A 128,371-nucleotide genomic window follows, 5' to 3' on the forward strand; every position below is an offset into this window, starting at 1 on the left:
CCTCTTAAAGGGGAAAAAAACCCGGCTAGGCCCCGCCCCCTCCCGCCTACATCCCATAATATGCCCCGGGACCCCGGCAACAGGCCCCGTCCCCGACATCCCATAATACTCACCCTCCCCTCAGAACTTCCCACTCACTGCCCGGCCCGCCATCCCATAATAATAACCACCCCTCCCGCCGGGAACATCCCATAATACTGTCCCCCCCACCGCACCTTCACACTGAGAAACATCCCATAATACTCCCCCACGCTCCGCACCCCTTCGCTCCGGCATCCCATAATACTGACCCCCCAAAGAAACATCCCATAATACTGCGCCCCCCGCCCCTCGCGGGACCCCGCGTGCCGGGGCAGGGCGGCCCCCCGCGCCTCCCGGGTCTGCCATCCCATAATAGGCACGTGCCCCTCCCGCAGGGACGGCGCTGTGGGGGGGCAGGGCGCACCGTGAGGACCCCCCCCCAACATCCCATAATAGTCACACCCTGAGCGCGCACATCCCATAATAGTCATTCCATCCCCCCCCGCCTCGCGCCCAGGCAGGCATCCCATAATAGTCGCCGGGAGCCACCGTCCAGCCCGGCATCCCATAATACTCGCGGCCGCCCGCCCCGCACCCGCGGGGCTTCGCCGCCCCCCGCCCGCCCTGCCCGGGGCACGGGCCGACCCCTGGCACCGCGCGGCCTCCGCGCACCTCCCGCCCTCCTGCGCGCTGCCACCGGCCCCGGGCACGGGCTCCGGGCACCGCCCTCCCACCGCCGACCGCCCCCGACCTCGGGGCTGAGCGCCCCGCTCGCTTCCCTGCCCCGTCCTGCGGTGSCCCATCCCGCACGCCCTGCCCTCCAAAGCTGTCCATGCCTGGTGCGGTCACTGCCAGCGCTAGCCTGTGTGTGGACAGCCYGCAGTGATTCTGCCTCCCCTGCACCTCGAAGCTTCCTGACTGCTGGTACCTGCAGAACTACCTACCCCAGGGATATACATTCTCCCAGGCAACTAGAGACAGGACGGGAGMATGCAGTCTCAAGCAKTGCCAGAGAAGGTTTAGGTTGGACATCAGGAGGAATTTCTTCATGGAAGAGGGAATCAGACAGTGGAATGGATTGCCCAGGGAAATGGTGGAGTCACCATCCCTGGAGTTGTTTAAGGAAAGGCTGGATGTGGCACTTAGTGCCATGGTCTGGTTGCCATGGTGGTGTTCGGTCAAAGGTTGGACTTGATGATCTCAGAGGTCTTTTCCAACCTAATTGATTCTGTGATACATGGCGTGTCCACGCACTCCCTTCCTCCATGTCACCCAGCATCGTGCTCCCTGCTSCAGCCTCCGCCAGGAAACTCATCATTGATTTACACAAACGGTCCGTAGGTATAAGTATACTCCAATTATGCACATGCAACTGTATCATTAATTTYCCATTAAACAAAATCACATCACATAATGCTGCCTCATCCTCTGTTGAGCATTTTTATAACACCATTAATCTCAACAAAGAGGCGCAGTCCTGTCCGTCTCTCCCATTAAATGTATGGGTGTCAACAACTGCGCTCGTTGCCTCCGCTGTCCCACGCCTGGTGGTGCATGTGCRCGTTTCATCCCGCCACAGTGAAACACGCTGGAGCACAAGTGGAGGATTGACTGTTTACAGACTGCAACAAGTCGTTTACAGATCCTGTAACACAAGCCATGCTTYGTCTGCTAAACCACACCGAAAATTAAGTCCACACATACAATGGGCGTGCAGGTGTTCCATAACACCATCCCATCACCTCGGCCCTGTGCCAAACTASTGGCAAGCTCTCCCTTTCCTGTGCATGCAGGCCCTGACAGCCTCCTTGCACCGSCACCTCTGCTGAGATACCGCCAAGCTCCACCATCATGTCCATGTGCCCTTCTCCGCTGTGTGCTCCAGCAGAGTTCCACAATGCACAATAAACCTGCAGCCATTCCACAGAATGAGGTGCACTTCCCATGCCCTTGCTCCTGCCTTTCCACAAAGGCCAGACCAATAACATCCCAACAGGCTATTGTGTTGTCCACGTTCCTGCACATACAGAAATGCCATCGACATCTCCAGGCATCAGCGGCATGCACCCTGCACTACCCCAGTACATACCTTTGCCTGGATGATGATGATGATGCTCTCATTTATCTGAGCTCCATGGAGGAAAATCAGTAGGAAAGAGCATACTACTCTTCCGCAGATGCTATCCATCTTCCAAACAGATCAAGCACACTATCCAGTGTTGCAGAAACATRTTGTGGATGACACCACCACCAAACTCACATGGACCTCTGCAGGACTCGTCATTTCCTGTTTTGTGTGCTGACAGCTGCAAGCCCCTCTAACAGGAGCCAGGCAGAGAGCCACACCAAATTCCCATGCTGAGCAGCCCAGCYCCAAATGGTGTCCGCCAGACTCCATATGTGCATCTTTCTTCCAGTGGCTTGGCTTAAAGGGGAGAGGGGCAATGCAGATGAAAATCCTGCAAAGGGAGCTGGGTGCTGGGCTGCCTCTCCAGTGATTCCCAACACTCTTGCCAGTAACGTTACGGTCTCAAGAGGGCTATTTGCTAGTGGTTAAGCAACATACACTCTAGTCCATCCAATGCCAAAGCATGAAGCTTCCTAATGAGCCACCACTTTCCAGAAATCTTTCTCTGCATGACAAACGAACRCATTTTTATCATGAAATGTGCCCAAGGCTCCCCACCTCAGCTCCAATTCCTTTTTTCCTTTGTAACTTGAAGTTTCTTAGTCAGCAGAAAGCTTAATTTTCCCTCAAACCCAAAAATCCATATGGGATACATGTGATTATGATTAAGGTGTTTTTACTATTTGTGAGGCCCAAGTAGATTAAATGGATTTTTTAAAAAAATAGACTTCTAAATGTTTTCCTCTGATGGTAACACCATGAGATAGATTTCCAGTTATTTGGCTGCCTTAAACTTGCAAGTTGCTGTACTTTACTGTGGCTCAATTACTTACTCAGTTTAACTGAATCTTTTGAGTTTATAGCATCTGGCTTGAAAACAATTACAGCAAGAACTGTGTAATACAATCTTCCCTACCTGTGCTGATGGGTGTCAATGCTCTGAACAACCCCACAGCACAGTTTCCATGGGGAAAATACTTGCAACATCTCCTTGCTTTGGTGCTGTGCCCGTGTTAGGGAAATCCAAGCTAAGCAGAGGATCTTCCATGCATCCCTGCCCAGCTCTGCTTCCAAGAGCAAGCAGGTGAAGTGGGGTCTGTACTCCCGCAGCAACAAGCGGGCGACCTGTAAATTATTTCTGTAGTTTTGTGCATGGTCGAAGTTAGTTGGGATTCCCGTTCCTCCATGGGACCCAGGAGAGTCCTGCCCCATCTTCCTCCACCTCGTGGGCAGTCACCCCTGTCCAGGCTTTTATCAGGCCCACAGCCCTTTCTCAGTTTCACTGTTAATTTATGTTTACTTTTAAACATGTTTCCCGAAGGTAACAAGGAAACTTTTGACATGGTATCACCCTGGAACTCAGGACTGGAGGCTAGAAACTTCTGACCAGTGTGTTCCAGTGCTGCCCAGTGTGGGAGGCAAGGGTGGGAGGAAGGAACTCCGGASCATTTTGGAAAGAGGGGAGACTGCAGCCTTGCATGAACCGTTCGTATGTGGGACAGAGATAACAGACTACAAGCTTGACGTGCTGGTGCTGCAGACAATGTGATCTGAAAGATCGGTTTATGGTCTCTCAGGCTATTTTTTGTCAGCTCCTCTTGCGTTCTATAGCAATGCAGAGGGGCTGATGGGTTTAGATGTTGGGTGCTGCAATGCTGCCACTGTATTGCTTCATTTATGTGCTGGGACACAGCCATACTTCTGTTCTCCTCATTTTTGCTGTTTCCCGGACTGAGGGTTGCTCTAGCCTGTTTGTAATATCCGTTCTGTCAGGTTACATACAATCGTTAACGTGAAAAATATCTTTCAGTCTCTGTGTAAAACTGGCACCACCCTATGTMCCTATGAATGTGATGCTGTTCTGCAAAGGCTGCAGGTACATTTCGCCTCTTCCTTTAACCTAGTTTTGACCATTTTTAACTGGTGTGAAGGGACTTACTCCTTGTGTTTTCCATTCAGCAGCCCTGTAAGCTCTCCAGATTGTACTGATGCCTGCCATGACCAACCTAAGGTTTTCCCACTCCTGCCTAGGAACCCTGAAGATCTCAGAATTTCTGAGAAGTCTTGCCCTTTTGTTTTTCCTKTGGTAAAGCAGAGAATTTTGTCCTAGATCATTTTTGAGAGGAGAGGGGTCTCAAACTCTTACATAGGTAAAGTTTACTTTGAAATTAGCAAGAAATTGGTTCAAACTTTCACTCAATATCTGGTTATTGCCCCAGAGTCTGTGTCTTTTCAACACCCAAGTCCCCTTGCCCTCATTTTAAACTACCTTGTGAGAATTCTGTGTCCCCATACTAGCCAAAGTAACTGTCCTGAATTCTGCAAGACTTTCCCAACACTACAAAGCTCTTTCCTCTGCCCAGGATACCAGGATACTCTTCTCCACTCCCAGCTCTCTGCAAAGCCTCCAAGTCAAGCTAAGGAAATCTAAATAACCAATTTTCATTGTTGTTTTCTTAGTCATACACCCCCATGATACTTTTTTTCTTACTTAGTTTGGGTGACTTTTTTCCCACAGAAAAGAAGAGAGCTTATTTGTTTAGTACAAAATCGAAGTATCTTTACTTTGGTGTCAGACATGGCAGAAAACTACACAGCAAAGTCTCCTCCTCTTGTGGAGAAGAGGCAAGAGCCCTTCCTGTCACGTCCAAGGAACTGCTCCTGCAACAAAAAAATGGCACTAGAACAGAGGCAGAAGGAGACTTGCACACAGAGGATTTTGGAGCATAACCAGAATAAGATCAAGAATCACTCAAGAGGCCACGTGTGCTTCTTTTTTGAGAAAAACGTTCTACTGTCAATGAAGGATCAAGTCTCTAACAGCCACCTAGGTGAGGGCTGCCCATATGCCAGCGTGACTCGGCATCTACTTCCCGTTAGGGGAACAGCATTTCAGACTTCGCTCAGCACTCGTCATGAGTCTCGTCTCCTGTTTTGCCAGAAGGAGGGGGCTGGGAAAGCGGCGTGGCCGTGYAGCCGGAGCCGCACCGTGTCAGCCAGACGTGCACGGTGCAGGAGGCAGTGCTAGCAGCAGAGAACCGAGGCAGGGGGGCGAGATAGAGAAGATTGGGGGTTGTTCAGCCCCCTGGAAATCAGAACGGCTGATCTCTATCTCTGTGTGCTTTGCTGGTTTGCTTGCTTTAAAAAACATCACATACTTGGTACTGATACCTATACCTAAGGTTACTTGATATTTTCCATCACAAGTCTGTTTTCAGTTACTCAGAACTTTGCCAGACATCAGATAGTCACATTCGAATTTTCCATGTTTATTTTCACTTTTTTAAAAAGAAAATTCTGAACGTGGAGGCACTTAGTAAGGTGTAAAAAAMMAATGTTATTTTACAATTATAAAAAWTTTACTTTGACACCAGTCTTTTAACATAGAATTATGTATATAATGAGTAACAAAAGCTGGAAGCAATACATGAAAGTTAAGAATGCTTATTAGTTACTATTTTTAGGCTCYGATTTCCCTAAAGTGCCTTAGAATTGCCCTGTTCCCCTCCCCTCTATGAAACAAATAGTTGGATCCAGCCAGGGAAGGAGCCAATGGTCTCAAAGGGACTGCAACAACAACTCACTGGTTTGAGCTGCCTGGACTACAGTTCTGCCATACCTATTTTTATGTCCTGTATCAAAGCTGATACATGCTGGCAAAAMTCACTAACATGGACACACATCTCTTGAACTCATTTAGCAGAAAGACTGAAAAAACAGGCCAGGACAGAACTCTCCATSTCCTACAGCCAGCTGGATCTCGGAGAGGTGTTTCCAGCGCTGCACCCAGCAMCAACTGTGCTACAGGGAGCAGTGCTAATTAGGCTGGAGGTTGCATTCCCCATTTGGCTGGGTGAGAACACCACTGTTGCTGAGCAGAGCTGATGGACTCGGACTGTGGCTGAAGAGGATGAGAGTCAAATCTCGGTGGTGGTACCTACTAACTCCACACTGGGCTCCAGACAGGGCAGAGGTTTGCAGAGCTGCCACAGCCACACGTGTCTGGAGGAGGTTTCCTCTCATCTGGGGCAAGAACCAGACCAGGTACTTTGAGGCTGTGCCCCTGCTGCAGAAACCAAGGATCAAGTATCAGGCTCTGCTCAGGGATSAACCTTACAGGGACAGATCTTGTTTTGTGCCATCCTTATGCATGTTTCTTGAACTTAGAAGTCAGAGCTTTGTGACACTTGGACTTAGACGGCAAGTTTCTTCCTAACAATGCGAMACTTGGGACCAATGTACAGACGATATGTTGGGATGCTCCAGAGCCCCACTTTGAAGGCTGTGTTTTTGTTTCCTTCCTCAGCTACTTTGGGGTCAGAACTTGCTTTCGAGGGCAAGCAGGAGCCCGCACCTCGTCATSCTGGGGACTCAGCCAAGGGTTCCTATGGAGCCCACGTGCAGTCGGCAGCCACGAACCGCCCCGGTTGGTGCCCCGTGCCCRGCGCATCCCCGCGCTGCCATTCTCCCGCCGTGCTGCCCGGGGGGCGGCGGGGCCCGCGCGGCCCCACCCCGCATCCCATAATAGTTCACAAAGGCGACTCCATCCCATAATAGCCACCCACGGGAAACGCACCATGGCAACCACCCCTCCACCCCCGCGCCATCCCATAATACCCTGCCGGCTTTATTGGTCCCGACTGCAGAGGGCGGGGGGGGCTGGGGCACGGGCACCGCGGGGAGGTCCCGGCGGGCACGACCAGGAAGCCTGGCTGGGGCTGCAGCCTTGCCCCCGGCATCCCACAACACTCCCTCCTCCTTCCTGCTGCATCCCATAATACTTCCTAGGGAGGCAGCCCCGCTGTAAGGTAGAGCCATCCCATAATAGTGGCCCGGTCACACCGCGCTGGGAATGTGCCATCCCATAATACTCTCGCCTCACGCCGGCTGCGGCGGGCCCTGCCATCCCATAATAGTCGCCCGCTTCCCCCCCTYCCCCCCGCTTCTTGTGGGGCATCCTCCGCATCCCATAATACTCCCCCCGGCGGCACGAGCGCCTGCCATCCCATAATATGCCCTGCCACCCACCTGCCCCCCTCCGGTCGCGGGAGGCCTCGCCATCCCATAATAGTCGCGGCTCGCCCTTCCCCCCGCAGAAGGGCTCGCCATCCCATAATACCCGCCGCTTGCCATCCCATAATAGCCTCGGCTGAGGCCTGACCCCGTGGGCTGGACCTGAGCGGCCCCGCTCGGTTTGGCCGGGCCCGGCTCGGCCCCCCGTACCCCCCGTACCCCTGCACCTCCCCTGTCCTGGCTGCCCCCGCTGCCGCCACCGGGCTGCCTCACCCCAGCCTTGCCGTCCTGCTCCGCTTTGGCTTCACCCTCACCTGGCAGCCCCGCTCCACTGCCGCCTCAGCTGCCGCCTTGGCCACGCACCTTCCCAGAGCCTTGTCCTGGCCGCTCCCAACCTGTGCCGGGCCCCTTGCCTTGGTGCCTTCCCCACTTGGCCCTCAGAGTCCACCCGCAGCCCAGGCACTGCCCGCCGGCCCGGCCACCATCGAGTCAGCAGAAAAGCACAAAGCCGGAGCAAGTGCTGCGTCGTGATGCCCGTGACACTGTGGGCGCGTGTCTGGTTGGGATGGAGGCCCTGTCGCCGGGGGRCTGGGGGCTGCACTGGCATGGCCTTTGTGACCACTGAGCCCTGACCTAGTTTGCTAGGTGCTGTGCTGCCGTTGGAAAGGCTTCCTGCTCCTTGCCCGCGGCCACTGTGTGCTGTGTTGGGGTCGGCTCCTATCCGCTCACATCCGTATTATCACGCGTCTGGTATGGAAGATAAGTCCACATYTTTCCATCCGCTCATATTGAGCATATTTATTTTACTTCTTAGGGCAGTTTTTATCACTGTCTATGTTTTGCTTTCAGCCCCATCCCTGTTTTCATGCTCCAATTGGATTTAGTGTTTGTTAYGGGCTCCAGAAGTGTTTCTGAGGTKCTCCGTTGTTTTCCCGGGCTCTTTCACTACCTGCCCTYACAAGTACAGCTCAGCACTCGCAACATTTACTTCTTGTTAAAACCAGCAAATGTGTCCTGATAGCTAAGAGAAGAATAGGAAGTGTAAGCTCCAGAAGCTGAAATAATGACATGTAAAAGGCTGATRCACAGGAAAAAAAAATGCAATTTTTCTTTTTAAAAAATGTGATTTCCCATACTCTGAATGGAAGCTACAAAATTGCAGGCCTTGGGCTGGGAAATAGTGATGGTGACACTTCACAGGAGTTAGATGTTTCTTTGTAGGGCAGGATGCAGCAAAGATGCCTGCATCCTTTCTGYGTGTCCTGGCAGAACATGCAAAGGGATGAGGTTTTAGAGCAGCAGCAGCAGCAGCAGCAAGTTTGGACACTGCTGCAAGGAAAGGTGGGAAGCATTCTGTTTTCCCTGTGAGGAGACCCACGGCTGCTGCTGTGTGGAAAAGGGTCTCCATGGGGCCTTGCCCCAGTGAAACCAGAGAAGGGGTCTGCCAGGAGCACGGCGGTAGCTGCATGCCCACAGCAGCCCCAGTGGTGGTCACTGTCACTGGCAGTACTGGTAAGGTGTGGTCCCTTTGTGCTGGCTTTCCGGCAGTAAATGCAGGAGGCCCCTTTGCAAACTCTGTGTTTTACAGTGAGTCCCCCTGTGGCAGATCTGTTTTACAGGGAAAGCGTCTGCAGGGGAGCACRAGGCGGTGGAGGATGGAGTCTGCAAATTGCTGCCCGTTTTATTCTGCCTGTCATACGTTTTGTTTGCAGATGATCATCTGGCATCAGCCAGAAATAAGCGAGCAAACGCACGCAGCACTCCACTGTCGTGGAGAAGGAGCTCTGCACTTGGAGCCTGGAAGCACTGAGTCCTTTTGACAGGTCTTCTTGTTTTTTTCAGATTTCCATGCACTTGGGTAGCCACTAAGTCAGTCTCCAGCCCATATCCTTGGGAAGATACCTGTCTTTTCCCTTCTTTTACCTGAGAGTAGCTGAAGGGCCAAGTGAGGTCATGCCAGGCTGAGCTAACATACTGCTCTAGTTTGCAGCGTATGGTCCATACTGTACCATTTGAACATGACATGTTTACTAAAAACATCAGGAAAGCCTAATGCAGAGGAAAAACTTAAACCTTTCCAAGCCTGTCTTTAATTGGATAAATCTGTGGTTTGAGCACATCCTTGCTTAGTGGAAATCCGTCAGAGTTTTGGTGCTCCTGTCCTCTGGCTGTTCAGTACAGACCTACTGCAGTAGATGTTGCTCCTCTCTTGGCTCCGACAACAGAGCAGATGTGCCTGCTCAGTGCTTGCTCCAGAGGGAAGTCCAGCTTTTCATGGCACAACAGCTGCAGGAGGAGGGCTGAGCTGAGAGCTGGTCTGACTGCAGCGGCTCTGTGTGTACCCTGCTGGAGCATCGTACTTGTCAGGGTCTGCCTGCCCTGCCAGCAGCCATTTCCTCCTCTCCTCCTGTTCTCSTCAGCCACCATGTCAAGGTCCTGTACTGTGCAGCCCTTCTTGCCTTGCAAGGCAAACTGGGTGACTGCTGCAGCTGCCTGCTGCCCCAGGGAGCAGGAGCCATTTTTCTGCAGGAGTRAGAGTTGCCACCCAGCGTCTGTGAGCTGCAAGCGGGCACAGGAGCAGCRTTAGCGTCCTGGGCAGCGAGCCACGCCAGCCTGCAGGCTCTCAGTTTGATTGCACTCAGTGAACAGGTGCCTCATCCTTTAAGAACACACCAAATTTAATTATACCACTTCAAAATGTTCCATCTTAGGTGAGGCTTTGAATGTGTCCACGTTAGTCGTTTATAGAGGTGTGACAAGACTGTTTTAAAATGGATTGATTTACAGTGGTGACACTGCTAACAGACCAACCTCATTGTGAAAAGCTCCGGCTTTTGAGTTTGACCTTCTCTCTTTCCACAGAAATATTGTAGGCTTTGTGTGTGAATTTGTTTCAAGCTATCAGGCCTCATTTCTCCATCTGCCTCACAATTCAGACAAAGCTTCTGAGGAGCCATGATCTATGGSAAAGCAACTCCTGTATTTCTGCCTTATTCTGAAGCTGCTGGGGCAGCATGTGACTGATCCCAGAATGGCAAGTTCATACTGCAGGTTTTTGCAAGGAAATAGTTACCAGCAGAGATGGAATTAGCCTGTCTGGGCATTCCCACTGTAAACCATTCAGTCACTTGCACTGTTTATGATTGGAGCCGAAATTCTCCATTCTGGCTRTCTGCCTACATCTGATTTTTTATAAATTTTCTTTTCTTTTTAAATATGGTTTCAGCCTGTACATTATATCTACTCAGAAAAAAAAAAAAAAAAGGCAGAGCAAAACATTTTGGTTTTGAGTGTTAAAGTGTATGTTAAAAAGAACAGTCTTTTGCCCAACTGCTTTGGAGGAGGAAGCTGAAACCTATGAAGGAGAGCTGTCCTTGCGTCAGAGCTACACTACTCACTACTCACTATCCCCATAAAAATCCATGCCAAATTTTGGTAAATGATAAGCCTTTAAAAAAAAATCTGTTTCAGACATGCTCTGTGGGGATATTTGACATTTTCCCTGAGTAGTTCTTCCAAGATCTGCTGTCACCACGGTCTCACAAAGGTGGGATAAGGTTATATGAATATGCCAACCATCTTCTGCAAGCACCCAACTGCTGGTGACTTCTCTGGGCTAGGCAGGGGGAAGGAGGAGCAGCTGAGTGAAAGGAGAACAGAGTCCCTTGGGGAAGGGAAACAGGAAGAATAGATGAGGGCCAGGAGCTTAATGATATTGTCTGTTGTGGGGATAAAGACAGAAGGAGTTACYGGAAAACAAAGGGATAGAAGTGGGAGAAAAGAACCTTGACTGGCTGAATAATGTGGCTAGACTGAAAATCAGTACATGGGATTACAAAAGTCAAAAGTGATTGCTGTAGTGGAAGCAGGGCCTAGGAAGAGGAAGACTAGTTGAACAAGCAAGAATTAGCCTTGGGAGCTGTGGAGAAAGCAGGAGTATTGGAGCCAGTAAAATGAGGAGAAAAAGAGGAGCTAAAAGTGGTAGGAAGGTTGTAACAACACTGGATGTGGAGATAGGAAAGAACAAGCTGTGCCAGACTCATTAAGGARCCAAAGAGCCGGAAGAGCATTCAGATAGCTGAGCAAGGAGACTGGAGGCAGGGGGTTGGGCAAGGAGCTGGCCAAGCAAGCACCAGTGTCTGTCTTGTTCTAGGGCACAAGCAAACGTTTAGGTTCCTTGCATCTCATCATTCCTGAATCATGCTTCAGGAATCCTGAGGCTGGCAGCACTTTTGTCCTGAAGTGTTCAAGGAGAGAAAGAAAAAAAAGTAAGATCAAGGGGATTCTACAAAAGCTTTCAAGCTGCCATTCTCCACATGGAAAAARCCACAAATGAGTTGCTCCTGAAAAAGATCTGATTCCTTCACCATCTCACACATGACATCCTGAGACCATCTTAGGGACAAAAGAGCATCTCTCCTGGTCCCCACATCCTCATTTGCTCCCTTTCCAAACTCCTTGGTAATGTCACAGAGACTGAAGCAAATGAATGAGGACTGCCTCTTCTAAAGTGTGTGGCTAACAAGGCCAGTGTTTTTGTGTTTTGTTGTCATTGTGTTTGGTTTTGTTTTTTTTTTGTTTGTTTGTTTGTTTGGGGTTTTTTTGCTTTTTGTTTGTTTGTTTGTTTTTGTTTTTGTTTTTGTTTTTTTTGAGGCAGAGGAGGGGTGAAGTAAGCAGACCTGATAGAAAGCTCTTTATATATGAAAAGGATAAAGTGCTCCCAGGGTGTGTGCTCTACGTCTTCCTAATTCCTATGTGCTCTGCTTCCACTTTAATATTCCATACCTGCCTTTCACACTTGGTGCTCAGGCTGTAGAGTTTCACCAGAATTGCTGATGGACAGGAGACAGGGATGCCAGATCTGGATGTGGTCCATCCAAAWTATTTTGAAAGCTGCGATGCTTCTCCTTCACCCATCTTTTTTAAAATCTATGAAGCCACAGAAGGTGAAATGGGACAATCTGAGTGACTGAGCCCTATGAGGTGTGACATTCCCAGCCATTTGTCTCTCTCCACAACAACACCTGGTATGTTTGCTGACAGATGCAGTCACCTGGACTTGAAGCAGAAACAAGGATGGCATTAAGAAACTTCCCAGAGCAGCACAGAGGGACGATGTCAGATATTAAAGCTTGTCTTCAAGTCTTGTGTTACCACATTTTTAAAAACAACTCTTTAGTCAACAGCCAAATATACTCCACCAGATATCCACAACAAGGACATTGCACCTTACCAACAAAGTTTCCAGTTTATCCTGCCCTAGTTGCATGCACAGGCAAGTGGAATCTCTCTTTTTGTAATCTGACCTCTTTTATGGATGCTCACGCTTTTTTCTTCCCCCTTYCCTGCCCCTCCTCTCTCCCCCATCTCCTCTCCCCCTGGAGAAGATGTGGGAGCAACAAAATACAAGAAAGAGATGCTGATTTTTCCTTGACCARCTTTCTCTTCAAAATTATACCCTGGAAATAATTCCCTAATCTGTCTGGAGAAGGAACATGAGATGGATTTGATGCAGGACAAGGAGTATCAACTGCACTCACAAGCTACATGAGATCGGCAACCTGTAAGCTCCAAATGGCTGCAGGTTCAGACACAAGCAAATCCCCATCTTAGCTTCCAAAAGCRTCCACCACTGTGGCATGAGTCCAAGGAGATGAGACAAAAGGCCATTCTGGACATTTTTTCCTGGTATCCAAGCACAGAGCTCATTCTATGAAGATCCTGTATTATTGGTAGGGTCACTGTCCTGTCAATTTCTGAAAATATTCCTCTGGTAAAGGGCACAAGCATCTTCTCCAGTAGGTCTCAGAACCTTTCCTATTTCTTTCAGGCTTTGTTGCAGCCTGGTATCTCATAGGCAGCCTTGGCAATTTGAGACATAAAGYGGGACGACTACCCTCTGCAGCACTCTGCTGCTTCCAGGAGCCTGGCATGGGGAAGAGCTGTCTGTCAGACCCCAAGATCCCCCCCACGGCCCCGCTCACTCTGACAGGCAGGAAAAGCAGTACAAAGCGCAGACAGATCAAACCATCAGCRCTGAGGAGGGTATTTCTCAGGATCACTAACACCATCCCTGAGCTAAACACAAGCCAGTAAGAAACACTTTTTTTATTAAATTATTTTTYACTTCCTTAAGTTGGTGAAGGCTACCCCCTATAGAGGGCTATGGAAGTCAACCCAAGGACAGAAGTAGAAATGGTGAAAAAGGCAGGCACATTCAGCTTCATCCTGTGTCTGGGTGTCCCTGAGAAATTTCTCTCCCAGCTGAATTATGTTTTTGGTGCAAAGTGCCTCAGGTTTTTGCAAGAGTAGTTTTTCTTAGTACTTTCAGATTGCATGTCCACAAAATGACATGAGGAAGGATAGCGTGGAGGGAACAGAGAGCACAGGGTCAAGTTAGAAGAAAGCAAAACAGAGAATTGTTTCTATGAAAGGGCCCTCTGAAGCTTCAAAAATAGCTCAAGTGATGAGCCTGACCATTTCCCTTTGAAGCATTGAWGTCACCCTGCCTGTGGCAATGATCCACTTACCAGACTGACGATATTATTGCTACTGGCAGTTACTCTGGAACTGAAGTCAATAAATACCATTTCTAAATTAAGTAGCCAGAGAATTTTCCTATTGCTTCTCCTATATTTAATTCTTCCTTGTCCAGTAAGTCATGGTGTCTCACCCATTGCCATACCTTTCCCTCACCATTAGAAAGTACAAAGTGCAGAATGTCAGAATGGCCTATATCACTTTTTGTCTGTCTTACCCTTTCTCTTTGTAAATTTCTCGTTCACATTACCTCTGTCTAAGATGGCATTTTTCCTTTGATTACAGCTGCAGGCTCTTTGACTAGGTAATAAACTTCATGTAACCAACCACCAGATCCACTGGTGTTTTTCTCTCACAGTGCTTCTTCCTGAATAATTCCCCACATCACTTCCCTCCTCTGAGTGTGCGAGTGTGAGGAGCRAGTGTGCTCCTTGGTGGTTCAGGTTACACTCCAGATGTGCAAATAAGGCGACCTGGTCAAGAAGACAACCTCCAGTTCCCAGGCCAACAACAAATGCCTTGCCATCCTTTGCAACATGACCCAAACAAGCTGACTTGTGGCAGCACAGGTCCTTTCCCTGCCTACAAATTGTCACCAGTAATTTTGGCAAGTGTTAATGAGGCATCRTTACTGCAGAGTATCTCCCACACTTCCCAGTTGCAGGTCTCTCATAGCATGTGTGCCATCCCCCAGCTCTGTGTCCTACTGGGCACACTGAGATGCTTTCAGCAGCTGTACTGCAGGGACTGCTGTCCCTCAGCTGTAGCAGCATGTTTCCCCAACACTTTTTTTTTTTTTTTTTTTTAACCTCCCTGTCCCCTCTGAATAGGCGGCAACTGGGGACTCAAGCACGCTGAAATTATGCAAATCGTCCCACCGGGTTTTTTGTAATGCTAATTATATCAAATGCATGCTCATCAATGAGAACCTCTAATTCCCTTTGCTCATTATCTAGATGTCGCACACTGATATAGAAGCATCTGAAAAAATGAATCTCCTCATAACACAGTGTTTGTGGGCCCCTTGCCACCACATTCGCAGCTCCTGTCTCTACCCCAGAGCCCCCAGGTGATACTGGGCACCRGGACATGCACCAAATTGTCCCCAAAAGCCACCACTCCTTTGCCCTTTCCTATAGAGGAAGGAAGCCTTATCTTGAGGCTTTGGTRTTTGAGTCACAGAATTTCTTAAGTCTTGTATTTGTGACTTAAATCAGCAGGAGTGACACGATGGATATGTGCTATATGGCACTACAGAAAGTGTAATCCAAAGTAGTTAGAACATACATCTTAGCTACTAAGTTTCCTGGCTGTAAAGTAGTAATAATACCTTATCAGCTAATAGGCCTCTTGAGAATGACATTAATGCAAATTTATGAAGCCATTGGATGGAGGGATGATAAATACTACAAAAAAGCAGAAGATCTGTGGCCCTGTTTGCAGAATGGGGTTTGGATATGTGCAGTAGATAGCTCATGAATTCGTATATGGCATAGAGAAAAAGAAAAAGGGGAAAAAATAGTAAAAAGCCACTTTTTTTCTCTGTCTGTGACCGATGTTCTTCCTACATGGTGAACAAAGAAGGCATTTCGTGGGGAAAACAATCTGTCATYGCGTAACCAAGGACAACCGTGGCACCTGTGCACAAGGAGCCCACAAGGAGAAAAGTAAGTCTGGCATTTCTCAACTCAAAGTGCAGGGCTTCGACACCTTCTGTGGGAGCRTGTCTACATTTATCGAAGCGCTCCCTAATTGTGTGAATTCGACGTTTGCCAGGCTCAGGTCAGGTAAAAACCCTCAGGACGACCCTGACCCGTGCCATCGGCGAGATAACTTCCAAATGCTTTTATTGTCATTCTGTTCTTTGCGTCGTACGGGGATGTTACTATCCTGACAACAAAATTAACTCCTCTTCTCCCCCTGCTCCCGGCGAAGAAGTACTCACACATTAGCTTCCTTCAGTTTCACAACTTCTTGCCTTTATTACCATTTCTTTTCCTCAACAAATTGCTTTTCTTCTAAAGGCTGAGGGAAAACTGCTTTGCCCTGTTTGCGTCCGTTTCGGAGGGGGTCGGTGCGGAGGGAATGGACACCCCCGTCGGTCCCGGAGGCGCCGGTGTCGGTGTGTGCCCGGATCCCGTTCGGGAGTGCCGCCGCTCCGGGCCCGAGGCGCCGCCTGGGGCCGCTGTTGGCCGTGGAGAGCGCGGGCGGGCGGGGAACGGGAGCGGAGCCTCCTCCGCCCGGCTCAGCACCGCCTTCCTTCCCTCCCCCCCCCCCCCCCCCCCCCCCCCCCCCCCCCCCCCCCTCCGCCCCCCAATTTTTCTTTAATTATTTTTTTCCCCCACACAGGATTAGAAAAACTCCTTTATCACTACCTCGAGGTGAAAAGTTTGATTCTCTCCCTCCGCCCTTTGCCCTCCCTGGGAGAAAAGTTATTCCTCGTTCCTTTGTATTTCAGGGGCTCGAGTGGAGAGTGGCTGCCTGTGCTTCAGCGGRCAGTGTGCGCAGTGCAGGGAGGTTTTACAGCTACCATGGAAGCCTTGTCATTGTCACTGTCACTGTCACTGTCTGAAATAGGTGAAAGCAGTGACAGCTATGCCTGGCTTTAGTACATGCAGACTCCCAAATACCCTCAAACAAATTCATCAGCATAGCAGGTTCTTCTAGTGATGTTACACTACTTCTTCATATTTTGTTTGGGAGCCCTTAGCGATCACTGTCTCGCTGCTCAAGATGCTTGCAAACCAAACAAAAACCGATCCACGTCCAAAGATCCCTCCGAGTGTAACAGCAGAGGGAGTGGAAATGTGGGAAACCTCAAGGAAACCCTGAGCCGGTTTTGGTCCGCAGGATGCACAGCAGCACCAGCGGCAGCGGCAGCGGCAGCCTGGCCTCTGCCGAGATGCTGTTAGCATTGCAGAATACACGAGTTTGCAAGAAAGGCTTCAAAAGCAACGGGCAAAATGTGAAGATTTTGCTGCACTCAGCCACAGGATCAAGGACTCTGCAGCTGGAAGGCAAGCAGGGTATGCAAAGTGTAATCCGAGCAAGAACAACTCTGGGAGGGAACGATAATGAAAAAAATGCCTGGGATAACAGAACAGCATCTAAAACACAAGGTCAGAGAAYCATACAATTATTTAGGTTGGAAGGACCTCTGGAGGACATCCGTTTCGACTCCCAGCAACAGGGGGGAGTGGAAGGCAGAGGGTAACCTCCCAAGCTCAAAACAGACACAGCTGAAGTTGCTCAGGGCGTTTGTAATACAAAATACATGTTTTGTTGTAAGGATACATCTAGTGGTGGGAGGCACACAGTCAGTACGCGGTAGAAGGAATAAAAACAGTAATAAAAGCAATTTGAAGATAAGGTCTGGCTTGTTCTRGGACTTCTGAAACATCTTTTCAAGCTGACTTACAGAACTCAGAGTATCAGACGATTTCTAGAAAATACAACACATATTTTAATATTTATAGTCATGATTAATAGTCATAATACTTTTACGTATCATCCAAGTAGGGAACCATTTCCAGAAGCATATGACATATGTCTGTTCTGGAAGTCAAAGGACTTGAAATCCTAATGCATTTGTACATTTTTGCGGATACACTGTCTGATCCATACAGAATAAGTGTTCTCTGTGCCTTTGCCATCTYTCTGACCTTTCACTTGTTTAGTCTTATTTGATGAGAAGACATTTGTTTAATGTTCACATCTGCAAATGACACGAAGTACAGGGAAGTAGTGAATGACACCTTTTACCTCTGACGTACTTAACAAGAATACTAATTTAAGAATTATCACAGTAGGATATAGAGGGTCACCTATACAGGTTAAAAAGGCTATTCCCATTTAGCTTCCTCTTCTCGAATACCATTGCTTCAGGTAGCTCCTGTTGTTCTAAACACAAACTTTAAAGTGGTTCTGGTTTGTATTGTTGGACACCATCATACCCTAGGACTTTCAGATTTGTTTGTCTGGCTTTTTTTATACACACTGATTAAAGAGAAGCCATAAAGCAAGATAAGGGTGAATGACTCAGTTCACTAAAAGACAGCACATACGTGTGCTGTTCCTTATCACCATGTGATGGAATAAAAAAGCCCTGAAGCTTACAGAGGCAAAAATGCGGAAGCAGAAGACTTAGTTAACACCAATTCTCTMTGTCAAACATGAAAAATATCCCAAATCCCCTGCAGAAGCCAAAGYGATTAAATTTGACTAGAATCCTCAAAAATAAAACAAAACTAATGCAAGCTGAAAAAGACTGAATACCCAAAGGACCAAACGTAGCAGTCCACACTGGGTGCACCACTGTTGATACATAATAATTAAACAAAGCCTTCAGAAAYCCAAAGTCAGGAACTTCTCTGCTGCATTTAACATGACCAGAAGCCCTCTTTATTGTTAAACTGGTTGATGAGATTCATTAAGAGATCAGCTTTTCAGTTATTTATAATTTAGTCAAAATATTTGAGCTAAAATTTCCTCTGTTGGAGGTGGAATATTTATGAAATGTTCCAGGTAAAAATAGTTCCACTATTTTCAGGAATGAAGCTGCAAAAAAAGATMATGTTTTCTGGTGTGCTTTTCGAGAAGTTATGTGTTGTGTGTTGTGGAGGGTACTGTAACTTCAGCAGAGGAGCAGCCTCTTCTTCCTGAAGGAGTGGCATGTGCCTGCTGACGTTTCATTCATGCTTGGCAAGCTTGGCAAGAGAAGACAGAGCCAGACTCTGCTCGTAGTGGCCCTGAGAAAGCACAACAGCCATGRCTTGCAAAACAGTCCTGGTGAGCGTGAGGAAAAGCCTCTCCCCAGGGCATGTTTCAGCACTGGTGTGGGTATATCAGGAAGCTGAGGAACTGCCATTCTTGGAGGTGCGCAGAAGACACCCAGACAGACACCCAGACAGGGCTCTCAGCAACCTGAACTACCTTGGGGTCCCAAGAACATCCTCTCTGCTCCTCGGGCTTTGGCTGGACGAGCCTGGGGACAGGTCAGAGGCAGTGGAGCTGAGGGCARCTGCTTCCCTCTGATGACTTTTGGRAGAGTTTCCAGAAAGCTCTGCTGGAGCCTCAGTCTGGACTGACCCCCTGCCTGAGGAGCTGCTTTTAAGCTGGTGCTCCTGCCCTTAGTTCCTGTCTGAGGAGTCTGGCCTGTGCCGGACCATGCACTCTGGATCTGGACCTGTGGATAGGCTTCCTGGCTTGACCTAGGACCTGCCTTGTCATGATGGATTTGTCAGGCAATCTCTGGACTGTGGCTCACCCTGGTACCTGGCTCATCCTGATGCTGACTTGACTTCTTAATTTGACCTTGGACCTGCCTCATCACCACAGACTTGTCTGATGATCTGGATTCTMAGTTAATGTGGCTGTCTGCCTGTACCTGTCTTTGTCCCCTTGCTCAGATACTTTTTCTTGCTGGCTAAGCCTCTTCCTCTGCCTGCCTTGTGACCATGCCTGGCTCTCAGCTGTTACATTCCTTTAGGGAGCCACCAGCCCTCACTGCCCCCAGCAACCTGCTGCGAGAACGCAGCTCAGGTAGAGACCTCCAGAGGTCCCTTCCCACCCAAATCTTTCAGTGGACTTACAACAGCACTCTAGCCAAGTTAAAAGGAAAGAAAAAAAATCAGTTTCTCTGGGCGGGGAAGAAAACGTAGCTGTGAAGATGTTGTGTGGATGCTTAGGTGCATGATGCATTAGATTAGGGAAAGGAGAAAGGACCAGAGAGACAAGGAGAAGGAAAGGGTTGTAGGAAGGAGGAAGATGGAGTAAGATTTGAAAATGGACAGCAGTGCATCGCTGTAATATCACTTCATTATCCCATAGATCCCAGGATGAAAGGGTAACAGAAGAGATGCACACAGCTCTGTTTCCTCTCCAGCTGCACTATTGTCACAAATGATTCATGGTAGTTCKGAGCTTTTAAAATGGAAAACCTACTGCTCTGCAAGCCCTCTTCCCCTCTATCCCTGCATCTCTTGGGCACCATTAGATGTTCTTCATCTGCAGATGGATTTCAAGGCTGGTCTGTTGGTGATGCACGGGCTGAACAAGGGGACAGTGCTGGCTTAGCTAGGGCATATGTCTCACAGGCAGGCTGTGACACAATGATGTCTGTGTGGAGAGGCTCATCATCTTCTACAGGTCTTCCTGAAGGCCTGCTTCTGCAGTCATCTGTAGTAAAACAGGATCTTCAAGAGAGCCTGGAAAAATGGATTTAAAACCCAGTATCTCCAAACACAAACCCATAATGTATTACAAAACATTTATTCTCACAGCAGTCATGAAGTAAGAACTTGAAACCAGATTTATTGCTTATTGAGAAGCATAAAAACTATAAAACCTAGCATTCTTAACTGCATTTCTTGTCACTTTCCCTGACCTTTCCTTTAACATTAAAAAAACTAAAACCAAACCGCTGTAATGGATCCACTCCAGAATAGCCTGAGACCCACTGGAAGCCACAGAGAGGCTGTTTAGCAGTGCAATTGGAAAGGCAACGCTTGGCCATTGGCAGGAGTGAAAAACTGGGCTTCTGGCACTGCCTGGGTACAGCTGGATCTCACCTCTAGGGAGATTTATAGGGCTGAAAAAGCACAGGGCAAGCAAACATGTTTCACTGCAGCCTCATTCTGTGACATCATTTCTTTTCAACAGTGAAAATCACTCAGACCTGAAATCAATCATCCTGTACAGGGCCCAGCAACAAGAGAGTGCAAAGCACTAACATCAGCATGAACTTCTGACACGATGACAACATTGGTATCCTCTCTTTTTTTTCTGAGGCCATTGGGAATGTAGTTTCTTTAAATATGCTATTTTGCTTTAGGTAATTGTGACATTGTGCCACATGTGTGTGTGTACAGCTGCACATTTGACATACCTCCTGAAGATTGTTTTGCTAAGGTCTGTGATTTTCTATWCAATTAGGAACCCATTTTCTGCAAGATTACTGGAAGCTCAGCTATTCTCCTTGACCCCAACAAAGCTTGCTAAATGCTTCTATTCTTTTGGAAAATTAAGATACTCATTTAGGAGTCCTAAGATGGACCTATGACTCTAATTGAAACATCTGGTCAAAGGTTTCCCCCAGCCATTGCTAGTAAATCCACTTTGTCAGCAGAGAGTCCCATATCTGTGTTCTGATGATCCCCAGAACTGCCTCATGCTACAGTGCAGCCARGAAATACTCAGACAGGATGGACTCGCTATAGGAATTGATGCTGGCTGGATCTAGACACGCTAAGTTTGTTTCAAATCCTTCTTCCCCACTATGTTTCCTGTACCAAAAGAGTCAGGTTATGACCGTGTCACCAAGGCATCTCTGTTTATTCAAAACAACCTTCCATCCTCCAGCTTTGCATTATCACRTTCACCCACAAACAGTCTGCTGTGCTCCCTCAAAGAGTTTGCTTGCTGTATTTATTGCACGGGTGACTGCAATGGGACGGCTTTCCTGGGCTTAAATTTCTGAGTCCTCAATAGGGCCATTGAGAAATACTGCAGTAGGAAGCGACGGCGAAAATTCCTTGGGACGGATAAAGTTTTCAGATGGGAACAGTTTTATTTTAGAGGCAGCGTGATCTCGGATTGACTTACTGTCCACAACCTGATGCTTAAGCGTCCCCATCTCCGAGTCCCAGGCTTGTCCCTTCCGCAATTTCTTGAAGGTGTTACGGAAACCCTCGGTGCTAAAGTAGTAGATCAAGGGGTCCAGAGTGCAGTTCATGCTGGCCAACATCATTGTTATAATTAACGYTTGGCGCACGGAGGCCTGGGTGTCCTCCTCAACCTTCATCACCCGGGCCTTTATCATCCCATAAACYGCCAGGGTAGTGTTGTAGGGCACGAAGCAGATGATGAAGATGACCAGATTGACCAAGAGGAGACGGACAGTCTTCTGCTGCCGCAAGGTCTTTGTCTGGCTGGGCTGGCAGAGCTCCTGAAAGATCCGAATTGAGCAGTATGTCACAGAGCTGAGAGGCAGGAGAAACCCCAAGATTTCAGCCAGGATTACCAGGGGAAAGAGGTTATTCTGCCACATGTTGTCACTAAAGCTTTCAAAGCACAGATAAATGGTCTGGTTGTGTACATTACAGTGGTTTTGCTTGTGGACTATGGCTGTGGGGATGGAGCCCATGAAGATCACGAGCCAGACGATCAGGCAGAGGAGCTTGGCTACCTTGGGGCGCCGCAAGTGCCGCCAGCGAAGCGGGTGAACAATGGCAATGTAGCGATCCAGGTTGATGCACATGAGGAAGAGGCAGCTGCCGTACATGTTGATCTGGAAGACCGAACCAGAGACCTGGCACAGGACGCTGCCGAAGGGCCAGTGGTGGTTGGAATAGTAGTAGAGCCGTAGTGGCAGAGGTAGAGTGAAGCTGAGGTCGCTTATGGCCAGGTTCAACATGTAGATCATCACTACAGACTTCAGGCGCAGGTATCGGATGAATATCCATAGAGCTACCACATTCAGGATCAAACCCGTAATGAATATCAGGGTGTAGCCAGGCATGAGGAGGTGGTGGTTGAAGGTGTAATCCTTGCATGTCTGAGACGTGTTGGACACTGACATGCCCGGCGTGGGTCAGGGGATGGTCTCGCTGAGATGGCTGAGCCTGTTGGTGGGCTAAGGAAGCACAAAGAAGAGCACTGAGTGAAGTCATTCCCCTCCAGGAAACGACGGGTAGGTCATTCCTGTCACCTGCAGCTGGGAGATAGATGGGCAATATTTCTCTTGGCTGGTGCTGCTTTGGATTGCTGATCTGTGGTCATCTGGCAGGGATGGTAATAATGTAGAGTCAGCTTCTGCCTCTTGTTCAGCAATTCTTTCCTGTGGTTATGGGGGTGCTGAGGCGATGGAGGGTCATTGCCAGCTGTCACTACAGTTCCTGGTCAGAGTGGAAGACCAAGACAGAAGAGTTTAAGTTAGGGGAGAAAATCTCTTGAAATGTAAAAATCCCACCACGATGGCTTCTGCAGCAAGAGCTTACAAGGAAACCAAAAGGTGAGCAAAAATGGACACTAGAAAAGAGAGTAATTACATGGCACAAGAAGACAGAGCACAGGGAAGGTGGTGGTTGTACAGAATCATTTATCACTCAGCCCTAGAAAATGAACTTTGCTTTGATCACTGCTGCGAGCACATGAATACAAGAAAGGGACACCTCAAACACACAGTGAAAGTAGTTGAGGCAGCTCCAGAGAWGGAGAAAGAAAAAGAAGAGGGCAGCATTTTGAAGGAAAAATGCTGACTGGGAGAAACTGAAAATAAAAACTGCATAGTACTGTCTTATATCAGATGTACTTTGTACATCCATTTCAGATAAAAAACAATTATAGCAYAGTTAGAGCTGACTCCACCCATGCTCCTTTTCTTACAATGAAACAACAAAAACAAACCTCAGTCCCAGTGACTTTAAATTCATTATGCTGCTTACATTCATACATTATCTTTGGTGTCCTTACTTGCATGGGACTAGTGGTGCTTGTTTGAATTGCACATCTTGGGTTCATTCTTTAACACCCAAGAGTGTTATTTTTTTTTTTATTAACACCCTAGAGCTTGAAGCAGCCCATGTCCCACAAACAGAGCAGCACAGCCACGGWAGGGAGCATAATGAAAAAGGGCTGTGTGATTAATGTGGACAAATATGACTTCAAAGTCGTGTGAGGCTGCTAACAACTCTAGGTACTAATGGCAGCACTATCCYAACCCTGATCAGCTGGAATGAGCCCAGTAGAAGGCCACCAAAATGTCTGGGGGCTGGAGCATTTGTGCCATGAGGAGGTGCTGAGGCAACTGGTCTTGTTGAGCTGCACAAGAGAAGGCTCCAGGTGATGTAACAGCAGCCCCCCCGCACTGGGTTAGCATGGCAAGGTTTTGGTAGCTGGGAGTGCCACAGGGGTGCTTCTGTGAGAGTGTGCCAGAAATTTCCTCTGTGTCTGACACAGGCAGGTAAGGCCAGGATGGACATGCCACTGGCCAGGGCCGAGCCCATCGGTGATGGTGGTACAGACTCTGGGATAATGCAATTAAGAAAGGGAAAAAGTACTGTCAGACATCAATTGCAGCCAGAGAAGTGAGAATCTGTGATAGAAACAGCCCTGCAGATGCCAAGGTCTGTGAAGAAGGAGGGGATTGAGGTGCTCCAGGCACCAGAGCAGAGATTCCCCTGTTGCCCTGGAAGAAGACTGTGGTGAATCCATGCTGKAGCAGTCTGYTCCTGAAGGACTATACCCTGTGGAAAAGACTCACACTGGAGCAGGGATAGGTGTGACACAGTTCCCCAGGGCTGTTTGCAAGCAGTTTGCATTGTTAAATAGGGATTCCCTCACAGAGTCCATGTAGATTGGGATTTACTTCAAAATGAAAGTAGAATTTTCTGTCTAGAGAATATCTTTACACGAGGCTGATATTACTCAGCAACTTGACAGGCATGACAARCATGTCAGACCTTCTGGATGGCATTTAGTGGCAATGCACAGACCCAGAGAGAATCTGCTGCAGACAGAAGCGTGTGCTGACTTCAGAGATAGAAAAAGATTCATTGTGGTAACAATATGTTAAACAATGCAAGTAGAAACCTAACACAAGAGTGTAGACAGCTACCAACTTGCCCATCCTTTTGTGTTGTTGGGCAGGTCCATCACCAAGACAGGTTTCTTAGAGAAACTTCTACGGGTTTATCAAGCTATATCTGAGTGGATTTTACCTTTCTTGGTGGATGAATACTTTGCATGAAGTCTTGTGCAAGTTTAAAGTGTAACATAACCTAGCAAGTCAAGGCAAATGTGCAAGAATGTTGTTGGTTTCAAGTGAAATGTTTAAATTATTCAAAAAATCTCAAGGAAAAGCATTGCCAGTGGTCAAAGGAGGCGATTGTCCTGCTCTGCTTTGCAGTGGTGCAGCCTCGCCTTGAGTCCTGTGTGCGGTTTTGAGCACTGTAATATAAAAAAGACACTGAGCTATTAGAGAATGTCCAAAGAAGGGCCATGAGGATGGTGAAGAGTCTGGAGGGGAAGCCTGATGAGAAACAGCTGAGGTCACTTGGTGTGTTCAGCCTGGAGAAGAGGAGAGTGAGGGGAAACCTCATTGTGGTCTACAACTTCCTTGTGAGGGGAAGAGGAGGRGCAGGCACTGATCTCTGCTCTGTGGTGACCAGGGACAGGACCTGAGGGAATGGCCTGAAGCTGTGTCAGGGGAAGTTTGGGTTGGATGGTAGAAAAGGGTCTTTACCCAAAGGATAGCTGAGCACTGGAACAAACTCATCAGGGAAGAGTCACAGCACCAGCCTRACAGAGTTCAAGAAGAGTTTGGACAAGACTCTCAGGCACAGGGTGTGATTTTTAGGGTGTCCTGTGCAGGGCCAGGAGTTGGACTCAATGATCCTGAGGGRTCCCTTMCAAGTCAGAAGATTCTGTGATTCTGTGATCTATGTCAGCTTTTGCTAGAGTTGAAACCCTGTAACGAACTGCAGACTGAACRGACTGACCAGACCTTTATCTTGATGGAGACAAAGTTATTGAAACTGAGACTCAGTGAGTCCATGACCTGCTGTAACACATGTACTTAGACCAGCCAGATGTAAGCTGAAAAGGACTTATCTCTACAAACAACCTGTTTTTTTAAGCTTTCAAGAGGTATTCAATAAACAGATCTAGAGAATATAATATGTAAGCACAGTCCGTGCTTTGTGACRCTATCTACAACTCATATTCCATCTCAAATAGTGGATGGTGATGTGATTMTATTAAGAGCAGTACAACCATGCAGTTACACTGCCTCAAGTTGTCTTCCTGTTTCCAGCATCAATTGTAGCCCAGGAATTTCCTGAGCCACAGGTGACCCAGTCATATTCTGYAGTCCTCAGGGAACTTTTATTTCATTGTTTTTTTCAGTAGCTTTTCGAGTTGATGTAAAATTTATCATCTACATCACCCAGTGCCAGGASTGCCAAGGACTTCTGCTGTTTACGTGTGCCTCAGTTGAAGAATCACTTCCATGTACCCACCTTTGATTCACCACCTGCTAGGTTTAGTTCTTAGCTTTAGTGCTGGAAGAGACTGGGCAAAAAACATTCCTATTCACCTTAATTTCAGGGCAGACAATATTATAAAAGCCTACCCCCTTCCCACTCAGTAATCTTTCTTTTTTTTTTTTTTTTTTTTTTTTTTTTTTTTTTTTTTTTTTTTTTTTTTTTTTTTTTTTTTTTTTTTTAGGCTAAAGGGTTCTTGTCTTTACAGTTTTTCCTTGCAGAAAGCTGTTCTGTACTTTTCAACATCCTTGTTGCCCTCCTCAGCACCTTTCCACTTCTGCCACAGCCTTTGTGAGCCCTGTGCTGGTGCTGAACACACACAGTGCTGATGATGTGGATGCTCTGAGCTGCGTAGGTGTAGATCTCATTTGCAAGTGGTAATGGTCAGTTTGGTTTGCTGTTTCCCATCACTTTGCCAGATACAATTAGTTTAATTCCAGCTGTTAGTTTGAGTCCAGTCACTCACACTTCTCTTAAGCTCTGCAGTTCTTTGCAGCACACCCTCAACTTTTTAAACTTGAATAATTTTATGTCTCCAACTGTTATTTTATTATTCATCCCTCATGAATAAGTCAAACAGTCCAAGCTCCAGCACAGTGTTTTATAACTCCACTGCGAAAAACAACCATCTACCTTCATTCTATGTCTCTTCTTTTTGGCACTTTTTTTTCCAGGTGGGAACCTTTTCTTTAAATTTTTTAAGTGCCATTGGTGAGACCACCTTTGAAAGCCTTCTGGAAAGCCTTTGAAAGCCTTCTGGAAATCCACATGGGCTACTGCTCACACACTTGTTGAGCCCTTTAAGGAAGGACTGTGGGAACAGCATCCCTTTATAAAAGCCATGATGACTTTTCCCTGGTAATTAAATGTGACTTCATGCAATTGATTTTTTCCTTTATTATAGCTTCTAGTAATTTGTTCAGCAAAAACATCAAGCTCTTTGGTCCGAAACCCCCCCAAGAGCCTTTTCTCAAATTGAGTCTGCTAGTGAGCCTTTAAGAGCTGTTTCAAGCAAATGTTTCTATACCACAATTAGTCAGGTCTTCCACCCTTCAGTTATTTCCAGACCTCYGGGGTAAGAGCCGTGTGGTGTTAGACACTGCTTAGTTCATCTTGCTGTTGCGTGGCTGTTCCTGCTAGTGTTTTGACCAGAGACAGTCCTTTGATGAATTTTCCCATAAAGAAAGTTTCTACTCTGGAAATCTCCCCCATGAATACCAGTGAAAGAAACCTGTTAATTTCCTTGCCCCCAATCACCTTTTCTTTCTTTTCTGAGTGGTCATTCCTTACACCCTCTAGCCTTTCAGCCTTCAAGATACTGAACAACRGAGATCTAAACTGGCAGCAAAGATCACTGACAACAGAAAATAGATTGGGATTTTTGAGGGGATTTTTTTTTTGGTGGGTGGATGGAAACACAGAAGATCTGCTATGGTGTTGGTATGGAAGTGAAGCTGATAGTCTCAAACTTGCCATAACAGATGCTGTGATCAAGATCTCAGAGAYCTGAAAGGAGATGTATGCAGACACAGTCATTGGAAAGATGAAGTTGTGGGAGTGAAAGGTTTCTCCAGTGAACTCTGGAGGTTCTGTTTTGATTGTCTCTCTCTAAAAAGGAAAACGGGTAGGTGAAGCAGGCTGGCAGCAGGGAGAGAGATTATCCTTGTTGGTCAGTGTCTGAGAGCCAAAGAGCATGTTCCTTGTGGCTGCCTCTAAAAGACCCTCAAGTATTCATTGCTCTGCACAAAAGCTGCCAAGAGGTCTCAAGCCACCCGCTGTGTGAGAAGGCAGAGGTACCACGGCTGAATAATCCCCCTCCTCACAACAAAATGCTCTCTTTAAATCCTGAAGACGCTTTCTGTTTGGTGACTGACCTTATGTGTCCCAGGAGGTGGAGGAAGCATTTTTTTGCCTCTTCAATTTGAGCCCCTAAATACCRTCAGCTGCCAAGACTGTGACTTGCAAAATCCATGGGATTCTGACTTTTTTCTTTTGGGGATGAGAAACCCTAGACGTACTTGCATACAGGGGCCAAAACAGGCAGGCATGCCCTGAGATGGGATGTGTGCCTGGCATCTTGCTGCCTGGTCCTGGGAATCCTCCCTCCTGACACTGTTGTTTTAGGAGTCACTGCCTCSAAGCACCACAAAAATGATGAAGAATCTAAATAAGGGGCTGAGAAATGATGTGGAAAAAGATAGAAAAACACTGCTGAGAGTGCTGCAGAGACAGTTTTTCTGCGAATAGCTTGTCTCTAAAACYATGGGGAGCTTTGGGGCCACTCTGGGGATGCAGAGAGCAAATATGGCACTGGGGCACAGAACTTAAAACATAAGCTGCATGAGCTCGCTTACTAAATCTGAAAACAAAGAGGAAACAACAAAAAGTGTCAAACCTCAGAAAAACCACCCTATTTTACTGTAGAAACTGGAGATACATTTTTTCATAAATAGAGACGCTTTCTACCTGCTGTTGGTGATATTTAAACCCCACTTTTCATTTTTTTTCTACCCAAGAAATTAGATTTTTGTGATGATTACAACCTTGAAGACATTCAAGACATAGGACAGCTTGTTTTCAAGAAGAGATACATGATATAAAAACTGAGACTCTGTATTTAACTCATGAGGTTTGATCCCACTGCTACTGCCTACTCCTTAGAGAGGTTACCCCCGTGGAAGAGGACTCGCATTGTGGGCATCTTGGCRAGGGAGCTCTGCAGGCTGCCCATGCTTTGAATAGCCCAGGATCGCAAAGAAAGCTGTAGTTTGAATAAATACAGAGGTGTGTCCTGCCCCTCTAGGCCCACGGGGAGCTGAAGCAGGCTGATGTCCCCCAGCGCCCCGCGGTCACGCCTGGCAGCACGTGCGCAGCAGCTCACGGGGAGCGGTGCCCGAGGTGCCCGACCATCCGCCCTCCAGATGTTCCCATCTGCCTTACCTCACCGCTGGAGAGGAGCCAGCTGTGGCCGTGGGCCTGCTGGCTGCTGATCGCTCCCGCTGCAGAGGTCTCGGTCCGGGTGCCAACCCTGCAAAGCAGCTCGGATCGAAACAGAGCCAGGCRGGCTCTTCACCCAAATCACAGCTGTCCCCTGCTGCCCCACGGCTGATTCTACATCTGGGACGCTGCAGTTCGTCTCTTCTCCTTTCTCACTTCCTGATGCACTTCTGCCTGGCTACAAAGCATGAACTTTGTTATCAAAAGCTGATAAGCTAAACCACATCCTAMAACAGCAAATGCAATCATGAGGGAAGCAGTACCCAGGTGTCCTTGCAACTGAGGAGACCTGCCCTGGGTCATAGTGCCAAATACTTGCTTGCCTTGCTAATTCAGCCACCCCCAGGACTGACAGGGGAAAAATAAAACATCCCTCTCCCCAAAATATTGCTAAAGAGGAGGTAGAAGTGAAATACGGGAAGTGAGAGCAAAGTTGATTTAATTGCCAGACAGTACAAAGACTCGGAGTCCTGTCACTCCCACGGGTTTGGGTGCTTTGGGATTGAGTTCCTGCCTGGGGGCCCAGCTGTGCACCGCTGGCATGTGGCAGGGTCCCAAAAAGAACCAGGCTCTTAAGAGGTGTCATCGTCTGTGGCAAGCAAAGGCATGTTTGCCACAAACATCAGTCCCTGGCGTTCAAGGCTACAGGAGGCAGAGTGCTGTGAAAGTGCAAGGGCTGATTTACCAGGGCATCTGTGACCTGGCACTGCCACGTGTAGCTGGGAAGGGAGCTGACCTTGTGCAGAGCCCATCTGGCACTCTGTTGCTTCGAGTCCTATTTCTGCTTTGCCAGTCTCAGCACACCTGGAAGAAGACACGAGTCATGGTGACACTCCTAATCCCACTGTCGTCCTGCCCCACAACAGCTGCCCTGGGAAGTTGCTGTGGGCTCCCTCTTTCTCGGCAGCCCTCGCCTGGCTCCTCTGCCTGCTGGCGTTTGACTTTCTCACTCCCTGCCTCCCTCSTTCCGCCGGTGCTGATTCCTCATTCAGGGAGTGACACACCAAGGGACGTATGCTCCTGCTGCTCATAAATCCTTGCAGGGTACAATAGCATCCGAACCACTCAGCTCACCCTGCTTCTTTTCAGTGCCTCTATTTTTTTTTAACCAGATCTCCTTTCCCACGTGCTGTTTGCTGGGATCTTTGTTCTCCCGGCTTTTTGTGTCTCTTCAGYTCCCGTCAAGGCGTTGCTGCTGATAAAAGCTTGCAGATATGCCACGGGGGGTGTCCTTTGCCTAAGGAGTGTCTGACACATTCTGTGGGAACTTCCCCTTCCCTGCAGCTCTCGACCCCCCCACACACGAGCACGCTCCCGGCTGAKCCCGGCTGTCCCGGCTTTTCCATGTGTGAAAAGAGGAGGGCACGGTGCCACTCAGCCCAGCCGTGAGCCCCACAACATCCTCACCCAGCCCAGCTCACTCACCTTCCCGGATCTCGGTGCATCAGCCCACGAGCTCCGTGTCCCCTTTCCCAGGGGGGCTCACACCTCTGGCTCTCGCTGGCTCTTGGAGGCTCAGCTCGTGGGGAAGAGCAGCTCAGCCCCCGGTGTTTCCTCACCGCTGTCTGAGCGAGCAGCAGGTAAGACCAGATTACTGGGGTGTGCGTTGGAGGCTACACCCTGGTGCTGCAGATCCCAACATGCCTGCCACCCCGGAGTGCTGGCTCCAGAAAGCAGGAGCAAGGACCCAACAGGAGGAGGGATGCAGGGAGCTGGGAAGGCAAGGAGAGAGGTGAAATGCACGCTGCAAGTGAGGGGCTGCTCTGGTTTGAAAGGATGACTGACAAACCCCAGTGCTCTTCAGACCTCTTTGTGCAGGAAAATGTGGGACAGCACAGTGAAGGGGTGAATCCCTTTATGGAAGAACCACAGCCCTCCTTCACTTTCTGAATGATTCAGACCGGAAAAGGCGAAACCTGTGGCTGAGGAGGAGTTTTACCTTCCAAGGTGGTTGGGAAGAGCTGGTGCTTCCCAGGTTGGCTGGGGGAACGGCAGGCTTTGTCCCGGGACATTTCTGCTCCCTCCACACAGCTCACATTTTCCTGGGCTCTCAGGGGCTCTTAGGAAAGGGCTACTCACTGAGAAGGGGGATAGCCACCCCATTGTGCCTCCTGGGAGAAGGGCAAGGACTGTCCCTGGGGGAAGGATGGTCCATGGGGAAGAAATTGAGGGAGATGAAGGGAGACCTGCCCGGGAAAGGGTTAAGAGAGCCAGGGAGCAKCTGGGCTGTGCCAGTTTGCCGTACGTGGGCTGCAGGGAAGAAACGAAGACTCTCCCGCCTGAAGGAGGCAGATGAGGGAGAATCTTCAATAACAACGGATGCGGATAAGGGAGGCAGCAGGTCTACCCCTCTCTGATCCCTTGAGCTGTCGCTGCAGGGAAACTCTGTGTCTCCCCAAAGGGCTTGGACAAAGTGGTGATGAGCTGGTGGATCTGGCAACAGCTGCTTGGTGCTGCCGAGTTCTTGCTGTGTGGAAGGCTCTGTCTGCTGCTGCTTGGGGTCTTGGGCTGCTTCCTGCAGAAGAAGTGACCCGAGTGTGGAGGATGACAGCCACATCATCTGCTGACAGGATGGCACAGGCTGTGGGTGTCACACAGATGCTGTCCCCATCCATGAGAGCTTCCTGTGATGGATGGCCACCCCAGAGCCCTAGTTCAGAGYTCTGTGTGTTCAGAGTTCAGTGTGCTCTTACATGCATTCTGGGGAAACTTCTTCCTGTTTGGCCAGATTTGGCATTTTGTTCCCATCTGGAYCATCCTGGGTACCAGCTCTGCAGGCGGGTAAATCTTCTTCCCACCCCTGCCACCCACCCTGCCACAGAGCTGTGTCACTTACTGGCTCCCAGCCTTGGGAGCAGCTGCACTGGGTGACATCCATTTCTCCTGAGCAGTCTCCATCTGAATGCCYCTTTCCTGCAGGCGGTGACAGCTTCTCTTCCCTCACTGCATTCCATCCGTGCCTGTGCCCTCTGCTGACTGGTGCCATTTCTTATTCCACTGCAGGCACGCAGGGTCTGCTTTCATCCACGCCATCTCYGCTGCTGGCATGGCTTTGGCTGTGACCTGCAGCTGCAGGGAGCTGCACAAGTGTGGCTGCCACTGCAGGATCCCAGGAGTCAGCTCTGAAGRTGAAGGAGGCAGGGAGGAGGTGGCAGAGGGGCAGGTCCGTAGGGGAGATGGACCAGGGAAGGAGACACCTCCATTCTCCACAGCTCTTTGGCAGATCCTCTCAGGCTTCCCTTTCCTTATCTTAAAGCTGCTCTCCCTCTGCAGGTTTCCAGTGGTCAGGCTGCTCTGATGACCTGTCTTGTGGGGCTGCTTTCTCTCAGGCCTTTGTGGACAGCCATGAGAGGAGCCATGGTGTCCCCTCCAGCTGAGTGGTCATGGACCTGCACAACAATGAGCCTGGGAGGAAGGTAAGGGCAGCAACAAGGGCTGGGATTTCACTTACAGACCCAAACCATCTTGTCTCCCACAGAGTGGATCTCTTCTGTTCATATTGGCCTGACTTGAAAAGACACTTTTGCCCCTTCCCCTTCCCTTTTCCAGATGAAGGGTTGGAGGACACAGGCAAAATAACCCACTAAACTTCAGAAAAAAAAACAGACACAGTGGGAAGCAAAGTGCACACAAAAGCTTCTTGCTCACATGCTGCGTTTGGGACCAGGAGAGTCCCCSTCTCTGCTCCCTCCCCTTCTCTGGACACTCAAGAAAAGCCTTTTCCAGTGCTCAGCTGTTCCTTTGGCTGGAGAAATGTTTCCAGGAGGAGTTCCAGCAGCTGCCACAGTGAGGCTCCCCTCATTCAGTCTGACCTCAGTGCCAGAGAAGGTTATGGAACAAATTATACCAAGTGCCTTCACACAGCACAGCCAGGGAATCAGCCCCAGCMAGGACGAATCCATAAAAGGCCGGTCCTGCTTGACCAACCTGATCTCCTTTTATGACCAGGTGACSTGCCTAGGGATGAGGGAAAGGCTGTGCATGTTATCTTCCCCCTGGACTTCAGTAAAGTATTTCCTWCTGTTTCCCACAGCATTCTCCAGGGGAAACTGGCAGCTCATGGCCTGAACAGGTGCATTCTTTGCTGGGTTAAAAACTGGCTGGATGGCCGGGCCCAGGGAGTGGAGGTGAATGGAGATAAATCCCACTGGCCATTAGTGGGGTTCTCCAAGGCTCATATTGGGGCCATTCCTGTTTAGGAACTTTATCAATGATCTGTAGGAGKGGATCGAGGGTACCCTCAGTCAGTTTGCAGGAGACACCAAACTGGGTGGGAGTGTTGAGGTGTTGGAGGGCAGGAGGGCTCTGCAGAGGGGTCTGGACAGGCTGGATCCATGGGCCAAGGCCAGTTGTATCAGGTTTAATAAGGCCAAGTGCTGGGTCCTGCCCTGGGGTTACAAAAACCCCAGGCAGTGCCACAGGGTGAGGAAAGAGTGGCTGGGAAGCTGTCCAGAGGAAAAGGATCTGGGAGAGCTGGTGACAGCAGCTGAACGTGAGCCAGGGTGTGTGACCAGGTGGCCGAGAAGGCCGATGGCACCTGGCCTGTGTCAGCAACAGTGTGGCCAGCAGGAGCAGGGCAGAGATTGTCCCCTATTGCCTTGGCACTGCTGASGCCACACCTCGAGTGCTGTGTCCAGTTCTGTGCTCCTCACTGCAAGAAAGACACTGAGGTGCTGGAGTGAGTCCAGARAAGGGCAACAGAGCCTGTGAAGGGTCTGGARTGGCTGAAGGAGCTGGGGGTGTTCAGCCTGGAGAAAAGGAGGCTCAGGGGAGCCCTGATCGCTCTCTACAGCTCCCTGAAACAAGGCTGTAGCCYRGTGGGGATCRGTCTACTCTCSTGGGTAATCAGCRACAGGATAAGAGGAAATGGTTCCARGCTGTGTCAGGGGAGGATCAGGCTGGATATTAGGAAAAAAATTTCTTCACTGAAAGGGTGACYAGGCATTGGAGCAGGCTTCCCWGGGAGGTGGTGGAATCACCATCCCTGGAAGTGTTCAATAAACAAGTAGACAGGACACTTTGTGATATGGTTTAGTGGGCACGGTGGTATTTGGTCAAAGGCTGACCTTGACTATCTTGAAGGTCTTTACAAACTTTAATCATTTTTTGATTGCTGCTTGGAGAGTCTGAGGAAACTGTCGTGCCACAGCTGCACCTCCTTGGCTCCCTCGGTCGCACTCAGCACCCGGTAGTGCCCGTGATGCTCACATTTCACCTGGGTCACCTGAAGGAGAGCCAGAGCCYGTGGGAATGGTACCACTGCCCCGAGGAAAGAGGCCTCCATGGTGGATGGCATCTGGAGTCTGGGATGATGGGGGCACCAGGGGRAAGAGGGTAGAACTAGCTGGGAAGTGGTGTGTTTGCTAAGATACAGGCCAGTCCTCTGTCTTGCTGTGGTGATTTTGGTTTTTGTTACTGCCTAGGAGGCACCCAGTAGATGGGGGAGATCCTGCCCCACAGGGATATACAGGGATATCATCCCTCACAGCATCTGTGCAAACCCCACCYACCAATTTCACTCAGTTGTGCTGGGGTCACTATTTGTCATCCACCCTCCCCGCCCCTGAACACCCAATTCTGTCCTCCTAGAAGGAAAAGCAGCAGGGCAGTGAGTCCAGCAGGGACTGGAGGGAGCAGCCATGGAAGAACAGGCTGGGCAAAAGGCAGCGTGGCTGCTCCTCACCCTCTGGTTGTGGATGCTCTTCAGGAGGCACTGGTAGTTCTTGAACATGCAGTAGTTGGGATGCTGAACTCCRCTTGAGTCACAGATCTGGCAACATGGGAATGACGGTCAGAGAAAGGAGAGGAGAAGGAAGGATGGGAACATCCACTGATGGTCACCCACCTTTTTCGAGCCATCCCCATGTTTRAATTTTTCATACTCTGTCTCCAGCCAGAGGGTCACGGCAGGGTCCTTACAGCCATGGATGGCCATYCGGCTGCACCAGTACTCCAGCCTCATCCCTCTAAAATTGTCCGTGTTGTAGTTCTCCTGGGTCTTTGGAGACTTGGACTGCAAAGGGGTGGGATAAAGTGAGCCATGCTTCTTCCTCCCCTTCCCCAGCTCCCAGTCCAGGCTCCTCCTCGGAGAGCAGCAGGACACAGAGCTGGCTCGGTACCTGGTCCTTGGTGTCCCCGTGCTGGGCTAAGATGTGAGGGTTGATGTAGGCGGAGAAGCTGCTGGAGCCGCAGGGAAYGCGGTTCAGGGTCTCGATGTTCTGGCACTGCTCCCTCTTCAGCGAGCAGAAAGCGCAGTCGGGGCACAGGTCCATGTGGTGCCGCCCAAGGTTGTCACACACCTGGGGTGCATCCAGCAGGGAGTCAGCAGGGAAAAGGAGTCTGAGAACCTCCCAAAACAGGAGCCTGAGGAGTTCCCGGATTCCTGGCTTGGAGCTTGTCTCCCTGGTCACCCAGGTCGGCTTCTCCCGGGGGTGGCCTGCACACAGTGGGGGCCCAAGGTGGACACTGGTGTCTTTACCGAGTCTCCRAACCCAAAGACTCTTCTTTCCATCTCCTTCCAGGCCATGGCGAGCATGGATGAGACACATTTTCCCTCCAGCACTGCATAGCACAGGACCAGCACCGCCTCGTCATTCTGCAGGGCTAAAAGGCTGACAGACAAAGGGAAGAAAGGAGTCATCTCATTCCTTGCCATGAGCTGAAGAGATGCATCTTTAGGTAGAAACAGAAAACAACCCCAAAGCATAGCCAAAAAAAACCTTTCCAAAGAAACCCTGGACTCATGGCTAAATTGCACAGAGGAATGGGGCTCTCTGCAGGGTCTGTACATGACTATGTAACACAGGCACTGTGCGGGGTGGGGGTGTGCATCTGGGGGCATGTGASATTGACTGGATGAGGAGCACAGCTTGAGGAGCTTTCCCAGAGCCCCTGCAGCAGCTGCTGCCTAATTTCATCCATCTGAGTGCACAGGCAGGAGATATTTGTTAGATGTCGGCTGAGTGTTGAATGTGGGGCAGCCCCATTTGGGCTTGGAGGATGTCACTCATTAAGCCTTCCTTCCAACTACTTGACAAAATGAGGAAAAACTTGTTAACCGTGAATTAACTGTTCATCCAAACAGACACGGGTAGCTAAAAGTAGAAAATTTAAAGACAATGGGATCAGAACAATGAGAATATTTGGCATCTCTTAGGAACAATGGCATTTGTAAACATGGTACAGAATTGTTAGCAGACAGGGATGGTTGGTTTCAATCATCATCAATGATGCAGAAGAGGTAAACATGCTCATTAGATACTTGCCTCYTGTGTCTGGAAACAAAACCAGTGAAAAATAAACAAACTTTGATCTGACAGCATAAAAAGAGCAGCAATGGCTTATGTTAAAATGCTCTTAAAATCCACACATGGGCTAACTTGTATGAACAAGCTTTCCTGAGAATATCTGAAACTTCTTGGAGACCTTTAAATTAGCGTTTAAAAAATAAAAAAGAGGTGGAAAACCTGAAGGAAGGTCATGAAGGTGAGATTTCCTAAGGCCTGGAAAACTCACCTAGAGGCAGAAGCTAAAAAAGCCTCACTCAGCTGAGCAAAGACACTGGTGGATGCCACTCAGTCAGCACTTTTACCAAGGAGGGCTTCAGCTGGAAAGTTTGTCCTTGTCAGTAGACGAAAGAGTAATGAATTGTGGTGACTGGGATTTGGGGCGGGATGCATTCAAACCAGAGGCAAACTGGATGTTCCTGACACCGAGARTGTTTAGCAGCTGATGGGATGTGCTCCCTCCACAGTTTGGAGACTTCAAAAAGATATCCCAAACTTCTGTAAGGAGAGGAGTGTGTGCCTCAACCACATAGCGCTGTTTTTTTCCTTCGGAGATCACCAGACATGACTTCATGCCCTGTGCTGAGCAGGATGGTCAGGGTGCATGATCAGAGCAATTCCTAGAATTGAATGTTAAAAGACACGAGCCTCGAGAAAACCAAGCTGTGCCAGCCGCCTGAGGTTACCGAGAAATTCTGCTGTGCTCTCTGTCACATCCTTTTCCTCGTCTATCTCTGCTCTCCATCTCTGCTGTGAGGTTTTCTGGCTTCACAGTTGCAAATTTATGAGCTGATTTACCACCTCTGGGTGAGTGTAACAGCACTGCTGCTGATCCCCTCCACTCGCTGACACGCTGCTGAGCTGTTTGTGGATGCACAGAGGTTTCACCATGCTTCAGGGAAYGGGATGGGTCTACCTAAAGCAATTTTTTAATGTAAATCTCTCCCCAGCTGTGTACCTCTGCATGTCATTGTCCTAACCACTGCCCTGGAAAGAGCCTAACAGGTACTGTGAGGCAAAGATTAAAAGGAAATGTGAAAAAAAATAAAAAAAACAAAACAAAAAACAAACCCAAAACCCTGAGGATTAAGAAGAATCTGTGGGCCAAGATCAGTAATTGATCCAAGGCAAACAGAAAATTTCAGGTACCAGTTTATCATAGTTCAGCATCTCGAGATGTGGAAGGACAYGCAGAGCCTGCTCCAGCGGTGTCTCTGAAGGGCACTGCTGAACAGCTTCTGCTTCTCCCCCATGTAATGACAAGGATTTGGGTCATTAACTTTCAGCTGCTGAACCTTCCTGATACTGGCTGGCTCAGGTGCAGGGAGCACCTGAGGCGAGCAGAAAAGACGATAAGGAGTGARCAGCAGCTTTACAGCACTTGGTAACTTCTGATTTAGAAGGGGGGGTGGTACTGCTGGAAACTAAAACCAGTTATGGAAAAGCCACTCTTAACAGCTTCAGAAAGAGAAAAAAAMCATCTTTGACTGCATGCCAGGGCTGTCTATGGGTGATGACATTTCAAAAAGAGTGTTCTTTCTGGGGAAGGTATTTTTAATGAAGGGTCTGGTCTTAAAATGAAAGCCTCTGGGGCTGAAGTAGATGAGCAGCACAAGGGCTGTTTGGAGGGGTAAAGCAGGAGGAGGAGGAGCAGGGCAAGCCACCAGGACRGAGTGTATCTCTCACTGCACATAAATATCTCAAGGGTGGGTGCCAAGAGGATGGTGCCAGACTCTTTTCATTGCATGAGGACCAGTGGCCAAGAAGTTCCATGTCAACATCAGGAAGAACTTCTTTACACTGAGRATGGCAGAGCACTGGAACWGGCTGYCCWGGGAGGTCRTGGAGTCYCCCTCTCTGGAGACATTCCAAACCCACCTGGACAGGTTCCTGTGTCACTGCTCCAGGTGRCCCTGCCTTGGCAGGGGGTTGGACTGGGTGATCTCCCCATGTCCCTCCAACCCTAACAAGTCCGTGATTCTGAGAGGGCTTGGAGCAGCCTTGCTGGGGAAGCTGGKCTCACATGAACCATGAGTGAGCATCCCTGTGCAAATATCAACAGAATGAGATCTGCATCTGGGGCAGCCGTGATGCTGAAAGGGGTGTAGGGGTTGTGGCTGACAAATGACACAASAATGGGAAGGCCTGGGGAAAAGGGCAAATGCCTGTGCAAATGGAAAAGCAGGGAAGGGAGGTTGATGTCCTTTCATGTATCCAACTGCTGGACCCCATCGCTGGGTGCACACAGAGCACGGGGATATTTTAAAGGGACACTTGAAATTGCTGCAGAAAATGAGAGTTGTGCAGGCTTTATAATGCAAGGGCTGCAGAGCTCCCTTTAGCTTATTGCAAGACTGAATCATGGTGTAGAAGTGACTCTGAGGAGGGGAAACWCTGGGATATAAGGCAGAAAGCACAATAAGGACTAAAAATAGAAAATGAGTGCAATAATTGTCATTTCCCCCTCCTGCCCAATGATTCAGCGCTACCAGAAAGACCACAGAAGAATGCCACAGATTCTTCTTGTATTATTGCCCTTGCCCTGTCTCTCTCTAAAGATCAGAGTTGGCCCCATCAGGCACTGTGAAAGCTGGAATAGCTACCAGAGCAGCTGCCAGAAGCCACMAGGGATGAACAAGAAGGATGGGTGTCCTGCTGGACATAAAGACCCTAGGGAAGACATGCAGCTCTGGATCTGTGCCCATCACAGCCCTGCCCACCTTGTGTTAGAGTAGATGCTGAACGGCACCTGTGCACAAAGACGAGTCCCTCCCAGCACTGCTCCTCTTGCTGGAATTGAAATGCCTCCAGGCATTTTGGCCCGTTTTTAGGTCATGCTTTGAAGTCCCTCTGAGAGGGAGCGGGATGTGGCGAGTGGCAAAGCCGACAGGCGCGGTCTATCTCGCCTCTTTATCCTCGGTGGGGTTTAAGCTTTAGCATGATTGATGGGGCTTGGCTGCCAGTTACAGGCACACAGTCAGCATTAGTGTCTTTGAGAAACTGCAGCAGAGCAGCGACTGTCATCTGCAATCACAGCAGTCCCCCAGTAATCCCAGCAGAACTCAACTGGAGCAAGGCTCAGTTCCAGAGGCAGGGAGAASGAAATCCTCAATGAAACACGATTTTGCCTGAGAGCACATACACCAGGAAAACTTTTGCCAGGCAGTAAAAGCYTCCTACAATATTAGGAAGGAGGATGACATATGTTAAAGCCTTGCAAGAGAACACTTAYGGCTTTAACAACACGATACAATTCATCTTTACGTGCAGAAGTGGAATCTCTGGCTGAACGGTAGCAGTGGTACGCAGAGAAACCACAAATGTGCAATCAGGCACAAAATCTGTGTGTTTACAGGAACATCACTATCCAGCAAGAGAGCAAAACCAAAATGACTTCTCCATGAAAACCACATCTAGACATCAATTGTCGTTTTTTTTTCTTGCTCTTGATAAGGGAAATAATATTTGCATCTCACTCAGAGCAAGTGGTCCTCAGCCACATAGTACTAAAGGATCAAAAAGTAAGYTTGAGTGAAAGCATAATATCCTTTTTGCAGTATTTTTCTGGGTTTTTTTAATCTTTTTTTTTTGCAGGGGTCAGCAGGCCCAGCTACCTGAGGACAGAGGGAAACAGATGCTGGCAGACCAGCTGAGAAGAGCTCACTGTGCTCCATAAGCTCCTCACTCATCCTCAGGAGCTAAGAAGGGTGTGTGAAAGGATTGCAGCAAGCTGGACTGGTGCAGGGCCCCATGCTGAMCTGCCATGTAGCTGCCTCCAAAACCAGAGTGGGGAACCTGAAACCCTGTCGGAARAGCTGTGCGCAGATCCAGAGTGCAGAGAGGTGCCTGGGCTTGAGGGGAAGCAGTGGTCCTGCACGGCCAGGAGCAAGGCTTTGTGCTCCCAGCTGCTTCCTCGCCCAGGGCTGCTTTTGCTCCCCTGGGGTGAGGACAGAGCTCTCCTCAGAGTGTTCCTCAAGGCAGWTGGTTTTGAGAAACACAGAGAGGCAAGGAGCACAGTGGGACGCATCCCAAGGACCTGCATTTGCAAGGACACTTTGTGCACATCTCCCAGGMTCCTGGGAGGAGGACGAGCACACAGGTGATGGCACAGTGCAGACGGACACAGTGTGGGGAAACACAGGCACAGCACAAAGCCCTGCCTGCAGCTCAGGCCCAGCCTGAACCCACCTGGCTCAGGATGCAAGGACAGTGCCATTTTCAGGCACTAGCAGTGCTGGATCCCCCTGTCCCTGCTCACTCTGTGCTGGAGCCAGGGCTGCCTGGGGCTCCYCAGGTACATTCCTGCTCTGCATGGGGCAGCTTGCCCAGAACACTGTCCCATGCTCACCACCTGCTCCGAGCAGGGACACGGATGCCATGGGGCTGCTGTCTGGTGTGCACGAGGACAGCCCTGCACGGGCAGCGTGTGGCACCCAAAAGGAGCAGACCTGTCCTCACCTGCCTCGGGGGGGCATTTCCTGCTCCGGTGTGCGTGCTGGGGCCGGCGTGGTGAAGTTCCAAGGAGAGCCTCTGGACTTGGTGTCCAGGGATGCATCCAAGGAGAGGGCCGAATGGATCAGCTGCCAGATGCTTTTCCGCAGGCTTTGGTCGTCRGAGGATTCCACCGTGGCAAGTGCTGCGGTGGTGGCAGTCCAGAGGGTGGATGGGTGCACAGTGCTGCTCATCTGCGAGGGCGTGGGCACCATTGGCGTGGCTGTGGGGGGCCTCCCCAGCTGCCGTTTCTGACCTAAAGGTGCACGGGAGAACTTCAGAAGGTGTCCCACGTTGTCCTGCAGCACAGCATCAGCAGGACAGAGAGAAGCCTGGCAATTCAGGGGCATGGAGCAGCTGAGGGTGTCTTTTGGAGAACAGGCTGAAAGCCTGGAGGGTGGAGAGCAGCTGCAGACACTGGCAGGTGAGCAGGGGAGCCCAGCACAGCTCTGAGCAGCCGTACCTTCCATGGCAGGGGAGACTCCATCCGCTATTGAGGCGTTCGCAGTGGGGGATTGCTCYGTCGGGAAGGGGCTTGTTAGGGACCAATGCAAACACGGGACTCGCTGCGTGGAGGAGACAGGGACAAACACCAATCTCACTGTGTCATCTTCCCTTCCTCCTCAYCCTTCCACTTCCCAAGAGACACTCCCCACCCTGCCCCACATCCCACTCCTTACCTTGACGTAGAACTGCTCTTTGAGGCAGCGATACTGGGCGAACTGGCAGAAGGTCTGGAACTGCACCATCTCTGCCAATTCAGTGCAGACCGGCCCTGGAGACAGAGATGTGGGATGGAGGGAGGYCTGGATGCACCGAGAGCTGGGCACCTCTTGGGTGGCAGCTCRGGGATGCAGGGACAGTCCAAGCTGTGTGCCCCCAGGTGGAGATCACAGCCTTGGGCTGTTACAGCTCCCAATTCCAGGCACCACATGGCTTTTCCCTCCAACCCCCTGAGAGTTTCACTTTGTCCTTCTGTCGTTTTTCACGCAGTTATCTTCCCTATGAGAGAGACATAGACTTCCTGTTTCCAGAATCKGATGCTTCTGTTATTAGTCCTTGCTTGGTTTAAAAAAGAGAAAAAGGACAAGCAGTGATGTAATAGGTTAAAAAGATGCCCAGACTGGGCCTGGGAGCACCAGAGAATCAGAGAATGGTTTGGTTTGGAAGGATCCTTATACATCACCAAGTTCCAAGTCCCCTGCCATGAGCAGGGACTCCTTCCACTGGACCAGGCTGTTCAGAGACCCCCCCAGCCCGGTCTTGATGGGTCAGGGTTGGGGCAGCCACAGCTTCTCCAGGCAGCTGGCTCCAGAAGAGACCTATTCTTCAGGGCAATAGAGTTTGACATTGATTCCAGCCTTGCAGGGACGGAGRAAGGTCCAGAGGGTCAGGTGCTGCTGGCAAAGCCTGCGCCTGTACACACAGACCCTGCAACCCTGATCAGCACTGCTGACAYGCTGACTACGGAGCTGCAGCTCTTCCTGCAGCAATTGCAGGAAAGCCAAGGTCATGCAGGAGAGCAGAAAACCCTGGAGAACTGGGTGGTCTTGTGCTCCCTCTGCTCTAGGAGGGCATGGCCTGGCTGAGAGGGAGGGCAATAGCGGTGGAATTGCGCCACTCTCCTGTCACTGCTCGTGCACCATCCTTTACCCTGCACTCATTTGTGCTGACAAACAACAACACCATTGAAAGTAGAAGTTCAGATCTACACCAGCATCCCAGCCTGGAAAAATGCCCAACTTGTAGGTAACACTCCAGACCCCTAGCCTGTCCCTTGTTTAAAGCACAGGGTGACTGCCTTCCTCAGCACCACACCTGAATGAGTATGGTATGCTCAATTAATGCTCATGGGTATCTGGATGCAGACAGCCCTGCCACAGCTCTGTGAGCACAGCAGAGGCTAAACACGACAGGGCACACAGTCTGCCACATCTGTTCCACCTCTCAGACTGGCTGAAACAAGACAAAATAGCCCCAAAACTGGAAAAGAGGTAATGCAAATGGGAATAAATTCTGTTAACGGGAATAAATTCTGTGTTAGGCTGAGGGATTGGGAGAAAGAAGGTAAAGAGGGTAACCTGCAAAATTGTCTAACCTCTTGGCAATTCCAGATGTTTCTGCTCTTTACAACTGAGTCTCTGAAGGCAKCAGGAGTGGGACTGTGGCTGGATGTGACAAAGAGCAGTGCCAGGGAATTGGGMACCAACTCCTCTCCACCAGGAGGGGAACCAGGGACAGAACCTGGGTGCAGAAAGTGCTATGGCACAGTGGATTGCAAGTGTCCACAAGTGAGTGAGGAGCACAGGACCCCTCCCTGGGTCTGGTGATGTGGGGTGGGACTYGTTCCCCCAACACAGCTGCAGAAACCAGCAAGAAATAGTTGCCCTCAAGCTGCAGCCCAAATGAGCGCAGTTGGCTGATCATTCAGCTCATTGACGTTCACATCTAAATATAAAGGCATATTTTTTTTTATGAGAAAATTGCTCCTTTTTTTTTCCTCTGAAGAAAAATACAACAGAAGTAGTCCCAAGTTTTTCAGCTGCACAGATATAATTATACCACTTAAATTCTCTGATGCAGGGGTGCAGGGAAAATATGACTGCAGAGATTTGAAGGGTGCTGTTGCTATGGTGCTTTCTGAACTGGGATGTTTCTTGGCTCCTGAAATGTTAAACACTTAAAAAGGCAGCTTATCATCTCAAGTTTACTTAAAGACCTACGAGAGCCCATAAGCCAAGATTCTGCATTAACTCTCAGATGAAGTTGGAAGGAGATAGTGAGAGATGAGGAGATATACTGAGCTTTAGGAAACTGTGACCAGTTTTCCTTCCTGCCACTGCACCAACAGAGATGTGGAGAAAGGAAGGACCATGCAAGTGGCTGTGCCTTTTGGCCCCATGAGCTGTGAAGAGAAGCTGGGGCAGCTTGCTGGGTGAAGCGGAGTTACAGCAGCCCTGAAGGGCTTGAAGGAAAACCACAAGAGGACRAACTCTTCTTGGTGGTTCCAGACAACACGTGGGGGGAAAAGAACCCCCATGCAAATTCCTGCTTGGGAGATCTGGGCTGCTCATTGGGAAAAACTTTTTTTTTCTCCTCCAGGAAAGTGGTGCAGCACTGCAAGGGATGGCCAGAGAGGCCACAAAAGCCCAAATTATAGAGCCGAAACCATAGAGCCCAACCCATCCCATTCCCACAACCTTGTGGYATTTTGGGGCAGGGAAACAGCTGCGCCGCTCCAGCTGTGCCCAAGGGTGGGTGCTGCCCTTACCTTCGGGGATTTCGCCGTGGTTCTCGTCCTGGTCCAGGTGCACGATGGTGGGGCTGAGGCAGCCGTAGGCCTGGCGCAGCAGGCAGAACATGTTGGCCTGCCAGGGCGGGTGCAGCCTGGCGAAGAACTGCTGATACTCGCTGTCCGACAGCGGGCTGCCCGGCATGGCGGGCACCGGGGCGGCAACAGCGGCCGGCGGCAAGGTCAGCACACCTGCAGGACAAACACGGCCATGCTCTGGGCTAACCTCGGCAGGGCCAGAGGGTGGAAACAAAGAGCAGCTGGCAGGCTGGCCTGCTGGCACAGAGCAGGCGCTGGGACAAATTCCTCAGGTGCTGGCCTGAAGTGTCTCTCTGTCAACCCTGCCTGCAGGGTGCTGGGGCTACCAGGAGCCCCAGAGAAAAGGGGGGTTAAGAACAAAAAGGAAGGAAAAAGCCAAAGAAACTTATGAGTCAGATTTTATTGTGAGCTTGGTTTGGATTGGGGGAAGTGTTTTGAGTTTTGGTTTTGTTGTTTTTTTTGTATGTGTGGGGTTGGGTTTTCTTGTGTTTTTTTATTTTTGTTTTTGAGGTGTTTTCTGGAGGGGTGTACGTGAAGTTTTTCTACTTTTCCCCTCAAAAGCCCCAGCTTCCCACAATGGTGGTGGCTCCCCTGCCCGCTGCACTATCCTGTGGGCACATCCCTGTCCATGGGGACATTCCTCCATCTCCTCCCTCCCCTCTTTGGATCCCCTCTCCTTCTGCCTCTGCACCCTCCTCTGTCCCCACCCTGTGTCCCCTCCAAGAGCCTCCAGCYGCCCCACGGATGACCAGAGCTGAGGGCAGCCATGGCCTGTGGGCCAAGTGGGGTGATCTTATGGGAGATGGGGATGTGATAGCAGCAGAACCAGGGCTCCAGCCCCAAGCTCCGTGGTGGCCCTGTGAGAGCGGTCACTTACTGAGTAGCCAGAGGAGCTGCGCCGTGCCTGCCACCCGCTTCACCATCGTGGAGCTGCTCGRGGGCCAGGTGGGAGTCACCCACACACCGAGCAAGGCAGAGGCAGGATGTCTGAGCCCTCGGATTCTGCCCTTGGCAACCATGGAACCATCCCTGGCCACGGCACCGCAGTCACAGCCYGACAGTGGTGTCACTGGAGCCGGGGAGGAGCGCGGGGGGCGCAGCCTGCGCGGGGCTCAGGGGACCTGGGCACCCACCGGGAGGGGAGACACATGCTGGGATCATGGGGACAAGGAGGAGAGGGAGCCAAGCTGGGAGCTTCCCCTCTGCCTGGGGACATGCTGGGGGCTGGCAAAGACCCACAACAGCCTTTGAGGCCTGGCCAGGCTGACCCGAGGCTGAGGGTCCCCCAAAAAGCGGTACCTCGGGGTACCTTAAACCCCACGTTATTTTATGCTCTTTTACAGGGTAAAGGAGGCAGCATCTGTTCCATCTGCAGGGGTCTGAGGAGCACCCCATGCCTTCCCAGGAATGTCCCAGTACCAGCTTGCTYCAGGATGAGGTGGGAAGCAGGCTTGGCCTCTCCCTGGCAGACACAGAACATTCTGAACTCCCAGGGAATCAAGGGAGCAGCAGCTGCTCTCCCTCCGCTTCTGGCACAGGAGCCCTGAGCACCTCTCTCCGCACAGAAAAACCTTCCCAGGTAAAAGCAGGAAGGCTGCTGCCAGCAAAAAGGGGTTTGGGGACCACCAGAGCAGAGTGCCYGGAGCCCTAAGGAGGGACTCTGAGGGACACCCACAGCCAGGCCCGGCTGAGGCGCAGGGCAGGGACACGGCCACACTCGGCTGCAGCCCCTGGATCGCAGCCAGYGCRGKGCCKCCYGCAGCTGGGCACYTTCTGATGCCAGAGGGGAAAACACRAGCGCAACCACCCCGGGCAAGCAGCTGTCGGGCTGCAAGGAAAATGCTTGGCACAGCAAGTCCGGGAAGCGCAGCGTCAGCAGGAGCCAGGCTGGCACCGCAGCCCCTGCCTGTCCCCGCTGGGCTCTGCGGAGAGGGCGAGCTGCGGGCAAAGCGGGCAAAGATGACAACTGCGCGCCGGGATCCTGCTGCAGGAGCCGCTTCTGCCGCAAATCCTGGGAGATTCCAGCGGCTCCGCTGTGGGGAACAGCTGCGGGTGCGCCGGCTGCGGCTGCAAGGCTGACACATCCCCTGCCAGGGCCCGTGGCCATCCTGGCTATCGAGGTGAGAGCTCACATGGCTCCAGCCAGGCAGTGCAAAGGGTGTCTGGAACAGCACGTAGCTCTGCGGGGCCTGGCAGGAGATGAGCTGGGGTTTGCTCTAAGGTGTCTTGTTGGAAAGTGGTGTTTCTGAGAAGCTTGAAGCCTGACCATTTAACAAGAGCACTGAATTTTGAATGTTTTTGCAGGTCTTTAGAAAGACATTGATCAGGAGAGTTTTTCCAACTAGCTCTTGCTACTCATATTAAAACAGGCAACACTGCCTGGGGCTGGCAAATTTTTGACAGTTCCTAGTCTTCCTTTACTTAGCTTGAGACATTGCTTATTAGCTGATTTTAGACAGCTCCAGGGCCTTCAGCTCCTCAGCTCTGTTAATCACCTCCACTTCTCTGGAACAATAGAGCCAAGGCTGAGATCTGTCACCATGATTGAGCTTCTCCCAGAGAAGTTCAGTGCTGACCTCACTGGCTCATGGTAATGTGGGACTAAGCAACCRCACTGATGTGGCATGTCACAAAATCACAGAATCATAGAATGGTCTGGGTCCAGGTTTGGCTTCGGAGGGGACTTGAAGATCATCCAGTTCCACCCCTCCTGTCATGGTCAGGGACACCTCCCACTASAGCAGGYTGCTCAGGGCCCCATCCAACCTGGCCTTGAACACTGCCAGGGATGGGGCATCCACAACTCCTATGGGCAAAGCCACGCAATGTTATTAATGTCTGGCAGGTGCTGYTTACACTGCCTGTGTCTACATGTGCCAGCAAGAGATTTATGGCAAATGCAAACAGGAAACAAGAACGAATAGACCAGAGTCTCTGCATGTACACTGAGAGCTCACACTCAAGGCAAAAGATGGGGGGACCTGCCAAAGAAGTCCCCCTTGGCTGGTGCTCTGGTAGCAATGCCTGAGGGGAGWTACTGTGTATTTGGAAAGGTGATTACTGTGAGGACAGGTTGGCTACTCAGCACTTCTCACACACTTTGGCATGCTCTGGGCTTGGTTCAGGTTGTCAGAATCCTTCAGGAAACTCACGGTCCTCAAGTGGATTATAGAGAAGCTAGCTAATGTCTGGCATGCACCCAGCAGGGTTGGGAGGCTGTGAGTGCAGGAGGCACTGCTGTGATGTTTGACGAGGTGTGTGCCAGCTGGCTGTGGGGCACCTGCATTTCAAGTCTCTGCAAAGCAGAAATCATCTTTGGGGGAGGGATGAGGATGGGAGGAGCAGTAACTTTGCACGATGCATCAGTGCTGCAGGCTGGGGGAAGTCTTCTCCCTGCTGCTGCATCAAGCAATTAGAGTTGTCAGCAATGCGGAGCACGGGGGTGATGTTAATTGCAGTATTTTCTGATTTCTGAGGGTTCACTTGGCGCCTCTAAGGCTGTACCCCCGATGATGCATGACAAGYTGTGTAATTTTTGCGGTGAAGCAGATTTGTGCCCTTGTTTTCAGGGCCACCACACAACAGAGTTTCTTGCAGGCAGTGCCAGCTGGGACTCGGCAGGCTCAGGGACCCGGCTGTAACCCCCAGACCTGCAGAGTGCCTGAGCCCGCAGCAGGGAGGTGTAACAGTGGGACAAGGACTCGCTGGAGTGGTGTTTTCCATGTCTCTATCCAATTGCATGCCAACCCCGAGCTTTGTGAGAGCCTGTCTGGTTTGTGAGGGATCACCCTTCAGCAGATGAGATCCTCTTCCTTGTTCTTGTCCAAAATACTTTGGCTATTTCTCAGCATTTTCCATGCTGCATGGTGCACCACAAACATCACCAGCAGGAGCAWTGTCTGCAAATCTCTTGGAAACTCCAGGACCTGGCTCACTGACCCCGTGTCAGTCCAGTGAGTTAAACTGGGGGGTTTGGGGCAGGGAGAGGATGTCTGGTCAGCTCAAAACCCCATAAAGATGGAGGCCATAAAGAATTAGGTGTGAATTCCAGACTCAGTGGCTTGTCAAGCAGCATCTCTAGAAAGTAAGTGTTTTAAATGATTTGAAATGTGAGCAGAGATATAGAAAAATGCTTCCAAAATCACCTGTATGTTGCTAGAAAATAAACACCAGGCTGCTTAGGGAGGAGGCCATGAGCACTTCTGCTTGTGCAGGTGTTAGGGTAGACCGGGGCCAACAGAGCTCCTGGGACTCGACAGGTTATGCAATCCTTACAGAGCACCAAAGGAAAAGTGTAGTTTATTTATTTTAAATACTTATTTTAAAAGTGGGATTTATTTAGTTAGTTGTTTTCATGTCTTAAAACGTGCACCTAAAGGAGCAGGTGGAGAAGGGGGACACTCGCTCTGTTCACTCAAGGAGTCCCAACAGAGGGGACAGCCCTGCTGAGATGCCATCAGAGCTCTCACACAGCAGACAAGCAAAGACCCCCTTCCAGTTGGGCACTAACTCTTCCAAACCCCACTSYGAAACCCCAGCGCTGGACACYTCCACCCTGCAGAAAGGGCTGTGGKTGTCAGTCCATGCAGAGCASGGTGCAGATGTCCATCTACACAGACAAAAGCGGTTCTGATTCAAACCAACATTCTCTGAATTGCTGACTTTATTTGCAGGTTAAATCGTCTTCATTCTGCATTTGTACTTCATTTTGGTAGGTTTGCTGCCATTGGCTGAGAGCTGTGCGAATATGCTGATAAATATAGACTTTACATTAAAATTGGCACTCTTTTAAACTTGGTAGATGTGTTAATCTATTCACATTTGTACAAGCACCGCACAGCTATAACGCGGATGAATTCAAATACTTAATTTACATTTTATTTTGTTAGGAAATAGTGAACAGAGCATTTTTTACTTGACATTTAGAAAATGGAATATTTAATTGAATGCAAAAACAGCATTTTAAAATGATTTCTTGAATTATTAATACAACCTAAAATGGAGTGGATACATAAAAGCATGCTTGAACAAACTGCCCTAGTCTTTTTAGGCAGGTTTGTTTCATGCAAGAACAACCTGATCCAACCACAATTTTATCCCTGCTGTGAGCAGGGGCTTGGACTACAAAGCTCCAGAGAGGCTTCTTCCCGCCTCAGTCTTTCTGTGGTGAGTAAATGGGTTCTTCCAATGGCTGCATTATTCAGGCTTTCAGAACAAGAAAATCTCAAGATCTTTTTCTTGCTTGTTGTCAATGTGTAAAAAATAATGCCTTCCCTACTCCCAGAYGGGTTTTCAGCTTTGAATGAGTTTTTCTTCAATGGCAGCAACCCAGCTCACTGAAATTAAACTGTGCACCTGCAGAAACAGACCGCAGTGGACACCTTGCTGAACATTTCTTTCACACCAAGATGTAGGAGCTTAGTGCATGTCACAGCTTTGCCTGTCCTTAAACCTTGGGCACAAACGTGTTTTTTTAAAACTTGCACTCTTCGTTTCTTTTATGTATTCAGAAAAATAAACATAAATTAGCATAAATTAATCAAGATGTTTGACTATTTTTATAAATGAAATTCATTTTATTGGATAAAAGCAGCTATGTTTCTTTTGATATTGTAACTACCAGGAAGCAGAGTTGGAGAAACTTCCTTCAGTTGTCTTTGGAAAGAAAGGTGGCACATTTTGTTTTGTGCCATTAGTCTTTAACTCTTTCAGTGCTGCAGTCTCCTTGCCTACTGCCAGATCTTTAGAGCAGATGTTGCCACCCAGGCTGTCAATGTGCTCACAGTTTCTCCTCCTGTTTCACATGACAAGGGGAAAGTAGAGCTGTGGTTGTTTATCAAAAAGCAGAACGGGTCCAAAACTGTCAAACCAGCCATGTCTGGGAGGAGATGAGCTTATTTTCAGCCAGTAGGARCAAGTTGTCCCGTGGGAATGTCTTCCACTGCCAGCTTGAGGTCTCTGGAGTGATTTGGCCAACTTTTGAATTGAGTATACACGATGGTGAGACAGTGTCCACCGCACAGCTCTGAGGACATGCTTTGGTAAGTAACACCTTAGGAGTGCTTAAAGAAAGGCTGGGAGTGTCTGAGCTGTGGGGTGAGTCTATTCAAAAGCAGGAGACCAGGGCGATCCCACCAGTGCAAGGTGACAGTCGTGGCTGGGATGGTTTCCATGAACGTCCCTCAGTGGACACAAAGGTGGCAGAGCCTGAGGGATGGGAGCCTGGTGAGCACCTCTGCTCTCTGGAAAGGGGAATGCTTTGCTAAACATCCTCCTCAACACATTTGCCCAGCTACTTAGGAATGATGCCTGCAGATGGGGCAATCAAACTGGGCAAGATAAAGTGGTCATTTGTGTGCATGACCAATAATTATTAATAACTGGTCTTAACAAGGCTGGAAAATTCTTCCCTCTTGTCACACGGTATTGCTCCAGCCTCCTGAAACTCAGACTTGAYTTCACTCATCAACTAGGATATTTCCAATCACTCTAAAAGGGCAATTTCTCCAGCACCGTTTTAGAAACTGTTTATGTTGCACTGACAGCTGTTCCAGGAAATCTGCAAGCTAGCCAATTCTGTAAAGGAATTCATGATTACTTTAACTGAGTAAATCCCTGCTTTAAGCACTTCAATTCTAGAAGTAAACTTCTCATATCTCATTACCACTACAGTGATCCAGGTAACTATTAACAAGCACTTTAAAAAAAAATCAAGTAATTTTTGACTGACCTTGTTTTGCTACTTCCCGTCAAACTGATTTTATTTTGTTGACCTGGATTTCTTTCTTGTTTTAGAGAGAAGCAATTTACTTCCCTGCTGTTCCAGTRTTTTACATCTGGACTGTTGTGGCAGCCTTCTTGACATCATTAAGGACCAGAACAGAGCTGGCACTTTTCCATCCTTGTAGGTTTTCCCAAGCAGTCAGAGTCTGGCAGAGATCAGCCCACAGATGCCTMTGGGTGGCTTTCACACAATGACAAACACCATTTATCGAGGACTGATGATCAAAAAAGTCTTTGCCCCAAGAGGTGCCATTTAAAACCCTTCTTTACTGTTTGCCTAGGAAGTACACCATCCCCATATGACACCAGAACCAACACAGAATAAATATTTACAGAACACTTCCCCTCCTCTCATTACAAACAATTCTGCTATCTGCAGTCAGTAATGGACAAGTGCCATGTTCAATTATATCAAAAACAAAAGGCATTCTAAAAAAAGCTGCTCATGTTTCCAGCCTTGTCACTTACAGGCTTTGTTCCCACTGGCTTCATTTTTGTACTTTGTAATTTCTAGCTTCTACTGATTCTGTTCCTCCACTGGTGATTAAATATTGCACAGCTATTGCCCTCCCTTCCAAGGTTAGCTTTTTCATGTGCTTTCATTTGCATTTATACTTGCAAGCCATTTAAAAATCCCCAGGTTCCATCCAAATTTTAGTCTAAATTGTCTCTTTCTGTAAGTCAGAGCATTCCCTCAGTGGCAGCAGAAGGCCCCTGAATGCTCCTTGCTGCTGGCTACTGCTYCAAACATCTCTCTAGCTCACAATTCCCAGAGACCTTGCTGCTAAYGCTGGCCATCACAATCCCGTGTCCTATCCCATCAAAGCCAAGCTGCTTGGAGCAGTGTTTGCATCCTTCATCACCCTTGCACTCTGCCCAAAGCCCATTCTCAAGTTAGGCCACATCCCCCATTTCTTGCATCAGCTGAGCAGCAGTTGATGTTTGAGTAAACCCCAGCTGAAGAGATCAGTTCTGCCACAGCCTGCTCACCCACCRAATGATAGCAGATTACTGAAACCAAGCAGACACACAGTCAACATCTTCCAGAATTTACCTCACCTTTGTTTAGGAAGGGAAGCCCCAGGAAATGGCCTGATATAATCTGGGGATTGAGATCCAGACTGTGGCAGGGTTATCACAAACTGTATGAGCCACAGCCTGGGTAAGAACTCATCYTTTTTTCTATGCAGTATGAACAGAAGAACAGAATGAACACCTCTTCTCGAGGCAAAGACTGACTCAGTGCTCAGTCACTCAACAGAAATGACTCCAGCTTCTGAGCTGATGGCTGACAGGGTCCCTGTCAATATGCAGTTGTCAGGGTCCCCTGTGCAATGACAAGGCAGGAGTAGCACTGATCTTCACCTGCACTTTCCTCGGAACCRAGAGCAGAGCTTTGGCTTCCTGACTACAAGAGCAACATCCTCCATGGATCCTTACAGGTTATCTGTGTGARGAAAACGTTCCATGTTTCAGGTGAACCCTCCTGATGAGCAGACCACAAACAGGAAGAAGACTTGTTTTGTCAATCATCTCCAGGTTGTGCCAATGGAATTGATATAGAGGAGCTTCAGTATGCGCCATCTCCTCAGTTATCTGCAGACTCTGCAGATCTTCAGGAATTGTTTTGGAGCCTAGTGTTACGTTAGTAACAGCAGCCAGAGTTTCTGGCACCAAGGTGATTGTGACTTACTCGGAAGCAAGTCATCAGAGTGTCAGGAAAACCCATCCACGTTTCTGGAGACACGTGGTTTGTCCTGATGGATTATTTTCCCAGTTGTGCAGCCCAACACACAGTGAGGGTTGGCCTTTGCAATCCCCACCCCTCCTCATTTAAGAGAAGGCAACTGAAGAAGTAAATGATCAAACAAAAATGTGAATAAATGTTCACCCTCTTGTGAGGGTACAACTGAAGGAGCAGGTATTTTTCACAGCCACCAGAAAGCTCAGTAGCTTTTTGCAAGCACATTATGTACATTTTCAAGCCTGATTTATACAGAACATCACTTATTAGTGCTATTCAGGATTGCTACGTGAAAAACCTGTACCACATTCACCATTTACAATAAAAGCAGAGCTAAGAGAGAAAGAAAAACTAGAGAGACCAATTGCCGCAGTTTATTTTGGAGGTGRCATAAAGGCAAACAGAGTATTTGTTTCAATGAATTTTATTTCATTCTGTATTATACAAGTGGGATCTGAATCCCCAAACTTCCCACCATAAACATAATGGAGAAGCACCACTACACAAGAGGAAGGCAGAATTTTGAAGCCGGAAGACAGACTGGACCAAGCCTTTTCTCCCCAGGTGGTCAGAAATTCTTCCTCCTTCACACAATGTGCTTCCCAGACCAGCAGGTTTASCCCAGGAATGAGACGAAGCTAGCTCTAAACATTCCCTCTGCCTCCTCCTCTCCCCAACAAAAGAGGCTGCTCAATGCCAGCAGTGGAATGGTTAAAGACAGGGAGCACATCAGGTTTTCAGTCTCTCAACCAGCCCACTAGATTAAGAAGCAGCCTGGTTACTCCCTCTCTCCTGAAAAGGATCCAGGAAAATGAATGACCTAAAATGCTGAAGACTTACCTTCTTTCCTTCCCCCATCCCATAGCCTTGCTCTTTAAGCAGAGAGCAGGCAATGAACTCTGAGGAGGCTGAAGGAAAGCCAAGGAAAATCAGGGGCTACCTGAATCCCTGGGAATCTGGTGGCTACCCTGGTGCCCTCATTCATTCCCTTGGAGGTTCAGAGACCTGTTTGGAATAGTACACAGAGAGGGATGGCCCAAACCACAAAGGGGGCAAGACTTCCCCTCAGCCAAGGCCCCAAGGGCTGGGAGAACTGGGATGAGGCTCTGGCAGGGGGAAGAGAGCTCCTGCAGCAGTACTGAGGTCTCATGTGAATTTACTTCTTCTTCCTCTCCTGGGAACAGCGAGGGCAGAACCTATTAGAAAGGGAAGTATAAAGCCAATATTTAGGGCATGACATGATCCTTAAGTACACGGTCCCAAAGACCTTTTCCAAGGTCCCTGACAAAGCCTGAATTCAAATTTTCCTTTTAATGATTATCTTCTAAGTGTGTATATATAGTACTTTCCCTACTGCCACCTAGGATCTCCCCYTTCCAAAGGCCTCCCAGGTTGCTTCACTTACCATTTTCCTCTTGGTTTTGTTGTCAGACCCACACAGGCAAAATGAAACCATTCAATGGAACACTGTTGGGATGAAAAGCAGACAGTTAAAGAGCAGTTTTCTTTTGAAATTGTTGCTTTTGGGCTACCAGAGTTTCCCAGCATTTGATCACAAACTCCTAAATCCCTAGGAGTGATCAAGGATTGAACACCCACACCTAATCAACACACTGTTAGCAAGGAGAAATCCCCTTCTCCCTTGCTAAGTTTAGGGGCAAGCAAACATTTTAAAGAAAACCCTGAATAAAGAGGCACTTCAGAGGTTATGGCCAGCCACACCTCTGCACTTCCCAAGTCCCTGAGATAAGCCCTCCCTTGTCACTGCTGGCTGTATCAGGCCCCACCCAAGCAGGACAAGGCTGTCCATGCAAGACTCATCTCCACTCCGTTCCCCCTCCATCTCCATCAAGTGCAGGCTCTTACATCTGGGTTGTCGCAGCCGATCATCTCCCCATAGGAGACCTGGTGGCACAGGCARTAAGTGGGCTCATTCGGGTCCACGGGCATATCCAGCACATCTGAAGGRTGCACATTTCCAAAGGTGACTGAAGGCATCCCATACTCTGTGCTRCTGCAGGACAGGAATAAAGTAGGTCAGCCAAGTAACAGGCTTTGAGTCCCTTCATGCATCCCAAGACAATGCTCTTGTTTGCCAGAGACAGATACTTCTCTTATTTAAGTACATACACCCAACTCCAGTGRAGTGACCTGCTTGCCCCTTCAATTCACCCACCCCTAAAAGAATAAAAAAGTTTCCTTCCTCTTGCTTCCCAAGAAGGGAYAGAGGACATAGCATTGCAGTCTGGGTTGGGATCAGCTATTTTTCTCAGAGAAGCCTGGCTAGGCCTGCCTTGGTCTGATTTCTAGTGCTGCTTCTCATTCCTGCAAATCTAAACACTTACGTGCGGACAAGCTTCAATTTCTTTTGGGCAGTTTTTGGTGCTTCCTCATCAGAGTTCTTCCCTTTAGAGCGAGCACGGGCAGCTTTTTTCTCTTTCTGGGCTCGGCCCTCTGGTAAGACRAGAAAAAGGTGTTGCACCTTTCATGCCACCAAAACAGACACCTGACAGTGACAACCACTCCAGCACTAAAATACACTCCTACTTTGGAATGTATATTGGCTTTGGGCCATGCACCCCATCTTAATTTATCTAGTGGCCTTGAATATGCTCACACAAGAAGAGCCCAGGTCACCATCTTTTTACCTGTCCTTCAGATTCCAGCGCAACAGTCTTTGATCTGCACCACTCCAGTGCCTGCCTTCATCCCCACCACTTCCATAGTCACTTGGCTGCCTCCTGCATCAATCTGCAGCCCAGTGGTGGTACTCACTCTTCTTGCCCTTGCTGGAAGAACTGTCATAGTCACTCGACTCTATCTGCTTCTCCTTCAGGTCTGCTTCAAAGCGAGCGAGGTCTGTGTCCAGCCGCCGGATGTGCTTATCGACCTGCAAAGACAGCAGTGACCAGGAATTACCACAGGACAGAGCCCAGGAGGGCCAAGAGGGTACAAAGAGGGGACAAAGAGGTGGGGGGCTTGCACTAAAGAGCCAAGGGGCAAGAGCGGGCACAGCCTAAAAATGAGAGATCAGGGCCTTTCAAGATGGGTGGTTTTAGTTCRGACTTTCACATGATAAGCCCGAGACACTTCCCTTCATACCATCTCGTAGGTCTGCATAGCCAGCTGAACCTTGTCATCCCCAAATTCCTTGCACTTTCCATAGGCCTCTTGGATTTGCTTGAGAAGCCCCAGTTTTTCCTCTGAAGACAGAGTCCGTGCATTGCTGATATACTCCGAGGCCAACTTATCGATCTCTGACTTGAGGTCTGAAACAAGCATCCCATTAAATACACAAATACAACACACRCTACAGTGCCCCCCATGAGGAGAGACTGAATGACTGGAGCAGTTCCAGGCCTCCTCCCCTGCCTGGAGATCCCCATAATTAAGGCAAAACAAAGCAAAGCTGGTCAAGCTACATACTCCTTGTCTTGTCAAAAACACATCTCTAATCCTCACCTTCTGTCCTCTGATCCAGATCTCGCATGAGCTGGAAGTTTCTCTGTAATTCAAATGGCAGGTTCTCAATACCTGCAGAGACAGGAGAATACATGGAGAGAAAGTTCTTGTCCATGATGCCAAGGCAGGAACAAAGCTAACCAATAACACACCCTCCTGGTGCACATCAGCATGCTCCCATTTGTAGCCAGCTCCAGAGGAGGCAGACTATAAAAATGTGATATATTTAATTCAGAAGCACAGCTCCAGAATACATATTAGTTAGCAGAAAACTGCTGCCATGCAGAAAGGTCCACACCAAGAAAGCGGAAACCCAAAATCTGTAATGAGTGTCAGTCATTATAATACAACGTCTCCATCCAAAAACTCCACTCAGGAATGAAAAAACAGCACAACAGCTGGTAAATAAAGCAATTTAGTTATTTCTACACAAGGATGCAAAAATTAAAGTTGATCAAATGCTAATTCACTGAAAAGTGAGTCTGTTTAATGCATCCATTTAACATACAGGGGACAGTAGACACTTTGGGAAGAGCAAAGTTCAAGTCTGAGATGGGATGGGGAGCAGAGAGGAGTCCTAACCCCCCATGACTTGTGACTTCTTGTGCCTTCTGCACTGTCATCTCAGTGTGGTCGGTCCAACACCTGGAAGGATGCCGCACATCATGAATAATAAACGTTTGTAGGGCTCTGAATGAGCAATGTGAAGTTGATAGTCAATTAATTTTCAATGCACTATGCTACTCACCCCCTAGGCATCACCAGATGCTCAACTGGCAAAGCCGATAAAGACAATTCTCATTTTTCCATACCTGTCTAATCAAAATGAGATCTAGTGTCAATGCATTAACCTGAAGCCTAAGTTTGATTACTGTCAACTTTATACCTAATTAAAAAAACCCAAACAACTATCTCTCTTGCAGGTTAAAAAAAAAGTGGTGGGAAAAGATCTTCACAAACATAACGTGTCTGAGCTTCCTGAACGCACTCTCCAACTCACAGGGAGTGCAACTGAAGGTGTGTCTGGCCATCACCAACGCTGTCCAACATATCAGTCTGGGAGCATTCTCTATTTTCACTGCACACTTTTCTACAGCAATGAACACTTTTCCACTTCCCTGAAGAGCAACCAGTTGACAGGGAAGGTTCTGTATGCAAGAGGAAGGCTTTAACAAGTTTTAACAAGACTACATAACAGGACGTGAACTTAATTCTGTAAGAGGTAAAACCAACTCTCTGGGCCTTGCTGAGCACAGAAGTTTTTCCTTTAAAGTTTTCTCTTTAAAGTTTTTCCTCTCCTTACTTTTTTGCCCAAACAGCATAATAGTAAGTTACACACAGAATCCTTAGCAGCTCAACCTCAAGATGCTGCTTCAACAGMTTTCAGTTGCCATTTCTGATTTAGTTACCTGAGCAATGCTCAGATAGTAGGTGTCCTTATGTAGTACCCTGATACATAATCTATGCATCACCCCTCTGCATTCAAGGACAATTAACAGTGCAAATTCAAAAACTGAAAAATCACTAAGCRGCAAAATTAAGTCTGTTGGCACATCCTGAATTTGATACTTCCATGTTTGTTCAGCATGACAGACTTCACACAAGGTTAAAGCAGCTGACTACCAGATTACATCCCTACAGTTCAAAAAAGCATCTCAGAACATGACGGGGACATAATGCTGAAAATTATTATTGCTTATAGAGGGAGCTTATGGCAGCGATGAAATCCAGCTTGGGAATCTCGAGACCATGCCTTTTTCCTTCCTGCGATCCCCAGCCTCATCAACTCTAAACCTTTCAATTTATACAGCAAATGAAACATGGGTCATACTGCAGCATGCTGCTTTTCATTCCTCTCCAAAGCATCYGCTGCAGAAGACAAGACAGGTATCCTCTAGAGGAAAACAGTATMTGTTCCTGCAGTGCACACAATATGTCAAATTTATATTGAGCGTATTAATCCTGGAAGATCATAGCTTCTAAATTCTGGACTTTGTGGTTATTAGAAAAGATTAATGCAATTTCTGTTTCTCTTCTGAAAAGGACAGATGGTAAAAGCACAAATTCCACCAGGTACTGTCAGTTTTCCCTCAGCAGGGCTAAAAACCTTTAGATAGAGCAAGCACCTGAGCCAGCACAAAAACCAGAAGGATGCTACTCTGCGGGCAGAACAACCCCACACGAGGTTATGGTCACGTTTCACAGCGACGTTCTTGCACCAGGAGAAACTCGAGCAGGAYTTTTTCTGCTACAGAACCTTGAAAKGAACTGTGCTCTAGTTTTTACAGCTGTCATTGTTAAAATCTGCCAGCACACACCCTCGTTTGGACAGCGTCTGTCTTTCTTTTGCCTCCATGTGCCCGGCCTACTCTGTTCAGCCTGTGCCCCCCACCCTTGAGAGCCTCTCTCTCTCTCCAGCGCCTGCTCCCCTCAGTGCCGGCCAAGGGGCCGGGGCAGTGGCTCCCCTGCCTCGTTTCCTGCCTCAGGTGTGCAGAGCTCTCACAGTGGCTCTCACAGTGTGGGGAGGGCTGTTACCTGCTTCTGGCTCTGGCTGAGCAAATGCCCAGCACAGGCACCATCGGCAATCATTTACCAGTTAAGAATTTCCGGGCCATGGTCTTCCAGAGGCTCATTTGCTGGACAGGCTTCCACCTGGGCTGACAGACCCCTGTCACTTGAATTCTTCCCCTGCTAAACCAGCAAAATGATTTTCTAAAACCACAGCAAAATATTTCACTCTCCAAACCTATTACTGGACAAATGTTCTGCCACTGCTTCGTCAATAAACTGGGAGAAAATGAAACAGTGACAGTGCAGTGACTTTATAATCAGAACTGGTACAAAGATACTTTATCTGTTCAATTGAAAGTGGAAGGAAGCTGAGCACACCATTACAAATTATGATCCATAGAGAGTCTGGCAATAACAAAAAGTGTAACAAGATAAAGCTGCAGCTAAGCAAGTTATAACTGAGMAACAAACTATTTGTATAGTACATAACTTAATCTAGCTGTGGGGATGTTTTCTACTATCTGCAGCTTCACTCCAAAGCTCTTGCATAGCTTTAAACAGAAGCAATTCTCTGCATGACAGAATTTATCACAGGGGCCAAAACACTTGCTGAAATTGCCTGACCTGTGCKGGCTATCAGACATCACCTCTAAGACCCATTAAGAAAATAAAATCAACATTTGAGTCTCCATTTCCTCATTCCTACCACCATACTTTTCCTCACTATTTCTAAAAACATTCATGCTATTTATGTAATTTCATTTCCCCCTTTCTTCTTTTTTTTTTCTCTTTACAATTAATTTTGCTTTCATCTTAATAAGATTAAAATTACAGTGATTAAATACTACCTATCATAAAATACCCACATAATTCTCAGATTATGAACATGATAATCAAAAAGAAGAAATACCCTTGAGGCATCCTTGATCACCAGAGAAGAGTGACAGTACGCAACAATGGAAATAAAGAAAACCAAGGGCCTCATTCCACACAAATGGTACAGCAGCAAGAGAGGAAGAGGAGGATGGTGAGAATGTACAGGGAAGAAAGTGTTAGCAAGACCAACAGCTTGGCCCAAAGCATGGGCTGGCATTAATGCAACTGTGTCACAGAATCCAGAATGGGTAAGGTTGGAAGGACCAGAGCGGATCATTCTCGTTGAACCTCCCTGCTCAAACAGGGCCATCCCAGAGCACATGACACAGGATTGCCTCCAGATAGTTCTGGAATATGTCCAGAAAGGGAGACGCCACAACTTCTGTGGGGAATCTCTTCTAGTGTTTGGTCACCCAYACAGTAAAGAAATTCACACTCAGGTGAAACTTCWGTGCATCAGYTTCTGTCCTTTGCCTCAYGTCCCAGTGCTTRGCACTACTGAGAAGAGTCTGTCTCTACCCTGGACACCCTCCCTGTAGATAGCTATAGGCATTGGTGAGGTCCCCTCTCAGACATTTCTTCTGGAGGATGAACAGGCCCAGCYCCCTCAGCCTTTCCATGCAAGAGAGATGTTCCAGTTCCCCAAAAATCCTKGTAGCCTGTCTGCTGCACCTGCTCCAGTAGTTACATATCTCTCTTGGACTGAGGAGCCCAGAACTGGACACTGCACTCCAGATGTGCCTCACCAAGGCTGAGCAGATGGGCAGGATCCCTCCCCTCGGCCTGATGGCAATGCTTTTGTTAATGGAGTCACTGCACAGACCCATACACAAGCCTTGTGCAGCCCTGCTGATTCCTCTCATGATACAATCACCCTGAAAAAACACTGGTGCAGGTCTCTCAGTGAGCTTTCCCCACCTCTTCCTTTCCTTACCTTGTTTTCCTTTCTGATCAAAAGCTAGAGTCTCTTCACCTATCCTCACCTATCCTCAAGTATTATCCCTTCACAACATCCATTCTTCTTTTGTCTCTTTTATTCTCCTCTTTCCTTGTCATTCCTTCCCCTGTTCATTCTTCCACAAGCATCCATAACCATGCTATCKTCTCCCTTAAGAACCACACACTCTCTCTCCATAAGTCAGAATCCAACACCAGGTTTTTTTCTCTCCAATAATTATTTTATTTACTTCTTTTTAGAAACACATGTGGGATGTCAAGCGCAGGCAACTGATATTTAAACTTCAGCTACTTAATTCAGATGTTCACTGTGACATACAAATGCAGAGAGCAAGCCTACACAGCCTGATAACTTCAATTGTGCTTCAATCCTCTGCAGCACGTCTGTACTGTGCCAAACAATGGATTTGTTCTGTCCGAAGCCCTAAAAACAGATCAATAGCACCAAGGACCATACAAACACACAACACTTTTCCTGAAAAATCTGCTCACCCACCACGTTTAGATGCATGTTTAAATTTTATTGAAAAATGGGAAAATACATTTTGAAACATAACCATGGATGCTTTATTGAACAGTATAGATTCCAGCAAACACTTTTGACACCACATTGTTGAAGGCAGTTAAAAAATTCCTGCTTGCACCAGGGACTGCCACAATGAGAGGGTAAATCCTTTACCCCCAAGACTGAAAACTGGCTGGGATCTTGTTGGGAAGCACATTGGACTTGTCAGTACTCCYGATTCTCATACTTTTGTAGCACTTGAAGTACACTGCAGGACAACAGGCTTGCAGCAATCTTCAGGAGCCTCCTTGCTCTCTAATTAGGGGGCAGATGTATTTCGTATCTCTTCTTTCAGAGTGTATAACCCTTTTAAACTACTGCTTCTACCCTGTCCTGCATTATCAAGTAATCAATCATCTTCCTGTGCAGTTTACTGAAATTAGTGCTTGAGCAGTTCACTGAAATTAGTGCTTGAGCACAATATACCCCTTTCCCTCTACTGAGAGGTGGCTGCAACAAAAAATCCTAACCTGTACCATTAACCTTACAACACCTTGCTAAGGGACAATACTACCAACCGTTTCACAAAAAGGGTGCTCAGGTGCATGGTAGACAGATTAAGCCACAGCCATCCAGGCACATCTGCTTCAGGCACTGTCCAAAGAAATGGGTATCAGTCAGCAGTGACAGTCAACRTCAATGAGTCAGCTATGGAAATCCAATGCTTCTCCAAAGTGTGGACCCTTTTCTCAKGGCTCTTTTTTCATCTTATTACAGTAGCTCAATGCCACAGCATCCACAGCCAAGATAGCAGGCAACATTGTCAAGTCTCAGAAAAGGGATCTTTATTGTTAAAGATCAGCCTTGATTTCAGAAGCTTGGACGGTTTGGAAGACTGACACAAAAATGAGAATTGCAGCACTCCTGGCATTTCCAGCCTGCCATAGACCTCCAAAGGCAGGGACAACTACCAAAGAGATCATAGGGATGTTTGCTAAAACAATGACATCAGATTTGTAGTTGGGTAAGTGAAGAAATACAGAGAAAACACAGCATGCTTTGCCATGTAAAGCCATCTTGTATCAGCTCCAATAAAAATATTAGCCAACAAAAAAATCAATTCTAAATGAATTGGCCATTAAATGTGTCAGCTCAGTGTGGGCTGTGCAAGTAGCTTTCACACAGAAACAAATGATGCCAATGAATCACCAAATTTTCTCCCTTGCATGAAATCTTTTKTAATTTTCCATAGATCATATGTGGTGCATCACAGGTATAACTTATCTAAAGTCTCAGTAAGATGAAAAGCATCTTTCACTACACTAAAACAGTGTCAAGTATAGAAGACTCGCATTTTTGAAGTATGACGTAGGAAAGTGTAGAGGCAAGGACAGGGGCTATGGCTGCATGCTCCACTGGGGAGCGGCTAAGAGTAATGAAGGTAGGGAAAGCAAGAGATAAGAGAACTGCTGGGGAATTTGGAACACAGCCAGGTCTGGGAAGGAATCAAGGGTTTGCCTACAGCAATTTCTGACATCACACCCATGTCCTCTAAGAGCATTTAGCTGACGATACCCTTCGCACCCTCATTTGATAAATCTGTAGAGGAAAATCCAGACAGATGTAGCTATTCCGAAAGAATAATCCTGTTTTACTGGGTTAGCTAATATTCCCATGTCGATTGTATGAGAAAGAAGATGACTTCCATGAGGGCACGTGCTRCTTCTGTTGCTCTGTGCTTATGCTGGTTCAAGTTTTCTGGCACTGACAAACCCTGAACTAGTGCATCTCTACGTGCCTACTGACATATGCAAATAGAAAGAGCAAAGGAAACTTGATGCCTCCTTAATCAGTGTAAAAAAGGGGAAAAGTCCAAGGTAAATTCACTACATAGTACCACATTAACTTAGCAGCTAAGGTCTCATCTAAGCTGTTGCCTCCATCACCCTCTGCAGTGAGGCAGATATGTCCCAGTGTCTGCCCCAGCACAGGTCCTGACTGGTGGCCTCCAAGGCAACAGAATATAATGCAGCCATCTGAGCAGCCAGGCCTATGACATCCTTCTGCCTCTTGAGCTCACCAAGGTTACCTGCTACTCCTGCTGCTCATGTGTTTTAGGTCTAATTTAGATGAAATGCTGGCTTTAGTTCCTCAGGGACTTGAGGTGAGCAAAGATGGAAACGATGCTTGTTGTTGAGGAGAGGTACATGCCTTGGTATGTTGCCATAAAAGATTATTCATGTCTTGTCACTAGGTACACGTCCTTTATTCTGGCACTTCAACAGGGAAGCACTGATGGTAGAAAACACAGCTGGTTGAACAGCAGCTCCCTCTACGATAAAGACAATACCCACACTCAAGGCATGTTCACACACAAACAGAGACTTGTAGAAAATTCTTTGACACTGCTTTCTGAGTATTTGTGCTTCAACAATGTCTTTCACAAAGGAGCTCTACAATCCTCTCAAAACTTCCAAACAAGAAGTTTGCATCTCACCTTCTGGAAAATCTGTTATTAATCACACTGTCTCTTTCTAGCCCTCAAAGCCTCCACAACAGTATTTCTAATCCCATGTAAGGGCCAACACTGAGCCAAGCACAATAACTCAGGTTAGAGCAAGTGCAAACTTTTCTCACGAGTCTTTACACACATCCCGTCCTTCAATCACAAAACACTGTTTTCTTCCATCTTCTTCCTTTCTACATCTCTTAACTCTTTTGCACCCATAGGTTTTCCCTTCCTAAAGCTGAACTGCATTACTGCTTGAGGGAAAGCACTTATTTATCTTGCTTTCTCCCCTCAAAACCAGGAATAAAAAAAGTTTAGAAACAGGAAGAAGCCAATTATTTGAAGARATGGAAATCGTTTTATGCTTAAATTAAGCCACTGGAGAAAAACACTCAGGAAGAACACAACTGGAACAGAACGCACTCCTCTTGTCCCCTTCCCTGAAACCTTTGCCTCGGTCTAGTCATTGAAGGGACAGCTTCAGTAAGTATGATGAAGGACTGAAGGTGATTGGAGTAGACAAGATATGGAGKTCCTCAGTCAGGATGTTCACACAAGGAATGTGCATATTTTTCTACTGCAAACCCATCTGCCATGAGCCTAACAYATTTCAGACAGATCAGCTTTTCAATTATGCTTAGAGCAAAAGCAAAGGCATGCCTAATCCCAGGTCTAAACCCTGTTTCACAYTACAGCAAGGACTTGAAAGCTACTGAAATTCCTGACCTAAGAAGCTGCCAGACACCTTTTACTAAGAACTATTCTTACCTTGATTACTTCGTAAAAAAATAATTGAAAAGAACTACAGATRTCTAAAGTAGAGGGCTCAAAATATATGAACTGAAGCAACTGGGGCTGTATGACTAGCTTTGTCATACTGTCCATGTATTTTAATATACAGTTTTAAACTATCTAATCACACGAGGTTTCATACAAGGTGTTTCTCATTCCCAGTGGCTGAGCAGTGATTCAAAGTTTTTCTTCTTTTYTTTGCTCAATACAAAGTCACACACTCAGACCCAGGGCCCAATGTGAAAATTAACTTTGTAATCAGCTTTTCAAGGTGTTCACTATTGTGACATTAAAATGTTTACACAATGCTGCAGTAGAGTGGCTCACTTCCCTTACCAAAAGAATGAAGACCGAGACATTTACTGAGGCCAAGAATGCCAGCTAATTACAAACTCTGCTCTTGAAATGTATAAAAATGCTACATAGCCTGACTTTGCAGAATTATCTGTTCAAGGCAGACTACAGCTGGAGCTATGAGAATTCTGCACATCTGCTTCTCTGACCAAAAATCTCMACTCACAATCTGAGGGAAGCGAAATCCAAGCAAGAAAAACCTGTAAAAAGTGGGACTTACAACATAAATAAAAACATCAAACTCACTTTGTCAGGGTGGTATTCAACTGCTTCAAACAGGAGGCCACCTTTTTTCTTCCTACAATCTTCACTTAATTCCTTACACACCTTCCTTTATTCAAAGATATGAAGAGGTCCTACAAATAACTGCCCTCTTTCACCACACACTCCTCATTCATTCCCTGAGCAGATCCAGACAGAAAACCATATGAAAGAGAATCTCTGTGGGAGGAAAAAAGAAATTCAGTTCAAAACTGTATCTGCAATAGCACTATAATACTAAAAGAATTCTGTTCCAAGACACAGATATAAATTAAGAATTAGACATTTTTAATAAGAGATGCCCAAAGGTTCTGAAAATTTATTTCTATAAAATTTCAGTAAGTTTGGAGACATTAGTGTGCTACTTTAAAACTGAACKGAGTGTTTTTAAAATGCTGAAATAAAGTGGAAAAAAAAAGATGTAAAAAGTAGGAAACTGAATGCTGTCAATCAGTTAGCATCAAGAAGGCTTGTGTCTAAAATACTGTCTTTATAGTCAGAAGTTCAGGCAGAAGGCCAGAAGATGAGAGCTTAGCGAAGAACAATCTGGGTAATTAGAAATATGTTATTACCGATCAGCAGCCTAACTTACTGAAGACTGATGRGTGCTCTTTGATTGTATTACAATTCATGTATGTTTTTTCTAAAAGAAATCCAGAACAAGCACAGCAAGTGCCTTATGATTAGCTAACAATAGGAAGTAACATTGCACCAGACAAAACTGAAAAAGGCCTTGGAGATCTAAGAGTAAGCAAAAACAGCTAAACTGTCACAGCATTTTGTTCTTCTTAAAATCTTTGTAATCAGTTACTTTTAAGGACTTTTGGACTGTGCATATCACTTTAGTTTTTTTTAAGCAGGATACCTCAACAGTGACTCCACCATATTAACATCYACCTTCAAGAGGACAAGAATCTCTAATTCAATCACAGGACCACAAATCTCAGCTGAGAGAGAAAATAACAGTTTTTCATTTCCTCTGCATGCCTGCACTAGAGAGGAAGAGAAGTTTCCAGGGAGTTGGTTGATTTTAATTGACAGTGACGACATGATTGGAAGTGTTCAACTTTGGTGGGAGCACTTTCCAGTCACCAACCTTCCTTTCATTCCACCTGGGTACGTACCACACCTGTCCACACTCACTGCTGCATTCTGCTGATCTCTGCCATCCCAGCCTTTTGCTCCGTCATCTTTGTTCTGCAGCTCTTATCCAAAATACATCTTTGCCCTCCCTGTAGGAAAAACCTGCATCCTCCCTAAGCACTCACTCCTTGTGTATCTGCTTCCYTCTCCCCTTTCCCAGCCCTTGTCCTCCCAGCTGAGGAGCCTCGGTCAACTTCTGCAATAGAATGAGAACTGCACAAGAACGTAAATCTTTASTCCTCTCTAACAACCAGCCTCCTCATCCTGGCTTTTGCATCCTCCTTCTTTGCAGTTCCTAGATCCTTGTCTATTCAACTGCAGCTTCTTTTCAGCTTTCACTGAAATTTATTATGGTTCTTGAAAGTTCATAGAGACATTTCCTTTCCTAACGACAAAAGGAGCACAGAAGATACAAGGAATGAGACTTCTGTCTCCATRTAAACACCTTATCACTTCTGTGCTGTAAGAAACCGTGCAGGAAAATTTCTGAAGAGCCAAGATCCATGCATGTGCAAACAGATTGGGAGAGATTTAACTGGCCAGTAATAGTGATTGCCAGAATGACACATTACCAGRATTACCATGCTTTAAACACACCATCCTATGAACATCCTCCCGTCTCTGCTGCCAACACCGGACCAGCAGGAAAACGTGAGCACAGCATTACTCAAAGAACACGTTATTGAATCTAACTCATTAGCCCGTTCACTGAGAAACAACTCCTGCTTGGACCTGCTTGGTTATTTTAAGAGCACGTGGGTAAAACATGCACTGAAAGTCTCATCTCCAAAGGGCAGAGTTTGACAAAGTTATAAGCATCTTAAGGCGGGATGGTAAAATAGGAGGGCTCCGATAACGTTACCAACTCCATTTGCATTTAAAGGGCTCCTCTTCGGCCAGAAAAACAGGGCTGCATTTGTAAATTGTCAGTGTAGGAAGCTACCATAACTACCGCCCCACAGATCCAAAAGTTATCTTTGGCTCGATGTCTACCCCAGGCAACCACTGACAGCCAAGCCCCCGCTTCCGAGCGGCGGCTGGAGCAGCATCGGGCTCCTTTCTCCGGGGACAAACCAGACGCRAGGCCGCGGTGTCACGGCTCCCGCGGGAGCTGCAGCCGAGCTCTGCCCCACGGACGGAGCCTCTCCGCACGGCCCGGGGACCGRGCGCCCGACAGCCGGGCCGGGCTGYGCCCGAGGGGATGARAGAACCCGCGAGAGYCCTGGGCAGCGCTCGGCCCCCGCGGGGCCCCGCCCCTCGGCCCGTCCGTGCCCCCCACGGGCCGGCTCAGCCGCGGCCTCGGCCCCGCCCCGGCGGCTCTTACTGTCCAGGTAGTGCTCCAGGTACATCCCCGCCGCCATCTTGGGCCCCACACACCGGCGCTTCCGGCGGTTCCCGGCCGCGCGCGCCCCCCGGAAGCGGCTCTGCCCGGCCGAAGCCGATTCCGCCCGCCCGCCCGGGCACTTCCGCCCTGCTCCCGCCGCCATTTCGGGCTCTGTGGGGCCGCCCCCGGCGCTTCTCGCGGAGGGCAGCGAGGGTGAGCGGAGCACTGGAACATTGCGCCTGTTCAGCCTGAGACTCAGACGACTGAGAGAGGACCTCATCCATGGATATAAGKATCTGAAGGGAGAATGTCAGACTCCAGCCACTGGGACAAGAGGCAACCGACAGAAATTGATGCACGGGAAGTTCCACCTGAATGAGGAAGAACTTTCCTGTGCGAGTGACTGAGCACTGGGACAGATTGCCCACAAAGGTGGTGGAGTCTCCTTCACTGGGGATATTCCAGAACTATCTGGAGGCAATCCTGTSTCATATGATCGGGATGACCCTGCTTGAGCAGGGAGGGTGGAGCAGTGACCTACTCTGGTCCCTTCCAACCTGACCCGTTCTGTGATCCTGTGACTTGGGCAAGGAAGTGCTGTTGACTTTTTACTACGCTTTTCCATTCACCTTGTAATCCACCAATGACAGGCAGCTGCTGCCATGTCATAAAAGGAGACGCTGATCTCTGATGCAAAAGGACTGGTAGAACACAACACTTTAAACAGACTAATAAAGTAAGGGAATGAAGTTAAACATGTGACCATGCTCTTTTTGTCCATCCTGCCAGACCCGCTTTCATGACCGTACACCACGAGTAACTCGAAGGATGGAGATCCCCATGCTACAGAGTTGCAGAGCCCTTCCCCAGCTGTCCTTTGCTGCGTGCACGGTGTGGTGTTGTGTTGCCATGTGATTATGGAGGAAATGAGATCAAATTATCTTAGTTCTTTTGATCCTTATGTTCTAGGATATGGAGGATTGCTTTTTCAAGAGGTCAGCATACACTTAGCATCCTATAGTTTAGGAGGCACTGGGTTTGTTTGATAAATACTACATTTCATACACCTTTTCCTGCCTACTCACCTACACCATTCTGKTTTTTTTTCTGACAGTCTGTAAAACAGTCCTCGCTCAGGACTGAGTGCGCCCACATTCTAGCTACAAGAAGTGACTAGGTTTCTTTTGGTCTCTTTCCTCTGAAAGATATTCCAAGACATCATGCCTTTATTTATATGGATRTACTGGGATTAAGTCTTTCAGCAGCCAGCACTGCAAGACTGAGGAGCTGTTATATAAAGGAACTGCAGCTGTTTGAACTATCAACCATCTTGTTGTTAAACTATTTGGTTAATTCAGAGATCCTCTGTGTTCTGAAGATGGAGTTTTCTATTCCTCTTCCTAAAGTCATTTAAGTTATTTATGACATATTTTTAATTATTCAAAACACATTTCTTAGTCTTTTCAGTTCCCATGTGGAGCAGCTGGCTTCAGTTAGCTGAACATTATTGTTAAGACTCACTTAGAAGTCTTCAAAATTATTTTATAAATGGCTTTACACTCTTAATTAAGGGGAAGGATGTGGCTATTACATGAAAAAATAAAATCTGTTCCCTATACCATGTCACAGTCCTAAACCAGAATCCCCCAAACACATTCTGCTTGGGGCTATCAGACTGAAGGGAGTTGATGTTAAGAATTAGACATTCTTAGACATCACTAATTTGCTTAAGAGACCACTTGGGAATCCCATCTTATCCTCCAATCCAAGGCTAGGAAGATGTCAGAATTCTAGACAAGCTGAACTTCTTGCCACTGCAGATATAACCGACAGGGCAGGGACACTTGTCTAAAATTTGAATGGGCAAATCTCAGTCAAGTGTACAAATGTGTCTTTAACTGCATTAACTGCCACTGTGAAGTTTCAAAATAAAGGGGAGAGGCAGTTTTGTGTGCCTGTGTGGTCTCACAGCAGTAGAAACTCTACCAATCCAGCAAAAACTAATTCCTGAGCTTTGAGGCCAGGAAAGCTTGCTCTTTCTGCTTTAGAAAATTAAAGCAAAGGTTTGCATTGCTGAGAGCTCCAGAAGCATCCTYACCCACAGAGGAAGTGTCACCACAATAGTTGCTTGGGGAGAGTTCTGTTTTTTTGAGAAAACACTTCTGAAAGTTGAAGTCGGAGGATGGGTGCAGATGATTTTGCAGGAAGGTGCTTTCCCAGCTGAAATAAGCTCAAGGCCCATGACCATTTATGTCTTTCCCTCACCCGCCTCATACACTGATCCTCTGGCAAGTGCTGTAGTAACAAAGCCGCACACACCAACCCCAGGGGTTATGGCACTCCTCCCYCTCACCCCAGTCTACTACAGCTATATCCTATAGTTAAACCTGTAGGTAGCTCCTGTTTGGCAGAGGACCTGCAGGATGAGCYGTGCTGCCCAGGCCTACACACCTCCCACAGGGAAGCTGCACGGCCTACGGAAGCAGTCTGCAGGAGTGGTTCTCAACCTTTATTCATCTACAGATGCCTGTGTATTTTCCCTTGGAAATGCAAACATCTGCATACCAAATTCAAGCCTCCAGCTTTTCGGTACCTTAGAGACTTCTTAATTGCTGTCCAATGAGTGTGAGGTGAAGGCCAGTGCTTGAAGGGATCCTCTTGCAGGAGACCTAAAATCTCAGACTCTTGTTCAGTTACCTTTTTGCTGTCAGCTCTTCTCACTCTTCTAACATTCTCAGTTCAGAGTTCCCTGAACTTTGCATTTCCTGTCTTCAGGAAACACAAGAGGTAACCACACTTCATTCTTACAAACAGCAAACGGTTGATCTGCAGCACTTGGCCCTAAGGGGGTTAATTAGCTTTACAAATGAAAGAGGTTGCCAAAGGCCACAGATTATAGCTGTGTCCATGCTTCAAAAACATATCCTACTTCAGTAGCAAAACTAGGCATAGACTCTAGTTCTTTGGTGTCACCATTTCTTTTCTTGMAGTTTTTTTTCCATTCATTACACAGACACTACATGAAATCGAAATGTTTGTTGGACCAAGTTACTACATCTCTCTAGTACTTTGGTGTTCTATTATACAGAAACAAGAAACCATGCACACAAATTTAATCTGTTGTACCTGAAAGGACGATTGAACAGGTACCTATCTTGTAGTTAAGGAAGTGTACAGAGCAATTTCATTCTGTGTTCTGAAACTGCACTAGTAAACTTGGGCAGCTTTCAGGTACATTACCTGCAAAATATTAGAAGAAAATCCTAAACATTATATATATCCTTTAGTTGATATAAAGATGATAAAATAATCAATAAAAATATAGAAGACAGACAGAATCTCATAATTATATTCTATATTAGGAAGAAAGTTGGATGATGTAGACACATCCGTGAGGTAATGAAATATTACCTATTGCCAATGAAATTTAGGAAGATGCTTAGTTCTACCCATTAAATAAAAATCCTAGAAGTTGCATAGCTAGAAACAACTGACAATCAGTAATTTGAAAAGAATTGTCTGGCAAGCAGATGGAAGCAATGGACTTTCTTTTCCAAACAACTTTGAAGCTCTGAATGTGTTCCAGAAGACCAGCAAATACTTTTACTTAAAAACTATTTGCAAAGTCTCTCATCCRGGTTGCTGTAAGGCAGTTAACCTAACACTGATGTGGCAAAATCATAGTGTCGTTGACACTATGAGGGGTTGCACTCACCTAAGAAAAGAAACATAATGCTGTTTGTTTTAATTTAAGGACCTCATTAAAAGAAGCAGATATCCTTGTATGGCAGTGTAAGTTTGGTGGCTCAAGATAGCCATCTAGGCCTAATGCAGCAAGACTTAAACTGAACACTACACAGCCTGGTCACTGAAAGTGAAAAGAAAGGCAACAGATAAGAACTACACCATGRAGCCAAGCCTTATTGTGAGATACCAAAACCAGCTCAATTCAATTTAGCTRTTTGGAAAGACAAAAACAGAGACTTGATCATGGTCTGTAATTCATTATACAGAAAGAAAGACTTATAGCAGAAGACTTTAATGTACTCCACAAAGGCATAACAAGAGCCTATGGATTAAAATAAAAAAGTAGTAATATAGAATGGCAGTTTCAATGGCAGTGATAACCAACAAAAAAACTATAACAAGGGACATGGTTGATTAACCATAAGGCTTTAAATTATAAAAGTCTCAAATCTTTCTTGAAGATTTAACTGAATTATAGACCAGCAATACTATCGTTAGTCACGGCTGAGATTCAGTTACTGTTTGTGGGTGACTTTTCTAAATKATTTCCAGCCTACATGATGTTTCCTTTTAAAGCAATGATAATTTGTAAAATCCAGCTAAGAAAAGAAAATCAGCTTGGAAAAGGACAAGAATAAGTGCTATTGCCTTTCAGCAAAGATACAAGATGCAATCTCATACAGAACTCCAGAGTCATTGTCAAGTCTTCTTGAGTAGAGACATATAGAAACGAATGGATTGGCATCGCAATGAAAATGCAAGGTGAAAGAATTCATGATGCTGAAGAAGGACCATGGAAACTTGTTAAGAGAATATGCCATTCTTGTGAGTGGGAGGTAAATAACTGAACCGTTGTTGGCTTGAGTGCACAAAGCWGAAAAGCTGCATACTGCGAAACCTCAGGCTTCATCTAAAGAGGGAAGAATTTTGTACAAGTTGTTACATTTTGTGTCTCACTGGAAGCAACTGTACTTCTAAAACCACTTAGAGCACTTTGAATATGATAAAAAACCTTGGGAATCCAAAGAGGAAGACTTAATCCAAACTCAAAAAAGTGACAAAGATTCTGAGGGTAAGGTATCTTCAATTATTTCCACATCAGCAACAGGACTGGGTAAACAAATTCTCATTGATAAGAAAAAAAAAAAAGGGCTGGAATAAAGTGGCAATTCTGAAATTCAATGGGAAAGTCCCTTAGTAAGAAATATTTCGTTTCTTCATGGGAAACAATAAAACCTATAGGCTTAGCAGTGAACTGCACAAACACAAACAGCAACACCTTTGAAATTACTGGTAACACAGGAATTGTACAGTCTTAAATACATATGGATGCCCATGCTAGGCAGCAGATTCCAAGAAAGGAAGGGATAGCAGATATTAGAAAACATCAAACCAGGGACCAGGAAAGGCGATTTCAACATATAAAATGAAAATCATTGCAAAGAATTTTAACTTGTGAGCCACTCCCCAGGGAATTCAGCCATTCAGCAAAGTATTATTCCAAATTTTAAAGCCTTCCTAACTTAATTCAATACGCTACATGCAAACCAAGTAATTTTTCAGACTTCAAGATGATGCATTCAGTATGAGAGAACAACTTGAGTGAAGCTAGCAGCTTTGTCCTGTTCACGTGGAATATAGTAGTAATAAACCTGTGCTGAGCCTGGTAACTTCCAAGGTGAGCAAAACTATAAACTGAGTTGTCCATGGAAAAAAAAGAAAGAAGGCATAGGAATATGAATTAAACTCTCCTGTAAGGAGAAAYGTAACAGATGGAAACGGTGAAGGCCAGACAGCAACCAACATAAATTAGAYATTATAAAAATAGAGAAAACTGTTAAGAAAAACTTTGTGACTAGCAAAAACTAGTGGTAAAAGGAAAGGAATATTTTGCTCTTTCGTTCCTTTCAATCATAAAATAAACAAAGGAACCCTACTAGTAGCACTGATCCATGCTAGATAAAAATAGTGAAAATGCTAGTGACAAAGAACAGGAGAAACCAGTCAACAAATACTTCCRTCAACAAATACTTCCAACTCCGTATCAAGAAAGGAACAGAATTTAGCAGTCATATGAAAATAGCAACTTCTATCTAGTACCTTAGTACCAAAGTAGGAGATGAGACAACACCTACYTGGGATGTGTTTTTAAATCAGCAAAGAAACAGGAATCCCGAAAGAGTTCACTAACAAGCTCTCTAGCTCAGTGATTCTGATCTTAACTAAACCTGGGATATCTGAGAAATACCTTAAGACACTCATGACAGTACTCCATGAGTACTGTCATTAAGTACTTCATGAGTACTTAATACTCATGACAGTACTCCCAAAAGGCAAATGAAACAACTTGATGGACAAAATTYGGGAAAATCTGTAGAGATGAAGAATTAGTGAATGAAAAAATAAAATCTGTAACACAAAGGTTTTATGAAATACAGATTTTGTAGTAAAAAAAAACCAAAAAACCCCAAACCCTAATTTCATTCTTAGATGAGATCATTATACATTTGGTTTAACAAAGGGAACTGCATAGGTGCAACATACTTAAAATTTTTATAAGGCATTGGCCTAGCACCATATGTGAGRAAGATTTACTGTACATAATCACATACGAAGAGAATTAAGAAATGCCCAGCCTGCAAGTCTCAAGAAGAAGCTAAAGACAAGTTGTGCTAAATGATGCTTTTCAAGTTAGCATAGGTCAGATGCAACATTGCATTCCAACCTGGATCTGAAAGTAAAAATAACAACTGATACAGTTTGTGGGTGACAGAAGTGGGAAAGCTGTGTGTAGCCTGGTCCATCAGTCAGCCAGGTCCATTCACACAGACTGGACTTGGACACAGCCTCACATGAAGCATCCGAGAAATAAGAGCCCAAAGCATACCTGTAGATAAGGGAAAACACCATCATGGAAGGCCAAGACTTTGGGTGATCAGACTTGACCAGACAATCAGCCACTGTGAGCTCTTGTGTAATGCTGTGAGAACAGGGAAAACACAATCCTCTGCAGACTTAAGGCAAAGGGCCATGGGGAACCTCRTCCACGGCACTGGGGCTTCAACACTCAATTTGAAAAGGACCATTTYTATAAGATACTGAAAAACTTGACAAGATATAGAAAGAAAAGACAAGAATAAATCATGGATTGGAGGAAATCTCTTACAGGGGAAGATTTACGGAATTTTATCTGTTTACCTTGTCAAAAAGTGGATTGAGAAGGGACACTAGAGTGTTTAAATGTAAGTTTGGGGGGAAAAGTTCCATTCAGGCTCTCTAAATCAATGGGATGGATGTTCACAGAACTAGTAACCAGAAGCCAAAGCAAGGAGAAATCTGGCTTAAATAKTTAAACACTGAGAGCAGGAAGCCCTTGCAGCAGACTGCCAATGGATTTTGTGTCCCAGTGCCTGAAAAATCAAGCCAATGCATTTTGTCAACACAGTTCAAATAGGCATTAGTTCTTGGGGCTCAATACAGCGTAAATGSATTGAAATGTCACCTACGAAATGCAAGAGGAAAACCTGACAGCTCCTTGTAGCCTAACCTATGTACCTACCAAACACTCCACCCGTTTGCAGCCAACCCTAGTGAAAAAACACAGAGAAAAGGGTTTCTGTCACAGGCTCCCCAGGTGCAGAGCTCCTCGCTTTCCYTGTGCAAACCACGGAGTGCCAAAGGAGGGATGTGCCGCCCTCACGCCCGCCCGCACAGCCCCTCGGGACTCACAGCAGCCAGAGGCTCCTGCAGGGGTCAGGTGCAAGGGGAAGGAAAACACATCACAGGGGCAGGGTGCTCGCAGCAGCACCTTCAAGGAGCCTTTTACACCAATTTATTTCTATACAGGGTGGTTTAAAAAAAAAAAGCCCCTATTGGTTGTTCATACAGAAGTCTGGGATTCTATAGGCTTTGGGTGGGTGACTGAATTTAAAACCCAACAACACATGCTTTTTCCCTTGCCTTCTCATTCTCTTCCGAGTCAGCCTCCATGATCCAAAGAAACTAACAAGTAACACACAAGACTAGCAGTCATGTGGACCAATAAAAAAAAAATAAGAGGAAGAAGAATTGAAGACAAAGAGAAAGGGAAAAACAAACGAAGATTGAAAATAAAAATTCGCCAGGATAATGCGTTTTATAAACACAGAGATAGAAACAGTTACAGCAAGGACAGAGCGGGCCAGGGGTGGGGAATAGATATTTATATATATATATATATATAAATTCAAGGGGCCTTCAGTTTATTCTTGTTGGCTCCCCCTTCTCATTAGATTGGTCTCTCTGTGGGGACCTTCATCCCCTTCTCTGCACTGTCCACCTTTTGGGGATTCTCTCCCATGACCAGGGTCCAGAAGAGGCCACCACTGCCATGTGAGTCCAGCCCGTCTTGGCAAGAGGGAGCCTGGGAGAGCACTCTGGCAGGAGATGAGCAGGAGAAGCTAGCCTTTCCCTGCCTCCTGCCARCTCCTTGAAAAGACTGGTCTATTCCTCCTCCTCCTCCTCCTCATCCTCCTCTTTCCCTTTGGGAAACTGGTGGCAGGACAGGTATGTGAGTGTCGRAACTGCTGTCATTCCGCCTTTCAGGAATGGGAGTAGAGAGAAGGGTGACGATTATTTTGGCAGTCACTTACACTCCCTCCAGTTGCTTTTTGGTTTGTTGTTGATGCCTGCAGGCTTTTCTGAGGAGGTGGGGGGAAAAGCAGGAGGGAGAGGAGGAGGAGTACAAGCTGCTAGGATATCATCCACAACAGGCAGGAAGAGCAATGAGCAGGAACCCACATTCCTATGGGGCCATTRTGTTGCTCAGACAGCTGGGAGAGAGAGGCAGCAGCCAGTTCAGACAGACTCCTCTCTATTGCTCTCCACCAGGGGAGGAGAAAGAATGCAATACTCCACAGCCCTTGGGCAGTGTAGGCACCTGTCCATCCCAGAGAACATGCCTCACCTCTCCCACCTCCACTGGTCTCACCTTCCACTGGGAGAAGGTTTCTCCCATYCAGTCCTTGGGGCAGGACGAGTGACCCCTCCTCCCTTTCATAAGCAGGAGGGACAGGAATGGATATTTCTCTCTTAGACACTCAAGGCAATCCTCAAAGAACCCCATCCAGCTGTGAACCCTGCCACATTCTTCTGTGGCCTGTTAAAAACACATGTCCGAGCCCCTGTACATACAAGGGCCATCTCTCCATCCCATGCACCATGTGTGCCTCAGCACACAACCCTGCTTCGTACGCATCTTACAGTGAGAGAGAAGGCAAAACAGGGGCCTTTCTTTGGGTTTCAAAGGAGGGGCTCTTGCATGAGGAAGTGATCCCAGCACAGGAAAGGGGCTCTTGCACAAGGAAGCATCCTCCTACCAGGCAGGCTGTTGCACAGAAGGAGCACCCCCTTGAGACAGGCTGTTGTTCAAGGGGCTGCCATGAACAGGGTTACATGGCCAGAAGAGGCTGTTGCAGGAGGAGAGGCCAGAAACTGTTGCACGAGGAGGGCCGCTGCACAAGCGGTGCCCCTGGCACAGGCTATGCACAAGAGGCGTTCTGCTCCCTGGGTTGAGGTCTCTCTAGGAGCTGGAGAGGTGCTCCACTTGGATGGCGCTGGTGCTGACAGTGAGGCAGATGTCCTTGTGATGCTCTGAAGTCTTGTAAGGAGTCAGGTCAAAGGAGCACTGGGGGGGAGGGTTGGGTTGGTTAGTGTCTCCAGAAGGGCCCCCTGCTGCCCCCCCGCCCTGCGGCTGGAAGTGCTGCTGCTGCTGCGAGGCCTGGGCTTGTGCCTGAACCACCTGCTGCTGTGGGTCAGGGATGTTGTGTTTCCGCATGTGCTTCATCAGGTACGTCTCCTGCAACAGGAAGAACCGCATTAGAAGAGGGAATGGCACTCACAAAAGCCAAAGCCAACAGGGAGGGACACGGCAACTCAGGGGGCTCCTCCCACTGGATCTAGAGGAGCTGCTCCCTGGGAAGTCTGTCCACTTCTGCTACCCGCCAGGGCCAGCAAAAACTCACCGAGGTGTAGGCCCGGCTGCAGATGGAGCAGGTATAGACCTTGGCGTGTTTCACCGTGTGCGTGGCCAGGTGTACCTCCAATGAGGCAGCATCCGTGTACGCACGGTGGCAGTTGTGGCACTTGAAAGGTTTGTCTTTGTTGTGCTGCCGTCTGTGGGACTACAGGGTGGCAGCAGCGGGGAGGAAKGAAAAAGCAAGTGTGAGGAAGAAAGTGAGTATCAGTGCTGGAGACGGCTTTACCTCACACTCCCTTCCAGCCAGGCCCACAAGCTTCCCAGGCCCCTGGCTGCTGAGGAAGATACATCTGACTCCTAGCACAGGGGACAGAACTAYTCCCTCCAGCCCACCATACCTTCCCCACACATGCCCTTTCTTCTCAGGCATASTAGGAGTTTGAAGAGCAGAGACTCCTAATGCTCCACACCCCCATCTTCTCAGTTTCTGTGAGTTTTTTCCTGGCCTCTCCTTTCCTGTTCCCCATCACATCTGTTCCCTGCATCTAATACCTTCAGGGCAGGATTTGCTTTAACTGCTTGCAGGTGTTTACAGCTCTTTSCTATTTGGCACACTCTACAGTCCCCCTCCTCCGGGGTACTGCAACAGGACACACCACCTCTGCTTCCCTACATCCGTACCCTTATCCCTTCCATTTCATTGTACAACAAACAAAAAACCCACCAGATACCCAGACTTTATTTGGTGCAACATTTTGCAAAAGTCTTGGCCCAGCAAAGTTAGAAGACTGCAAAACAGATGGGAGGAACTCTACTACGGTCTCATTGCTTTCAAGTCAAGTTCACAATTTTACAGGATGCAACTGTTTATGTGACTTCTTTGGGACACTAGTGCCACAGAAGTCACGAATCTTTTCCCTGCCCAKGGCTTCAACAGCTTTCTGTATTCTTTTACTCTCCTCCCAGCTGCCCGAATTCTTCCATTTCCTCTACCACAGGCATCCTTGCAACCCCCACTGGCCAGCAGRACATGCTCAGCTCCTTCCTTACCTGCAAGTTGGAAAGYTGGGTGAAAGCCTTTTCACACCCAGGGTGAGCACATTTGTAGGGTCGGTCCCCGGTGTGGATACTGTTGAGGAGGAAGAGCACAAATGGGAGGCAGTGAGCAGGCAGACAGGGCAGACTGCCAGGGCTTGCTGCTGTGAAGAGGATGATGTTGCCTCCAGATGCTGTTTTAGCTGGACAAAGAGCTCTGCCCAGCTCCCATGTCCAGTTAGAAGTTGGAGAAGACAGGCAGTCAAGCAGATTTCAGAGAGTKACTAGGACTGAGGAGCAAGAGCTTATGAATGCCTGGACAGCTCAGCAAGTGAGCTACCTGAAAATGTATTGGGAAGGGGTTTGGAGGTCCAGRCTTCCTGCTCCAATCTCAGCAGTCCTAAACGACCAAGAGGAGTCTGTTCTCTTGCTTCCACACTACCAAGAAAGCAGCTCTGTTCCTTCTCAGGATAGACACTCCAACACTTTTCCTTCTAAGTAACAGGCTGAGTTCACCTACAGTGTTAATCTGTCCCTGTCCCCCTGCAATGCCAGGAGCAGCTTCCACACACTCAGTCCAACCCCCGTGGTGCCAGGCTGGGATCCCCTACAGCCAATGCCTCTCTCTCTATCGCTCTCTCTCTGTGCCGCCCGCGGTGCAAGACCAAGGATCCCCAGGAACAGCACGTGCCCACCTCAGCCCTGCCGTGGTCAGTGTCTCCTGCGCAGCCTCCACTCCGTCCACTCTGGTGGGTCACCTCCTTCTGGGGGTGCAGCCGGCCGCATTCCCCGCCCGCCCCCCGCATGCTTGGCGCGCGTGCTCCAGAGGTGCATGCCGGCAGCGCGGGGGGACCAGGGCCAGGCCCCCAGCCTCCTCTGGCCCTTACCGTGTGTGCTGCTGCAGGTGGGAGAGCTGGCGGAAGGCCTTCTGGCAGTAGCGGCAGGTGTAGGGCTTGGCCCCCGAGTGGATGCGGAGGTGCTGGGCCAGGTAGGATGTGTTGGCGAAGCTCTTGGAGCAGTGAGGACACTTGTGCGGCTTGACAATCGCCGTGTGGAGCTTGGAGTGGATCCTGCCGAAGAGGAGGAGGAGCAGCAGCAGTTGGACATGACCGCCATCTGGCTAGTGCTGATGGAATGAGGGCACAAAGGGGGTGGGACAGCACCACGCTATCTGCTACAYGAAGGAACTCCGAACACAGCATGAACTGTCTTGGTCTCACACTGTGCTCCCCTTGGATTCAAGAGACCATGGTCTGTACGCACCGGGGGATGATCCAGAGAGAGGAACTATAGAGCTTGGACTGAGGGGCATTGGCAGAGCTGTGTGTGGGAAGCCTATGGCTGAAATAGCAGGGGGGCTGCAAGCCTGGACTTGAATGTTTGGCTGAACTACACTGGGGTGACAGGGAACAGTCCTCCTGTGCCCACTCTACTCTCACACTGACACAACCTGCCCTAGCTCCTGTCACAAAGCGTCACTCCATTGCCAACGCCTCTCCGACTGAGCAGCGCTAACCTGAGCGCACCCAGCCCCTCAAAGCCAGGGACAAATCTCACGTGTTGGATACCGCTACTGCCGGTCTAACGTGTACAAGACCTGACCAGCCTGTGAAAATCAGCCACGTCTCCCCAGGCAGTCGCCCACAGAAGGTGCTCACAGCATGCTGGGATGACAGCAACATGCAGTGGGGAGGGCCCCCAGCCTCCTCTGGCCCTTACCGTGTGTGCTGCTGCAGGTGGGAGAGCTGGCGGAAGGCCTTCTGGCAGTAGCTGCACGTGTAGGGCTTGGCCCCTGAGTGGATGCGAATGTGCTGGGCCAGGTACGAGCTGTTGGCGAAGCTCTTGGAGCAGTGAGGACACTTGTGTGGCTTTGTCTCCGTATGGGACTTGGAGTGGATCTGCATCTCCGACTTGGAGTAGAAGGTCAGCGAACACATCCGGCACCTGGGACCGGGGCGAGGGGAAGAGACAGTGTCACACGGGGGTAAGCCTCAATATGGATCAACACTAAGTACATGGGATCTCCAAAACTAAGTGAAGAAGGGRCGAGTTCCCACTGTGTGGAACTGGGGAGGTTTCACCTGGGACACCGCTTGGCTACGAGTGCTCCAGTCCCAGGGGAACAAATTTAAGGTGGGAACTGGCGTAACACACCAAACAATACCTCAAAGCCAGACAAGTAAAGGTCTTGTAAGAAACCAACTGGCTTGCAAGAGAGATAGGGCAGCACTCTGGAAATTTTCCAACAGCAATCCTAAGGGGACAGGAATAATTCCCAGACAAAACCCCTGCTTTGTTCATATAGGATTTATTTCAGTAAAAAAAAACTTGGAAAACCTGGAAATCTCAGGTTATGGTTCATATTAGAAGTTAATTCCATGTACTGTGAAGTCTGTGAGAACAGTTATSGCCAAAACCACTTAACTCTGCTCCCATTTTTGGGTAAGACACTCAAATGTTTAGGATACAAAATGCTGAAAATCACAGCTGTGCTGCCTTCCTAGTGGGTCTCACAAAGATGGTCTGGATATCAAATGTGGTATTTCATTGGTCTAGTGGGCTTTCATCATTTCAGTCTTACTGATGTGATGCAAAATGTTTTGTCTGGGCGTTTGGATCCATCTGTTCCCATAATGATCAGAAATGTATTTGTTAACACACAGACTCTTTGAACAAGAAGAAGCAGTTGGCATCGCTCTGCTATGGATGCTGCTGTTAAAAACTGTTCCTCCACCACAACACCAGGCTGTTAAGAGAAGCTCATACTGTTTTACAATTCAAGATGGTAAAAGCTTTTGTGGTTGATAATTTGACAGAGAGACAGAAGCTGCATCCAAGTTACTGAACTTATTTTACCCTCGCAAATGTGTGTCAGCCAAGGGGCAGAGTTAAGGTTTACCTAAATTTAGGTTTTACATTTGCATTAAAGACAAAATTGAAACTGTATATGTAACTTCCAGGGTCATATTTGAAAGAAATGCCATCCAGAGCAAGTCTGGTTAATGTGAATTCAACCTTCACAGTGTTTTTGCCTGGGAATTTCCTTGAGTTTTATAGTGTATACAAAACTGCTCAGCAACAGAAGTCTCTGCAGGTATTACATGCCACAGAGAGCTGGTCCTGCTGTTCCCAATATCCATCTCTTCTCTGGAGGATACTTCATTACATCTACAGTTGTGACCCTGTTGGAGCCAGAAGCTTTATGACTTGTGCAGTCTGATTAGCATAKGTCATGTAAGCAGTATTTATCCAGCACCTACCTCAACTTCCACAGGCCCTTCCAAGCCACAGCTTGATTCCAAGCCATTTAGCTGGAAGCCATGCCTCCCTAGCTAGTACTCAAACACACACCTGTTGTAACATTTCCCTCCTCTCCACCTCTGCTCTTTTACATTCATTATCATCTCTAACGTTGTTCCACGTGTCCTACCTTCATCTTTCTCTTAATCCATTTTAATTGCAAGCCCTAACAGAACATGCAAACTAAGTACATCCTTACATAAATCCCTCCTCACACACACACACGCCAATCCCTTCTGGAACCAACAAACAGAAGCAATTGGGCTGTTTATGCCTACACCTATTAAAGATATGAGGAGTAAAAAGGAACATCGGAACTATCTTTTTTAAAAACAAGCTCTTGGTTTATAAACCAAACTATCTCAACTTGCACAGTTTGAGCCAGACTTCCTGAAATGCTAGACTTGAATACAGCATATGTATTTGGCAGTAATCAAGTCAGAGGACTGTGTATCTTTAAAAGCACCAACATTAGAAATAACTTTGAGGCGAATACTGAACTGAAAAATACCTTTGAGTTATCAAGTCCAGTTCCTTCCTAATGCAWGCAATTACAGCATAATCCCATGCTTGACATTTAGCAAGCTCCTTCTCAGCAGATGCTGACTTCCATTACTCTCAATYGAGCCCCGTTCCACAACATCAGCCCTCTGATAAGGAACCATTCAATTGAGAACAAGCTCCCAGTGTGATGCTGTGGTAATATGGATCACCAAAACAAAGGGGAATAGCAGGTATCATTTTTGCAAACAGGAGTAGAGCGACTGTTTTTGCCAACAGCATGTCTAATTCTGAGGTCCATGTCGTTAACAATTGTTAAAAAATCCCACACAGGCTCAGCAAACTTAAAGAATGATGGCATGTGGAAAATTGGCTTTGTGGGAAAGATTCATTGACTCCAGTCAATCTAAGTTTGGAGCAAAGCTTGAAAGATAACTTGGTCAATGCCCAAATAAATCTACATAGGGAGAAAAGTATCAGTTACTAGGGGCTTATTTTATGAGCAAAAGRAGTTAAAAGGAGAAACAACAACTGACACTGGAAGTTAAAAAAACTCAAGAGGAAACAGGCCTTTTCCAACCAAGAGAATAATTCCTCTTTGGCTCAGAGGCTACAGCATGGTCTCAATCACTTGGCCCTTACAATCAATGTTCTGAGAATCCAGGTACCTTTCTGAGAGAAATGCTGTTCTAAGGGTTTTGCTCTAGTTTAAAGAGAATGCTGGGCACAATCTCTTCTATGCTTTACACAGGACTCTGTATTTTAAACAGTCTATTCTCTTCTGAAAAATTAATGAACTTTGCATGCTATCAAGCCTAAGTAGTTYCATGCATTAAATCTATAGTGCCATAAAGCTATCTATCTTATCTTCCATAATTTCTGTGTGCCTTTTCCTTTACTTATTTTCTTTGCCAGGTATCTGCCTTCAGGTGAGAAATTCTCTAAGATAAACATTAATGAAGAGAAGACTGCATGTCCTTTTCTATTTTCAAAATGAAATTATGAAGAAGTTGTTTCAAAATCTCACTGGCACTCATGTAAGGATGATAAACCCAATTGTTAGCAAAAACAGCCCTCAACAAAAACAAAACCCCCCAAAAACCCCAAGCCATCCAAAAAGCCCAAAATCAAGACAAAACCCCCAACCAAACCAACCAACCTCTGCTGTCTGAATTTAGCAGCTATAGACATTCTGATATTGTTTTTCAAACAACATTTAGAATAAAAATCTTGTAAAGACTCATTTTCTAATCATCTAATTAGCATCAACCCTGAGAGAGCAAGAATGTTATGCAGCATTAACAAATTCATGAGCCTTATGAGTTAAAAAAAGCCCTGGAATATAACAGAAAGCTGCATTTCAGAATTTTATATTGTGTGGTATCAGGCTTTTCAAGGGAACAAATGATCCATTTAATTAAGGGCTTCACATTCTGCCTCAGACAACATCAAATATTAAAGGGGAAGATGCAATCAGCCCTCTAGTGGGCAAATATGGATTCAAAAAAATGTTAAATCTATATGGATAATGAGAACATCCCATCTGACACTAGCAGTGTTTCAGTATTCTACCTCAGTGAAATTCTGGCTGGGGAGAGGAAAAGTAGGGARTGCTCCTTGCTAAGCATGAATGAAACACTACATGAAGTAACTGATTTCCACCCCCCCCTCTGTTTAATATCCATTTTTAATAGTCTCCCCACTGTGCTTCTAAACTACCCCTCCTTTGGCTGTATCCTTTCTGACACCAAGTAACAGGAATGACTGCAGCATTCCCATTGACAGCGTGACACAACATCCCTGCAGCTGCATGTTATGGCTCTGCAAATTCAGACAGCCTTGGAGAAAATATCCTTAACAACACAGAGGTTCATACCAACAGTTAAATTAGCACTCAGCCATATGCCAGAGATCAAAAGTAACCCCTTCCAATGTTTACAATGCTTTCTTTTTATAGGAAATCTTCAGGGAAATAAAGTAAGACATTCAGAAAATGTTCATGTTAGACAGAGAATTCTCAAAAATTCTGAAATGCCAGTAAAAGGTGGATGTACAATTCTAATTCTACTCCCATATGAAAGTCATCACAATGAGTCATAAACAAAATGATGCTTATAGCAACTAGACTACAACTCCGTGGCACACAGTGCTSTATTTTTTTCCACTTTTCATGGAATGTTCCGCTTCATTCATCAGATGCTGTTAGGAGATAAAATGCCATCTGAAATACCAGCTCATAGTAAAATTTGCCTAACATGGATTAACAGCCTTTTTCAATCAAGTGCTTAATTAATCGGTATCACAGTTGTAAAAACTGTGTAAGTTTTCACATGGCTTTGAGAATTCAAATTCCTACTGTCTACTGAGATTAGTCTTACAAGTTAGTCGAGTCCTTGCTCCTTCTGTTAGGTTACAAATGCAAGTTAGACCATGAAATAAAATAAAAATCAAAACAGGAAGGTCTGAAGTTAGACTAGATGCTAAGAGTAAGTTTAGGCTGTCAGTCAGCAGTTCATTTAGCAAGAAAGGAAATGTCCTGCCTTTGCAATGCAGAGTTAATGAACTAACTAATGCAAGCATAGCATAATAATGGATGCACAGTTCATGATAAATGCTAACTTGACCCTCACATTCCCCTGATTTTTTTTTTTTTTAAAGCTGAAGTGGCACACTTTCTTGTCAATATTTTGTAGGAGACAGGGGAAAGGAGAGAAAACTAACATCCAAGATACACAGGTACAAAGCTTGGGTAACACCTAAATAAAGCCAGCAAGTATGAAGATGCCAAATGAAGGCACAGGAACTGTAGCTCTGCTTCCACACTGGCACACCCAGCCCAGTTGCTATTCACAAGTCAATTCTGTGTTTCCACTGAACAAWGAACACTGCTGGTGTGTGTTACAAATCTATCAACTATGCTCAGAGATCCTGGGTCAACTTATTTCCACATCCTTCAGTCACCTGCTGGCTTGATAAGGCATACTCTCCTGGCAAGGCAGCGGYGAGTGGTTTAACATGCTCTCATCATATGGCACTTTCCCAGTTCTCAGGTTTGAGGGCATTCCTGCATTTTGCCCATTTTCCCAAATGACCTTAAAATACCTGACCCAGAATTGTGTGGTACTTCAGCATACTTCAGAAGTTGCTTGTCTTCTTTTCATGACTCTATCATTTATGCTTTCAACAGTTGCACCTTAACCTTTTCTGTCACAGTCTTGCACTGGGAGCCGTCATGATGTCACTTAATTCCTAAAAGTCTTTTTCATAGTAATTGCTTTCCAGGATACTGTTCCTCCATATTCCTTATCTTTTTTATTCAATAGTCCAATAAGACACTTCAGTCTGATAATGTTTTCTATTGTGTCCAAACATCTGGAYTTCAATCCCTGGCTGCTGGAGAAATCACACTGTCCCAGAAGGCTTAGTATTCCATGGGACTGTATTAAAATGTATTTTATCTGAACAATTCTAGTTCAACAACCACATCAAGATCCCTTTTTTTACAGCTATCCACCAGCACTGCTTTAAGTTATCAGCCATGACTTTCTGTTGACCTCCAAATCATTGAACATCAGGCCTAAGACAATGTCTACCAATTTCTGAAATCAGTCAGCATTAGCATAAAAGATCAACAAAACAATAAAACACACTAAGTTGCTTCCTAGTATAGTGATAATATGCAAAAGCTAAAATTAAAAGAATACAAAAGGCCCATTAGAAAGCACTAGCAAATTCAGAAACAACAGGATTAAGGTCATCCATGTCACCATAATTTGGCTSCGCAATGCAGGTGCATTTTGACACAGCCTTATTGACTGTTTCCACAGAATTGCACTCTTATTATGTTGCATAGACACTTAACAGGCAAGTGTTCAGATTTTCACATCACCACTCTGGACAGCCTTAAGGCTTGTTGACCACATGCAATTCCCACCTCATGAAGCAGAATCACTCATCTCTTGTACCCAACCACAGAAGTATCAGCGCTCCATAACCCCTCATCTATCTGCACAATGTCCCTGTTTTATTTTTTGTAAGGGAAAGGAATCACAAAAGACAGTGAAACACAGWAAGACTGACATACTCACTAATTCCAAGTGGCCAAACTGATATCTGTGAAGCTTTTTTTCCTTGTAAAGGAAAATTCCTATCATACACATTCATGTCACTGCTCCTATAGATTTCTATGCTACTGCTATGAGACGCAACCCTTCTGCAAAACAAAACAGAGTCTGACCTGCAACAGAGGATTATTCCATGATACTTGAGATTATGGTTTTGGGAACACCAAATGTCTCTATGGTCATTTCTAGCCTGGTACAAATGCAAATCTATTGAAGATATGACTTAACTCAAACTTGCACACACTTCCAGGCAAGATAATCTGTAGGGCTGTAGGATACCACAGCAATCTGTAGCAGAGGCAAGTGTAATTGACAGTTCCTCATACTAGCAAATGCCTTCCCCAAACCATCCTTCTCAATTCCACAATCCTATGCCAATGCATTTTAATTTCTTTTAACGGAACATTGCTTTCAGGTTGAGCAAACATGCAGGACTCTGACAGGCTATCAGGTACCAGTAACTAATCAAGGATAGTATCAAAGTGCATTGACTCAATAGGGCCAAATGAAGGTGTGATCAGATAARAGGTGCAAAAAAGGTTTTGAAGCTCTCTCTCCCCAGAGAGAAACTGTAACTGCCCCCCTTATTCCCTTGCACACACTCATTCCATTGACAAGTAACATGTCAAAATTAGAATTTGTGACTGCAGAACTTTTCCTGCCAATTCCTTCTGTTTGGCACTATGAGGAGCTGCCAAGGGTTGGGTGCACCGTACACAATTACAGTATCTCAGTAGAAGGGAGAGAACTTGCCAYAACACAAGTTTTTACCTTATTATACCCTGAAGCATGTGGCCCRTCTAACTGTCATTTTCTAACCTCCAAGCACTGCATTTATATACAAAGCAAGGATTATGTGTACAAACTGTATGTTTATATGTGAATGTGTATGTGCAACTGTCTTCCTTAGAGTTCTGAGCCAGCACCAACCAATCAGAAAAAGGGGTCAAGATCTTAAAAGTCAATATAAGTCTCAAAAATATGAAGCTGAGGAAAGAAGAGAGACTCTCTTGGAGTCCTCTGCTGAGGGAAAGGCTTATAAGCTCACCCTTGATTAGACATCAGAGAATCCACACAGGAGAGAGCCGCTGGAAACCAGGCTTCATTAGTTCCGCTGCTCACGGAACTACTTGTTAAAAAAAGCAAACAGAAATTCCAACGTGTGGCATCATACTGACACCCACGTTGGTCATCAGCAATCTTAAGATCCATTGCACAGACCTCTGCCACTGCAGCTAGGATGATAAATGACAGCAACAATACCCTGTCACCTTTTTCTAGCCTAAGAGGGAGATGAGGTTCTTTGCCAGAGGAGGTCACATTCTTGTACYGACATCAAAGACATGGCAAAATTTAGAAACACTGGGTTTAATATTTCTAGGCTTTGGAGGGAATGTGGTCAAACCTTCTGCCTGACACTTCAAACTTAACTCCCCCATAGMCTTCTAGCCCATAGCAATCCCCTCTCTTGCACCAAGACCAGGCCCAAGCTCTTTACCCACATGCCCCAGATACTTGATCCTCTACTGCAGGGGCTCTTGCCTATTTCATTCCTTCAATTACCTAACACTTCTCTCCTCCATGTTTCTGTTTGTCTGTCCACATCCCATACTCATCCCTCTCTGTTCTGTCAGTTAKAGGTATCTCGTTTTCCAGCACCAAGCAGGTTTGGTTCTTTCCTTCTCCCCTCAAGTCTTGGCACTTCGTAGCTTATCCCTATGCTAGCTCTCCCATCTCCCTCTTGCAGAGGCTCCCCATCACATCCTCTGCTGMATTCCCTAGTTTGTAGAATGTTGTCTTTTCTCTCTCCTTTCTGATTCCCATCTCTACCAAGTTTCCAGATTTCCTCAATACAAAYAGCTCCAATCCCTGCACATATCTCATTCTCACACCTACATTTGTACCAAGCAGTGTCTTCTCACACCTTGCCTTTGTGCCCATCAGAGGGGGAGGCGACTATCCACACCGAGCACTAAAGACTCCCTTCCAAAGGAGAAAGAAGAGCATTGTCCCTGAAGGAAAAGCATGCTTGGCCCTTCAGGGCAACTCTAGAAGATGCTTAGAGCTGYGGAGAGAGTACATTTGTAGTCCAGCCTCACAGAAACGGAGAGAAGTTAGGGTGTAGTTGTCTCCTCTGTGGGGATGGACTGTCTGCTCAGTGCCTGCACTCAAGCAGGCCTCAAGAAACAGCAAAGAGAAAATATGGCSTTCACGTATTTCAGCCACCAAATTATAAATCATCTCAGAGCATGCTTAACAGATTTTTTCCAAGCTTATTACAGGCCAAGTTCAACAATATTTTCACAGACCTATGWGGCTTACAAAAACTATAGCCACCACTTTTCAAATCTATTCAAAACTATGGGAAGTTCACCAAACACAAACCCAATACAGGGCAGAAAAAACAGGCTTAAAACAAGACATCTCTGAGAAGATGCCCACCTGGTGTATTCAAACCACTGGTTTCCCCTGTGTACATAATTTTCTCCCTAGTGASAGCCTCCATCCAGTTTCCTCACCTTCTACAGCTCAACTTACTAAGGCTTCTGTACACTTCTGCATCTTGGACTCATCTCAGAAGTGTCCTATGTCCCTCAGCTCACTGTCTCCCAATCTCTCTGATGCTCCCCAGTGAAAATAAGGAGAACTCAAAACTAGAAGTGGAGAAGAGAGAGCTTGTTGATTACACTATGACAGCAAGGCCCCTCTGAAACCTACAACCTTTCTGTTGGCACCCGAGGCTCCAGGGCACAGGTTGCAAAACCATTCCAGGCCATAAACTGGTATTCATCTTAGATTTTACTTAATACCAGAACCTAGCAATGCCTATGGAGAGCTCTATTCCTTTCTCTTACAAACRAATTATTTAGAGAACTGTCAAGAGAAAGAGAATTGATGATCTGGCCCAGAGCAGKCGAACCACTTCATCAGTCTTGTCCACTGATCACATCACATCACCTCACAGACTTCTAAAAGTGCACAGGTACTAAAAAACAATCCAATTCAGGATCCATTTGCTACCTTTTCCTCAACACTTTTAAAGCACTGGGTAGAAGCCATGTGCTTCACAGTGCCAGCATCTCTCTAGAAAGACTCGATGCTGATCTCATTTTCCAAAGAAAAAGCAAATTCTAAAAAGACATCAGGGAAGACTAACAAAGAGCTGACAATGAATCCCCACAAGACTGAAGTGACATTACTCATGAACGAAAATGCTTCACAGGACTGCGTTAGATTCTATCCCCTGCAAGCATTYTTCCAGTAGCACAATGCAAAGCACCAAGGTCTCTGCCAGATTAATCCTAAGGATAGYGGTTGAAGATCTGCAAGTATTGCCATCATTAGCAAAAACCTCATGCATTTTCTTACAAAGAAAAATCTAGTTATACAGATTCTTGCACCACTTTCACATCAGCCTACTAACTTACTTCTAGAGACAATATAGCAGCAAAACAGCTGCCATTTGCTGGAGCAGAATCCTCTACATTTAGGAGAGGATGGGATGAGCTGCAATATATCTATCAAGGCTTGTGCTCCAACTCTTTCCACATCTGCTTGGCTGTGCTGCTCATTCAAGGCCTCACTCTGTCTTTATTACCACACTAGGAGTCAGGAATTACAAATATTAGCCACCTGCCCAGACATTCAAGACAAGAGAGSTCACAGAGATCAGACAGAAAACTTAAAAAAAAAATCAACTAATTAGATTTGACAAAATAATCCCAGGCTTTAAGAATTGGGTATTAAAAAAAAAGAGTCACATTGATCTATATAGTACAACTCCTTCCAGGAATCTGAGTAGATTTATTCCCAGTGTCTCATCATGGGAATCAGTGAAATCATACAAATGTAGTCATATGAATGCCACAACCAACTCCTCCTCCASCTTGAGAAAGATGAAGGAGTAGATGAACCTCACCCACAGTCTTAATTTAGCTAGCATATGTCTGCATATTGTAGTGACGGGAACTACTGAAATCATCCTCTAGAATACAGAAGGATCCCAGTATTCCTGCAAGTTTTAACTTGTCASTCTATTCATATGCATATTATAGAGAAATTATTTTACTATCTTTCACAAAGGGGTTCTCTCCCACATCTCCAAGAGAAGATAACACTTTCCTTTATTTTTCCAACAATAGTTTTTAGTTCCAAACTTGCACATGGCATGCATCATCCAAAGAGCAGATCTCAAGGAGGGCAGAAGTACTCCTTGGTGGTCTTCAATAAATCTCAATTCAGCTYTCTCACACCATAGCACTGCTCAGAGGAAGGCCTGCTTGGGATAGGGGCCAGAGGAAGAGGYACTACACTTGGACTAAACATAAAGAAATCTTATACATAAAGAAATTACATGTTCCYGCATATATACTCATTTGTTTTTTCCCTGCAAAGCCTTTTCCATGAGCTCCAAGACTATGCGTGTTCATAAAGTTTCTGCTGAGTCACTCCACCTGGTCTTGGGCATTTTTTTCCAAACTTACAAGTAAACAAGGAGCTATAATTAAAGCCCTGGTTCAGCTTTAATTCTAGTGTTCACTGCCAATTGTGTCCCCTGTAAATACATATTTAACAACCTAATTAGCAACCCAGACTGTAAGCAGCTTGAGTAGTGTGGAACTGTGGCTACGGCCCAAAATAAATGGTGGGATTACAAATAGCAAGCTACCTAACACTCCCACCCTTCCTCACCATACGCTGATTATATTTTCAAAGTGGAAGAACTGGGACACTGGCTAAGATAAAACGGCTGATCCAAGCTCTAGTTTTGTACCCATTTAACTATGTTATTTAAAAATATAAACATTTTAAAAATGCTGTAGTTAAAAGTGAAAAAATGCCTGAGGTGGATGCACAGATTCTGTGTAGGTGCTTTCATATTCCTATGGCTTAATTCCAGAAGGATAACTAAACTGTGCCAAAACAAAGTGCATCTGAGATGGTAAAAGGAAAATTGTTTGAGATGGGATCCTGGGCACATTGTAGGAAAGTAAGAAGACCTAAGGACCGTCTTCTATTTCTGTTTCAATTTGGGGGCTACTTCACCTCTTACTTAATCATCCATCAGAAACATCTATCACTGAATCAACCATAAGTGCTCCTGCCTCCCACCTAAGACAGACCATCACATTTGTTCCCTGCCACTTTCTCCTCTGTCTGGTTCCTACCTTTTCTAAAACACCCATCCTGCTTATCCCGTGGCTCAGGTATTCCCTCCTAGCTTATCTCTCCCTCCCCACCAATCATAAACTCAAGCCACATCCCTCCAAGCTCAGAAACCCAACCTCAGGGCTCAGAACTCTCCTCCCTCTTATCCGACACACTTAGGGCTCAGAAACACCCTTGTATTTAATTCAGAAATACACTTTTCCCCCCCAGTTTTGTTTGGAATGTTGAAATAGAAGGAGATCACATGGGGCAATACACACAGGAGCAGACACTATCACCACAGTTGACCTCCTGCTTTGTGCATCTCCAGTTTGTAGTCTTTACACTGGACAGACTGGAGTCCTTATTGAGGAGCACCCAGGTACATCAAAAGTGCTCCAGCTGCACCAGACAGCACTGCACTCTGCAGTACGCCAGCCATACTACTTGGCTGTGCCATCAGGGATACAGTTTACCCTCCATAACATCTTGATCATTAACTAATCTAGTGACATTAATGACTTATCTGTTCAGGAAACCAAGGCTGTTCACTAAAAGGAAATCCTTAGTTTTGGGTCAATCCATCAGCTTGTAAACATTCCTGACCAGAAAGAAAACTCAACTCTATCTGCAGTTCAAAGAATCTCTACTCAGGGACTTTCTAGGAACAAGGCAGAGATCTCTGTTTCCCCATGTAACCCTCTGAAGGGTTAAATAAACCCCCATTCCCCATGCAATATTACAGTCAAGGTTTAACCCCACTCCCCACCTGTATGTCTTGCCATCCTTGTGCTGGTCCTCATCATCCTCATTTGTCAGCACAAAGGGGTCGCTCATCTCTGGCAGCCCTGACTCCTGCAGTCGTTTCTTCTTCCGGCCCCGGGGTGGCTTAGGGGCAACTCCCCCACCCCCGCCACCTTCAGTGAGGGTGGCTGTCCCTTTCTTGGACAGGTCTGGAACCACCTGCAGGGCTGCCTGGGAGCCAGGGGGTAGTGCGGAGACAATCATGGGAGCTGAAATGGGAAAGGTTTGGGCAGAGGCGGCTGTGGTTACCAGAGAACCTGATGGGGAAGTTATCACCAAACCAGGACCTGCAAACAAAAGAAGATGTAGGAAGTCAGTTATTACATCTCCAATTATGCCCAACCTCCTTATCCCACAGAAACACCTACTTTTCACTACAACACAAACAGAAGGGTAGCTTCCCCTCCCAAGGCATTCCCAGTCTCCACTTCTGGAAGTCACACTTCCATAAAGAGGGTGGATGTATGGTGTGCCTAGAGACTCACAGTGAAACCATGCCGAGGCAGTCCATACCATCAGTAAGGCTAGGAATAATCTGTAGCCCAATAAGGATTGCTCCAGAACCTCTGTTTCCCTTCCCAAATTCTCTCTTGTATGTTGCYGAAGCCTTTGGAGTGCCCTACCTGCTGTCATGAGCCCAGCAGACTGCACTGGTACCACGGTGATGTTCTGAGTCACAGGGGCTTGGCTGTGTGGTGTCAGCTGCTCCGGCTTGGTGTCCGAGTCCATGGAGATTCCAGTGGGCAGGGCCACAGAGGTGGGGACTGTCAGCAAGGCGGGGTAGTGGGGGGGAGCCAGGCTGCAGCCCTTYTCTGTGGGCAATAGCTGCTCCTTCATCTTGTTAATAAACATGGTGTTCTCAATCTAAACAGGGACAAAGACATGTTTTAAGATAYCCAGCACAGCTTTGCCCAGCATTTAGCTGAGCAAGAAACACAACAGAAATACTCATCATGCACAAACTTCTAAAAGGATGCAAGAACAACTAAGAGGTTGGAAGATCTTACCTGTCCCGAGACGGTGGGCACTGCTGGCCAGAAGTACGGGGAGGAGTTGAAATGAGATTCTTCCATCCTAGCTGGGCACAGGGGGCAAGGAGCAAGGGGGAAGGGAAGAGGAATGGAGGATGAGGAAGACAGACACACACACACACACACACACAAAAACCATTAAACCCAAAGAGACTCCAACATGGAACTGACTCAGTCTAATGCTGTGACAGTTCCTTTATCTCCCCACTATTTCTTGAGCAACTTCTCCCCCTTTTTGAGCTAACCACCCAAATAAAAAATTATTTTCAGGGGAAAAAGGCATCTGCTATTTCCATGGGCTCGGGTCCATCTGAGATGCCACTTGCCCAGTAGTCCTCCATGCAAAAAACAGGACTGACCAGAAACCCAGAACATCTCCTGATTTTCCCAATTATTAGCCACCCAAGTAGATGGCATAAATGAAGTCTGTGCATCTGCAACCAGGCAAATACAGATGAAAACCGTTTTATACCACAGGCAGTGAAAATTTTGGCCCATGCCTGCCCCTCCACCCCAGCTCAACACTAAAGACCCAGATGCAGCAAAGGGACATTAGCATTATGTTACACAGGAAGAAAGACAGGCAGAGAGAGGGAAACAGACTTGCCCAAGATAACAGACAGCCGCAGCAGACCAAGAAGTCAAACTTTGGGCTCCTAACTTCCGGCTGCCCACCCCAGCCMTACTCTTCAGACAAACACAGACATAGCACTCAATATTCCTGCTCTTGTCCAATGAGACTAGGGAATAGGAAAACAACCTGATTCCTATGCTCCTACTTCCAAGCAAGATCATGGCACAACTCTCTATTGCCCATTTCCTTCCTATCTTTGGTGCAAGATGCTGTAGKAGTCTGTCCCCAGCCAAGTGCCTACTGCTCCACCTCAACTCTCCATGCATTCAGAGGACCAGTTAAGGCACCAAAAGAGAGTCTCAKGACACAGAGGTGTAATCTCTTTAGGAACACCTGACTGAAGACGCATTTTCCTTTTTAATCCTTACATTCCTCTGTGTAATAGCAATAGCAGACAAAGTTTGTTACACTTGTGAAAACACTGTTTAAAACCTAAAGAAATTAACAAAACGGTATTTTCTGAAGCAGAAGATACATCTATTCCTAAACAAACGTGGCTGAAGTGGTAGATAAAAAGTACACTCAGAATACATCTGGCAGAGATCACAACCACTGTAGGTTTCTCACGCAGCTACCTGCAAACTGTTCCACTCCTATTTCTTTTAGGGTCTGTCAGCAGTCTAATTAAAGAACCAATATTGTTTCTGAAGGGCCTATCTCAATCATCAGGGAAGCTCAGAGGCATGCCCCCAGTAGCATGTAAGTGTAAGGAAACACATTACAGAAGTATATCAGGACAGAATGAATACATGTGGAATTGCTGCGCGTGAGCCAAAATGCAAAGATAATTTTCCTCTACGTAGAGAAGCAGCATTTAAATGAAACAAATTACTCGATAATTTTGTTTTTATGAATTGCTCATTCAACAGCAAGGCCAAGTATTCCTGCCTCACTCACTCACTGCAAATCAACCAATAAACACACTTAAGGATAAATTATTTACCTTATGCTGGTGGCATGCAGTCAGACTGCTCACTGCCTGACTGAATTACTCTGGATTTACACTGCTGTGATTCAATCAGAGGCTGATGGGGCAAGACTCTTACCTTCCTTCCTCTGCTTTCTTTTCTGAGCCAAATTAATTATTAAGTACGCTGCCCACAGCAAGGCCCTATGCATGTAACGCCTAATTACATGACGTTTTTCTTCCACAGGATGGGCACACGTGAAGAGATAACACATCCTTGGCAACTGAGCACCACCTGAATGAAGAGGGGTATTTTGTTTGGAATTTCCAAGTTCAGGGGTTTTTGCTTGGTTTTGGTTTTGTTTTTAAAATAAATAAACCTGTATTTGCTTAGCTTCTACATTAAAAACACCAAAGTGAACCTTGCTCTCCAAAAACTTAAAGTCTCATATAATAATCAGATGCAGTTTTCAAAGAAACTTTGTAGGTGTCTAAGACTCCTTTAGTCAACTGCAACTGCARACTTCAGGAGTTAAACAGAAAGATGCCAATTTAAGCAAAAATCTCTCAACAGCTTTCTTATTTAAAGAGAACAAGTAAAAGACAAGTCCGTGTCCAGATTCCAAAACCCAGACCAGCAGAGGCCAGGGCACTCAGTGGCTGCCTGTCTCCATCTAATCTCCTACCAGAACTTCACAGAGAACCTAACTTTTGTTTGTTCAGTTTACAAAGTGTGAAAGTCAAAATACYGCTCTTACTGATTCTTCAAAGGATGGCTACACTGATTTCATTTAACTCCCTTAGAATCCACCTCTTCATCCAAAAATCTTCATGCCTGAGCAGATTATCAGGCTTCAAAACTTTTGACTTGAAAGGTTGAAGTGTGATGGAGTTATAAGAATATGGAGGAAAAGGAGAAATGGTGTAAAAGTTGAAGCTTTCATGCAATTTCACTAGCAAGCCAGTCTTCCAAAGGCAGAAAACAAAGGTAAGATTCCTCCACCAACCTATTGTTCTCATACCCACAGCTGTCCCTCCCCTACCCCATTTTTAGGCTAAAGGGTATTTTGAAAACATGCACCCCTATGGGCAGCCCCCACTTAGACGCTGCTCACACTTACTTTACCAGAACTCTGCACGTAACCCTTCCAATTGCTCTATAACTACCAGACATGGGCTGGAGCTTCAACCCTGTACCACAGCTCGTTCCCACTGCAGTGCCTTCATCATCCCAGCTTCCACAAACAGGCCAGAGATGGGACCTTCTTCCTATTCACCAGTCTAGTATCAGACAGATGTCAACGTACCCTCCTGATATAAACCAAAAACACTTTCTATGTACAGACCACAAATGTACATATACCAAATAAACAACCAAGTGAACCAGAGAACTCACAAGGGACAAGGGATCTGGAGTTTAGATCTCACAAAGTACTTCACAGAATCACATACTTAACATGCTGGATTTATACTTCTTGGCAGATCATCACTTTAATCATAAACGGACAGATAAAAGCACGTGCAAGAACACGGTGAGGTAGAGGCTGTGTTTCTGGAAGGCACAATCAAGGTTGGATATGCAGGCATTTATTCAGAGGTTGACTTTTAACACTTTTTTTTWATTCTCCAGATGCCTGGCTTTTATTTCCTATTCGGCACATTTTTCAGTCAACAAAAGGCCCTGAGTGTAATACTCGGGAACAATTTRCGCTGTTGTTTTATATCTGCCCAAGATCTTTGTTCAATGACAAGGAGCTTTTAGACTTAATTGCTGTAAAATACTAGGGATGCTGAAAGACACGCAGGCTGTTAGATCAAAAGCAAAAATGCCTTCTTGGATCTCATAAACACCAAAAAGTTCAAACGCTGCTACACCTTTAGAACAAGCGCATTTGAACACACATCAGGAATATCCTGTATGTGCCGGACTAAGTCCAGGATCCCAAATCCGCACAGCAGTGACAACTTTGGTGCCATTCCCGATACTTGCGTAGCCTCCACCCCGACGGGGCGAGCCTCTGYWGGAACAGGTGCCTGGCAGAGAGCAYAGTCTGTGCCCCAGCTCTCTCCAGGCGGTCAATCCCTTCTCCCGCGCCCCGGAGCTCAAATGCCTTCAAGCCCCCAAATCTGGGACCCGCGGCCCATCCCATACCCTCCCAAACTGCGGCAGCTCTCGGGGAAGGGGCGGGGGTCACTCACACAGCTCCGGGAGCTCCTTACCCCTCTCACTCTCCCTCCTCTTGCATTTCTCCTCCTTCCAGGGCCGGCTCTGCAAACAAACCGCCTCGGTTACCGGGGCTCCCGGGACCCCGCATGGCAGTGGGCGTCGCTCCGCGGGGCCCGCGGGCCGGGGCAGCCCCGGTCATGTGCGGGGCAGACGCTCCCCGCGGAACCCGGACCCACCTCCCCCCGCAGCGGTCGAGGGCGGGGCCAGCCCGGAGCGTGGCTCCCCCGTGGCGGAGCCCCCGACACCGGGACAGACGGACGGGCGGGCGGGCGGGCGGACGGACAGACAGACAGCCCGCCCTCCTCCATTTCCGCTTCCGGATCGCCCCGGCCCCGGAAGTCCCGCTGCCAGGCCCCCCGCCTGCGGTCCCGCCGCCCCGCACGTTACCGGGTTCCCCCCCCAGCGGCGGCCCCGGCCCGGCTCCGGCGGCGGCGGCGGCGGCCTCCTCACCGGAAAGACAGCGGCGAGGCGCTTCCGGGTCAGGGGGCGGGGCGTGCTTCAGCGCTTCCGGATCGCCGACAGAAGCGGAACGGCGTCATCGGCGGTTTCGCTTGAAAACGGGGCGGCGGAGCGGCGGCGGCGGCCCTGGGCAGGCTCCCCGGGGCGGGGGTACCGGCGAGGTCGCCGTGGCCGGAGGTCGGGGCGGGGGTCGTGCGCGCGCGCGCGCTTACCGGAAGCGCGGAGGGCGCCGGCGCGTGGGCGAGCCCGGGCTGGCGGAAGGGCGGAAGTGGCTGTGGCGCGCGGGGGGCGGGCGGGCGCGCGGCGTCCCCGAGCCCGGCCGGCAGGGCCGCTTCCGGCCTCGCGGCGTCACGTGACGGGCGGGGGCGGGSGGGAGGAGAGGCGGTCACCCTCATGAATATTCATAAACCACCGTGAATAATAATAATAATTCCGCCGCCGCCGGGTGAGCGCGGGATGGGGTTGTGTTGAGGATTGTTTCAAGCGCTGTGGCTGCCGGCGCCTGGGACGGTCCCGGCTCGCCGGGATGAGCCYCAGGAGTTGTCCCAAAGTTTGGCTGCCGGCGCCTGGGAGGGTCCCAGCCTGCGCTGGCTCGAGCGGTTCCTGGCACACTTAAACACACTTGTCCTGCTAACCCCACAGAAAGGACTTCCCGCAAGCGGGTTTTCTGCCAGATGGGCAAACTGGAGAACAGGAGGGCAAGGCCAGGCGTGGAGGGGAACAAGGTAACCCTCTTCCCGCCATCCGCAGTCGAGGCTCCATGTAACCTCACCCAAATATTCATTTTTTTGTATTTGTAACCGTTCACAACTTGACCCCTGAGGGGGCTGCAATTCACCCTCGTTCTCAGTCATTGAGAATTCAGTTTCACAGATTCAGCCCACTTAAGTTTTGCCTGGCAGTTCCCCGCTGCCTCCCGTGCGCTGGCACTGCCGGGCGCGTTTCTGTGCCGCGGGAGGAGCGGCAGCACTCGGTGCCTTCAGCCTCGGGCACAGCGCAGAAGGCATCGGGCTGTTCCTGCCGGAGACATCACGGAGCCGCAACACCAGATCGCCAAGCCGGGCTGGCTGGTCAYCCCCACACCAAACTGGACATCCCACAAAATCACCAAGCCACGCTGGCTGCTGCTGCTCTGCTCTGCTCTGTCTTAGACGCTTCCGCTTAGGCGGAAAGGGATTTTAGGATAAGATACACTTCATTCCGCTACTCGCAGCAGAGTTAACTTTGGCGCTGGGCCCATCTCCCARGTCAGGTTAGGTTAGCTTCCCTACCTTCCCCACCTGTGGTGTTGYGCACTAGGCGTTTGGCTGAGCTGTTTCAGTGTTCTGACTTGAGAGAAATCTCTTTTTTTAATTGTTGCATGAGTTTTCTGCCAGCTTGGCATGCTGGAACAGCTTTCCAGAGCCAGCATGAGTAAGAGGGTGGGACCAGGGAGAGCACAAGTACAGCAGCCAGCGGTTAGATTGGCTCGGGCGATCGTGAAACCGCAGCATCCGGAGCAGTGGGCAGAGGGAAATCTCCCGGCGGCTGAGAGGCAGGCGGCTCCAGCCACAGCGGCTGCCTGTCCCCAGAACGTGCTGGGGTATTGGTCATCCCAGGCGGTACAAAACTTCCTCCTGGGAGGAGTCAGGATTAGCTCTGCGTTCTTCAGCAGGAGTCACATGAAGGCAATTGTTGATTTATTTAAATAAAAGGAGTTGGCARCCTAATCAGTTTGGAAATTAATTTCCTTGTTAATTTGGGGGTTTTGACTTGCTCATGAATATTCACAAATGCTCATCTTCTTGTGGGTTTTTTTTTTCTCTCTATGTAATTTATTTTTGTGATTGTCAGATCACCTCTGAAGGTGACATTTCTCTCCTCGTTCTGCAACGCAGCAAATGTATTCAATCTTACGCCTTGGAAGAGGAACTCCAGCCTGGCACTGACATCTCTTTTACTCCTCTGTTCTTTGCCAGAGTCCTTTATAGCCTCCTTCCTTCCTGCACTGCTGCCTAGGAAGAAACAGGAGCGAGAGTCTCCTCGAAGAAGAGGGCTCGCCTGGACTTCATGACTGGGAGTGCTTGTCAGAATGCCCTATACCTGACAAGGGAAACTGTCACTCGAGAATTGGGACAAAGTGGTTAATTTTTCTTAGGGTGCCTGGAGTTTTCTGCTCCCCCTCCCGCCCCGCACTGCCGAGCACCCTTCAGTAGCACGTGAGGCTGCGTGACTAACATCTGCCACAGACACTTGATTTGTCTTATCTCCTTTTCTTAGGAGGAGGCAAAGTCAGAGAAACACGGGTGTGTGTCTCCGGGGATTTCAGCTGATCTCTTTACCTTCTTTCCCTCCCTCTCTGCTGCCTGCCCTTGCTCCTCTCCACACCAGGGAGGAGCATCCTGGTTGCCACTGCTGGTTTCTCCCTAGGGAGGCGTGCCCGTGTCCCACATGTGTGTGTTTAGGGCTTCTAGGGTTTCATAACATCGACCAGCTGGGCTCAGCTGAGGAGTGTGGTGAATAAAAACCTGTCTAAACCTGCTGGTGTTGGAGATAGGAGGAGCAATGTGGGGTGAAGAGGTGTCCTCCTTTCCTTGTGCACCAAGGCAGGCTTGACTGAGATGTGGCCCCATGACAATTAGTGTGGTGGGTATTGGAGGCCCCCCAGTCCCAGCCCAGTCTCCAGACCAGCTCATTTCTTAAGAAAAAAACAGTTTTGGTACAGCCCCCATCCATCTAACTGGCTCAGAGCATGCCATCTTGGGGCTCAGAGCTGTGTGAGGAGGGGTGGCCATGCTGCACCAGCCATGGGGTTTGCCCAGCAGCACTGCCAGCCTGGGCTGGGAGCTGGAAAGCGGGTGACAGAGAGGTTTACAAGTCTGCAGCGAGAAAATAAACCAGCAGCAACACAAAGTGACTGCGGGAGGTAACGGAGCTCCGGAGCAGGTGGTAGGTGGAGGTTAGTGGGGCCTCCCTCCTGGGAGCACAACCATGTGAGTAACAGCCGGGTTCCCACCTCCTGCTGAGGGCACCAGCTCCTGACAAGCTCAGAACAGAAAATGTGTGGAGAAAGCCAGCCGCTTACCACGACAGTTGCTCTCTCACAACCTTTGTGACAAGCTCTTCTATGCAGCGTTGGCCCGRGAGGGTGGCAAACACACACCTCCACGCTGGCTGCCTGTTCCATCTCCCATCCTTGTTGCCTCCTCCACAATAACATCTGACTGTCACGTTCCCACCTCAGCACTTTCCTTCTTTATCTACTCTCCTGATTTCTCCATTTCTCTCTTTCTTCACCACCCCAACACAAGGCACCCASCCCTGGACCTTCAGTGATGATTACAGACCATCCTTCTGTGGTGCCACTGTAGACTCTGTGCTGGAACACCTTTTGTTTGGTCTGTGGTAAACTGCACTGTTAGTGGTGGCTGTCCTGGAAATATAGGTGATATTTTGTGTCAAGGATCCTGCTTGACTGGCTTCTAGGGCTCATAAACCTGGCCTGACATGTTCATTAACCTGGCTCCAGCAGTACCTGAATTCGTTGGGGGTACTGACCAGTAAGCAGAGATGGACAGATAGACTTGAAAGGTGTGATGATGTAGGGACACACATTTTAAGGATGGAGGCTGTTCCTTCTCACCCAAATTTTTAGCTGTTTGTAGGACAATATTGGGTTTATCCTGCAGCTGGTATTTTAATCTTGTGAGTACATTTCTCAGCAAGGCGTGTTGTCCTCACTCTTTTCAGGGAACTGACATCTCTTTGGCAATTGGCTGATTAAATCCCCTGGCAGCACACAGCAGAGAGCATTTCAGCACGTCATTCTTGGTTGTTTTTTCTTTCTTTTTTTTTTTTTTCCCGCTGCATGGAAATAGATTGCATTTTCCACTGCTTGGTAACTTCTCTGCTTCGTGTTGTTTAAGCTTTTAGAAATACACGGTAATGGAGCGTTAGAGATGCGTGTTATCCTGCACATGCTTGGTTGCCTAAATCATTTCATTACAGGGGCATCTTGCTCTTTTAAGGGCAAGGAACAGAAACCACATACCTGGGATATGCCTTGGAATTTGAAGCATATGCAGCAATGATCCAATGCTTTGCCACTGAAAGAAGTAGGTTTCTCTGCAACTGGGAACTTGAAGGTAGGTCCCTGTCGGGCAGGAATGTAACAACCTGTGATTGGATCAGCCTTTGCTCCAAGCTGAGTTCATTTGGCCACTGTAGTGTAGTAAGGACAGTTAGTTACGGAAATTTCTGTGTGCCATGAATAGAAATCCCATGATTTCGAAGGAGGAAAAAAGTATCACTCGCTGGATGTGTCATGACAGCCAGAGTGGCTGTGCCCGAGGACCTTCAGCACAGGGCAAAAATCACATCAAAAGTGCCTGAGGGGAATCTCTCTTGCATGGGCACAGCCAATGCACACCACACATGCACAGGCAAAGCCTGCTGAGTGGGGCAATAAGTTCTCTGTGGCAATAACCCCTGTATTTTATTGGATCCTCACCAAACGTATCGAGAAGCATTTTAAACACAGTTCAGCAGTGAGCCCTTCAAGCAATGAAGGTTCCTTGAAGCCTAGGCTGCATTAGCAAAGGTGTAGTCAGCAGATCAGGGAAATTATTATTCCCACCCTGAGCGATGGGAGGTCCCAGCTGGAAAACTATACCCAGGATTGGCTCCTCAGTACAAGATGGATATTGACAAACKGCAGCATGGCCTGAAAAAGGCCCCCACGGTGCAGGGCTAGAGCACACAGTGCACAAGGAGAAGGCTGGGGGAGSTGGGTTTTAAATGGGATGTCTAGTTGCTGTCTGCTCCTACCTACAGGAAAGCTGTAGAGAAGGGGAAGCCAGACTCTGAGAAGGCAGCATAGTGAAAGGTCAAGAAACAATGGACAAATGTTGAAACAAAAAAATTCTACACACGTATAAGGAAATATTTCTTCCCCTTGAGAACAGTTCAGTAGGGTAAGAGGTGCCAAGAAAGACTCRGATTATCTCCATCCTTGGAGATGTTCAGAAGTTGTGTGAGCAAGGCCCTGAGCAACCTGGTCTAGMTTTGGAATTACCCTGCTGTAAACAGGGAATTGGATGAGAGTCTTCTAGAGATCTTTCACCACCTGATTTTTTGTGAGTCGATGAGTGTTTTTGTGCTGCTGATCTGCCATGAGCCAGTGTTCAGTGTCCTCACTGTGCTGGAAGCCAGAAGGGCAGTATGCTTGCTTGGCCCTGTGGAAATGCATCTGTGCTGACAGCAGCATTAGCATCTGTAAAGCCCTTCTGCACGAATGTCTGTCCTCCAGCTGGCTTGCCACCCTCTGTAGCACTACTTTTTATACTACAGATGAATCTCCTAACAGCAGGACCTGGTTGGTTTGGGGARACTCCTTAAGCTGTGACACCCATGTTTTTCTGAACAGCAGCAATCACAGAAATGTCATTTAAAACTATATTGCAGCATATAAGAGTTCCTTCCCTATATACACCCTTCACCTCTTCAGAAGCAGAGGGAGTTTAAAAACTCCTTTAAATCCTTGGTTTAGGTGTCTGCATGTTTCTGTGTGGTCAGAGAATCTGTGATGAGTTTCAGGGGATCTCTGTTCCCTTTCAGAAGTTAAACAGTCACTTCTCAGGCCCCCTCTTTTTGAGAAAAATGCATCTCAAACAGCCTAAAACTGGCCTTCAGCTCACCAGGAGAGCAGAGGGGTGGGTGCTCGGCTGATGCACTCCCCACACCACATTCAATGCTCACCAGAAGTGCTGCTAAAGCACCTCTGGGTGTTTAGAGATGCCTCGTGTCATTTCTCAATAAGAGGAATGATGCTGAAAAAGGATAGAAGAAAGGGTGAAGAACAGTAACTTGATGTATTAAGGCAAAAGCAAACCTCGAGAAGCTCTATAGCAGCAAGAGTGGAGCTCACCACCTTGATATTTGTGGGGTTTTTTTTCAAAGCTGGCTGAGGAGACGGCAGTTTTGGGAGCAAAGATTTGCAGCATATCTATCAACTTCAGAGTAAGCCTGTCAGGGCTGGGAAAARGGAGCTATATTTCAGGAAGAGAGAAAACAAAGTACTCTGGGCAGCTGCAAACCCATTAGTCTAGTCTCAACAGAGTATAAGGTTAAGAACAAATTACAGAAGGAAAACAAAATTAAAGCTACAGCAGTAAGTGGAAAATGGAATCAAATACAAAATGGGTTTATCAACAAAAGCAYTGTGTGCCCTTAACTTGATCCTTTTCTTTACCTCCTTTCCCTTACCTGGGTGAAAAAAGAAATTGGTAAATCTAATCTAGCTGGATTTCAGTATGGCATTTGATGCAGTAAAGGCTGGAAGGCAGCTAGATAAGCTGAAGTGAAAGGAATTAGTAGGAGAATTTTAGGTGGGTAAAATGCCGRGGAGAGGCAGATGATGTGTGGAGTCAAAAGGGAACTGCCACCATGGAGGAATGTCACTGGCCTTGGGAATAATTCTGCTTGCAGTAATGGCTCTAGCTCAGCAAAAAGCAGCATGGAAAGGAAGTTTGCTGATTAAATGCATTTAGGAGAATTACTCACAGTCTGAAGCAGAGAAGTGTGAGGTCCTGTTCTTTGCTCCTGCTAACAGGAATGTCTTTTACACACAGAGATTCGCTGGTTAGAAATGACAGAGAAGAGACAGATCTGGGTGCATTCATCATTCACAAGATGATTATGAAGCCCCAATGTGACGTGATCACAAAAACAACAGCCTTACAGAGATCATTACGTTAATCTTATTTAGGATGCTACATACAATTTGTCACTCACATTCAGAAGTGGGCTTAGGGCTGGCAGCATTGTGGGGGAGCTGCAATAATAGAGTCTGTCTCCGTGCCTACCCCTGCTCTCCATGTGAACGGACATGGAGCCTTCCTTAGCTTAGCAAGAGGCTGGAATGGATGAACTTCTCTCTAGAAATCCATTTTATACACAGGGATGTGCACAGGAGAATGAGCCATTATAGAAGGGAAGGAGCTCAGCCGTGATCTTGTTGGGCAGTCCCTTTCTCTTCCGAGTTTGGCTGTTTTTAAGGCTGCACAGATTTACCTCTCTTTGCAATTTGCTGTGCTTCCTTGGCAGGCAGAGCAGGTTAGCACGACAAGCACAGCATTATAAGAAAMGATGGGCTGAACACAGGCCTACAACCCACATTTTTCTGCTCCATTCCCCAAAGAATTTTTTCCTTCAAGGGTAAGAGATCAGTCCAAAGTCTTGTGCTCTTTATGCAGGCAACTGCTTGGTGTTTCTCCCACACAATGCCTGCTTCCATAAGCTCTCTCAGAAAGAAAATTTAAAACCCAGAATCTCAAAAAAGGCTCGACTCTTTGGAGAAATACACAAAAGCCAGTCTGAACTAAATGTACCACATGCCTTTGCAGCAGAGCTGAAAGGTTTTCATCGTGTTGGTTTTCAATGTTGGAGGAAGAGTGGTAGGTCCTGAACCTGGTTTACACTGGGATGGGATTAGTGCTGATCTAACACTTGACTTGGGGCGGGGGGATGCATTAAGTATAGCTTGGTGCAGCTTGCTTCTGACAATGATTTCTGAGGTTTATTTAATTTAATTGGGGGAAATGAAATTGGGACGAGACCTCGGGCAATCATGTAATTCAGCCTCCTGACCTGATGACAAGATAAAGTAAGCACAACTCATTCCTGACAGATATTTGTTGAACCTGTTCTCAACAGCCTACAGTGACAAGGCTCCCTGGCCAATCTAGTCCAGCGTTTTATTGCTCGATAGTTAAAAAGCTTTTCCTACCACACATCTTAAGCTTTCAAGGATGAAAATGAATCTACTGATTTCCACAGCCCTGTTGAAAGTGCCTTTCCACCCTGACAGTGCAATCTCCCCAAACCAGCTGTATATACTTTTTGGCAATTGTGTGCATCTTTTGGCAATTCTGACTGTGGTTTTTTCCACTGTTTGTGCCTTTCACTCTATCAAAAGCTTTGAAGTCAAGACGTATCACATCTACTACAGCCCCCCCTCCAGTGCGCTAGCGCAGTTACCCTGTCAGACAGCGAGGTTAGATGGGCTTAATGTGATCTTCCTGATGAATTGAAGTTGGAGGGTTTTTTTCAGGTTTGAAGTGCACATTGGAGGGGAAGCTAATTCATACTGCTGTGCAGCTGCTGCCTGCCAGGGATGGGAAAGAGGCTGGGAGAGAGGAGCTTGGGGCTGTGGCCAGCTGAAGGGGCAGGAGGCAAATCCAGCCAGGATAAACTGCGGTGCTGGACAAGTGGTCTGCTGTTTGGGTTCTAGGGATAACAGAGTCTGCTCGGAGCCCCTTGGGTAAGCACCACAAAGTGTGGAAGCACRGTCTGTTACAAGTGTTTTAACAGTCTGTAACATCAGAGATGCAYCAAGTCTGTGCACCGTGAACCCCTCTGGAATTCATTATGGTCTAAAACATGCTGAGAGGTTTTCAGAGTTAACAGGCTTGGGCTGCATCATTCTGGGTGGCTTTTCAGCTCGTGCGCCTTTATTGTATCCCAGAGTTTTCACAGCATCTGGAGCAGATCCCTCTGGGCAAGGCTCCCAAGTTTCAGGTAAACATCATGTTCAGGGAAGTAATTTTTAGATGTGTTTACAACATCAGCAGGGAGAACTCACCAGCTGCCTTGCTTCCTCTCACTGTACTGCAGACAGCTTATCTCCCGGGGTTACTTCATCGTCCTCCTTGTGCTGTGGTTCCCAAAGAGCTAAGATCAGCAGCAGTAGTGTTAGCTAGTCACAGCACATCTTGCCACTGTTTCTCCCCCATATCACATACCTGGAAACTTCTTTTTCCTCAGCAGGCAAGGTGCATAGCTGTATAGCAGGAGGGAGCATCTCCCGATGAGAAGCAGATCAAGCTGCAGACAGTTTCCCTGTCCATCATGTCCTTTTCTCCCCTATCAGCTCCATCCTTTGCTCATTCCACCTCTTTGTGGGATGGGAAAGTCGACCCTGTCCTTGTCAGAGGCTCAGCCTGCCATCTCCTGAAGCCCTGACTSTATTTGTGCCAGAGTACTCAGCCCTGGGACACGGGGCAGACTGGGGACCTGCAGCCATCCATTGTGTCACACTGCTGCTGCAGTTTGAGCCCAATCCAGCTATTGCTGCCTGCGACAAAGCCCAGGCACAGATTGGGGTGGCATTCTTCAGAGACTATTCCCAGGAAGTGGTTTCACAGAATCACAGAGGCTGAGGTTGGAAGGGAGCTCTGGAGGTCAGATGATCCAGCCTGCTCCTGCTGAGGAATCACCCAGGGGGCCTCCATCAACCAGCAGACAGTGCTAGGTACTGGCTTCCTGCTAGACTTTGTGCCACTGCTCACCACCCTCTATGCCCAGCCATTCAGCCAGGTTTCAGCCACTTCACTCTTGGCTTAGCCCAAACATCAGCAACCTGTCTGTGAGGGTCTTGTGGGAGGCAGTGTCGAAGGCCCTGTTGAAGGTGAGGTATTTTTTCATGGAAGGTTATCAAGTTGGTCAAGCATGACKTTCCCYRGGTGAATCCATGCTGGCTATTCCTGATGATTTTCTTGTCATTCACATGCCTGGAAATGATTTCCAGGATTACCTGTTCCATCATCTTCTCAGGGGTCAGGGTGAAGCTGACTGACCCTGGATTCTCCGTCTTGGCCTTCTTGAAGACAGGAGAGATGTTTGCTTTCCCCAGGTCTTCAGGAACTTCTCCCAGGTGCTRTGACCAACCAAGAGTTACTGAGAGTGGCCTTGCAATGACTCCTGCCAGCTCATTCAGCACTTGTGGGTGCATTCCATCAGGATTTGATGTAATTCTTCTGTTTYAGAGGCAAGCAGATCCAGCTGCCTGTATCCATAAGCGTGTTCTGTCTGTTTGACAGAGCACTGTCCTTTTCTCATTTTGCACTCTCCATCTTTATGTTCTTCACACTCCACAGTGCTGTCTGCTTTCTGGGTAGTTTTCCACTATTCGAGCTGAGTGCACAAGAGTTACAAACTTATTCCTGGGCCCTCTTATTAGACTCAAAAGCTCCAGGATTGTTTACTGATTCTCCAGGTGGAAGCATCTCTAAATAGGGCTTTAGGGAATCCAACTGTGGCCAGGTATTCTGCCTGGAGAAATGTGGGACCCAAGGGCACATTTCCTGCCCAGTGTGGGACCCAAATGCACACGTTTCCTGCTCAATGCATCATTGGAAGCAGCAATTCCTTGGATCAGGGCAGGTGAGTCCAGAGATGCAGCAAGAAGCATTCTGCAGGTTCAAGTGCTTCCTTCCCACTTGTCTGGCTGCGCTTCCCCTCCCAGACAGGCTGGCATAATGATCTCCACATCCTCAGGGCAATTCTCAGTCTCACCTAGATACTCAAGAGTTCCTAGAAAATCTTTTGCATCATTGCYGGGCCTCATTTTAGCAAGGATGCTTGTGTTTTCCAGGAACTCCCTCAGCACCACAGTCACCTGGGGCTTTGTTTCCTCCAGCCTTGCAGGCAGAGYGAGCATCTGTCGCAGAAGTCTTGGCTCTGTCTGAGGAGCAGCTGCCACCTGAGAAATCACTCTTTGCTCATTCCCTGTTTCCTTTTTCTGGAGTGGGGCCCTCCAGGCCTGCCAGCTGACAGCCCTTAATTTCCCCCAGAGTGGCTCCCATCATCTGCATATCTTTGCCATGGCAAGTATGGCCAGCTGCCCTTTTGGGTCAGCGAGAGGGCACATACTGCACACATTCCACATGTAAAAAAACTACAGAAAGCAGAGAATAAATTTAAGAAATGCAACTTGCTCCCCCAAAACTTCTGGAGATCAGGAGCCCAGCACAAAGCCTGGCTGGACAGAAGGATGCTGAGCAGCCTGTCTGAGGTGGGATTTGTGGCCTTTGTTTTAAATCTTCTGTAAGTCACTGATTAATAAATACATACCCAGCAGCAACACACTTTAAAACTTTGTTTAAAACATTAGGAGTTTCTAAAGCACTAATGTTTTAATGCAGTGAGAAAGGTGAGCTGGAAATGGCAGCAGCATGGATAACAGGGCAGAGGTGTAGAGAGGGAGACCCTCTGGCCATTCTTTGCTTCTGTGCTTGAAGCTTCTGCAAATCACCRTCTTTAAAATTGCCAAAATTGTCAGCCCTGGCTCTTGTGCACTGTACATCTCTGTAGCCATGCTGGCAATCCTGATCTGACTTCCTTTAATATGGAGCTTGGGATGGGGCTGAAGCTYATGGCAGCCTCCTAGCATCCTCCACAGCAGTCTCTGTGGTAGAAACAGCATGACTGCAACTGCACAAAAGGGCAAACAGCCTGATGCCGCCAAAAATCACATGAATCCTCCCCAGTTGTGGTTGTGCCAAACCTTCTGGGCTAGCTGAACTTGCTGCTAGATACAGCTTTCCCCTATCCCAGTGAGTCTGCAGTGCAGTGGGTCAGGACCTRCTCTCAGTGAGCACTGACGTGCTCTTCCCAAAGCCCTGATGCCACATGGCTGCATTTTTATGAGCTGATGCTTGCCAAAAAGTTGTTGCCTTCAGTGTTGTTGCAGAATGGAGTGCCTGGCAAAATCTTTACCCCAGGACGTCCTAATCACATGTAATCTCCTTCTGTCCTTGAAAGTGGTRCACAGAAAGAACCTGGGTATCTCATGGGCAGAAGCATTCTGCCTTTCATCCCAGAGATGGCAGCCAGAACCCCCCCTCTCCTGCCCCCAAGGGACTGCTCTCCCCTCCTTGCTCACCCCCTCCGGTCCCAGGTAACGCTCRCACTGATCATCACAGAACACTTTATACTTGACGCAGTGAATGCAGGCAGAGAGCTGACAGTCCCTCTGGCAGCTGCCAGCTCAGAAGGAGCACAAGTAAGGCTGCTTGGGCATGTACTTTAACTCTAAATGCCCTGTTTTTCCACAAGTTTGCGTTTTGATGAACATAATGTTCTGGGAATGAATGAGCTATCACCAAGCAACATTAACTCTGTGTTAACAAAGRGTTTTGACATTGAATTTGAGCTTGAGGACAATGCTGGCACAGGAATGAGTTATCACAGGCTGGGCCATGGGTACACTGAGGATGGAAATTAGAAGGAGCTTCCCACCTGCCAGTGCAAGGATCTGGAACAGCCTTTCAGCAGCAGTGAGGCCAGGAGACAACTTGTTTAGGGTTTGGAAGTCTCTGTGCCAGAGGACGCAATGGGGCTGCCTGCCACAGGCCATGAGATCTCTGCCAGTCCTCTCTTAYGCAATTGCAGGACGTTTTCATAACGACTTTGCCCTTAAAGCAGTTCAAGCCAAGCTGGGTGCCTGGGGCTCGCCTGGAAGTGGGGCTGTTTGGGTTGTGGGATGGTGTCCTGGGGATACTGCAGAGTGCTGTAGGGCTGTAATTACCCAGGGAGTGCAGGATGTGCATCCTCCTGCCTCCAGCGTGCAGAGAGATAAACACAGAAAATTGGAGGGGACAGCATGTGACAGGCAGGCCCAAGATCAATTGCTTCAGGTGATGATTGGGTGTCTTCCAGATCTCAGGGGATTTCTGGTGAGCAGAAGAGGGCTCCTCCACACGGCAGCCCAGGGGAGTGTGACCTGGGCATGCAGTGGCTTTGATGCCAGCTCCCCCATTGCCTTAGAACCCTGCCAGGTACTGATGGGTGCCCAGAGTCCATCCATTGCCCCTTTCCCAGAGACTGCAGTCAGCTGAATGAGACCAGCTTGGCACAGGATGGCAAAAGGGGATAAGAGCGGGGGATGCTCCAGGAGCATCTGTCAAGGGGAACGATGACAGCAGCTCTCCCAGGGCAGCCGTGGGCTGGGTGCTACAGTGAACCAGCTGCATCTGCCTTGGAGCACCGCCTGCCTCACTCCTTCTGCTGCCAGCCCTGGACACCAGCAGCCCTGGACACCAGTGGCCCTGGACACCAGCAGCCCTGGACACCAGCAGCCCTGGGACGTGGCCCACAGCTCCAGCCACCCCTGCCACCTGGCACCCACCTGCACTCAAATGCCCAACACAGAAATCCTCGCATGAAACACTGCACTGCCTGATTACAGTGGATTATAGGAGCCAGGGATAAAGCAGGAGTTACAGCAAACTCAGTGGTTGACTGTCTCTTTTCTGTTSTTTAACAGACGATTAAGGCCTTGCCAGAGTGACGTCTGCATCTTTCCTCAGTGATGAAGGTTAGGGGTTTCAAGCCTAGCTGCTGACTCATAACCAAGAAGAGGAGAAAAGGGAAAATTAGCATGAAGAATGTTGCTGAAATGTGGCTTGAATGTGTTCAGAGATTAGTGTAGATAATATATTGTTGCCTATGTTGTGGCTGGTGTGTTTAGTAGATGTTTTTAAYGGAATCTGGTCTTTTTAAAAACACAGAGCACCTGCATGTAGAGCATAGCATTTGCCTTATATCTGCAGATCCACTGCCAGAAAGGGCAGATTGTTAACAAGCTTCTCGAGAAAGCATCTTTAATTCCTGACATTTTAACACCAGTGCTTTCTTCTAAGCCTAGCTGCCTTTGGGTATTTTGGTGAGCTGCTGAACCACTGGATGGTACATCCCKGTCCAGAGTCTAGCTTGGCTCTGCAGGGATTAAAATTTGCTCCCCATGAATAGATGTCTGCAGACCCTTCTGGGACATGAGTTTGGTGTTCCAGCTTCCCCATTAAAATACTCAGTTTCTGGCAAACTCAGCAGAGGCCTGGGACATGACCTTYATCTAAGCTGTGTCACCTCCAGTGCACGTTTCCTCTGGATCAAGGCTGAGGCAGGCRGGGGAAGCTCAGGCTGCTGCTCCTGAGATAACTGGAAGGATCAGGGGASATGGGTGAGTGCTCAGTCTAAACAATGGCTTCAGAGTCAGGGCTGTGATCATACTCAAATTAATTTCAAATATGCACAGTAACACAAGAAGCRATTTGCATAAGACGTCACATGGAGTTGCATACAATTTCGCATATTTAAACAAAATACAATAAAGCACAGCTCGGGCGGGTGTGTGAAATCATTTGTGCAGTGAACCGTGCAGAGAAACGACGTACAATTATCACCGAAGAAGAAAACAAATGGCAGCAACCACCCAGGATGCAAAGCCAGCTCAGAAGTTGTGAAACACCAGCTTCTCCCTYCATCCACCATCCTGAGAGATGCTTGGAGTCAGGTTATCATGTGCTTCTTTCCCGGCAGAACCTTCCAGCGGGTGAAGAGGACRGTGGTCACTGTTTCATACCCCTACTCACTCCTTCCTTTCCATTTGCATCCTTGGCTTCAAGCTGCCAAGCACTTYCTTCATGCATCATTCTTCCAGGGCTTTCCAATGCATTGATTTCCAGGCCTAAGGGACTCCTCCATCACCAGCCACTGCTCCAGATGGTACTGTCTTTGCCCTTTAGTGGTAAAGGCTAGTGGCCAAAAGACTGGCTCTGAGAACACAAGGGCAGACAGTGACAGCTTCATTTTTGGTGGTCTCAGTGCTGTGCATGTTCAGAGTGCAGCTCTATTGCTTAGTTCTTGGAACCTCTGTAGGTCACAGGAAGCGGGCTCCATCTCAGCTCCTGGAAAATGATGGCCAAACAACCACCATAGCCAAGGAACCAAGACAAGGGAGCAACATTCTTAAATGGGAATGCATCATCCTTTGGAGCAAACACCAGAGGGCTGAGACCTTTAAACCTGCAAAAGGGATTTTCAGCCGCTGACCTACATTTTGTGACCGTCCTGCATCTCTGACACATGGGCTGGGTCAGAACTGCAGCAGGGAGGCTGAGCTCTGAGGGCTGACCCATGAGCATGTGCTTCCCCTTCCCTTCAGTCCCCAGGAGGCAGGCAGACAGGGGAGGATTCAACTGCTGCTCCTGAAACAGCTGGAAGGGTCAGAAGAGCTGGGTAAATGCTCAGGCTAAACTCAGTCTTTGGTGTTGRCAGCACTCTGGTCCCTGTGAGCTCACAGAGCTCTGCTTTACCCACCTTGTCTTCATATACCCTGTGCTTTTAATGCCCCCTAGCTCTAAATTTCTATTTTGATCCCTTCCTCTGACCCTACATCTCCTTCCAGCCTCATCATTTAGTCCTAGCCACAATTTCTGATTCTGCCCACTCTCTCCTCACCTTGCCTTTTCCTGTCCTCCTTCATGTTCTTGGTCCCCTATACTTCTCTTTAAGCCTTTGATTGACAGCCTCAGCTCCTTATATTTTAGTTAGGCAATTTGTTTCTCCCTGCAGGACAGTCTGAGTATCAACAAAGAACTGTCACCAAAACCCTAGAAGAGGCAGTGTTATACTTAGTCATCCTTTTGTCCCAGCTCTCCTCTAACTTGCAGGTACAAGGGGAAAATCTGTCTCTTCCCCATATCCTGCACTCAGAATTACTGCACTGAGTAGGGAGCTATAAATAAGCTGGCCAATGTGAGTAACTACAAGAAACCCACATTACCCAGGACAGTCTTTTTAGTCCTCAGTTTTGTCATGGAGGTCATGATGCTTGGTATAAGAGAAATCTCGTTATAAAGGAACCTCTTAGGGTTCCTGCTGTGTATCCAGCCTATGCAGGATAACACGAAGCAGAGCCTTGGACCTCATTTGTGTGATGTTCACTCACATGTAATATGTCACACAAGAAAAGAACTGGCAAAGCAGAAAAAGGCACGGGAGAGACACCATTTCGGGCTTAGATAACTCATCCTGGTGTTGCCAAATGGGTCTGAATGAAAATAGTAAGACCAACACAAGCCTCCACTGAAGGTGTGTTTACCTTCAACACACCTTACCTTTAACACTGCACTCATGTTTTGGTTAATGAACTCATTCAGACAAAACTATGGGTGTTCATGGTGTGCTAACTGGGCTGGATTGACTCCCCTGACACTAGCAGAGGACACCCACCACACGCTGCCTCTTGGTTTGGGAAGGGCTCAGAAAGCTTCTACTGTCTRTGTCACCTCACCAAGGCTTAGCTAGTACCTGACAGAATCACGATGCCTGTGATTGTGGCATCCTTTCTTAGGCAAACTAACGAGGAAATCAGCTGTCTCCTTAGCCAGGCTAGGCTGTAACTCAGATTTGACCAGTTCATGCTGTAGGCATCGTACCATGCTCCTCTGACAGAAAACAAGTCACCCCGGGCTTGTTTGCTTGCTTGTTTGTTGAACCCTTGTGGTATGTCCAGCTGTCGACAAAGTCTGAGCTTCAAACTAGACTGGCTGCCCTAGAGCATCCGCTCTCCTGCCACTGGAGCGCTAACTAGGAGCCACAGAGAGGCAGGACAGGGCCCTGGAGCAGAGACTGGCATTTGCTCCCCTTACAGATGCCTTGTGAGGATTGATCTGAGGTTGAAGATGGTTTTGCTTGCATTCTGGTCACTCCCAGAGAAAGCTGGGCTTTGGATCAATGTGGAATGCGTCACTGAATGGCCTATTATTCACTGAGTGCAATGTGCACTCGGAGACACAGCAGCTCTCAATAAAGATTCAATTCTGCCTCTGAGGATCAAAGCAGGAATGAACCAAGGGAGCTACTCAACTCTTTTACATGATGCTGAAATGAGAGGTTGCTTGTTTCAGGGYGACTCTTTATGGCAGTTTCAAGTTGCACATTTCTCCTAATTAAATGGCCATCCACACAGCCAGGTCCCTTTAGTAGAGTGCAGAGCTACCTCTGATGGAAGCCCTYCATTCCCCCTGCACAAAGGCTCACGCTTGAGTTAGCACAGCTTGTCCAYGCTGCCATGCCCTCTCCACACCCACCCCGAGGAGCACCGTGGTGCCCCCAGCTCCACAAGTGTTTTCCTGCCACTCTCRGCATGCCCATGATGTCTGGATGGCTCTCTTGCAAAGTGTGCTGAAAAGGCACACAAAGGAATGATATCCAGAAGGACAGGCCTGAGAAGGAGGCAGAGCCAGAGCACATGAAGTCTTAATTTCCAGCCACAGCTCTGGAAAAGGTCCTTGAGCAGGGGAGGTAAGCAAGTGTTGTTGGTTGCTGCTACATCCCTGCAATACAGACACTTCCAATACAGGCTGAAAGTTGCCTGTTTTTTTTTTCTCCCATAATGGGATAATTTATTGCAGGTTATAGAAGGCACTCAGCTGGAGGGAATCCCAGATTTTGGAGATGTTTTCAAAATGTTTTTCTGAACTACTCTCTTTCCCAGGAAATCACAGCAACCACCAACACCTCATGCTTGTTTTTCGACCACTCATTAGGGTGATTTTTATATGTCTTGAAATAATTGTACAGGTTTTAGATGTTCTTCTTTGATTTAAATGATTGCATTCATTCCTTCCATCTCTGCTGTCCTCATTCAGCATGCAACTCCCAGTGCTAGCTCCCTGTTGGAGAACAGGATGCGGGGGAGATACTAAGGAAGGAGGCAAAACTGGAGACTGGAAAGGAAGGGACATGCTGGAAAAGGAGTCCGGGCTGGGACCAGACTGGAAGAGTGGGAAGTCAACACGGGCAGGTGGGTTGGAGTGATGTAGTGGGGCGTGGTGATGGGAGGGGACTACAGCGGGAGTCGGTGTTCCAGGAAGCCGGAAGAATAAGGGGCAGCTTGTGGAGCTTCTCCTGTGAGTCRGAGTGAGTCCTGGTGAAATGGGGTGTGTTTGGCTGAGTGCCTGCAGCCCCAGCCTGTGCAGAGAGGGCACCAGAGGAAAATCATCTGATGACAGARAAGTCAGCAGGAAGGGCTGAAGCTCTGGCTGGAAGGAGATGAGGTTTGTGCAAAACATTTCACTGCACCAATGAGTACATCAGTGTAATTTCAGCACAATGAGAATCTATCGCCACCTCTGTCAAGTCTCTGCAGCCTGCCCAGCCCCAAAGCCACTGACTGGAGMGGATCTTCCACCTAAAGCAACAGGGGTCAAGGAATCTGTCCTCTCACACTCAGCACAGGGACAGAAGAGGTGTTGTTCAGCCCCTTGTGCGTGTGTACCCCGGGACAGCCACCGCAAGARTGTGTCTGCTCTCTGGCCTGGGGCCACCTCCAACCCACAGAGATCCTGTCCAGGGCACAGGATTTCTGCAGCACGAAGGGTCCTTCCAGTGGGCAGAAACCCCACAGAYCAAGGTCAGGTYTGATCTGGGAAGCCTGKTCCTTCCTAYAACAGTAACGCCCCGGATCAGGGGYACYTCCAGTGCCCAAAGRMCGCAGAGAGCGACAGGGCAGAGTGAGCAGGGCTGGGAACCATCCCCAGCACCAGCAATCTTCCGGCCCTTGCCGGGGATCAGCCCTTCGGAGCGGCCAGCGAGCCTGATGCGCCTCCCGCCCGCAGCCCCGATTGCCGCCGGCTTGCTAAGTGGAGGAGTTGCAGGAGACAAGGATGCTTAATTACAGAAAAGCCCTGGAAACCAGCAACAGCAGCAGCACTGTGGCCAGGAGGGGAGGCAGCAGGGCTGTAAATAGAAATTGCGGAGGCAGCCGCGGGGAACAGAGTGAGGGAGGCTTCTGCGCCTGCAGCGCTGTATGTCCCTCCCTTCCCCGCGGCTTCTGTCACCTCTCGTGGACACTCTGGCCCACATCGTGAGCCGCGTGTGACAAACAGCCCAGCGCGTGTGCGGGAGGCAGCAGCTCCAGAGGCAGGACAGCAGCTTTGGATGGGAAGTGGGTGAAGAAGGGCTCCTCCGCCACCGGGGGCCACCTCCCATGGAAATGAATGAGGGTGGTCAAAGAGCCTCTTTAGCCAGTAAAGAGACCAAGGTAGGATGGACACAGCGCCAAATTGCTCCCTCTACTCTCAAAAAGAGAGTATGGGATGCCAGGARTCTGAGCCYCMATCCYGCTGGGGTCTGCCCAGGGTACAATYGGTGTCATTTCACCATGACTTTTCCAGTGTGGCACCTTTCACAGCAGCAAGAGCTCGGCTTTCAATATTTTGCAAAGTTTTATTTAAAAATGTTGAAACTAACATCCCACAAGATTTGAATATTTCACCACAAGGAGAAATCCTACAAAAATATATATCACAGCGCACAAGGGCAGGGGAGGGGSAAGAGCGAGACTGAGCAGGGGAACAGGAGGGAGGCCGGAGGGGAGGATGGAAGCCGTGACAGAACAAGACCGAGTGGCAAGGGGACAACAAGAGAGGMGTAGGGAGAGCGAAACAGTAGGARGAGAGAGAGAACCTGGAGGGAGATCATGGTACAGGACAGGAGTGGGAAGAGGGAAAATAATGGGAGAGGGGAAACAACAGGAAAAGAGGAGTAGAGAGCCGGCAGTTGGTGAAGGGAGGGGACCTCTCTCTGTGATCCTGCCAGGATAGGGCTAGGACTAGAATGGGACATTAGCAGGGATGCAGCTGGGGAGCTGGAGTTTGACCCAGGACTTTTGTGCTGCAGGTCTCAGCTCTAAGGCTGTGCCACAGGTGTGGTTTGTCAGAGGGACAAAACAAAACCACAGGTTAGTTCACAACAGTCTCAAGGTGGTCGTGTTTGAGAATTTGCAGGGAATGAACAAACCACTCCTTTCCAAGTGTTTTTTTCATTGGGAAATGGAGTGGGAAATGAAAGGACCAGATTTGCGAGGGCACTTGGGTGCCATTGAGGAAGAGGTAGATAGCCCTCTCTAAAATTTTGGGAYGCTTGGCTGAATGTGAGTCCCTGGAATTTGGACTGGAGGAGAGGTGTGGAAGCACACCCTGGAAGTCTGCACCCACATGGGAAAGCCCAAGCAGGATTTGGCTTTGTGGTCATTCCACTCTCTTGGGTAGAGAARGAGGCTCCTGTTCCTGCTTCAAAACAGTACAGGGAGAGGCTCTCCCTCAGACCTTCCCTCCCTTCCACTGTGCTCACAGCGAGACCAGCCTAATGTTAACAAAGCCAGGGCTCTCCARGAGCTCAGCAGAGACACAGTTACTTCATCTCGCTCAGCCCATGTGGACTTTCCCTTTTAATAGCACAGGAAYGTTGGGAAGGATTAGCCCAAGACTATGAACTCTTCCAGTTGGTTTCCCTGCACACTTTTCTCTCTGTAAAATTTCTATTTCTCCTCTGTTTATCTAGAAGACAGGGAAACCTGATGGTCAGTGACTAAGAAGGTGCTGGCCTCTGCCCTGGCTTGGTACTCAGTGCTGTCAACCCATCCATGTGCACATCCTACAAAATATTACCCTGGGCCTGGTAGAGACCTCAGGCATGCTCTGGCTCCAGTCTGTGTAGGGGAAGATGGTTTGTAAGGCTCCAGTCATGGAGAAAACAGATCCAGTGAGATTATTTATTGACTGGAAGAAGCTTGTGTGTCCTGGAACACAGGAACATGTGTTCATGATTGTTTTGTTCCRGGAATAAAGCATAGCAATGAAAGTTTGGGCAGGACAATGAAGTTGTTTCCCTGTATCTAACCTTTTTTGTGTGAGAGATTGAATGACTATCATAAAAACATATTTGGCTAGGAAAATTGTTCTTAGAAAATATGTTCATCATACCCAAACTTCTGCTRTTGTTAAGAATTTTCTCTATACAGCTTCACCAGCTTTCCCCTTAYGACAGTATCCGTGAAAGGTTTCACTCCCTGAAAATACTTTTACCAAAACCAGAGACAAGTAAAAAGGGGTGGGAAAAAAACCCAAATCACCAAAATCTGATTTGTTTGCAGAATTTACAAAAGCCTGGCCAGGAGAGCATAGGGTTTCCCCACATCAAGTGTTGTTGGAAAATGTTTTCACTATGCCTCCTGTGGTCCCCTGCCACTTTCTTACAAACCTTCTCTCCAGACAGCATGTGGAAAATCCAAGGACAGCCCTTGAAGTGGAAGCGTCTAAACTCTGGCCTTGTTTCAACAAATGCTGTTGATCAAAGAACAATCTGATTAATCTGGTCTGGAAGATTACTTCAACCAGTTCAAGGCATTATATTGTAAATTGCCAGCAATCAGCAGTGCAGCCTCCTGCAGGCTGCATGCAGATGTCCTTCCCCAGCAGGGATGTGCCAGGGAGAGGGGGAACAGGGGCAGCAATGAATGGGGCAGCAAGCAGGAACAGCCACTGTCCTTCCCTGTCCATCTGCAGCTTAAATGTCCACCAAAGCCTTGCATGGATCCTGAATAAGAACGGGCTGGCTCAGTAACAGATCAATCTATGGTAAAGCACYAATATCCCCTGCTGTAAGCACAGACTCAACCTGTGCTTAACTAGAGATCTCCAGAGTCCTTTTCCACCTACATCTTTCAGCCACTCTGTGCTTTTAATAAGCCAGTAATTTTATTTGACCTGTCATTTTCTCCAAACCTGTACTGTTTTGGGAAGCTTATTGTAATTTACACTCTCATTTAAATGCCCTTCACAGTGAGTCAGATGGGACCCCAGAACACCTAATAGTTCAGCTGGGTAAACGGGCAGAACCAGGCCTCTTATGAAATTCCCTGTGCTTTGTCCTATAAAGAGCAGGCTTTTAATGCAGACRTAAAGGATGAAAGGGCCGCTTCCCTCTCTCCAAGATTACTTTTGTCAGAGATCTTGTATGGTGCATTAGGGCCTTCAGATTGTAGGTGATTTTCCTGCCTCTGGCCACATCAATCCAGAGGCTGAAGGTGTTTGTAGGGACAACCTTACCTAAATGTGCATCTTTTCACTTCAGTGTGGGGTTTTAATTAATTTGAAGGTGTCCATAAAAGCTAAGAAAGAGCAACTATTGTCATTAAGCTGAAATTTGCCATCTCACACTTCCTCAAAGTGACACCCATAGGTCCATGCATAGGAGAGGTGGAGATGCACGGACCTTGTTCACACAARTAAGTGACAGTGTGGCTGCCTGCCCCACAGGCCACCACAGCCCAGAGGGACATGCCCAGGCAACCAGTTTGGACAAATACCTGTGCCACTGCTTTCAGTGTCTAACCAGCTGGGGAACTGAGTGAAGCTTCACTTGGGGGCCCAGATATCCCCTCTCCCAAGCCTTTGATGAGCACTGCCTCGTGGGTTTCCAGTCACCTTCAGTCCAGGAGAGACCTACCAGCAGTACATGGCAACCCTTCCAATGTTCCTAAGGTCAGGTCTAAATTGCTCTTGGTCATCCCAGGCACAGAGTCCCCATTTTCTGCCTTGTTGCCTGTGCCAGGAGTGTCTGAAAGCAATTCTCTACCTCTCCCCAGCAAAACTCAAGTTCCTCATGCCCAGCTATGTCTGCATGCCACACTTTAGCTGTGTACAGGACACTTGCTAAATAACAGAGTGAGCAGAGGCCTTGCCTTCACCTCAGATTTTCTGGAAAGCATCATCAGAGATTGGTGTTCTTCAGAAAACCCTTGCTGAAGGACTGGAGGGGGGTGGAGAGGGACAGCAAGGTGAYTTTCAACAGATCAAAACATTTGGTAAGCTAAAGGAATATTTTCCAACTTTAACTGGCAAGAGAAGTGGCAGCARGGTGGGAAATGAGGGAAAAAAATGTAGAGGACAGAGTGAGGAAGATACAAGCTGAAGAGAAAAAAAAACCAAATGAGTGCTAGGCAGAAAGAAACTGGAAAGATGTGAATATCTTCCATTTAGGGGAAAGATAGTATTTCCTTCAAGGAAATGGGTTGTTGATGGGGGCCAGGTGCTCTGTGAGCCTCTTCTGCCCAAGCTTCACCCACCCTTGGGACTCTCAGGAGGGCCAAGGTCTCAGGAACAAATGAAGTTGCCACCATCCGAGCCACCTGGCGGGCAATCCTGCAGCCATTGAACTCCAGACGTTCACTGCAAAGCACACGACATGGGAAGGGACACACGGAGGGGTGAGGCCCCATGGGGACAGGGGTACACCTTTCCACCTTGCCTACCCCCGATGTCAGGCATGCACTGGTGAGAGAGTTGCGGAGATCCAAGTGTGTCGGTGCACATGTGCTCGGAGAGGGGCTGGGGAGGTCAAGATTTCACACCACCAGCTGTCTTCCCTCCCACCATCCTGCTCTCTCATCACCCTGTCCTGTGTGGGCAGGGCAGTCCCCAACCTTCCCCCAGCAGGAGGCTAAGGAGGCCCAGCTCATCCATTTGCCCAGGCATGTCCCAGTGGGGTTAGTTAATAATGGTGGTGGTGGTGGGCCGTGGCACAAGGAGGTTGTTCTTTCCTGGGGTAGCAGAGGCGGCCGGAGTCTGCGCTCGCCAGCTGTGACAGAAGGGTGGGGGAGCCAGCTCAGCCTCTCCCAGGAGCTTCACAGGTTCACCAGTGGGATCCTGAGGTAAAGAGAAATTGCAAATTGATTAGCGTTTACACTGCCCCAACCCACCACCCCAGCTAACCTCCGTCACCTTTGCCCTGCCTCGGTGTGCCCGTGCCCCTGTCCCCTGCCAGCCCCTCCTGCCCCAGCTCACTGGACACTCACCGGTTGAGCTGGAAGGCTGCGTTCTTCCCATGGCCACCCAGYTTCTCTGCACCCTCCTGGCCCTGCCTGGACTCCACTGCCTCAGGCGTGGGGGTCAGGGGGTCGCCRTAGGGCCCCAGGATGCTGACAGTGGTGGGGGAGAGGTCCGTGAGAGGCTGCTGGCTCTCCTGCTGCCTCCCGCTGCTCTGCTGCCCCGAGTGACGCCGGCGTTTCTGATTACGGTCCCAGCTTTGGAGAGAGCGAGGGATGAGGTAAAGAGACAAGCCCTTGGTGACAAGAGGTTTGTGGGACGGACCCCGCTGCACTCAGCATTAGAGCCCAGTGTGGCTGAGTGCCAAACCTTGCAAGGGACTGCAGCACCAGATCGCCACCCCTGGGACAAGGGGGTCCCAAGCCCACAGTCTTCCTGTAGACACCGACCCAGTGGGACCCTCCATCAGCCCAAACCCCACTCACCAGAACTTGAATATGATTCCAGTGGCAACCAGAACAATGATTATGGAGATGGTGATGGTGACATACAGCTGGGGGTCCACACCTGTGAGACAAGGGAGTGAAGGTTGTGATGGCCACTCCCTCCAGTCCCCAGAGAGCAGCAGGGCAAGGAGAGGTTCCTGGTGAGTTTTACAGGAGAAGCTGCTCCTGTAGGGGCTGGGGTGAAAGAGGCAAAGGGCACATTTACCTTCCCCCCGGGGCCCGAACAGGAAAGGCCGCAGGGTAGCCGGGGTCTCACGCAGGTTGAGCCCTGCGTTGTGCAGGAGCGAGTGGGAGTTGGGCTGCGCCGTCGCTATCCCGTGTGGYGAGACAAAGGTGTATCCCAGCGGTGGGAAGCCTGGGTTGGCTGAGTTTGCGTCACCTCCATCCTCATCTGACACCGTGGGACCCCACACAATGGCCCAGGGGTACTGGGAGGAGGGCATGCCATCCTCAAATCCAGAGGGGGTGGCGGGCCGGGCCCCCGCAGCCTGGCGCCTCAGCCGCACCACGTGCCGCAGCTCCGCTCCCCGCACGGGCAGGGCGCGCTGGCGCGGCAGGGCCGAGCGGGAATCCGAGCGGGAATCCGAGCGGGAATCTGAGCGGGAATCCCGCTCCGACTGCGAGGTCCTTTCCCAGATGCAGATGGACCGCGGGGCCGAGGGGCTCCGGCGGGTGCAAAGAGGCCGAGCGGCCGCCGGGCCCCGAGAGCGAAGAGACCATGTGCCAGGAGGAGGGACGGCCAAGACGACGAGGAGGAGATGCCACAGCTGCAGGGAGTGGATGCGAGCGAGGAGCGGAGGCATCCTGCTGTGGGGTGGGGGAAGAAGAAGAGAGCCAGATCTGAAACGTCCCTCCCGCTGAAAGGCCAAGCAGCTGGGAGCAGCCCACCACCCACACTCCTGTTTTCTTCCCGCCTCACCTGCCACTGTGGGAAGCTGTGAACCTACCAGGCACTGGGCTCCATCTCATATGCAACAGTGTCTTTGCTCAGTCAGGATCTTGTCTCATCTTCTTCACTGGGAACCAAAAGGGAGGGGTGTCAGTGTCCCCTCATGCTGCAGCGACGGCTCTTTCCTTGCAGGCAGCATGTGCCACCCCAGGCGAGTTCCCGCTCCTGGCAGGCAGGATCAAGGGAGTCCATGCACACACGCATGCACCCTCTCCTGCTCCTGTGCCCCCCATGCACCGAGGTGCATTGCTGTCCCCCCGGATGCCAACTCCACACAGAAACACATGCGTTAGCATATGCTCACAAAAGCAAGGAGCGATCTCTGGAGCACACGTGCCCAGGCACATGCGTGGCTTCCCCAGGGACTCTCCTGTCTGAGGGCCGAGAGGGGGATTCTTCATCTTTGTTTGCTTATCACTGGAACAAGTTGGAATCTTAATTCYTGTGTTTATTTATAGTGTGGAGCGTGTAATCCATTTATTAAAAAAGAGCCTCTTCATTGTGTGCCAGAGCGAGGGAGCGAGAGGGGAAGCACGAGAGTGATAAACCAAGACGACTGAGAAAGAGTGAATCAGCGAGAAAAGTCCAGCCTCACTAAAGAATTTAAGAGAAAAAATATGCCTATCAAATATTTAGTATTTACTTTCCTCTTAGCTAACATGCAATTACCTTCCCACACTCCTTGTCTTAATGTCCTCTGCACKGTCCCATCCCTCCCTTTTCCCCCTATTCCTCCTTTTCTCTCCCACCTCCCACGGCTGAGCAGCAAGCACACGGAGTGAGGTCTGGTCCCCTCAGCCGATTTCAGCCCGGCCACACGGCACCCTCGGGCACCAGCCCGGTGACAGCACGGCTGCCCTTCATGCTGCCTGCCCCTTCCCCTGGCTGGGCACAGCGTGGTGCCAGCCCTTCCCCGGTGAGCTCTTACGTGCCTGACCCCGCATCCTCTCCACAATGGCATGCACACACAGGACAAAAAAACCCATGCGAGACGTTCAGCCTGCTCTTTCATCATGAAGGGGAAAGCATGAATGCCAACAACYCCGGGTCACGCCCTCCTGTGGCAGCCAGGATGGAGAAATAGGGATGCTTGGCTGAGGGARTCAATGCAGAGGCCAACCCTGCCCCTCCAACCCTGAGCCAGCTGTGCTGCACATCCCGGCYTCTAAGGGGTTACTGCCATCTGCCCCTGCTCACCCCATGCCCTGAACTAAAAGTGCAGCCCCTCCTGGGTGGGAGGCTTCCTGTTCCCTCGGGAAGAGCCGGGTGCTTGCTGTGATGTACACCTGAGAAGAGGGGCCAGGAAGAAGGGCACCCAAGACTAAGTAGCTGTCTAGCTCCTGCTGCATTAACCAGGGATATTTTTAGTTTCCTTCTGTTAAATATTTAAACAAAGTTCACAGAAAAAAAAAGAATTGTTGGCTAATGTGCCCTGCCCCTCCCTCCGGGGCAAGATCAGTCTCTGGAGGGATCCTGAGATGAAGATGAGGAGAAAAGAGCAGCTATTCTCAGCATTTCTTTGTACTTTGCTCCTGAACCTCGAAGCCTTGGAGGGGACTCAGTATTAAAATGCAGCCCTGCAGAGAGGCAGCAGAGTGGAGCAAGTTTCCTCTGAAGCCAGAGACTGGCGAGATCTTGGCCATCTGGATTATGATCACGATGCCGTGGAAGATCATGTCTGGCAACACAAATCCGTGGCAGAATTTATTTTGGATTTTGAAAGGGAGGGAATTCCAAGCATGGAGGACCACCTCGTGTGAATCCCCAGGCTAGAGGGCACACAAGTTGCAGRAGGGGTTTCAAGGTGGCCTGGAGTGCCTGGGGCCACGCCTGTGACTCACCACAGGACAGTAGTGCCCTGRGATGAAGAGCCTGCTCTTCTTGTGGCATGGCACTCTCAGTCACAGCTCAAGGCTTCAGGAGGCAGGGACTGTTTGCATCAGGATGCAGATGTGGGTCTGGACAGTGCCATCCCAGCAGGGATGACCTTCTCCAGGTGCAGGTAGATCTCAGTGCCAGTGCCACAGGGAAGTTTGGTATGGCAGGAGGGCATGTGTAACCTCTAGCACTCCTCCTAACAGCAATGGCTCTACCCTCAGAAACGTGCCTGCGTGTAGGAATGCTGGGGTTGCTGCACTCTCCTCACTCGTTGGGAGGTCTCAGAATGTAGACATCGCTGCTCTTCTCAGCTGAGGTTGTGTGCCCCAGMAATGACACCCCAGACTATGGGCTTTCAGGATCTAAAGCCTGGGAATAAGAAACCCTACAGAGTCAAATCTTGGATGGCTTTCACACAGAGTTGCCYAAATTTCAGCCCTATGGAGCAGGTCATGTCTGGAATGAGCTGTGGGGGGAGGGGTGAGCCCCAGCACTGACAGCCTCATGTGCACATGATGCTGAGGCAGTGACATGGGGTGCAAGCCTCAGACTGGAGACATTGCTGTACACGGGTTCTGCTGCCCACAGGTAGTGACTCCCACTGCCCCCACCACAAAGGCGGCTCCAGGTGAGTGCAGAAACGATGCAAAATCAGTTGGTCTCTGTCAACACGTTCYGGTTTGATAATCGGATCATGGCCAAAGACTGAGAGCGTGTCCTGCACTGGCACACCCAGAATTGACTGTGGAGGAGCTGGGAGCAGGACAGAGGTGTCTCCCACAGCATGGAAGATGTGGGAGCAAAGGTTTCAGGTGAAAATACCAGCCAGTGCAGGCTGRATTCTGCCGTGCTCAGAGTGTTTATGTTCGAAATGGAGCATAGATGTCCCTGTGGAATATTGACAAACCAGCAGACAAAGCATGTCTGGGGCACTCTGCGGTCAGCCACCAGCAGTGGGATTGTGTCCGGGGCACGGACCCTGCTGCGTTGGAGGGCAAGCGTAACACATGCCCTTCGTTAGGCTCTGGATGCAGCTCCCAGTGTGGATCCTGAATAAACTGGTAGATCTTCAGAACGGAGAGAGGATGACAGTGCTTTTACTAACTGGGTATATAAATCCCACCTCATACCATTCAAGAAGCCTTTGTGGGCCAGAGCAGARAGACTGAATTTCTGCACCAGTACCWCATGGYAAAGCTCCTGCTTTCATACATGTTTCCCAGGTCTAAGGGCAATAAAAATGGACAGAGCTACTCCCAGAGTCTGAACAGGAACCTGCATACTTTCACTCTAGGTACAGAGCCTTCATCTCAGCGTTCCAGTCCTGTGATGCACAGATGACAGAGTGTGAATGACAAAGCTATTTCCCCAGGGCACTTCATTGAGCTCAGTTTGTGAATCTTGGTGCTTGAAAGCAGTGAGTAAGAATTACACGTTCTTTGCTACTGCACATGGAGCCCACCACCAGTCCAGACTGGGGCTAATCTGTTAGGAGCTGCTCTCATTGCATTTGCAGGATGGAAGCATGAATCCTGCTGCTGYTCCCCACACCCATCTATGCTTTCTCCCTCTTGTAAGTCTCCCGCAGCATGGGCCCGCTGCTGCTGGGATGTGAGAGAGCAAATCTTGGTAGAAATGCCCCAAAGCAATATCTACCAGTTCACCAACAGGGGCTGAGAATTTACCTAACCTAAGGGCTAGGAGCAAAGCCTGCTGCACTCCTGCTCAGAGCAGGGAGCTCAGACTAAACCTTGAATGTGACACCCTGAGCTCTGGAGTTCAGATTCTACYATGCCCCGGGAAAGCCCTAGGATTCGCTTACTATAACTCCTTCTCCGTGTTCAGGATCCTTGTATACCTTAATGCCATAGGTATATCCTATCCAAATAAAAAAGGCATCACAGGAATAAAAGCACCAAGGTGCCAGCCGTGTTCTGTAGCTCCCTCACATCAAATGCAATCTGTAACCTTCCGTTACAAAATGCTGAAGTTTGACAAATTCAAATGAGGAACAATACTATTAATAAAGAGGGTCACACACCAGCACAATTCACCTAGGCAGGTGGTGTGTTCCCTACTGCCTGCAGCCTTTGCCTGGCTGTATTCCTAAAAGAGACGCTACAGTTCAATCAGAAGTTATGGGCTTGGCGCAGGAAATTAAATTGGTGAAATTCTCTGGCCTGTGCTCTGCTGTAGGTCAGTCTCGATGATCAAAATGGTCCCTCCGGCCTTAAAATCTGAGAATCTCACAGYTTTCTCGATGCCTAGCCGAGATCAGCTCTGACTGGAGAGCAGTTGAATGAAGCCAAGCGCACACAAGCCGTGTTAGTGAGGAGCGGGTAGAGTCTCCTTCCATCCGGAGATGGGAGAAGAGTTGCACCCGATTCTGTCTGGCTCAGCTGGCAGATGATGATCTATCTGTATTTTTGTAACATCTAGAGCTTGACTGCTGTGATACTGTGCCTCTAGGAATGAAGCTGTCTGCTCTCAGAGCGCTCCAGCTAGTTCAGAATGCAGCAGTCTGTTTGCTCGGCAACTCAAGCTGCCGGGAATGCATCACCGTGCCCCTCTGCACCCCACATCACCTCGCCTTTGAGCACATAGTCCAGTTCAAGGTCTCCAAACCAGCATTCAAAGCCCAGCATGGGACAGGCCCCAGTGACCTAAGCAATCAATCACCTCTCCTTATGCAGCGATGACCTCACATGACGGATATATTCCACTGGAACAATGAAATTGCCAACCAGTTTGGGGAGAGGGGGAAGGGATAGAAGAAGGGTAAAGAGGCTTATGACCCTGAAAAATGGAACATTCACAAGAGCTGGGCCAAGATTATGAAACTTACTGCTGGCTGAAATAATGCTCGCCATTAGCAACCCCGCAGCACCGAGAGCTTCATGCAAATCCTTGCTTCACCCAGCTCCCCCACTGGAACGATTCCACTCGAAATAGTGATGAAAAAATCAAAACAAACCTGAGGAGGACCCAGCCCTCCTCACAGAGAAGGAATGCTAGGTTTGCTGTCATTTTTTAAACTCCCAGCCAGCATTAAGGGCTSTGGTGACAGCTACTGATACGAGACTGTGATCTGGGACCACGGAACAGCAGCTATCTCCAAGCACTGAGCAGAGCGAGTTCAGGCACTGGCAGCGAGACCCCCCCACACTGTGGTGCCCCAGGCACACCACACCTGTATTTTTCTCAGTGGCCATGAACACTTCAGAGTTCATGGTCCAAGAGGCAGACATGCAGTGATTCCTGGTTTGGTAGAAGGAAGCATGAACCCCAGTGCTGGTGAAAAGGGGTTGCTTATATGCCCTGCTGTATTCAGCTGGGTGGGGACAGGCAAAGGGAGGAATCCCAGAGCAGATGACCCCGGGAGACAATTCTGCTGCGCTCGGAGGAGTTTTGGCAGCTGGGACCATGAATACAAATGCTGGTACCCTGTGGTGGGAGATGCCAAGCCCATCCGGGAAAAGAGTTCCTGCTATGCGTGGGGCTGGGGACAACACCTCCCAAAGCTGCCTGAATTTGGGGGCTGGCAGTTGGAATGCAGTGGCTCACGTCAGGCTGCTGTGCCTGATGTCTGAGGCTGAGGGGGCTGGTGGCAGCAGCCAGGAGGATCCGGCAGGATCGCGGAGGGGCTGACACTGCTCGCCCTGAGTCAGTGCAGGTCCTGCAGCGTTCAGCGACTTGCCGATGGGAATTCCCGTGCCAGGCTACCAGGGTGAGCACTTATGGGCTGGGCACGGCAATCTTAGGCTGGGGCAGAACGCAGAGCTGGAACGGTGATGCTGCATTTGGACATTTTCATAGCAAGGGAATGGGCGTGTGAAGCCCATCAATGGTCCTCTGAGCTTAAGTCTCCCTGCATTTGGGAACTGTGAGTGTGGCCCCATTCCAAGCAGCACTCTAGGATGCCGGTCCCCTGCCATCTAGTGCCTGCCTGCAATACATGTCATGAGTCTGACAATCTTCTGCCTCCCAGTTTCCTACTGTTCCCGGGCATCCAAGTGCTTCAAGTGCTGAGTCTCCACATCTGAATTGCTCTCTCTCGCATGGTGCACCCTTGGCCAGGCAGGAGGTGGGATGACCCCTCTGTTTCCTTTCTCCAGCTGCGCCAATTTGGCTGAAGTCGCCTTCCTCAGTGCAGGCTCCAGTGCTCCAGCACAACAGGTCTGTGATGGAGCCCGGAGCTGGAGGGCAAGAGGCAACGATCCCTCGGCTGTGTCCCCTCCCTCCCGGCCCCTCAGGCATCCCCTGMCCCTGACTAAAAGAGGAGGAAAAAGAGGGTGGAGGAAGGAGACGGTCAGCTAGAAGGAGACAGAGCACCTAGATGGGGAAAGGGAAAAGAAAAAGGGGGAGAAAGGACACAGGGAAGGAGACGGGAAGAGATGACTTGGAGACGGGCATGCAGCCTCCTCCCCGCCCCCCCTGCCCCTGCAGCCCCGTCCYCACTCTGTCCCCCAAGCCCGGGCCGAGAGGATGAACTTACCTTACGGGGAGACGAGTGGGGCACAGCCGGGGCGGCGGAACAGGGGGCTGGGGGAGCACAGCTGCTGCTGCCCGTGCCTCTCATGGCCAGGACGAAGGAAGGAGAGGAGGAGGAGGAGGAGGAAGAGGAGGAGGAGGAGGAGGAAGGTTTGCTGAGGCTGAGCCTTGGCTGAGGGAGAGGGAGCGAGAGATGCCTTGAAATAAACAGCTGCCGAGGACTGGTCCAGCCCCTCTTTCTCTCTCTCTGTCTCTGTCTCTCTCGCTCGCTGCCTCCCGTTAACCCCATGCCTGCTGGCACGGGTGCACCCGGCACCGTGGCCCCGCTGCAGCCCGCGGGGGGCGCCGGGGCGGCCGGGCGAGGGCAGCGGCCGGGCGGGGGCAGCGCG

General features: G+C 48.2%; 5 protein-coding genes across 20 annotated transcripts; all 5 read right to left on the reverse strand.

Moving 5' to 3' along the window:
- Positions 1-17,551: 17,551 nt before the first annotated feature.
- LPAR5 (lysophosphatidic acid receptor 5) lies at positions 17,552-30,611 on the reverse strand. Of its 6 annotated transcripts, none has more exons than XM_057368199.1 (4): positions 30,166-30,611; positions 29,477-29,544; positions 28,684-28,771; positions 17,552-22,596 (listed from the first exon to the last, which is right to left on the reverse strand). In XM_057368199.1, the coding sequence occupies exon 4, from the start codon at positions 22,278-22,280 to the stop codon at positions 21,168-21,170; it is 1,113 nt and encodes a 370-aa protein (XP_057224182.1). In that variant the 5' UTR covers positions 22,281-22,596; positions 28,684-28,771; positions 29,477-29,544; positions 30,166-30,611; the 3' UTR covers positions 17,552-21,167. The 6 variants fall into 6 exon arrangements, with proteins under 6 accessions (XP_057224182.1, XP_057224181.1, XP_057224180.1 ...); XM_057368198.1 differs by having other exon boundaries at positions 28,684-28,914; XM_057368197.1 differs by having other exon boundaries at positions 28,684-28,918.
- Positions 30,612-33,818: 3,207 nt separating this feature from the next.
- ACRBP (acrosin binding protein) lies at positions 33,819-44,771 on the reverse strand. Its single transcript, XM_057368303.1, is given in 12 exon segments — positions 33,819-33,964; positions 34,424-34,510; positions 34,586-34,753; positions 34,860-35,039; positions 35,219-35,351; positions 40,485-40,773; positions 40,981-41,083; positions 41,198-41,292; positions 43,789-44,100; positions 44,103-44,170; positions 44,556-44,619; positions 44,726-44,771. Coding segments are annotated over 12 exon segments (1,674 nt in total). The 3' UTR covers positions 33,819-33,835.
- Positions 44,772-52,749: 7,978 nt separating this feature from the next.
- On the reverse strand, positions 52,750-74,531 carry ING4 (inhibitor of growth family member 4). Of its 2 annotated transcripts, XM_057368214.1 has the most exons (9): positions 67,070-67,134; positions 64,588-64,782; positions 55,838-55,909; positions 55,478-55,644; positions 55,151-55,265; positions 54,721-54,829; positions 54,242-54,386; positions 53,781-53,842; positions 52,751-53,571 (listed from the first exon to the last, which is right to left on the reverse strand). In XM_057368214.1, exons 3-9 carry the CDS (start codon positions 55,863-55,865, stop codon positions 53,532-53,534), a joined length of 666 nt encoding a protein of 221 aa, XP_057224197.1. In that variant the 5' UTR covers positions 55,866-55,909; positions 64,588-64,782; positions 67,070-67,134; the 3' UTR covers positions 52,751-53,531. The 2 variants fall into 2 exon arrangements, with proteins under 2 accessions (XP_057224196.1, XP_057224197.1); XM_057368213.1 differs by lacking the exon at positions 64,588-64,782 and having other exon boundaries at positions 52,750-53,571; positions 67,070-74,531.
- A 78-nt stretch (positions 74,532-74,609) lies between these two features.
- ZNF384 (zinc finger protein 384) lies at positions 74,610-97,153 on the reverse strand. 9 transcript variants are annotated; one of them, XM_057368205.1, is made up of 11 exons: positions 96,934-97,153; positions 96,477-96,525; positions 95,378-95,567; positions 92,692-92,758; positions 92,308-92,548; positions 91,650-91,971; positions 79,527-79,751; positions 78,695-78,877; positions 77,823-77,901; positions 76,819-76,977; positions 74,610-76,652 (listed from the first exon to the last, which is right to left on the reverse strand). In XM_057368205.1, exons 3-11 carry the CDS (start codon positions 95,428-95,430, stop codon positions 76,377-76,379), a joined length of 1,605 nt encoding a protein of 534 aa, XP_057224188.1. In that variant the 5' UTR covers positions 95,431-95,567; positions 96,477-96,525; positions 96,934-97,153; the 3' UTR covers positions 74,610-76,376. The 9 variants fall into 9 exon arrangements, with proteins under 9 accessions (XP_057224188.1, XP_057224190.1, XP_057224189.1 ...); XM_057368207.1 differs by having other exon boundaries at positions 96,456-96,525; XM_057368206.1 differs by having other exon boundaries at positions 96,871-96,936.
- A 20,797-nt stretch (positions 97,154-117,950) lies between these two features.
- Positions 117,951-128,185, reverse strand: PIANP (PILR alpha associated neural protein). 2 transcript variants are annotated; one of them, XM_057368215.1, is made up of 6 exons: positions 127,987-128,185; positions 121,584-121,680; positions 120,870-121,471; positions 120,644-120,725; positions 120,188-120,415; positions 117,951-120,038 (listed from the first exon to the last, which is right to left on the reverse strand). In XM_057368215.1, the coding sequence occupies exons 2-6, from the start codon at positions 121,631-121,633 to the stop codon at positions 120,017-120,019; spliced, it is 984 nt and encodes a 327-aa protein (XP_057224198.1). In that variant the 5' UTR covers positions 121,634-121,680; positions 127,987-128,185; the 3' UTR covers positions 117,951-120,016. The 2 variants fall into 2 exon arrangements, with proteins under 2 accessions (XP_057224198.1, XP_057224199.1); XM_057368216.1 differs by lacking the exon at positions 127,987-128,185 and having other exon boundaries at positions 121,612-121,677.
- Between the last annotated feature and the right edge of the window lie 186 nt (positions 128,186-128,371).

The sequence above is a fragment of the Malurus melanocephalus genome, unplaced genomic scaffold (assembly GCF_030028575.1).
Source record: "Malurus melanocephalus ecotype Western Australia unplaced genomic scaffold, MMel_1.1 scaffold_89, whole genome shotgun sequence".
Lineage (NCBI taxonomy): Eukaryota > Metazoa > Chordata > Aves > Passeriformes > Maluridae > Malurus > Malurus melanocephalus.